Here is a 142,457-nt window from a genome sequence, read left to right on the forward strand (position 1 = left end):
CTTATCCACACACCTCCTACTAGTAATTCAACACCAGCGCCAACTCTCTCCTCAGCCACGTCGACACATTCCCCACCAACCTACCCATGGCAATATCTACCTTCCTGTCTCTTGCCACACTCCTCTCCTCCTAACTCACACCCCTCTCCTCTATTCAGATCCCCCTCTTCTCCCCAGACTCCATTCCACTTTTAACCCACGTTTCTCTACCCATTCATTTGTCACACTGTTGGCTTGCTTGTAGGTTTGAGTCCTGTTTCTTTACCTTCAAGTGCTCATTGACCATGCCGTTGTGTAGGAGGCAATTCCTATTGAAATTCAGTTGGTGAAAGTGTAATATAATACATTCATATGACTGTGGGACATTTGTGTTCCCATATGATAGGCAGGGACAGGGACTTTCCTAATTCCAGACTGGTGGTCTGTCACAACCAGACACTGTCCTACTCTGATAACTACAACTCACCCTGATGGTTCAGTCTCTAGATGCGACCTCATACACTCAGTCCCCCTCCCCTGACAACTACTCTACTCTTCTTCTTCTCTCTCCCCTACATATATTTTCTCCCCCTCTCTCTTTTCTCCATTTCTCTTCCCTCTATCCCTGTTCTCCATCTCCCTTCCCCCGCTCTCCTCTGCATATCTCCCCTCTCTCCTCTGCATATCTCCCCCTCTCTCCTCTCTCCTCTACATATCTCCACCTCTCTCCTCTGCATATAATAAATAAAAACATAATATAATATGCCATTTAGCAGACGCTTTTATCCAAAGCGACTTACAGTCATGCGTGCATACATTTTTTTTTTGTTGTGTATGGGTGGTCCCGGGGATCGAACCCACTACCTTGGCGTTACAAGCGCCGTGCTCTACCAGCTGAGCTACAGAGGACCACATGCATATCTCCCCCTCTCTCATCTCTCCTCTGCATATCTCACCCTCTCTTCTCTCTCCTCTGCATATCTCACCCTCTCTTCTCTCTCCTCTGCATATCTCCCCCTCTCTCCTCTGCATATCTCCCCCTCTCTCCTCTCTCCTCTGCATATCTCCCCCTCTCTCATCTGCATATCTCCCCCTCTCTCCTCTGCATATCTCACCCTCTCTCCTCTCTCCTCTGCATATCTCACCCTCTCTCCTCTCTCCTCTGCATATCTCCCCCTCTCTCCTCTCTCCTCTGCATATCTCCCCCTCTCCTCTCCTCTCTCCTCTGCATATCTTCCCCTCTCTCCTCTCTCCTCTGCATATCTCCCCCCCTCTCTCCTCTGCATATCTCCCCCTCTCTCCTCTCTCCTCTGCATATCTCCCCCCCACTCCTCTCTCCTCTGCATATCTCCCCCTCTCTCCTCTGCATATCTCCCCCTCTCTCCTCTGCATATCTCCCCTCTCTCCTCTCTCCTCTGCATATCTCCCCCTCTCTCCTCTGCATATCTCCCCCTCTCCTCTCTCCTCTGCATATCTCCCCCTCTCTCCTCTCTCCTCTGCTTATCTCCCCCTCTCTCCTCTCTCCTCTGCATATCTCCCCCTCTCTCCTCTCTCCTCTGCACATCTCCCCCTCTCTCCTCTTTTCCACCCCCTTCTCCTTTCTCTCTCTCATCTTCTCTCTTCGTCTCTACCTTCCTCTGCATCTCTCCTCCCCACCTCTCTCCCCCTCTCCCTGTAATAAGCATGTCTACTGTGTCTCTAGTTAGAGCTGTCTCAGTTGGATCCAGTGTTGTCTGTGTGACCAAGAGTCTATTCATGTCATATGTACTACTACCCTGCTGTACTCAATCCAGCTACGCTGTGATCTTGATAGACATGCATGCACTAACATATACCCACCATGACAGGCTTACACATGCCAGCAGAATATATGATATAGTCACACCCTAACTGTCTGGGCCTGTATAGTATAGAAACATGAATGTGTTGTCCAGGCCTGTATAGAAACATTGTGTTGTCTAGGCCTGTATAGTATAGAAACATGAATGTGTTGTCCAGGCCTGTATAGAAACATTGTGTTGTCTAGGCCTGTATAGAAACATTGTGTTGTCCAGGCCCGTATAGTATAGAAACATTAATGTGTTGAAAATTGTTTGCATAGTCAACTTACACATAGCTCTGACACACACACTTACCCCACCAGACATGCCACCAGGGGTCTTTTCACAGTCCCCAAATCCAGAACAAATTCAAGAAAGCATACATTATTATATAGAGCCATTATTGCATGGAACTCCCTTCCATCTCATATTGCTCAAATGAACAGCAAACCTGGTTTCAAAAAACAGATAAAGCAATACCTCACGCCACAACGCCTCTCCCCTATTTGACCTAGATATTTTGTGTGTATGTATTGATATGTAGGCTACGTGTGCCATTTTTAAATGTATGTAGGTTTGTCCTTGAGTTGTTCTTGTCTATTAATGTTCTGTATTATGTCACGTTTCATGTTTTGTGTGGACCCCAGGAAGAGTAGCTGCTGCTTTTGCAACAGCCAATGGGGATCCTAATAAAATACCAAATACCAAATAGTCTGGGAATTTGAGGAGAGAGATGGGTTAGGGAGGAGAGAGGGGGTGAAGGGAGGAGAGAGATGGGTTAGGGAGGAGAGAGGGGGTGAAGGGAGGAGAGAGATGGGTTAGGGAGGAGAGAGGGGGTGAAGGGAGGAGAGAGATGGGTTAGGGAGGAGAGAGGGGGTGAAGGGAGGAGAGAGATGGGTTAGGGAGGAGAGAGGGGGTGAAGGGAGGAGAGAGATGGGTTAGGGAGGAGAGAGGGGGTGAAGGGAGGAAAGAGATGGGTTAGGGAGGAGAGAGGGGGTGAAGGGAGGAGAGAGATGGGTTAGGGAGGAGAAAGGGGGTGAAGGGAGGAGCAGGGAGGGGATGGCTGTGGTAGAGATTGGGCTTAAAAGATCCCACTCTGTGTTTCTGACAGGTTGTTCACCACTGGCAACAGACTAGTGTAGACGAGTCAGTGCCATCTCTGCTGCGACGATAGATAAAAATGTCTGAATCTGGATGGTGGATGGGGTTGCAGCTGTGTATGTGAAAGTCCTAACCGAAAGGACATTTTCACAATCTGCACGAGATTGAACCATTGGTCCACTTAACATTGCCTGCCCTGTGTGTGTGTGCGTGTGATTGCAGGTTTTGCTCTACTTACTCTTTGTAGGTCATGCCAACCGACACATACTGGTCATGACATTGCTTTGGGCTGTTTCACCAAAGTAGAAATAGAACCATCTCCATGATACTAGGGTTTACCAACTGCTACTGTATCTTATGATGGGTGTTGTCCTCACAGAGACGTTACCAGAGATATCAAAGATATAGAAGGAAGTTGACCTAATGAAAGTTATGCCTTTTCCCCCAAATGTTAATGGTTAAGTTTGTTTAACAGGGAAGACATGTTGAGACCTAGGTCTCTTTTACAAATGCACCCTGTTAATACACAACATAAATATACACATTATACCCAAACATATAGTACCAGTCAAAAGTTTGGACACACCTACTCATTCAAGGGTTATTCTTTATTTTTACTAATTTCTATATTGTAGAATAATAGTGAAGACATCAAAACTGTGAAATAACACATAAGGAATCATGTAGTAACCAAAAAAGTGTTAAACAAATCAAATTATATTTGAGATTTGAGATTCTTCAAATAGCCACCTGTTGCCTTGATGACAGCTTTGCACACTCTTGGCATTCGCTCAACCAGCTTCATGAGGTAGTCACCTGGAAAGCATTTCAATTAACAGGTGTGCCTTCTTAAAAGTTAATTTGTGGAATATATTTCCGTCTTAATGCGTTTCATCCAATCAGTTGTGTTGTGACAAGGTAGGGGGGTATACAGAAGATAGCCCTATTTGGTAAAAGACCAAGTCCATATTATGGTAAGAAAAGCTCAAATAAGCAAAGAGAAACAACAGTCCATCATTATTTAAGACATGATGTTTCTTTAAGTGCAGTCGCAAAAACCATCAAGCGCTATGATGAAACTGGCTCTCATGAGGACCGCCACAGGAAAGGAAGACCCAGAGTTACCTCTGCTGCAGAGGATAAGTTCATTAGAGTTACCAGCCTCAGAAATTGCAGCCCAAATAAATGCTTCACAGAGTTCAAGTAACAGACACATCTCAACATCAACTGTTCAGAGCAGACTGTGTGAATCAGGCCTTCATGGTGGAATTGCTGCAAAGAAACCACTACTAAAAGACACCAATAAGAAGAAGAGACTTGTTTGTGCCAAGAAACACGAGCAATTGACATTAGACCGGTGGAAATTTGTCCTTTGGTCTGGAGTCCAAATTTGAGATTTTTGGTTCCAACTGCCGTGGCTTTGTGAGACGCGGTGTGGGTGAACGGATGATCTCCACATGTGTATTTCCCACCGTAAAGCATGGAGGAGGAGGTGTGATGGTGTGGGGGTGCTTTGCTGGTGACACTGTCTGTGATTTATTTAGAATTCAAAGGCACACTTAACCAGCATGGCTACCACAGCATTCTGCAGCGATACGCCATCCCATCTGGTTTGGGCTTAGTGGGACTATAATTTGTTTTTCAACAGGACAATGACCCAACACACCTCCAGGCTGTGTAAGGGCTATTTTAGCAAGAAGGAGAGTGATGGAGTACTGCATCAGTTGACCTGGCCTCCACAATCCCCCGACCTCAACCCAATTGAGATGTTTTGGGATGAGTCGGACCGCAGAGTGAAAGAAAAGCAGCCAACAAGTGCCCAGCATATGTGGGAACTCCTTCAAGACTGTTGGAAAAGCATTCCAGGTGAAGCTGGTTGAGAGAATGCCAAGAGCGTTCAAAGCTGTCATCAAGGCAAAGGGTGGCTATTTGAAGAATCTCAAATACAAAATATATTTTGATTTGTTTAACACTTTTTTGGCTACTACATGATTCCATATGTGTTATTTCATAGTTTTGATGTCTTCACTATTATTCTACAATGTAGAAAATAGTAAAAATAAAGAAAAAACCCTGGAATGAGTAGGTGTGTCCAAACTTTTGACTGGTACTGTATGTATATATATATATATATATATATATATATATATACAGTATCTCACAAAAGTGAGTACACCCCTCACATTTTTGCAAATATTTGAGTATATCTTTTCATGTGACAACACTGAAGAAATTACACTTTGCTACAATGTAAAGTAGTGAGTGTACAGCTTGTATAACAGTGTAAATTTGCTGTCCCCTCAAAATAACTCAACACACAGCCATTAATGTCTAAACTGCTGGCAACAAAAGTGAGTACACCCCTAAGTAAAAATGTCCAAATTGGGCCCAATTAGCCATTTTCCCTCCCTGGTGTCATGTGACTCGTTAGTGTTACAAGGTCTCAGGTGTGAATGGGGAGCAGGTGTGTTAAATTTGGTGTCATCGCTCTCACACTCCCTCATACTGGTCACTGGAAGTTCAACATGGCACCTCATGGCAAAGACTATAAGAAGATTGCCAAGACCCTGAAACTGAGCTGCAGCACGGTGGCCAAGACCATACAGCGGTTTAACAGGACAGGTTCCACTCAGAACAGGCCTCGCCATGGTATCCAGAGGTTGTCTTTGGGAAATAGACATATGAGTGCTGCCAGCATTGCTGCAGAGGTTGAAGGGGTGGGGGTCAGCATGTCAGTGCTCAGACCATACGCCGCACACTGCATCAAATTGGTCTGCATGGCTGTTGTCCCAGAAGGAAGCCTCTTCTAAAGATGATGCACAAGAAAGACCGCAAACAGTTTGCTGAAGACAAGCAGACTAAGGACATGGATTATTGGAACCATGTCCTGTGGTCTGATGAGATCAAGATAAACTAATTTGGTTCAGATGGTGTCAAGCGTGTGTGGCGGCAACCAGGTGAGGAGTACAAAGACAAGTGTGTCTTGCCTACAGTCAAGCATGGTGGTGGGAGTGTCATGGTCTGGGGCTGCATGAGTGCTGCCGGCACTGGGGAGCTACAGTTCATTGAGGGAACCATGAATGCCAACATGTACTGTGACATACTGAAGCAGAGCATGATCCACTTCCTTCGGAGACTGGGCCGCAGGGCAGTATTCCAACATGATAACGACACCAAACACACCTCCATGACGACCACTGCCTTGCTAAAGAAGCTGAGGGTAAAGGTGATGGACTGGCCAAGCATGTCTCCAGACCTAAACCCTATTGAGCATCTGTGGGGCATCCTCAAACGGAAGGTGGAGTGCAAGGTCTCTAACATCCACCAGCTCCGTGATGTCGTCATGGAGGAGTGGAAGAGGACTCCAGTGGCAACCTGTGAAGCTCAGGTGAACTCCATGCCCAAGAGGGTTATGGCAGTGCTGGAAAATGATGGTGGCCACACAAAATATTGACACTTTGGGCCCAATTTTGACATTTTCACTTAGGGGTGTACTCACTTTTGTTGCCAGCGGTTTAGACATTAATGGCTGTGTGTTGAGTTATTTTGAGGGGACAGCAAATTTACACTGTTATACAAGCTGTACACTCACTACTTTACATTGTAGCAAAGTGTCATTTCTTCAGTGATGTCACATGAAAAGGTATACTCAAATATTTACAAAAATGTGAGGGGTGTACTCACTTTTGTGAGATACTGTACATATACATTAAAATACAAAAACACAGTCATGGGAAGCACAAATAGAACATCACAAATCACCAGTAAAAAAGTTACATTCCTCCACAAATAAGTCCCCAATCAATACTTTAAATTGCCCATACGGCACCAGAACATCAAGATGAAATATATTTTTAATTTTGTTCCAGCAATACAGTGCATTAGAACTAAAAGCAGATTTACCTAGCTCGGTGGAGAGTTAACCAATCCTGTGAAAGGGTTAGGCAACTCAGGTGTCTATACTTCAACAGCAAAGTTAGATAAGACGGAAGTTTATGAAGTAGGGCCTTGTAAACCAAAAGGGAGTAATGTAGAGATATACGGGTCTTTAGAGAAGTCCAGCCAACCTTTTGATACAGGATGCTGTGATGAGTATCAAAACGGTTAAGCTGATTTAATTGCCTACAGGCAACTTCTATCTGCTACATAGTCCTTTATGTAGGGTTAGTGTGTACTGTGTGCTTCGCTATTATAGTCCTATAGGGAACACTGTGCCTGAGTCTTATAGGGATGACTGTGTTGTCTGTTGTTGATTCCTATAGGGAGGAGATGTAGGGAGGAGGTGTGTCCTGAACAGGGTTATGTCATCATGACTCGTACTGTGTTCAACCCCAGCCAGACAGTACACACCTGACTCAGACTGCGCCATGACCCAGCGCCAACACTCTGTCCACACCCTCTCAAACACACACATTTTCTCGAACACACATTGTAATGCACCAACAACTCACAGATAGACATAGACACACAGACTCACACACACCGTGCCCCGTCCTTACAGAACCTCTCAAACGAGCACACAGATGGTCATGATTTTTTAAGTCTCCTCTGAGACTTCTGCTTCCTCTTTCCTCCCATTCTCCTTTTCTATTTTACCGTCATCGTTCTTGCTGTTGTTTCTGTTTTTATCTCTCTAACAGACTATGAACAGTACAGGCCACTGGCGTCCACAGATGCCTGTTTATAGTAGCTGGGATCAAACTGACCGATTATAGCGAATCGATGCCGACAGGACAAAAAGAGAAACAACACTGCATCATGTGACTCAGCCCAGCCAGGTCACCCGTGATACAAGTCAGTATTCAACGTCCATCCATGTCTGAGGACATCGGGAGATGACGTGGAAACTGGCCACTAGGGTCAACAGTGAGCGCTGTTACCTTCAAGTAGGTTTCGGTTTTACTAGGGTGTTGTGGATGGCGATGGCGGATGGGCATAAGCATCTGGTTCAAAAGGTTTCATGTTTGAATCCAGCGATAGAAAGTTGTTTGTGATATTTCTGTTTTAAGCCTATCCCAAACCTTAAACATTGAGAGTTAATGCCTAACCTTAAAAATGTGGAGTTAATGCCTCAACTTAACCTTAAACATGTTTGGAACAACTTCAAAATGTGACGTTTGAGAAACATGGATGAATGTCTAATTCTGACGCGAGACTGTGAGAGCTGGTTGCTCAGCCAGCACCCTTAAGATGCTGGACACTGTGTATCACAGGCACTTAGATTTAGAACTAATGCAAGACCACTCACCCATCACTGTGATCTATATGACATGGTGAAGTGGCCCTCTCTTCCTACGAGAAGGCTGAAGCATTGGTACATCTTTGTGGATAAAGCAGTGCTTGGACTATTGGCCACTTATCTGTGCTCCTCACTTACAAGGTCATCACAAACCTATAGTCTCCGTTCTCGACTGCTACTATCTTTCATTGTTCCTAAGGACTGGATGGAAAGGGGATAAATATCATTTTACTATAATTCTCCTTGGTCTTGGAACAAGCTGCAAAAGACTTCAGAACTGGAGGAGAGGGTATCGCTTGTTGAGTTTAAAGCTCTGATAGAGAAAAATGATTGAGATTGTTTTTAATGTATTGTATTGTGTTGTTTGTATGTACACGATATCTACTTCCTGCTGACCTCTTGGTCAGGTCCCCCACATAAAAGAGGTTTCTTAGCTCAAAGGGTATTTTCCTGGGTAAATAATATACCCTACTGCATCTACCAAGAACATCGCCCTCTCTGCTCTCAAAAACCGCCTCCTTCTCATATCTACACACATACATACATAACCACACACACACACACACACACATACATACACACACACACACACACACACACACACACAGAATTAACTAACTACTTTAGGCCATTCCTTCACCTGTTTATAACATGCAGTCAGAACTTTTAAATTACTAACAAAAGAAAGTTGGTCCTTTAAACATTGGAACACTTGGGAGGGTGGCTAAAGTAGTTTCATTTAAACATGTGAAAGAAGGTTGATAAGTTCATATAAGTATTTAACCTTGAAGTTTAAATCATGGCTATCTGGCTCAGCTGAGTCTGAGATCGCCCTGCAGGGCTTGAGTTGAAAAGTAAAGCTCAAGGTTTTAAACCTAAGATTATTATTGGTCCCACTTACTATATCAATGCCCATTTCCCAGCACAGGCCCAACAAGGAAAACAGATGCAGATCAATATGTTGCAAACAACCTTAGATCATAGAAATAGGAGTGCAGGCAGATCACATCAAATAAACACATTAACACTTGAGAGAGAGATAAACATCACATGCTGTATCCTCACTGCTAGTGATGCAGTCCAGCTCTCTCCCAATAATATTTATTCATTTATCTGTTTCTCAAGAACTACCTCCATTAAATCTCCTATAAACCCACTTAGCCATCCTACTGGCTATTGCATAGACTTTGAGTTTATCTATCATTTAACTTACAGTGTACCATATACAATTCTAGATTCTGGACTGTATTATTTCAGAATCCACCTACATTCCGCAGGTCAAGTTGATGTGCTCCAGACAGTCTACAAGGTCAATGTTTTTCTTCTTTTTTTCTTGGGGGATCAATAAAAAGGTCAATATTATGAGGGAAACCAACATTATGAGGGAAACCAACATTGTGAGGGAAACCAACATTATGAGGGAAACCAACATTGTGAGGGAAACCAACATTGTGAGGGAAACCAACATTATGAGGGAAACCAACATTATGAGGGAAACCAACATTATGAGGGAAACCAACATTATGAGGGAATATAAGGATAGGCTCTCCTCTTCATCCTTCTCCTCCTCTTCCTCCTCATTTGCACACCATTACACAGATGAATCAGCATTATTTCAACCAAAGACACACACGTGCACACACACACACTTTGCTCTATCCCCTGCCTCAGGTATGCCCTTCTGCTCCTCACGAATCACTGGCAGGACATTCCAAATACCCAGAAAGAGGGATAGAGAGGGGTAGAGGGGGAGAGAGGGAGAGAGAGGGGTAGAGGGGTAGAGGGGGAGAGAGGGAGAGAGAGGGAGAGAGAGGGGTAGAGGGGTAGAGGGGGAGAGAGGGAGAGAAATAAGAAAGAAGGGTAAAAAAGGATGAGTGTGTGAAGGTTGGATGGACAAAGCCAGATAAAGCCAAATGGTTCTTCACTCAAATTAGTGAACATGAGCATTAAGATATAGACACTTCATTAGCAGAGAAAGCAGGAGTAAGAGAGAGGAAGAGAGGGAGGAGGAAAGAGGGGAAGAAAGAGGAATAAGAGTTTGTTTAATTCCTCCTGAGCCCTCAGACTTATGGCCGGGGGTCGACTGAAGGAACATGAGAAAAACAGAGAGTGAATCATTCCAACACAGATAGGTCATCACACATACAGACACACAGACAGACACACACACAGTGCATGCGTGCATGCCTTCTGTCACTGTGTATGGCCTTCTGTCACTGTAATCAGTTCAGAGTTTCACCGCTTGAACCACGAAAACCCTCTGGCTGAGCAGAGATTCAACATGACTAACTACACACACACACACACACACACTGTGCCGACTGTGCCGAGATGAGGTGTGACATGTGACGATGTGCCTCATGCTTTAGGCTTCTGGCCTTTTGCTGCACCTGCTCTCCTGCGTGTGTGTGTGTGTGTGTGTATGTTTGTGTGTGTGTGTGTGTGTATGTGTTTGTGTGTGTGTATGTGTTTGTGTGTGTGTGTGTGTCTGTCCTTGTTTGATATTATTCCAGGACAAACACATTCTGGTCAAATACCTAGGAGGGTTAGACATGGGTGTCATGTCCATAGGAGGCACAGGGGCCCGTGCACCCTCAAATTTGTCCTGTTTAAAAAGTAAATTTCAAAAAAATGAAAAAGAAAACAAATGTTGTTCTTGTTTCTCTGTAACACTACTAGCCACCTAGCAATTTTATGAAGTTGGCTATAGTTAACCCAGATAGGTTCCCAATCTCCCAACCTCATAACTAGCTACCAAGAAGCCATTTCAGGCTATCAATCAAGTTAAAGTAGCTAGCTTGTCTAACTATTTTAATTGGCATGCCTTCTGGCAAGGCTTGTAGAATTTAGAAAAATAAGCAATAACTAAATAAGACTCACATTCCTTTCAATCTTTTACCCAGATTTGAGAAGGGATACAGAGAAGCATATTTTGTTTCTTTAAAAAAATAACCATCAGTCAGGAGGATACAGACAGCTCAAGAGGTTGCTTAGATATGCAAAAAAATAGGCACATTTCTGGTGTGCATGACGCCCCTCGCCATTATGTTGTCGCTGTAGCATTTGAGTATGTGTCAACTTATGTCCATGTCAGTGTGTGTGTGAGTGTATGTTAGTGTTATGTGTACAAGAGTGAACAGAAATAGAAAACCACACAGTAGTATCTTCCGCTCCCCAATGCAGAGTTTCTTGAACTTCTGTACCCTGACAGTAAGAGCAGAAAACTCTTAGATTTGTATTTTTGACTATAATAATACAAACACAATTTTGTTCCAGAAAGCCAAACAGCCTCCTTAGCTGGACCCAAACACATTTCCAACACATTTTGCATCACAGATACTCTGGAGTCTCCAAAATAACATGAATAAACCCAAATATTACATTTGTTTTTATTGTCCAAAAAATCTAAGGCAAGCCTACAGCTACCGAAGGAAAGAATAACAGATTTTGATTGACGCTAGCAAAAACCCTATCACACATTATTTAATTAATATAAATAGCATACTTTATATCACACTGTCACATGTACACAAACACAATTCCTGGAACGGAGTCAAACGTGGTTTCCATGTTTGATGTGTTCGTTAATGTTCCATTAATTCCATTCCAGCCATTACAATGAGCCCGTCCTCCTATAGCTCCTCCCACCAGCCTCCACTGCTTGAAATACAGTGATGAAAAAATTGAGCTGTTTCCCAACTCTCCCTACCCTCTATGAAAGGAGGGGTGGGGGCGCGGAGGAGGACAGAGGGGGGCAAAGGGGGCAGAGAGGGCTGGGTGGAGTTCAGAATGAGGCTTCAGTGCGCCCCTCAGAAAGCACCGGAGGCGAGACATTGGCTGTATGCCAACTGACCAATCATATCAAAGTCACTGTCAGAGGAAGCCCTGGCACCAGGAAGTACAAACACTGGAGGACTAATAGATACTTCTATACACAGTACGCCATGAGTACAGATCAGATGCCACACACACACTCACAACAGAATCCTCACTAAAACACACATGGTGGATAATGACAAATACACATCACAAACCACACACACACAAATATGAAATGCACACCGACACAAAAGGAAAATAGGATTATGAAAGAGAAAGAGAGAGAGAGAGAGAGAGAGAGAGGGAGAGAGAGGGAGAGAGCGAGAGAGAGAGAGGGAGAGAGAGAGAGAGAGAGAGAGAGAGAGAGAGAGAGAGAGAGAAAGAGAGAGAGAGAGAGAGAGAGGGAGAGAGCGAGAGAGAGAGAGAAAGAGAGAAAGAGAGAGACAGAGAGAGCGAGAGAGCGAGAGTGCGCGCAAACAAAACCACCCTAGAACTATTATCATCCTCCAGAAACACACATTCATCCAGTCAGCAGAGGGATTTTACTGCTGTTTTGAACAGAAGGAACAGACAAAAGTGTTGAAACGAGGGTGAGACAAAGCGGTGAAACAAAACAGGAAGAAACAAAAGCCTAGCTGGGCCCATTGTGGATCACAGGGAGAAGCTGGTGGATTATAACTCTCTATTCTCTCTCATCCTGGCAAGGTGGAGGTAGCACAAATATCTCACCCTGCCTTTTTGGGTTTGTTCAGGATGCATCCCATGCCTGAGAATGGAGACATCTTAAGAAGTGTTATCCTGTGGGAAGAAATTCATAATAATATTATGTGGATGCAACACAGAACACACAGAACACACAGAACACACAGCCACACCGTGTACAGTTTGTGCACCATGTGATGCGCTGTTTGTCTTACCTTCTTCTGCTGCAGCAAAATGCGTCAAATGGAAAGACTTCTCCCAACTTACCCTCCCCGCAAGCCCCTGTGCTTCTCCTTGCTTGCTCCCTTTACACACACACACACACACACACACACACACACACACACACACACACACACACACACACACACACACACACACACACACACACACACACACACACACACAAACACTGTGACACACAGTGTGCTGGGGGTGACAGTGATGGCCTGTGACAGCTCAGAACATGATGACATGGCCAGCAGTCACAGTGCATGCAGTGTGGGAAATCCCCATGAAATACATATCACAAACAAACACACACACACACTGTGACACACACTGTAACACACACACACATTCACATGCACTCCTCAATCATCTGGGACATAAACTCACAGCTAAGACAGTCAGGAAATGAAGCCCCCCGCTGACGGATGTACGGTTTACTCTAACCCGGCTGTGTGTGTGTGTGTGTGTGTGTGTGTGTGTGTGTGTGTGTGTAACTATACTTGTGGGGACCAGAAGTCCCCACAAGGTCAAATGCTATTTCTAGGGGGTTTAGGGTTAAGGTTAGAATTAGTGTTAGGGGTAGAATTAGGTTTAGAGTTAGGGGCAGGAGCTAGGGTTAGGTTTTTGGGTTAAGGTTATGGTTAAGGTTAGAGTTAGGTAAAATAGGATTTTTAATGGGACTTAATTGTGTGTCCCCACAAGGCTAGTTATACAAGACTGTGTGTGCATGCTTGACAATGTACCAAGCGGTGTGTAAGTGAATCGGGCAGAGCTTGGCGCCTCGGCTGCCTTCTAAAGAGGCAGGATGGATATTCCATGTACCCTGTCAACCTGGGATGCTCTGCATAGCAGACAGAGGCAGAAATACACACACTCGCACAGGCAGTAGGATTCTGAAAGCAGAAAAATAGGTGGGAGAGGGAATAAGGAGGGGGGAACAGAGTGAGAAACCATTTATAGAGGACCAAGAGGTAAGATGATAGAAGAGGGGTAGAGAGAGAGAAGGATTCAGCTAGTTTGGGTATATTAGAACACTCATTAGAGTTTGTCTAGCGTGATAGGAATCATGAGTCCTAGACCCACTCAGTGGCTTGGCACCCTCATGGCACTGTTAGTGCCACCCTAACAGTGCCCGAGGGTCTGCCCTAAAGAGTACCGTGACATCACACCACTTACATCACATCTATAAATCCAGCATGACATCATCAGTTCACATCAGCTACTGTACTTTGAATTAAGGTTTCCTTCTTTGGGTAGATGGCTGCACACGCACACACACACTCCTATGTTTACAGGCTCAACCAAATCTATAACATAGGACATACACAGAAAGACATATCTATAACATAGGACATACACAGAAAGACAAATCTATAACATAGGACATACACAGAGAGACATATCTATAACATAGGACATAGACAGAGAGACATATCTATAACATAGGACATACACAGAGACATATCTATAACATAGGACACAGACAGAGAGACATATCTATAACATAGGACATACACAGAGAGACATATCTATAACATAGGACATACACAGAGAGACATATCTATAACATAGGACATAGACAGAGAGACATATCTATAACATAGGACATAGACAGAGAGACATATCTATAACATAGGACATACACAGAGACAAATCTATAACATAGGACACAGACAGAGAGACATATCTATAACATAGGACATACACAGAGAGACATATCTATAACATAGGACATACACAGAGAGACATATCTATAACATAGGACATACACAGAGAGACATATCTATAACATAGGACATACACAGAGAGACAAATCTATAACATAGGACATACACAGAGAGACATATCTATAACATAGGACATACACAGAGAGACAGGAAAAGTGTTTGTTTGAGGGACTAACCAAGGAATCTGAGGTCGTTCCGTTCATGTGTCTTCAGATAAGCACAACTCCGCCGCTCATCTCCCCTACAGCCAATCCATGCGCAGCCCTGAGGACATGCGACCAATCAGGAAACAGCTAGAGGACTTACAGCAAATCAGTGAACAGCTTGAGGAGAGCCAACCAACCAGAGATTCAAAGCCAAAATCTTATGAGTAGGACCAGTAATTGGAAGCTGCAAGTTAACCTAATGTTGATTTCTCCATGTGTAAAACGGAGATAATGTATCTGTGATAATGCTGCGACGGTGCATCAGTTTGAAGGACAAAGTCACAAAGTTATGCGTGTCTGTATCTGTCTATGTGTGTGGCTGAATCTGAATAAGAGAGAGAGAGAGACAGAGAGAGAGACACAGAGAGAGAGGATGCGAAACATAGTGCTCAGTGAATTCATTCAGCTTTAACTGGAGAGACAGTTTAGGCAGAAATCCCATATCTCTTCCATTTCATTACTCTGCCAGGCATGGAGGGATGGGCGGTGGTCACAGGGGAGGAGGGAGGGGGGAGGGAGAGAAGAGGAAAGGAGGGGTATTTAGGGTGAAGGACGTGGGAAGGGTTGCCTCTCCTCTGCTCATTGTTCGGAATCATCAGTTAGACCAAAAAGCCTCTGATTCAATTAGACTTGAACTCGCAAAATAAACTCTCAGATTCATTCTCTTTTTCTCTCTCTTCTGTCATACAGACACATTCTCTCTCACTCACTCTTCGCTGTTTGGTAATAAACTGTTACTGTAATACCGTGGTATAATTAGTGAAAGTTCATTTAAGATACAGTTGATAGAATGCTAATTAATCTGTTGATAGAATGTTAATTCATCTTTAGACCCGCTTCTGGTCAGAACTGAGCTGCATTTCTCTGTTTATAGAAAGAAACCTGTTGTTATCATTGACTCTTTCTCCATCCAGATGACTCCCGACAGTGTCTCTGTAACAGACAGAGGTGTGGGCTCCTGTTCCACAACAGGCCCAACGCACCAGTGTGGCGTGAAAGGAACAATGTGCAAAACGGATCTCGTTCATTCCCCATGCATCAGGTTACTTAGACCCAGGGCATGCAGCGTGGAATAATGCCTCTCTCTCGTTCACGTTTCCCAAACTCGCTCCTCGGGATCCCAAGGGGTGCACAGTTTGGTTGTTGCCCTAACACTACACAGCTGATTCAAATTACCAAAGCTTGATGATTAGTTGATTATTTGAAACAGCTGTGTAGTGTTAGTGCAAAAACCAAAACGTGCACCCCTTGGGGTCCCGAGGACCGAGTTTGGAAAACCCTGTATTTAGCTGCTGTGTCGTCATGAATCAGACAAAATATGAAGAGGTAAAGAAAAGTGAGAGAGAGAGAAATAATGAGGCAGCAGGGTGAAAGCAAGAGAAATTATGGAAAGAGGGAGAATAAAGAGAGATTGGAAGAGAACTAGAAGAGCCTAGAGGAGGAATAGAGAAAGAGTAAATGTCCGCAATGAAAGAGAAAAGAGACTAAAATAAATCCTGTATGGTCACATTATGCAGGTCAGAGGGCACATTGCCTGTAGACAGCCTGCCGAGAGACACTCACCATGGACAATCAGACCACAACAACCCCCTCCATGTGATGTAGCTAACAGCCGATGCTAGGTAACAGCCGTGCGCTAGGTAACTAACAGACCTCCGTCTGTGCTCCACATTGGGTCACAGAGTAGGCTAGCTTAGGTAGGTCACTGCCCGGGGTTCACACCAATGATGTACTGTATATAAACCCTGGATTGCTGATGCTATACATTGGCCATTGAGAGGCTTTGAAGCCACTGGTCGGCCATATTGGCACTCCCCAGTAGGAACAGTCCTCGATAGGAATTAATGGAATTCTACAATATTTTAATGAAAGTACAAAATAACATATATTTAAGTATTTTTTGTTGTTGTTGTAGTGGGGACAGTAACAGTCATCTCTAAAAATGATACTTTGTTATATTTTATGTTTAGCTTACATATAATTTAAAGTCTGCATTAAGACATCTGTAATAGATGTGGCAAAAATGTATGTAGACATGAATAAATAAATGTCTATAACTTCCTAAATATTTTTTACAATAGAGGCACAGTAGTGTCAACACAGCGTCCCCTATCAGTCATCTAGTGTATAGAAATCATTGGTTCACACAAGTTATTGTGATGATCATTGCATGTCTCATAGGCCAGACTGCTCTACTTTTCGGGCAAATTTGATACATTTATCTAGTGCCTAATCCTTCACAAAACCCTAACATCTAACCCTGAAAGAACTGTATGGGTATCTGATGTATTTTAAGATTAAGATCACTATTGGTCAATTGCACACAAGGTCCAACCGAAATTGGATTTACGCTTTTAACCCAACCCTTTTGAAAGACACTTTTGTTGTTGAGAGGTGCGGTGGGCTACCTCACTAGGCACTGTTGTTGTGGTGGGGTTAAGAGCCTTGCTTAAGGCCACAACGGCAGGCAACGGCATCTAGGATTTGATACCAGCAACCCTCCGGTTGCCAGCTCACCTCTAACCACTAGGCTACCTGCTGCCCTCTTATGGCTTCCATCTACACTGAGTGAACCTGTTGAGACGAGAGGAAGCCTCTAGAACATACTCCTCGCCTCCTTCTCAAAACCAATTGGAAGAGAAAGTCAGAGGGGAGGGACCTCTGGCTTTCTCAGCCAATGGGTTTTGAGGAGGCGGCGAGGAGAGGACGCGAGGAGCATAATGCAATTGAGCTTCTCCCATTGAGACCCATCCCCTCTCGCTAAAATAAATGACCATGCCTTAGATAGAACAGTGACACCACCTAATGGCAGTTTGCAGTCATTACAGATGAAGCCCAAATACAGAAAGCCAGTCACCGTCAATTGAGAGAAGAAACACCAGAACTACTAACGGCTAAAAGCAGCAGGTGATTGTGGTGTTAGGAATCACCTTCCCGGTGTTGACAAGCATGTAGAATCGTCGGGAAATTGACGGACCATGTTCTGTGGTGAGAGGCGATAGGACGCCCACCTTCTGCTTTGAAGTACACTATGCCATCCTTTGCTCTGGCGTTTCCTCTCTACATGAAACAGACAGCAGACAGATCGGTGTGTATCATGAATTTTATTAAATGAACCACCACCTAAAGTCTAACATCCAGAACAGACTAATCAATCCAGCACAAACCCAACTGCATCACAGCTCATAATTCATTTTTAAAAACGGTCCAAAATGTGATTAAAAAAAAAAAAGTTCATATCAAGCCTTTTATTTGGTATACAGATACTCATATATTTATACAGTATATAACACGTGCCACTGCAAAGTTAGACAAACTGATCATCTTTAATAAGGAACAAAAACAAAGAAAAATAGAATGAGAAACTTCAGAGGAATACAGTGAAGCATGTCGTCTTGGTAACAATGACCGACAGGAATGATGAGGTAAACTGCCAGGCAGAGAAACTAAACAAAAAGCAACTAGTTCAGGCTACAGAGGCAGCGGAGTGGCATGGGCCCTTAAGTGTCAACTACATGTGGATACCCAAGTCTAACACACAAATACATGATCAGAGACTAACTAAAATACAGTCTCTCATACACACAAACCCAACGCTGGCACATACCAAGGCCAGGAATCATACGGATGGACATTAGCTTGTGCGCAGACCCCCCCCCCCCCAGCGGGTTCAGCTGAGGGGTGTGTGCCTGACCAGAGGGAATGGAGTGTGAGGCTGAAGAGGACAGAAGGGCAAGAGTGCTAAAGAAGAGATGGAGGGCAGAGTGGAAGGAGGCAGAGAGAGCCAAACATTTCAAAAAGAGAGATTGAAGGTGGAGTGTGGGGCAGTAAAATGAGAGATGAGAGCAGAGTTACAGGAGAAGGAAAGGAGATGCAGGGGAGGGGGGTGAGGGGGGGGCAGTGCTAAAACTGTTTGACAGTCAGTGGTTGACTCCCCCTGGTGGTCACTCTGAGTCTCGCTGGACCTCTGAGGCATCCGCTCTACAGATGGGGCAAGTCCTGTTAGCCTGGAGAGAGACAACAGAGAGGGATACATTGTCAGTTAACATGCAGGGATGACTTGATCATTACTGGAGAACTCTAGATTTGTTTTTTTAGAGGGAGCTTCAGTTGGAATGAGAACTAGGTATGAAGATGTAAGATGTTTCACAGTATCTAGAAAAGTATGTTTGCCAAATGCACAGAACAAAAATATAAAATGCAACAATTTAAACGATTTTACTGAGTTACAGTTCATATAAGGAAATCAGTCAATTGAAACAAATTCATTAGGCCCTAATCTATGGATAACACATGACTAGGAATACCGATATGCTTCCGTTTGGTCACAGAAACCTTTACAAAAAGGCAGGGGCATGGATCAGAAACCCAGTCAGTATCTGGTATGACCATCATTTGCCTCATACAGCGCGACACATCTCCTTCACATAGAGTTGATTGTGGCTTGTGGAATGTTGTCCCACTATTCTTTAAATGGTTGTGCGAAGTTGCTGGATATTGGCGGGAACTAGAACACTGTCGTACACGTTGATCCAGAGCATGGAAGAACTGACACATTTTCAGCTTCCAGGAATTGTGTACAGATCCTTGCGACATGGGGCCATGCATTATGCTGAAACATGAGGCGATGGCGGCGGATTAATGGCACGACAATGGGCCTCAGGATCTCTTCACGGTATCTCTGTGCTTTCAAAATGCCATTGATAAAATGCAATTGTGTTCGTTCTCCGTAGCTTATGCCTGCCCATAACCCCACCTCCATTGGGCACTCTGTTCACAACGTTGACATCAGCAAACCGCTCGCCCACACGACGCCATACATGCGGTCTGCCATCTGCCGGTACAGTTGAAACTGGGATTCATCCGTGAAGAGCACACTTCTCCAGCGTGCCAGTGGCCATCAAAAGTTAACATTTGACCACTGAAGTCAGGTCAAGACCCTGGTGAGGACGACAAGCACACATATGAGCTTCCCTGAGATGGTTTGTAACAATTTGTGCAGAAATTCTTCAGTTGTGCAAACCCACAGTTTAGTCAGCTGTCCGGGTGGCTGGTCTCAGACGATCACGCAGGTGAAGAAGCCGGATGTGGAGGTCCTGGGCTGGCGTGGTTAGACGTGGTCTGCGGTTGCGAGGCCGGTTGGACGCATTGCCAAATTCTCGAAAACGACGTTGGAGGCGGTTTATGGTAGAGAAATTAACATTAAATTCTGGCAACAGCTCTGGTGGACATTCCTGCAGTCAGCATTCCAATTGCACACTCCCTCAAAATTTGAGACAGCTGTGGCATTGTGTTGTGTGACAAAACTGCACATTTTAAAGTGGCCTTTTATTGTCCCCAGCACAAGGTGCACCTGTGTAATGATCATACTGTTTAATCAGCTTCTTAATATGCCACACCTGTCAGGTGGATGGATTATCTTGGCAAAGGAGAGATACTAGCAGGGATGTAAACAAATTTCTGCTCAAAATTTGAGATAAATACGCTTTTTGTGCGTGTGGAACATTTCTGGGATCATTTATTTCAGCTCATGAAACATGGGACCAACACTTGACATGTTGCGTTTATTTTTGTTCAGTATAGTTGATCGTGCATTGTGAAATACTAGAGCAAGCGAGAGACTCACCCTGAGCCACTTGTCGACACACTTTCCATGGAACTCATGACTGCAGGGTAGAACTCGCAGTAACTGACGTGACTCAAAGTCACTCATACACACCACACACCTGCAATACAACAGTACAACTTTATTACAACGTTATTACAACATTATTTCAACAGAAGTACCAACAACACCAACTGCATGCTCGGATTGGCGAGGGCGGAGGATAGTATCCTCAGCTCTGGTAGGTCAAGGGGAAGTACTCACAGAGTCTGTTCTGATTGGTGGTTGTTGGGGTTGAACCTATAGGAAGGCAGCTGCTCGATGTCTCCCTTGGTCAGTCCTCTGAGCTTGGCCTCTCCCAGACGCTCGGCCAGGTTGAGAAGAGCCTCATAGTTCTCCACCTCTCCGTCATCTACGTCTAGCTCCAGGCTGATGGCAGGGCCTGTAGGCTGGACTGGCAGCATAGAGCTGACAGAGAGGGAGACACTGTGTGCTTACACAGCTCATGTGACAAACATACATAAAAGCTCAACTGTATTCGCACAAATACGCTGTGCCACAACAGTAGGCTACTTCCAACCAATAGGGCAGCGTCTACTGATTGTCTAAACTACAAAACCCATGATGCAGAGCTAGAGACAGATGGGTGACTTACAGGAAGTAAGGCAGGAAACTGGGGTGGTAAGGCGAGGGTGGCAGTGGCTGCTGTGAGCGGTAGCGTCGTCCTGGGATACGCCGTGGCAGGAAGTTAGGATACGACTGAGAAGATAAATAATTACTGGATTTCATATGACCAAATGAAAAAACATCAACGCAGGCCTTTTAAAATGGCTTAAAAGATGATGCCACAATCACCATGATGTGGGAGTGAGAGATAAAGAGGTCAGAGAGAGACACTCACCACTCCAAAGAACTCCTGTGGCAGAGGCTCATGGGAGAGGAAGTGGAGCTGAGTGGAATGGGGGGGCAGGCCGGGGTGGGGGGCAGGGGGGTAGTGTAGACCCGCCCCTAACGACAGGTGCTCCCCCAACAGCTCCACGTCATTCTCTATCCTCTGTAATGGCTAGGGAAAAAAAGAAAGAGAGATGTTGCTGATGAGCTTCAAATGGCTTGTAATGCTAGATAGTGCCACTCACCGATCTGGCCTGCTGTGTGGGGTAGGGTCCAAACTGTCCAGGCTGGGGGATGTGAGGGGGATGGTGGGACAGGTGGGGAGGGGGCAGGAGAAAGGTGGGGTCACTGGACAGCAGGGAGGGGAACGTGTAGGGCATGGGCAGGTGTTGCACAGAGCACGTCTGCAGAACCTGAGAGAGAGAGAGAGAGAGAGAGAGAACATTCGATTACATTATAGAGGAGAGACCAAAACAAACAATGTTTATTGGTTGTGTACACAGTTCAGCAGATGTTATAGCGTGTGCAGTGAAATACTTGTTACTAGCTCCTAACAGTGCAATAAAATGTAAAACAAGTACACAACTAATAAATCCAAAACTAGAAACCACACGTCAGGATGAATCCAATTAACATTATCCGTAATCTAAATGCAAGCGATGCGTACATGCATCAAAAAGATATACTAAGAATGATATGTACAGCAGTAGATATTACAGTCAGCCATGTCAAGAATCCAGTATATAAATAGTGTGAAAAACAGTATAAAAGAAACAGTCCTGCATATATACATTGGGCTCCAATTATTGACACCCTCGATAAAGATGAGATTAATTATGCATACATGAATTTGAACAAACACACTGATGGAAAACAGGGAGGGAAAGGAGAGGTACAGTGCCTTCAGGAAGTATTCGCACCCCTTGACTTTTTCCACATGTTGTCACTGGCCTACACACAATACCCCATAACGTCGAAGTGGAATTGTGTTTTTCACATATTTTTTTTTTATAAAAATGAAAACACAAAAATGTCTTGAGTCAATAACTATTCAACCCCTTTGTTGTTATGGCAAGCCTAAATAAGTTCAGGAGTAAAAATGTGCTTATCAAGTCACTACAATGACACAGGCGTCCTCCCGAACTCAGTTGCCGGAGAGGTAGGAAACCGCTCAGGGATTTCACCATGAGGCCAATGGTGACTTTAAAACCGTTGCAGAGTATAGTGGCTGTGATAGGAGAAAACTGAGGATAGATCAACATTGTAGTTACTCCACAATACTAACCTAATTTGACAGAGTGAAAAGGAAGCCTGTACAGAATAAACATATTCCAAAACATGCATCCTGTTTGCAACAAGTAATACTGCAAAAAATGTGGCAAAGCAAATCACTTTTTGTCCTGAATACAATGTATTGTGTTTGGGGCAAATCCAATACAACACATTACTGCGTGCCACTCTCCAGATGTTCAAGCATAGTTGTGGGTTAATCAATCAATTATATTTATAAAGCCCATTTTACATCAGCAGATGTCACAAAGTGCTATACAGAAACGCAGCCTAAAACCCCAAACAGCAAGCAATGCAGACGTAGAAGCACGGTGGCTAGGAAAAACTCCCTAGAAAGGCAGAAACCTAGAGAGGAACCAGGCTCTGAGGGGTGGCCAGTCCCCTTCTGGCTGTGCCGGGTGGAGATTATAACAGTACATGGCCATTAAGGCCAGATTTTTCTCCAGGATGTTCAAACGGTTCATAGATGACCAGCAGGGTCAAATAATAATCACAGTGGTTGTAGAGGTTGCAACAGGTCAGTACATCAGGAGTAAATGTCACTTGGCTTTTCATAGCATCATGTTATGGGAATGCTTGTAATCTTTAAGAACTGGGGAGTTTCAGGATTTAAAAAAATATCCAGAATGGAGCTAAGCACTGGCAAAATCCTAGAGCAAAACCTGGTTCAGTCTGCTTTCCACCAGACACTGGGAGATGAATTCACCTTTCAGCAGAACAATAACCTAAAACATAAGGCCAAATATACACTGGATTCGCTTACCAAGAAGACCGTGAATGTTGCTGAGTGGCCGAGTTAGTTTTGACTTAAATCTACTTGAAAATCCCTGGCAAGACCTGAAAATGGTTGCCTATCAATGATGAACAACCAATTTGAAGAATAATGGGCAAATGTTGCACAATCCAGGTGTGGAAAGCTCTTAGAGACTTACCCAGAAAGACTCATAGCTGTAATCGCTGCCAACGGTGCTTCTACAAAGTATTGACTCAGGGGTGTGATAACTTATTTAAAATGAGATATTTATGCATTTCATTTTCAATACATTTGCTAACATTTCTAAAAACATGTTTTCACTTTCTCTTTATGGAGTAGTGTGTGTAGATGGGTGAGATTTTTTCTGTGGTTTTAATCAATTTTGAACAACAAAATGTGTAATAAGTCAAGGGGTATAAATACTTTCTGATGGCACTGTACATGAAGTAGGCATACGATCAGTGTCAGACTAACAGAGTATCAAAGAGATACACAAGTCAGACAGTCAGGCTAGTTGAACTCACAGATGGAGGGACACTGCAGACAGGGTAGTGCTGCCCACTAAAGACCACCGAGCATGCTGGGAGCTGCTGGGGGGCCGAGTGGGGGGGCAGGCCGGGGGGGCCACCAGGGGGAGAGACTGGGTACGACACCTGCGCAGAAGTCAAAGGTCAGAGTTCAAACAACCACACTACCTGAACCTCCATGTAGAAGGATAAATATGACCCTAATCAAATTCAATAATGCTTTATTGACAACTATACAAGCGGCTTCCTGTTTCCCCACTGACCTGGTCATGGAGGTCCAGCACCACACCGCTCTGCTGCTGAGGGGGGTGAGGCTGGGGGTGAGGGTGCATCAACCTGGGGGACAGGTTAGCAGGGTGGTGGAGGGGGCGAGGGGACAGGTTGGGGGGGTGGTAGGGGCGCTCCTCAGGCTGGTTATAGGGGTAACTCTGAGGGGGGACGGGGTGGCGGTAGTTCTCATCCTGAAGCCCTGCTGAGAGGCTGTGGTGGGGGTGATGATGGTGAGGGTTGTGGTGATGGTGGTGGTGGTAGTGGTGGTGATGAGGGTGAGGGGGGTGGTGGTGGGGGAGACGGTCACGGCGGCCTCGCTGGCGTCTCATTGGAGGACTGGGGAGAGAGCGAGAGACACTGACAATATCAACATCATTTCTACCAAACATCCTCATCACATCAGATAATGCCCTGAGGAAAATTTACTTTACAATGATGCCGAACCCATTGTAACGTTTAACACACACAAAAACACACACATACTTACCTGCGGCGGTTGCGGACAGGAGTGTGGCATCGCTCTGGCGGGTAGTGGGGGTGTGGTCTGCGACTGGGTGGGGGCGGGGCCCAGGTAGTTGGGGTGTGGGGTAGCTCCCAGGGACGAATGGGAGAAGATGGGGTGGGGGGAGGGGCAGAGCTTAGATCTAACATAGACTGCTGGGAAAGACGCTGTCGCTTAGGGCTAGGACTGTCCTCCATCTACAGAGAGAGAGACACATGGATCATTTTTTAAAAGTGGAACTGACAGTTAACTACTTTGCAGATAAACAGACAATCATAAGTCAAAAATACAAAATTCACTATTTACGCTACAACACCCAACTTCATAAGAGGTTTTAAAAATAGGTTCTATTTCGCTAAATATTCCATGACGTAGAGTAGGGTATTGTTGGCAGAATAGCTGGATGCACTTCAATGCATTATGAAAATACTTCACCATTACATTTCTTGGTAGTCCAACAAATATTGCTATCTGGTTGTAAATCACAGCTGGTACATTGTTTGTTGCCTCCAGCCATTCATTCGGATGCACGGTTTCAGTTTCATTGACTCAATATTTTGGACAAAAATTGATGAAAGTAAGGCCAATTCAATCAAACTAGCAAGGGCATCACAAGTCTGTCATAACGTGGCTAATAGGCTAGCTTACCTATTCATGTGGCTATTTATTTGGCAGGGCAAAAGCACAGAGCCTAGCTACCTAGCTAACTGCTGGAAGGATGTCATGTCACGAATGACTCCCTCCCTCCCCCATATCATTTTTCTGTGGCCACCGCTAGAGATATTAGTGTCATTTGGTTAGCTAGCAAGAAATGTGAATCACTTTGCTAGCTAGCTATGCTGAACATGAACTACTTATCCAGTTAGCATATCTCTTAGTTGTCAACCAAATGTATTTGGCATCGATCAAATGGGCGGGCAGGCAGGTAAGTTCCCATTCAGTTGTCAAAACGTGGGTTGGGACAAGCATGCATTGGCAGGCAGACTGCAGAAGGGCAAGCAGCCTACTATTATTCCCCATCGTTTATCAGTGCAATTTTGACAGCCAACTTCAAGCTGAAGAAGTTTGCGAGGGTTTATCTAATGTTACCTCGTTAGATTTTGGCTCATCTTGCTCTGGCTTACAGTGTCTTAATTGTCCAAACGCACAGCCACTTTCCCACTCTATATCGCTATAAAATGTTAGCACAAAGGCCTTACTGTACTTAATTCCCAAACATTCTATGAAAGTATGAAACTGTGAAAATTACCATATCTATGTGCTCGCTTGACAGAACATGTTATAAAACTTTTTTTTTTTTTTAAACATATGAACATTTTTATACGATTTCATGCTGCTAAAACACTGTCAGTTCCACTTTGACACCATGCTATAGCATTCCTACGGCTGTGCTGGTACTGGGTGTAATAGGGAAAGGTAAATATACTCACCTTGTCCCGCTCATCACTGCAGACGTTATCAGGGTGGAAGTGAAGGACACCTCCTATAGGCCAGAGTGAGAATAACAGGAGGGTCAAACCAGGCTGTAGGCTAAACAAAACATCCCAAGACTCGGACATAGGCCTGGATGGGCTTGGCTAACATGTACACACCAGCAATCATGCTCCTTCTAACCCTCTCTGCGATTAGCATCTGTTGAGAAAGTAGCAGCCCAAATTGTGCCTAAACTCTGAGGGGAAAACTACACACTTATTATAGCTGGATAAAGTCTGATCAGTCTAGGTCTGTGAATGTGTCTAAATGGCTTTGAATTGCCTGGTTTAGTTCCATCTTCCACTGACAAGGGGAGAACCATGCTCTCTACGATGTAACAATCTCTCTGATCTCAAATATAAAACCACCCCCTCTGCTGCCTCACAGACACACAATATTACACAGACACACACTCCAATCTTTCACAGGCAGAGATGCCCTTGAACTGCACTGACGGAGTTTCCTGAAAACCAAAAACAACCCCACCCACCCCCACCTCCTCTCTCCCTCCCCCAACTAGCCCCCTCCCTCCGTCTCTTCAGAAAAAAACTGATCTGAGAGCGCTCCTCTCTCTGCGACGCCACAGCTCTATGAAGTCGGGGGAGACTGACAGCTCAAAGACGCGCCGCCAGCGGCAGCAGAACAGAAGAGAGCAGCCAGGCGACTGGCGCTCCGACAGGGACAGGGAAGGACACAGAGATCCAGACGCTGAGCCGTGTGATGTGTCACAAGGAAAGGATTGGGCTGGGTTGGGTGATGTTTGCCAGGTTATAAGGCCCTAGTCCTAGTATCTGGGTCTTGGTACAGAAATGGCACCTATTTGAGCCAGTGGCTGCATGACGCATACAACCCTGGTTCCAGGATTGAGCCACTAGGCCTAGTCTAAGCTGCTCTTCCTCAAGGCCAAAACGTGCAGTTTGTCTGTTCGAGCTCAGACAGAGGGAGAGAAAGAGTGGTGAAATGAAGTGACATATTCAGCACCTCCAAATCCAGTACTGACACATTCCCCTGAAAGTGATGTTAAGAGCTGTGACATGCCAAGAGCTCTGCTCACAGCACACACTAAACCAAATACACTGTAAATCACACACAGTATTCAAGAAGAGGCATCTTCAGCTGCCTAGAGCAGGGAGGAGGATTAAACAGCTGGGAGATACAGCATTTCAGTCATACCCATAAATTCCTCTTTGTTGTGTCGGGGGGGGGGGGGGGGGGGGGGTAGCCTAATGTGTGTCGGTAGGTGTGTCTTTGCGTGTGCATATTCCTCTGTGTGGGTTGTTTATTAGGTCTGGATGGCGGCAGCGCTATTAAAAAAGCTCTTCATTAAAAGCTTGCATTCATTCATAGGCCTCTCTGCCTCTAGGTAATCCACTCTGTTCTAATGGTATGTTTCCTCAGAGCAGTGTTTTCCATAAGCTCCGGCTGAACAACCGATAAGACTCATTGTCATCCAGCTACTTTTTCCACTTCATAAATTAACTAGGCTTCTTTCCATTTAAAAGTTTCAATTCGCTAGTCAGAGAAGTCTGAATAGCCTTCTCTCGCTAGAATGAACGATATGCAACTCCTATGGATTAATGATAGGATGGCGCCTGTCGGTCACAAAGCGAGCGATGACAGGGAACCACTGCTGGTTTGTCAGTCTGCTGTCTGTCCCGCCTCTCTGCACCTGTGTTATTTTTGTGCGCTGGGGTTGGCTGCAGTCAAATGTATTTTCATGGAGGCGGGAGCGCATGATGCTTCTTCATCTCCTGTGAGTGAATGTACACATCCCATGTAATGTCAGTGGTAATAATGAGTTATAATCTGCTTATCGTTTTGCGGCACATTCATTTAATTTCTTTGCATGTTTCATAGGCCTATGGCCAGCCACAGAGTAGGGGCGCATAGGCTATTTACGGTTCTTTGAGGAGCGGACAGCTTGTGTTCACGAGTTTATAAAAAGGTGTCGAACTGACTGAATAAAGTAAAATCTCCTATATCCCATTGCTATTCATAAATCATACAACGTTGTTATACATCCCTGGTATCACTTCGGGACAAGTAAACCAAAATATCTTGTTTTTATTTCCCTAGGATTCGAAGCCAGTGTCGAGACTTGCCAGTGACTCGTCAGTGTAGCCTAGTGATGGGTTGTTCGTGAACGAACCGATCTTTTAGGTGAACGGAACCAGTGAGCGAGCCGTTCATTTGGCTCCCTAGTAGGCTACTACTACTACTTTTTGGCGATTTGCTGATAAATTATGAAAACGTTGAATCCTCCCTGCAGGAACAATAGTTAGTGGAGAGAGAGCGCGTAATACTGGTCCAAAATATGATAAAAGAAAACAGATTGAAGGTTATAAAAGCAAATGTCATGATACTTACAGTGGGGAGAACAAGTATTTGATACACTGCCAATTTTGCAGGTTTGCCTACTTACAAAGCATGTAGAGGTCTGTAATTTTTATCATAGGTACACTTCAACTGTGAGAGACGGAATCTAAAACAAAAATGATTTTTAAGTAATTCATTTGCATTTTATTGCATGACATAAGTATTTGATACATCAGAAAAGCGGAACTTAATATTTGGTACAGAAACCTGTGTTTGCAATTACAGAGATCATACATTTCCTGTAGGTCTTGACCAGGTTTGCACACTGCAGCAGGGATTTTGGCCCACTCCTCCATACAGACCTTCTCCAAATCCTTCAGGTTTCGGGGCTGTCGCTGGGCAATACGGACTTTCAGCTCCCTCCAAAGATGTTATATTGGGTTCAGGTCTGGAGACTGGCTAGGCCACTCCAGGACCTTGAGATGCTTTTTACGGAGCCACTCCTTAGTTGCCCTGGCTGTGTGTTTTGGGTCGTTGTCATGCTGGAAGACCCAGCCACGACCCATCTTCAATGCTCTTACTGAGGGAAGGAGGTTGTTGGCCAAGATCTCGCGATACATGGCCCCATCCATCCTCCCCTCAATACGGTGCAGTCGTCCTGTCCCCTTTGCAGAAAAAGCATCCCCAGAGAATGATGTTTCCACCTCCATGCTTCACGGTTGGGATGGTGTTCTTGGGTTTGTACTCATCCTTCTTCTTCCTCCAAACACGGCGAGTGGAGTTTAGACCAAAAAGCTCTATTTTTGTCTCATCAGACCACATGACCTTCTCCCATTCCTCCTCTGGATCATCCAGATGGTCATTGGCAAACTTCAGATGGGCCTGGACATGCGCTGGCTTGAGCAGGGGGACCTTGTGTGCGCTGCAGGATTTTTATCCATGACGGCGTAGTGTGTTACTAATGGTTCTCTTTGAGACTGTGGTCCCAGCTCTCTTCAGGTCATTGACCAGGTCCTGCCGTGTAGTTCTGGGCTGATCCCTCACCTTCCTTGTGATCATTGATGCCCCACGAGGTGAGATCTTGCATGGAGCCCCAGACCGAGGGTGATTGACCGTCATCTTGAACTTCTTCCATTTTCTAATAATTGCGCCAACAGTTGTTGCCTTCTCACCAAGCTGCTTGTCTATTGTCCTGTAGCCCATCCCAGCATTGTGCAGGTCTACAATTTTATCCCTGATGTCCTTACACAGCTCTCTGCTCTTGGCCATTGTGGAGAGGTTGGAGTCTGTTTGATTGAATGTGTGGACAGGTGTCTTTTATACAGGTAACGAGTTCAAACAGGTGCAGTTAATACAGGTAATGAGTGAAGAACAGGAGGGCTTCTTAAAGAAAAACTAACAGGTCTATGAGAGCCGGAATTCTTACTGGTTGGTAGGTGATCAAATACTTATGTCATGCAATAAAATGCAAATGAATTACTTAGAAATCACACAATGTGATTTTCTGAATTTTTGTTTTAGATTCCGTCTGTCACAGTTGAAGTGTACCTATGATAAAAATTACAGACCTCTACATCCTTTGTAAGTAGGAAAACCTGCAAAATCGGCAGTGTATCAAATACTTGTTCTCCCCACTGTATATGGTATTATTACAGATATTGATATAGGCCTACTGATTTGATTAGTGTCGACAATGAAGTAGTCAACTGTTGCTTTCTGTGTAGCAAAGACCAAGTTTAACACCTGCTTCATTCTTCAATCATGCCTGTAGGTCTATTCATGGGGGCGCCTGACTTTGTATAAAAGTGGGGGTGCACAATCTGGCGGGGTCTGGGGGTCCTCCCCCTGAATTTTTTTAACCATTTTCCTGCAATTCTATATTGTTTCTCAACAGGGAATCCATGTTCATTTGACAGATCAACCTTTTTTCCTAGGTTTTTGCCACAATGAACTAAATTGAAAGACTAGTTCTGACTAGATGACTAATCTACCACCTTCCCTCAAAGTCCCACTCACAGTGAATGATTGACAGTTTTGAAAACCCACCAACTGTGACAAACATCCTGCCCCCTCCCCTGAAAAACCCCACCCACAGAGATCGACAGGCCAAACTGTTAAAGTGATAGTTCACCCAAATTACAAAATGGATTCCTTTCCCTAAGTGTCCACAGCAGCAGAGCCAATAGAACACATAATTTGAAGAACAAACGTCATTATGGCAATTCATATCTTGCAGTAACCTGTAAATATTACTAATCTCAAGAGAAGACAGGTTTAATGTTTTTTAATCTTACTTAGAAAATAGTCTTGACCATATGGGCCTAGGACAGGGTTCCCCAACTGGCGGTCTGTGGGCCGTGATTTTATTTGGCACCCCCAAGTTTTCTAAGCAAAAATTTTTTATTTTGTTTGACAGACGACTAAAAACACCAGTAAACCGTCTCCAAATGATTTACATTTTGGATATCTGTTCCAAAGTATTCCTACACATAGAGAGAGACATACATGTTATCGTACACAAATGTAAGAAAGGTTTGAAATGATTATGTTTTAGTCAAATATTATATCTGTTTGGGCTTCTTGTGGTCAATTTGCAGTATACAAATTCTTTGTAATTATGTTCCGGCCCCCTGAACATACCCTCAAAAAAAAAATAACAATAAATAATTAACACATATTTTACAAATATTTTTCAAAATTACATTTGGCCTGCGGCTTAATCTAGTTGATGATTCCTGGCCTAAATGATATCCAAAACCACTAACACACCGAATTAATACATTCGGTCATTTTTATTGTAAAGTCATGCATTTCTACTCAATACCACAACTCGTTAAAGTATTCAATAATTTAGCTGTGTATTTCGGGTGGAATCAAGCCATTAGAATGTATGTAAAATTTATGAAAATGTATGTACTCACTACTGTAAGTCGCTCTGGATAAGAGCGTCTGCTAAATGACTAAAATGTAAATGTAAATTAGAATGTACCACCAAAATAGAGCTTGTTCTGAAACACCCATTAGACAGCTTTGCAAGCGTTATAATGTCAAAATACTTTCGTTACTCACCAGATATTGTTTCACTAAGCAACCATCTTTATCAACTCCCGTTACTGCCAATATGTACTTCCAAAAAATGTCTAAATATCTATTTACAAGCAACCGAAAAAAATGCCTTTCCACTGTATTGAGCTGTTGTAGACTTCTGACCTGTGCGTGGCAGTAATTAGTCATCTATCCATTGGAGGTGCCGAATAGGCATTGCTTTTGGCTGCGTGTAAAAAAATATATTTTGACCCTTTTTGGAAGTACATACTGGCCGTAACGGGTGAAAATAAAGATAATTGCTCAGCGAAACTCCATATTTGGTGAGTAACAAACTTATTTTTGACTTAACGCTTGCAGAGCTGTCAAATGGGAGTTTGAATAGGAGCTTCCTGGGTGTTAAAGAGGATACAGCGACATCTCTAACGCACAAATTAATGGGGCAAATATATTAATGTTGTTCGGAAATGTAGGCAATTCATAGATCAGACAGGCTGTTCGGGCCTTTCACATAAGCAGTGAGGACGCTACTAAAGTTTCTCTCCTTACCTCTCATAGTCACCCGACTACAGACAACACTAGATGGATGAGAAAATATTTTCAGACAATAAACACCAAGAACACTGCACTGAAGATAAATGTTATACAGCTAAGAGGAAGACTGCACTGTTTACATGTCAAGCCTGGCACCTGCTAAATTGCATGGTACACTCATCTATGCACGGGGTGTGATGCATCAAGATTAGTAGGGAAAGGGAGGGAGACGTTGAAGCTTACCAGTGCCGGGGTGTCTGTGTGCTCCATGCGAAGCGTGGCGTTGCGCCCCGCCAGACAGGTAGTTCCCTTGGGTGTGCTGGTTGTCTGTATAGCTGCGCGCTGTGTGCGGAGCCCAGCCGGTGTTGTTCTGTTGGGGGTAGTTCACCCCGATCCCTCCGCTAGCATTCATGTTCCCGTTGTTGATTGCGTTATTGCCGTTGCCACCACCGTTCATGCCATAGTGGAAGAAACCTGACCGTGACCGCGACCGAGTCCTCGGGGGGTCCATGGCTGAAGGGGGCGATGGTAGGTGGACGTAATGGAGGTATCTGGGACAGATGGAGGTTTGCCGTAGCCTACTTCCCTCGCCTTGCTATCTTCGTAATAGGCCTGTTCTGGAGAGTCTCTTCCTTCGCATGAACCGCTCGGTTTGGGGCGTAGGTAAAACTGGAAGCAGCGGGTGCTCGAGCCGTCCTCTCTACCGTCGTTCGTGATTAAGTTCTTGCACCTTCTCTCTTGGTCTGTGTTGCGCGTCACCGTCAGTCAAAAACGTTCCAAAGATGGATTTATTTTTGTATCCCTATAGAGGTCAATTTGGTATATTAGTTTGTTCGGTCATAGCAATGCACATAATGCAAACATCCAAAACAATCCACATAGGTACATAACAAAAAGCTTTAGTGAATGTATCTGGGCTGTACCCGTTTCAGTTTTTCTATTGTCTCATGAAGCTTGCCTACCTACTACTGGCTTTCTAGCTACTTGTCAGTGTGAAATGAGACAAGCTCGCCAGAGTTCCACATTCAGTTAGACTATTTGATGGTTGGATAATGTTAACACACAACTGACATTAAAGTAAATATTATTACTACAACTGTAACTACCTAGCCAGCCAACAAACTTAGCTTGCTGCTATTTAACATTAGCATATATTAGCTAACATTAGCTGTCTCGCGGGCTAGTTAACTAACAAACCACAGTTCAGAAATGCTGTTTGCTAACGTTAGATAAAACATTTAATATTCCTGAATTCCCACATTACACTTGGTAACCCTCCACAAATTCTACATGGCTAACTAGTGACGTTTTTTTGCTATTAAAATGTCAGCTCAACCCGTCGTTGTTAGCGAGCTTATTGCTAACGGGAACGCTAGCTAGCTAGAAAAACAATTTAACTAGCTAGATAGCCAGAGAGAGCTAGCTACAATTTCTGCTCATTGTTGGCATGTATGTTGCTAACCTTTTTAGGCGATGTTGGTTGATCCCAGATAGAAGCGGCAGAATGTCTTGCCTGATCTTCAGAGAATGTTGGTCTTCGTCCGATTTAAATCCCCACCACGCATTGTACATTCACTGTTGAAGCTGGTGGTGTTTTCTCTATAGATGTCAGTGGGGAGCGTAAGTGGAGATCAATCAATGGGATGTTCAGATCTCTGGTCAGACCAATCTAATCGAGCACAGAAATCTCTGAAGACGCATTTCTTGCATTGTGCAAAAAATCCTCACACCCAACCCACCTCGAATACATGTATTTGAGCATATGTTCGATTTAAAACGAGTGGTTTCTTTTCAGGCCATATTGTTGATTATTCCGACAACAATCGATCACTGCGTTGATTAATTTTGTCTGGTAAGCGACTGGGCGGAATCAACCTAATAAATAATTTAGTAGTCTTGTTTCAGTATTTGGTATTGTGAACAAAGGTGGTCTGGTATAAAGAAAATAAAGACATTGCCATAGCCTAATGCTTTATTTGTCAATCATTCAATGAATAAGTTAAAAAACCCAAGTATTGTTCTAACCTTTCCTATACTCCAACAGTGTCCTGCAATGTCACATCCCTGCCATTTCTACCACAAAATAATAAAACCCACATTTTTGTGACTAAAATTCTCAAGACACTCATCAGCCATTCAAACATAATGGAATACAATACAAACACATTATCTCTGTATTCTTATGAAATCCGCACCCTGTTTTTTGGGGAGAGGAGGTAATCATCCATGGGTCCCAAGTCATCACAGGGGTACAGGTACCCATGCTTCAGCCCTCCTCTCTTCTTCCACCTCTCTGCTTCTCTGTTCTTCCTACTCCTCTCTTTACTTCTGCCCTTCCTACTCCTCTCCTCACTCCTGCTCTCCCTCCTCTCCTCACGGCGTCTCTTCTTCTGAAGGGGAGGTATGGGTTCTCTGTGGGTGTTCTTAAAGGGGTCCCTGGAGTAAACAACCTCGTCTGAGCCCCATTTGGTCGTCCCAACCGCTCTCCTGGCTTGGGCCTCTCTCCTCAGCTTCTTCACCTCCCGTCTCTCCCTGCGTCTCTCCGGCCACGTCTTCCTCCTGCCCTCCAGGCTTCTCCTCCTCCCTGGAGCTGGGGATGGCCGCTCCTCTTCACTACTGCCCCCTGGTGTCATGGAGGTCCTCTGGCCCTCTAACGGAGGCATGAAGCCCTCCTCCTGTAGCTCTGGAGACACCATACAAAACAAGTTCTACAACATATACAATACATGCTGTGACACATTTGTGTGTGTGTGTGTGTAGTGCATCACCTCTGGCTTTTCTGTGTATCCTGGTATTCTGTTTGATGATGTCCTGCTTGTTGTCGTAGTGACAGACATAGGGGAGCGAGGCAAACGTCCCACTGACCATCCTCCTCTGAGTACACTCCTGAGAGAGAGAGAGCGGCAGGGAGAGAGAGAAGGGGGGAAGGGTGAGCAAAAAATACAGAGGAAAAGGGAGATAGAGGGACAATAAGATATTTTTTAAAAGACAGAGAAAGGAATAAGAGAAAGAAAGAACCACAGAGAAAGACAGCCACCGGATGCAGTTGGTCTCACATGGCCATGGTGTCCTCTCCTGGAGCAGTTGTAGCAGTGGGCGGTGTGTCTGTGGTGTTTGTGGGTGTGGTCACTGTGTGGCCTGAGGGGAACCTCCTCCTGAGTCTAAAACAAGACAAAACAGTCAGGGGACATGTTCCAATATTTTAATAATTCACCCTTCCTTCCTCCCCTCCTTTCCATGGTCACTCACTGTGAAGTGGAATTGTCTCCATGTATCCGGACAGGCCTGGGAAGGACACAGAACACATTAAGGACATGTTGCACTGAACTCAACACAAAGACACACACATGAACACATACTACACATGCTCAAGGCTACCTGCAAACACACACACAAAAACACACACATAAACGCACATAAAGGCTTGTGGTAAACACACACACTTACGTCTGTTAGGTGGCCAGTCATCCCACAGCGGAGGCAGTGCTGGTTCCAGAAAGGGGGTTCAGGGCAGGGCTGGTGCCCGTGTGAGGGGAGCCCACAGCTGTGGCAGTGCCGGCCTGGACAGGCCCTCTGGACATGGCCTTGGAGCCCACACAACACACAGGTGGGTCGCCTCTGTTTACAGAGAAACACAACGTGAGCAGTGTTGGAGTATGTGTGTGTGTGTGTGTGTGTTTTACCTTAGGAGTGGTACAGCTCTTGGCCAGGTGTCCAGTCTTATTGCAGTTGTGGCAGGTGAGGCTCCGGTCAGAGGTGAAGTAGCGATATGGGCGTGGCTGGTTGACACAGGACCGGAACAGGGCAGAAACAGGATAAAGAATCATTTGAACAAGCCAATTATCTGAGCCCTGAGGGCTTCACGCAAACTGAAACTGGCCCAAACTCCAGAATAGTGATGATAACTAATGATAATAGTACCTTGTCCTTCTCTATTATGGCCCAGTTGTGTTTGAGAGCATATTTTGCATTCAGTTCTTCATCTGTGAGAGAGACAACAAGCATAGCGCCTTTATAACACATGAAAACCATTGTGTCCAAACAAGTCATTAACATGCCATACACTGCTACTCTGTGTAACAAATATGTATCTCTGAGGGACACATTCAAATACGTAAAGGATAATCAACAAGAGGCTATGCGTTCTATGGAAGATAACGACGCGCTAGCGGAGTGGAACTGACCTTCCACGGAGTTGCATTATTTTCCAGAGAACGCATAGAGCCCCGAGTTGATTATCTCTTTTAAACCATGACTATAATTTAACACATTTGCTGCTAGAAATGTCTTCATTTGCAGGTAGAAACGTGTTCAACAACCACTGAAGTAGCTAGCAAGTTTCCTAGATAGCTACAGTAGCTGCCTTGGTAAACAAACAGATTTGCTAGTTTAGCTAACCAAACCATCAGTCCTAGCTTGCTATTATGAAAATCGAATTCAACAATGCCAATAATGTTTTAAATTCAACTTTTGCTTTCAAAAGCAGCTCAAACATAGAACATGTAAGAATGAACTATCCATTGAATTATACCGTGGCGTTACAGGGAAATAATGCACGCTCTAGAATGCCCTTCAAGCCAATCAGAAACTAGTATTCAACAACACCATGGTATAAATCACTATAACATCCATAGAACTCCATCTGCAGAACTCTGTCTGAGGAACTCCTTTTGTCTGTGGAATTGTCCATCTGCTGAACTTTTCTCTGTCTGTGGAACTCTCATCTGCAGAACCCTCTTGTCTGCAGAACTCTGTCAAGTGTTGAACTGTCTGGTCCTCACCTTCTGTTCCAGAATGTGACTCTGAGCTGCTGCTCCAGTACCCCAGGTTGAGCTGAATGTCCCCGTCTCCCTCCTGCTCCTCTCCTCCCAGGATCATCCACTCCTCTAGAGGTTCGTCATAATACTGCAGGTCCTGGTCCCGCTCTGAGTCGAGGCCTCGCCTGGAGGTTGGGCTTGGGCTGCTGTCCAGTGGGGACACATCCTGTAGAGCCCGGCCAGACGAGAGAGGGAAGGCCAGAACTAGGGGAGAGTTCCCTCCAGTGGCCTGGGGAGCTCTCTGTGAGCTGGACTGTTTGTATTGACTAAACCCCAGTTCACCTTCTGAGCTGCTGGAGGCCTCGATGTAGAATCTGTTGTCTTTATTACCACCCTCTTCCTCATCATTCTGGTGGTTCATCATCATCACACTCTGATGGCAAGGTGTGACAGATCTCCCTGTTAAAAACACACCACCACCCACAGTCGACAAAATGTGGCCAATTAGTATGGTTCTTTATACCAACCTCAGTACTATTAACATAGCTAACTAAACTACACCTGTATAAATATTATAGCTTTGTGTTTCGCCAGTCAGTTGACTTCCATCACCAGCAGACATGCTACAATTTGTCCTGCTGGCCGAAAAACACAACATTATCTGTGTCATATCACCCTGCCTCAGTATCTCTGTGTTACAGATGGACTTTTTTTTTTAATGACATCTCTCCTCTCTAATGCCCAGGAAGCTCCAATTCAAACTCCCATTAGACAGCTCTGCAAGCGTTATAGTGTCAAAATACATTGGTTACGCACCAAATACTGAGTTTCGCTGAGCAACTATCTTCAATTACTCCCATGATGGCCAGTATGTACTTCCTAAAAATATCTAAGCAAAAATTTACAAGAAACCAAAAAAATGCCTCTCCGGCACCTCCAATGTATTGAGCTGTTATAGACTTCCGACCTGTGTGTGGCAGTAATTGGGAGGTGACGAACAGGCATTTTATGGGGTAGTTTGTACATTTTATTTAGACCCTTTTTGGAAGTACATACTGGCCGTAACGTGTGTAAATGAAGATAGTTGCTCAGTGAAACTCCATATTCGGTGAGTAACTAATGTATTTTGACATTATACAGTGAGGGAAAAAGTATTTAGTCAGCCACCAATTGTGCAAGTTCTCCCACTTAAAAAGATGAGAGGCCTGTAATTTTCATCATAGGTACACGTCAACTATGACAGACAAAATGAGAAAAAAAAATCCAGAAAATCACATTGTAGGATTTTTAATGAATTTATTTGCAAATTATGGTGGAAAATAAGTATTTGGTCAATAACAAAAGTTTCTCAATACTTTGTTATATACCCTTTGTTGGCAATGACACAGGTCAAACGTTTTCTGTAAGTCTTCACAAGGTTTTCACACACTGTTGCTGGTATTTTGGCCCATTCCTCCATGCAGATCTCCTCTAGAGCAGTGATGTTTTGGGGCTGTCGCTGGGCAACACAGACTTTCAACTCCCTCCAAAGATTTTCTATGGGGTTGAGATCTGGAGACTGGCTAGGCCACTCCAGGACCTTGAAATGCTTCTTACGAAGCCACTCCTTCGTTGCCCGGGCGGTGTGTTTGGGATCATTGTCATGCTGAAAGACCCAGCCACGTTTCATCTTCAATGCCCTTGCTGATGGAAGGAGGTTTTCACTCAAAATCTCACGATACATGGCCCCATTCATTCTTTCCTTTACACGGATCAGTCGTCCTGGTCCCTTTGCAGAAAAACAGCCCCAAAGCATGATGTTTCCACCCCATGCTTCACAGTAGGTATGGTGTTCTTTGGATGCAACTCAGCATTCTTTGTCCTCCAAACACGACGAGTTGAGTTTTTACCAAAAAGTTCTATTTTGGTTTCATCTGACCATATGACATTCTCCCAATCCTCTTCTGGATCATCCAAATGCACTCTAGCAAACTTCAGACGGGCCTGGACATCTACTGGCTTAAGCAGGGGGACACGTCTGCACTGCAGGATTTGAGTCCCTGGCGGCGTAGTGTGTTACTGATGGTAGGCTTTGTTACTTTGGTCCCAGCTCTCTGCAGGTCATTCACTAGGTCCCCCCGTGTGGTTCTGGGATTTTTGCTCACCGTTCTTGTGATCATTTTGACCCCACGGGGTGAGATCTTGCGTGGAGCCCCAGATCGAGGAAGATTATCAGTGGTCTTGTATGTCTTCCATTTCCTAATAATTGCTCCCACAGTTGATTTCTTCAAACCAAGCTGCTTACCTCTTGCAGATTCAGTCTTCCCAGCCTGGTGCAGGTCTACAATTTTGTTTCTGGTGTCCTTTGACAGCTCTTTGGTCTTGGCCATAGTGGAGTTTGGAGTGTGACTGTTTGAGGTTGTGGACAGGTGTCTTTTATACTGATAACAAGTTCAAACAGGTGCCATTAATACAGGTAACGAGTGGAGGACAGAGGAGCCTCTTAAAGAAGAAGTTACAGGTCTGTGAGAGCCAGAAATCTTGCTTGTTTGTAGGTGACCAAATACTTATTTTCCACCATAATTTGCAAATAAATTCATTAAAAATCCTACAATGTGATTTTCTGGATTTTTTTCTCTCCATTGGTCTGTCATAGTTGACGTGTACCTATGATGAAAATTACAGGCCTCTCTCATCTTTTTAAGTGGGAGAACTTGCACAATTGGTGGCTGACTAAAAACTTTTTTCCCCCACTGTAATGCTTGCAGAGCCGTCTAATGGGAGTTTGAAACTGAGCTTTCTGGGCGTTAGAGCGGAGACAGTCATACTCATCTCTAACGCACAGATACTAGTGCACCTGACCTCTATGGAAATGGCATAGGGCGCGTTTGAGTGGTAAGGTGAAGCAACTGACTGGGAGTTACATTTACATTTTAGTAATTTAGCAGACGCTCTTATCCATACATTTTCATATTTTCATACTGGCCCCCCGTGGGAATCGAACCCACAACCCTGGCGTTGCAAGCGCCATGCTCTACCAACTGAGCTACACGGGACTAAATCAGGGGAGATGTATCTGTAACAGCCGAAAGTCTGACAATGTGGTTTTCTGACAGCAAGGCTCAGATCAACATGGCAGTGTTGCCATTGTTTATAAAAGTTTTTCTTTATAATGTCGAAATAAACATGGTTCCAACCCCGATATCACACACTCACAAAATGAAATCAGTGACAGAGTGTCAAATATCACATTCATTGGTATTACGCCACTGTATGCCTGAATCAGTGGCAATGTTGGTCTGGTCACGTTCTAGTGGGTCAAACAAAAACCCTAATGATTGGTTGACAATAGATCCTCCCACAATAAAGAGAAGTAGTAATGGCGTCTTTTTGTAGGCACCAACTCCGCCATGGTTCGTTGTACAAAGCCTATGGGGAAATGAATGGCATTTTTGAATAAACGCTGAAAATAAGGTCTGTGGTAAACACAGGCTTAGGAGATCTTATATCCTTTATCAGCTAACATCACTTTTTGTGAATTTCAGCATTAATCTAATTTCAAAAAGCACATAAAGGCTTCATAATCTTAATCCCTTTTCTTTCCCTATATGGATGGCTAAATGAACCTGAGGTAACTCATTTCCGGGTTGTAGGACTACAAACTGGCGAGCTCTATTTACATTGACATTTTAGTCATTTAGCACTTACAGTTAGTGAGTTCATACATTTTTTTTTCTTCATACTGGCCCCCCATGGGAAACGAACCCACAACCCTGGCGTTGCAAGCGCCATGCTCTACCAACTGAGCAAGGCGATGGCTGCAGGATGAAGTTGGTAAAGAGCAACTGCAGAAACTTGCTGTCAAAACGTCATGACCTTTGTTCACATGATTTTTGTAAAGTTCAAGCAGTAGGCGAATTTTTTTTAACCACATTAATGCAACCTTTGAAAGGCGACTTTAAAAAAGTGATCTGCTCCAACGCGCCCAATGCTAACTAAACTTGAATCTCGCGACTACAATTCAACCCTCAACTTCGATAGTAAATTATAGCTAACACGTTTCCATTCGCGAATTTAGCTGCTGACATTATTCCAACTAACGTCATCTAGCTAATTTACTGTACTATTTAATTTGTGCTGACAATGTCCTCGTGTAGCATACTGCTAACTTACCGCGTGAGCCATCGTTAGCGATGGCTTATTAAAAGTCCACTAAAATTTCAAAAGGAAGAGTTATGAAATAGTGTATTTAAAATTTTTTCGCTGTCTAACTTGATAATCTAGCTTGCTACCACTTTTAGTTTAGTGGGTAATTTGTTTGCCAACAGTTTCAGTGTTGGACAGACTTGGAGTAATAATGTTCCCGGGGTTTTCTGCCCTTACGAGCCGTACAATTGGTTGGACAACAAAAACGTCCAATTGTTGTCGAGGGGTTTGAAGCTGTCAGGTGGCCCGGCAGGAGCAGTTGCACCTGAACCGCAGGCGACCTGTCCTTGCCAAAAACGTCAGCTTTTCAAAGGACGATGTGATGCCTTTTATAAATTCTAAATGACATTTCTGGGCCCATGATAAAAAACACATATAGGCCTAACTTTGTCTTTATATTCCATTTATTCATACAGTACACAAAACAATTCTTAAAGGTCCAATGCAGCTGTTTTGATCTCAATATCAAAACATTGATGGGTAACAATTAAGTACCTTACTGTGATTGTTTTAAATTAAAATGGTCAAAAATAGCTTCTCTAGCAAGAATTTTGCTAGGACTGTCTGGGGCCCGTGGGGAGAGGGAAACTGAAAACTAGCTATTATTGTCAGAGAGGTTTGGAACTCTCTTATTGGTCTATTAACCAATTTAGCGCCTGGTGATGTCACCAGGCAGGCCAAAACTCCATGCCACCAAAAATGCATAATTCTGTACTTCACATGTTAGACACTTACGCTACTTCACACTGCCACCCTATCATGCCTGATGTCCGCAATCTTATACAATGGTGTTGAATGTAATGTAGTGTATGTAACACTGCACAACAGACTGATAACCTGGAAGAGACAGGACATGTTAAACCCCACACTCAAATATATTAGGGACAATAGGGTGTAGGCGAACCACCACAACATCAATAGAAGGAGCCAAAGGATCTGGAAGAGCAGGGATAGTATAGATCCTAGTGTCCAGATGAGCCCAGGCAGAGAGAGACCATCGTGCTGGGCAACCTTGAAGAGATATGGGAATAAGGCTAGGATTATAGAACATAACACTTTTAAATCTAGTTTAATAACACTTTTAATATTGGTTTATAAAATTGATCTAGCCTGAATGTGGTATAAGTTGGAGAGGGGAGCAAACCTGGTTTGGTTGGTCTGATGGGTGATACATTTCCAGATGTGTCAGAGATTCTGGATGTTCTTTGTCTGCAATCTTCCAAAGGTGGAATCTATTACTGGGAAGAGCACAGTTAGAAGAACACAGTCAGTCATGTTCTCATCTAATGACATGATCTCTATCTATCCATTTGTGTATTTCCCCCCAACTGTTTAAATACAAATCTTCATTGTTAATGGGGAGTGCTGGTTTGTGTACTCACAGAGGGCAGTGGTCGTTAGGAGGATGATCATCAGCTGTGTGCATGTGTGTGCGCGCATGTGCGTGGGCGTGTCAGACCCGGGTCTAAAGTGCTAAAGGGAGCCTTACCTAGAGGTGGTACATTTCCCTCAGTAAATCACTGCACTGCTTCCTCATTCTCTAAGTCCCTATACTGACCGAGGACTGAGGGAGAGAGAAGACGATAAGCTAATGAATCACACAGACACTTAATTATTCTGCAGGAGTAAAAGTTCTGAGTGAATCGGTTAAAGTGGTGGACTGGGTCACAGAGGGCTATCTCAGGGACCAAATTGGTCTGGGTTATAGTGAACTGAACTGGAACGAACCAACCTGAGCTGACCTGGACCGGGACAAAGTGGAACCATGGCAGCATTCCCTATAGGGGTGAATAAAAGGAGGGACACCATTACAGCTCTACCTCTGTACTACTCAGGACACCTGCTGAAGAAATGCACTGGAGAGAAAGTAAGGAGGGAGAGAATGGTGGAGAGGGAATAAGGAATCGTAGAGAGAGAATGACAGACTGTAAGCATGAGGGAGAGAAGAGAGAATGAGAAGGCTAGTGAACTTATCAATGTTAGATTTAGAAATATGTATTTTTAATGTATCAAGTAAAGCTGTTGGTCATGTCTCTGCTAGTGTAGAGTAGTGGACCGCATGTTGAATCTGGTTTGGCCTTTTCCAGGACTTCAAGAAATGTTATGGAGAGCTCCGTGGATCTACAATCTTTCTGTACACAGACCAAATGCATGACACAGTAAGAGAATAGCAGCATTCATCTAATCTCTCAGTTTTATTGTACTTTAATCAAGTATTGGAATCGATCTATGGCTTGACTAATCGGATATGTAATTCCCTGTCAGTACTCAGAGAAATTGGACCTTCAGATGTTGAAGTCGATGTCGATGGATGCTCCCTATCAAAAGAAAAGGTCGACCATCTACACTCTCACCCTGTCCAATGAGGAAGTGCAGCTAAAGGTAATTTATGTTACATTCAGTCATATTGCTGCCACTCCTATACATAATGTCTTACTGGCAAATAGTCATATAAAAGTTGTTGCACAATACTGCAGCCATAACAGGCATCTGGGGCAGGAGTACTAACTGTTGATATCTGATGTAGGTGGATAACCCCGACACAGGAGAGGAGTGGAGAGGCTTCATCATGACTGTGGCCACTGTGAGTATAACACACACACACACTGTCACCATTAAATACTTATTCTGACCCACATTCCTGAGAGGTAAGTAAAAAGAGAGAGTTTATAGATTAAACTAAAGAGCAAAGTAATCTTGCAATTTGTTTCACTGGTGCGTGATTACAGACAGAGAGAAAAATTATAAACCTTAGTATACCTTAGTATTATGCATCTTTTGGGGATGATGATACTGATGATGATGATGATGATGATGATGAGGATGATGTGCCCTGCAGAGGGAGATCCCCAGTAAGCTGCAGCTGCTCCCAGGTCAGATGCTGAGGCTGGAAGAGGTTCTGTCTGAGGAGCAGAAGAGACAGGCCCCCTGTCCCGCTCTGTCTACCACCACCTACCCTATCCATCCCTCCTCCTCCCCAGGCAACACATATGACAACACCCTCTCTGGAATCCCCCCGTGAGAATTGCCATGTTTCTGTTCCTTATTTAATGCAAAAACGTATTGTTCTCTCCCGGTCTCCTCTCACCCTCCTTTTCTCCTCCTCCCTCCAGCTGTTTCTTCCCTGTATCTCGTCAGAAGGCAGAGAAGATGTTGAAAGAGAACACAGAGTACGGCAGCATCATCCTCCGTCCCTCGACTGACAACACTAACTACGCCATCACCTTGAGACAGGACAACCCCAGGTTTTGAACTTTAACACCACACCCCTGACCTTTAACCGCAAACTCCAACACCCTGTAATTCCTCTGTTACTTACAGGCCTCAAGTATTTCACCCTCCACTTAACAAACCTGTATTGAAAACAGCACCTTTACCCTATAAGACAACAGTGTCTCTGGTTGAGGGACTAGAGAGGAGACCTTGGTGAGTACTCTTAAGACTTACCAGACTCTTTCTATCTTTTAGTGGCCCAGTGATGAAGAACTACAAAGTGCTTTCCATAGACACAGGCTTTGTCATAGAACTAAATGTCCCGGTGAGTCCTGCTCCTCCAGCCTGACTCTCAACTGACTCTCATCCTATCAGGATGGGCTCAAAACATAGCACTGATATGAAAGACTACACTCTGTATACGCTTAGTGCCTTGACAGTCTGTCAAGTTGCTTTTGTGAAATGACATGTTTGTCCTATGCCTGCCTCCAAAATGAGGTAACTTCCTAATGTCTGTCTGTTTCATCAGGTGACTGTCCCTTCCCTGGCAGCGGTGCTAGATCACTTCCTGAAGGCGACAGAGTTCCGTCTGCACCCATACCTGGTTCCGCAGACCTACGACACCTGCATTGGTGAGAGAGCATCATAACTCCACAAATAACTTGATTCACCACTAATGTTCTCTCAAATCTTTTCCAGCACTGAGCAAATTTCAGGTCTGCTGAGCGAAAACCTGAATGTTGTGAAAATTCTGTGCAACTTCCAGCATGCGTTTACTGTGAACACTGAGGCTGTACCCGCTTTAAGTTACAGTTTCAGACAGTGGTCAACTAGGCTACTGTGGCTATTTGATCATAATGTAGGCCTACCAGAGTGGCCTACCATCAAAAACAATGGAGAAAATGGATCCCATAACATTTTACCATGGAAATAGCTGTTCTATCATTCAGCCTACAGTAGCAGCCAATGTGTGGTGTTCAATATAGGCCTACATTCCATGAGACTTTTGGAAAAAAACATGAAGGGTTTAACATTAACCTGTTAATCCACTTGTCCTTCAGACAAGGAGTTGTTGTTTGATGCAAAAAAACACTTTACAAAATAAAATGCATTATTATTCACATACCATTATTACAGAAAATCTGACAAATTATGCTACCCTCTGCCTATTGGCTACTTAGCTTATTCAAGCCTGTCTCAAAATACAACACTGCCCCTTTAAGACAAAAATAGATCTTTACCTGACTCGCTTTTCAAAGATGTCTAGAAATGTACACATTTTGTGCTCTTGTAGGAAGCAATCACTCCACCATTGCTGACTACAAATGATCTATAACTGGGCTAATAACTCACTAACTAGCAAAGGATATGAACAAATGTGCACGTGGCTACATGCAGCTCTTGCTTTGATCTCAAAACAAGCAAATCTACTGTCGACCGCTCATGCCGTAAACACAGTCTAGTTCAAAGTGAATGGTACAGATCCATATATGGCAATGGCCTATTTGCATATAAGCCTATTGCAGCTCTGATTGGTTATGGCGCACCCATCTGTGTAGAGTACCGGTTGAGTTGTGCCTGTCAATGCAATAGAATCCAACTCCGATGCATTCTGCCTACAACAAAATCTCTTGCATAGTTAGTTTTGTATACTAAGTTTTGCATAGTTCATTTTGTTTTGGTATGTTGCATTGAAAGTGGCTAATATTGTATCGATTAGATCACAATTCCCGCAGTAAAGGGCAACGTTGATAGTGTTGATTAACTAAATCTAGAAAGTTGAGTGAAGTTCAATCTCATGCTTCTCTGCGTGGACTGATATTTCTTCTGCGCAGCTCCCCCTGCACACACACGCAGTTTAAAGGGAACATTGTTCACCACTTAAGGCTAAACGTATCCCCATAATGATCATATCATTACTCCTGTATCATACAGTGTGTGTAACTTGTGACCTGTGCCCATCAGAGCTGCCACCCGAAAAGTCCACTTTGCCATCCAAAACGGTCCCGATGGCAACAGTGGCACCGATGACCCACACACAGTCCCCGGTGGGGGACACCCCTCCCTCCTATCCCATACCGCCACTTCCAACCAAAGCCACAGAGGCAGGGAACGAATATCAGGACGCAGATGACATATCAACCCCAGGTGTGTCTCAATAAGCTTCAGAGCGTCAGTGTGTTTACAATAGATGTGGGTGCAGTCCCAGACTTTTACTTTAATTGATCTTCTGTCTGTCTCTACTTTCGGTCTTTACTCTCCATCTGACCTGAAGATCTGCATCAGGAGCTTTGCATAGCAGTACAGAGGAGGAGGGAACAGATCTACACAGGAGCACCGTTTTTACGCCCTACACAAAAATAACACGCACGCACAGCAACACCATCACACTGTCACAGAGGAAAACACACTCCAGTTTAATCAACTCTACAAGGGCGTTGTCTAAATCACCACTAACAGTATGTAGCTACGTCATCTACAACATCTAGCATGGTTTTATTTCTCACATAAAGTGGTATACAAGCAGTGGAATTTGTACCATAAAGTCATGATGGCAAGGCAACATCCTGAAAATCATCCTTGTGCCAATGCCAATATGTGTAGAATGGATTTCAGTGAATCAAATGTAATTCAAACTACTTTTTTCAAATAAGCCCTACAAAAAAATCAAGTTTAAACTGTAATGATATGTAAATATCGTCTTGTTTGAATCATGCTGGCTTTTTTTATATATTTTTTATTTTTACAGCTCCTGCTTTTCTCGAGTTGAAAATAAGACAATGTTATATAGATTTTGTGTAATAACATTTTGCATAAAGACTAACACTGACCAAGATGTCTGTGAATGGTCAGCTTCTCATCTTCACACACACACATTCAGAAATGGACTACCACACAAATTCTTCAGGAACATTGAGTAAATGTATTTTCCAAGTCACACGCAAGAGTCAACCAACATAATTCTGTTTCAAACATTATAACATAATTTATATTTTTTTCAATAATCTTATATAAGCATTTTTAAAATCGTATGTCACTATTATTAGCTTGTATCATAGGTCAAAGGTTTAAGGATTTTTATCACTCAAATAATGACAGCAGGGTTGTGAAAAAGAAAACTAAAAGAAAAGTTCTCTCAATCCCTCTTCATCCATCCAAAAGTATCTGCTCTCATAGCCTCACTGCTAGTTTGACCATCTTTCCCTCCCAGTACCTCTCCCCCTTTCATCTCTCTAACCAACCTTTCCCACTGGACAGGCGACAGCAAATATGGCAGTTGCCCACTGGTGAATGGAAAGTAGTTTCCACCCTATTGCTTATACCCACCCTGCGGCCAGTACCATGTCCAACTCCCTCCCTCCCTGCATTCTGGTCCAATACTCTTTCAGTGCCCCATTAACACATCATAAAATAAACAATAAAATAATAATAATTTAACACTGCAGGATAAAACAATTAAATAAATTAACACGTTTGTTCCTCAATCAAGACCCCGCCTCTACGGTCGTCATGGCTACTTCTCTAAGAGGGAAAGCTGAAGGATCCTCTCCAGCTCCTCCTCTTCCTGCTGCCTTTCCCTGTAACAGGAAACATAATTAAGTCAATAGGCATAGAAACTGGAAGTCAATCACCAAAATCATTTTCTTTCCATCCTTTTAATCCCCCTCTCCATGACTTTGTCCAAATTCTCTAGGATGGGTTCCTCTCCTCATCCTCTTGTCAGAGAACAATGGATGAACAAAGAAAGAAACCCTCCTCTCTCTCTCTCACCTGTCCATCTTTTCCTGCTCCCTGCACGAGAGTTCCATGGCGATGCGTAGCTGCTCGTCAAAGCTGTTCACCACGGAAAACGGCCCCGGCAACCGCGGCTCAGCCACTGAGCTGTAGGAGGGAGGGGAGTTGGCTCCGGGGTCCGACGACGAGACTGACAGGGGAGATGCGGGATCTCCTTCCTCACCACTAGCCAATGAGATCGACAGGGACTCCTGGATCGCCCTATCAGAGAGAGGTAGCGGGAGGACAGTTTAAAAGTAGAGAGGGAAAGCCTTATAATACATTATCTGACATGGACAAGGTGAAGGAAAATGGAGGTACGTTCTTTCACCTCTCCAGCTGAGAGTCGTCCTCGTACAGTGGTGACTGTATGTGCCCAGAAACAGGACGACTGTTAGTCAGAGCTTCCCATATAGTCACCTACAGAGAGAGGCATTATTAAGCATGTCTTGTACTTTCTGAACTTCCATGGCAATCGTCATGAAAATCTAAAGCTGATAAATATCTAAGATGTGGATGAATTACTTATATAAACCATGGATTAACCAGCTCTAAAATACACATATTTCCTGTCTCACCTGGTCGCTCTCTGTCCCTGCATCCAATAGGCTCTGCTGGATGGCAAACTGCAGCAAGTTATCATCCTCGTCTCTCATTGGCTCGCTGCGGCCCGGACCAAGCGTGGTGTAGTCCGGGGGTGGTTCAAAAACGGAGGGGTCCACCTCGCAGTGAAAGGGAGGGGGGGCCTGCCCTGCGAGCAGATGGACGGGGAGTTAGTGTGTGTGTGTGTGTGTGTGTATATATATATATATATATATATATATATATATATATATATATATATATATATGTATGTGTGTGTGTGTGTATGTGTGGTTACCAGCTTCGGGGGCCTCCTCTGGTGTGTGTACATTGACAGAGCTGACAGGCTCATCACAGCCACACAGGTTACTGAAGGTCACTCTAGCATTCAACACATGGAACAGAGGGATCTCTGAGAGAGAGAAAGAGAGCGACAGAGAGATGTAAGGTGGGAAGTGTGAAAGAAAATCTTAACTCTCGTTTCAGCCTAAATTGTAAAGCAATTGTAAAACTTCCTTTTTCTTCTGATAGCACCTACTCCTCTTAATGTCCTCTCTCTCTGGGACTGTCTGTTTCAGATCCTGACCCCAGCCTAGGAGGTATGGGCTATGGGTCAGTTTTTATTCTCACCTATTTTGACAGGGAAGCCAGGGGGCAGGCTCAGGGTGATGAAATCACGTAGTTTGGCAAAGTGGGCGTTAGAGATGGCCATGAGGTCAATGATGGGCGTGACCTGCTCAGCCAATGACAGAGGGTGAGCCTCACTCAACCACAGATGGGCCTTAAACCTAGAGAGAGAGAGAGAATAGAGACACTTGCATTAAACATGGTGGTGATATTGTGCTTCTCCGAGCTTGACGGTGCGTTGCTATGGCGAGCCTGGTTCTCCGTTGCCATGGCAACAGTGGTACCTCTGGACTTTGCTGGTGAGCTCCACGGGGCGTCCGATGTCTCGTTCGTTTAGTTGGAACTCTGGGTCAAAGTATTCCTCAGCTGTGATGGCCGTGGGGTTATGGGGGCTGGCACACTGAGAAACATTACTCTGAGAGACATGGGGAGAGACATCAATGAGCACATCCATCAGTCCATCAAAGCATCTATCCACCACATACAATAGGAGGTAGAGGTGTGTGTCTTCATGAAACTCACCCCATTATGAGCGGTATGCTGCTCAGCTATCCCCAGCAAGGACTGAAGAGGAGTCTTGGTGCCTGGGAAGACAGGAGGGATATAACCATACTGTGGGTGTATGTATACTATGAACAAATTAAACATGAGTGTTCTGTATCTGTGTGTGTGCGCGCGTGTTTTTGTGTGTGTACCTTTGCTCTTTGACTTGTCCTGGTCCGACAGGTGCTCTGTTCTTGATCGAGTCACCAGCTCCACATTAGTGGCACTGTATACCTGAAACAAACCAAAGGAAAAACTTGATTCAGTAAAACAATGAAAAAATGCTTTTAAATGCCAACAAACACTTTCTATTAGAAGCATTTTTAAAGTCCAATGGGGTCTCTGGCTCACCTTTGCTTCGTAGCCACTGACTGCCTCACTCTTCTCAGAGCGCCAGCCCCAAATGCCAGACTTGTTCCTGTGCAGCAAACAGCCGGAGGCAAGCATAAGCAGCGAGACCAGGTAGGTGAGTATGTTGGCTGTATGTCCGTGTGTGTGTGTGTATGTATGAAGTAGTTACCTCTTGAAGGCGATGTTGAGATGATGTGTGTGTGTGTGTTACCTCTCGAAGGCGATGTTGCGTGTGTTGAGGTGTGTGGAGACGATGGGGGAGGTGAGTCTCTGGGCGGTGTTCTCCTGGGTGGGCAGCATGGCAGCCAGGAGAGATGGGGCGTCCCGCGGGGAGAGAGACAGAGGCTCCGTGTACACCACCTGCTTGTCATGGTCCACCTCCATCACCACGGCACCATTCTCTATGGAAACAACACACTTATCACCATTCAGCCGGTCTCTATGGAAACAACACAAACCACCATGAGGTTACCACACATCCCAATTCTCGCGCTAGTAAAAACAGAAATACGACAGATGAAACGCAGCGTGGAATAGCTAGCCATATCACCAGTGTCATACCTTCGCCCTTAAAGATGTAGCTGCGACGGCCCTTGAGCCAGGTCATGTGCTCGAAGCCCAGTAGAGTGGTGTCCACCCGGAGACACGAGCCACTCTTCCACACACGGTACACATCACTGGGACACACCTTGGAGACCAGGGGCACTGCAAGAGGAAGGGAGGGGGAGATAGAGGGGGCGAGAGGGACACAACATGTGTGGCATTAATACCACTGTAAACACTGTGCATCACAGTGACAGTAGAATTGGGAGCGATCTGTGTGGTGATGAAACCGACCCCTGTGAGAACATCAGAAACTCACCCCAACTAGTGAACTCCCATTTCATCTCCACGTAAAAATCCCGGGCCTGAAAGAGGTGACAGTGTGTTTCAGATATCTGTGCACTGGTGTATCTGATTGACATGCGTGTTACCTGTGTGTGTTATACAGTAGGGGAAAAAAGTATTTAGTCAGCCACCAATTGTGCAAGTTCTCCCACTTAAAAAGATGAGAGAGGCCTGTAATTTTCATCATAGGTACACGTCAACTATGACAGACAAATTGAGAAAAAAAAATCTCCAGAAAATCACACTGTAGGATTTTTAATGAATTTGTTTGCAAATTATGGTGGAAAATAAGTATTTGGTCACCTACAAACAAGCAAGATTTCTGGCTCTCACAGACCTGTAACTTCTTCTTTAAGAGGCTCCTCTGTCCTCCACTCGTTACCTGTATTAATGGCACCTGTTTGAACTTGTTATCAGTATAAAAGACACCTGTCCACAACCTCAAACAGTCACACTCCAAACTCCACTATGGCCAAGACCAAAGAGCTGTCAAAGGACACCAGAAACAAAATTGTAGACCTGCACCAGGCTGGGAAGACTGAATCTGCAATAGGTAAGCAGCTTGGTTTGAAGAAATCAACTGTGGGAGCAATTATTAGGAAATGGAAGACATACAAGATCACTGATAATCTCCCTCGATCTGGGGCTCCATGCAAGATCTCACCCCGTGGGGTCATAATGATCACAAGAACGGTGAGCAAAAATCCCAGAACCACACGGGGGGACCTAGTGAATGACTTGCAGAGAGCTGGGACCAAAGTAACAAAGCCTACCATCAGTAACACACTACGCCGCCAGGGACTCAAATCCTGCAGTGCCAGACGTGTCCCCCTGCTTAAGCCAGTACATGTCCAGGCCCGTCTGAAGTTTGCTAGAGTGCATTTGGATGATCCAGAAGAGGATTGGGAGAATGTCATATGGTCAGATGAAACCAAAATAGAACTTTTTGGTAAAAACTCAACTCGTCGTGTTTGGAGGACAAATAATGCTGAGTTGCTTCCAAAGAACACCATACCTACTGTGAAGCATGGGGGTAAAAAACATCATGCTTTGGGGCTGTTTTTCTGCAAAGGGACCAGGACGACTGATCCGTGTAAAGGAAAGAATGAATGGGGCCATGTATCGTGAGATTTTGAGTGAAAACCTCCTTCCATCAGCAAGGGCATTGAAGATGAAACGTGGCTGGGTCTTTCAGCATGACAATGATCCCAAACACACCGCCCGGGCAACGAAGGAGTGGCTTCGTAAGAAGCATTTCAAGGTCCTGGAGTGGCCTAGCCAGTCTCCAGATCTCAACCCCATAGAAAATCTTTGGAGGGAGTTGAAAGTCCGTGTTGCCCAGCGACAGCCCCAAAACATCACTGCTCTAGGGGAGATCTGCATGGAGGAATGGGCCAAAATACCAGCAACAGTGTGTGAAAACCCTGTGAAGACTTACAGAAAACGTTTGACCTGTGTCATTGCCAACAAAGGGTATATAACAAAGTATTGAGAAACGTTTATTATTGACCAAATACTTATTTTCCATCATAATTTGCAAATAAATTCATTAAAAATCCTACAATGTGATTTTCCGGATTTTTTTTTCTCATTTTGTCTGTCATAGTTGACTTGTACCTATGATGAAAATTACAGGCCTCTCATCTTTTTAAGTGGGAGAACTTGCACAATTGGTGGCTTACTAAATACTTTTTTTCCCCACTGTATGTGGATGAAGCGAGGTCTGCAAAGTGTTACATTTACATTTTAGTTATTTAGCAGACGCTTTTATCCAGAGTGACTTACAGGAGCAACTAGGGTTGCCTTGCTCAAGGGCACCGACAGATTTTTCCCCTAGTCGGCTCGGATATTCGAACCACCGAACTTTCGGTTACTGGCCCAACACGATTAACCGCTAGGCTACCTGTCTTACCTGTCTTAGCTTGCTGAGCAGTTCTGGGATGCCAGCCAGTCTCTCTGTGGCTCGCTTGAAGTCTCTGTACTGCAGCACCAGCTGACAAAGCTCGGGGTCCCCTGTGCTCACTGCCTCCTGCAAAACTGGACGTAGGGTCATTCAATTTGATTTCAATCACTTTTTGACCGCACCCCTTTTGATTTGAACAAAATTTTCCATACATACTTAGCCATGGTAGAAGTGGTCGGAAAGTAACTTTTTGTACCTAAATGCAAAAATATTCAGGAGCGAGAGGTGCTCAATGTTGACCCATTTTGCCTACCCCACAATGTCATTGAAAATGTTACAAACAGGGTTGTCAAACTATTTTATAATTTCTTGAAAAGCTTTTTTTTTTATAAAACAGGTGAACTCTGATTTTTTTCATTTTCGCATACGTTGTAGCTTAGACCCTAGATTCAAGTACCCATACCTCCAAAATCAGGTCGTTGTCACGCCTCCCTTGGAGTTCTGGAGAATTTTGTATTGGCCAAAACGGTTTGAATGGACCGCTGATTTTCATTGGATGTTACATTTCAACAACCCTCCCGCACATGCCCGTTGGTGCTACGTGTTCATCACTTTTTTCAGACCTGGTAGGACACATTTTGCAGAGTTGTTCCATATGCTAGATTGCAACATTGCAGAAAATGGAAGAAAACCTGGAGGAAAAAATTAATTATGTTTTGCCAGAAGTGTGCTCTATACACAAAATCGGCATAAATCGACATATTTTGAATAGGTTTTAAAATAAGCGATTTCCCAGCCATCCTCATGCACTGTCACAGATACTACACCAGTGGAGGCTGGTGGGAGGAGCTATAGGAGGACAGGCTCATTGTAATGGCTGGAATGGAATTAATGGAATGGTATCAAACACATGGAAACCACGTTTGACTCCGTTCCATGAATTCCATTCCAACCATTAATGAGACCATCCTCCTATAGCTCCTCACACCAGCTCCACCCAAGCAAGGCATTTGATTGGTTTGAGGTGTTGAAAGGCGTCACTGATTTACAGCAGGTTCCCACCCATATTTAGCTAATTTTCTACCATGGACTTCCCCAGGCTTCACATTTAGGGCAGCCTGGTTTATGGTGAGGCTACTTAGATCCTCATTGACATCATCTGTGGTGTTTGTGTTGTGCCTGTCATCGGTTAAGACAGTGCATGCACTTGAATACAAGGTGGGTGTCATTTCAGTCATAGAAATAGAACTCATAGAATGGACCTATCCCTTCAGACCACTGCAATGTAGCTGGTACACCATTAAAATGTTAATTGAATTGACGTTTTAACTTCCAATTACTTACACAAAGATGGCTGCTGGTCCACCTACAGTCGAATGTCATCTTAAATGAGAATGTCTATTCTATTATCTATATTTCAATAGGTATCCTATGGAAGACAGAGTATAATTTAAAACAACTAATATTGTCATTCAAGTCAACATTATCTGATGTGTGGACCTCCAACGATCTTTGTGGTACCATATACTTCAAGGAGTGTAGGGCGGCTAAACTCCCTTTGAGCATCTTTATCTCCTGAATGTTTTGGCATTCTGGTCCAAAAAGTCGCTTTCTGACCACTTCTCCCATGGGCAAATATGTACGGAAAGTTTCGTTCAAACCAAAAGGTGTGCGGTCAAAAAGTGATTAAATTCAAATGGAACGACCCCATAGACACACGATATTAACCCTCATAGCTATCCTTCAACAAACTGACAGCAATATATTGGCCCTGCTTTGTTTTTGGAGTACACTATTCTTCCCAGTCATTCCCCAGTTTATACACTCACTAGTCCAGCTCTGCGCGTTGCAGTGCGTCGGGTCTGCGCAGTGTCTGAGCAGCACACGGGTTGATTCCAGGTGGCCTAGACACACGGCCAGCTCTAGCGGGGTGCGCCCCCGCGGGTCCAAGCGCTCCACATTCTCCTGTGGAAAAACAGCCCTGGTGGGTCATGAAAGCTGGGGCACGCCTCTCAGAACGGTGCGGCAGCGCAGCTGTTAAACTCAAAACATGAATGGTTGAAAAAGAGAAACTGATGTTGCTACCCCCGGTTGACCTACCTCGTTTTTCTGTAGTTCCCGTTCAAGCTCAAGGTATTGGTTGTTCCAAACCAGAAAATGTAAAGGAAACGCCTCTTGAGCCATTGTTTATCTATCAAGCTAATTATGTTACCTAGCAACTTGCTAGCCAGCTTTCAGTGTTTCACGTCACAACAGCAGCAAAATGGTTATTTCCATCAATAAGAAACGTGGGAGTACGCGTGCACAAAAAAACCGCAAACTAGCAATATTCTACGGGATAAAACGGGTAACTAGCAAAGAAGCTAACGTAATTAGCAAGAAACTATGAGTATGTACCGATTGAAATACATGGCTAGCTAGCTCTCTTCTACCCATTAGCCAGGTTAGCTAGCTAACTGGCTAAAATCATATGACAGTACTTATTTTCCATTCCAGCCTGCTGGTTAGCTAGCTAGCTGACTGGCTAACATTGCACGCCTGACTATGTCCACCATTAGTCTCGCAATGCCGATTGTAACACACGATGGAATCAAGTCCTGATGATGTGTTAGTTAGCTAACTAGCAACTCCTATCATCACCCTCTCGCTTTCGCGATGTTTTTTTTTCTCTTCTCTGATCCTGTGCTGTCAAAATAATAGACCAATATACGGCCTATTTGGATTTCACATCCAGGTCACTCGATGATAGCGATGCTGTCTATGTCTTGTCGGTGTTCATATTCCAATCGCAATCTTTCAGGGAACAAACCCCTATTACAAACACAGTCCAGTATTCTTAACAAAAACAGACTGCAGCATCTGCGACAAAATGCACACCCCAGTTTGCATTATTTATTTATTTTTCACGTAATTTTCAGCGTCGCTTTAGTTCCAGGTTATGGCTAGCAGTTGGAGGAGGGAAGGGCGTGATGCATGTTGCCATACAATCGAAGGGTACACAACTGCACTATCCACTTTCACACCAGCTGCCAAGTAGAGTTGTGGTGGGGCAATGCTGAGAAAATCTCCAGCTGATGACAATGGGCTCTTTTAACCGAATAAAAAGTAGGGATTACATGCATGCAGGCTTCAATTCTGGTCCTGGGGCCCCAGGCTTTTGTTCCAGCCCAGCACACCCAATTCACCAAATCGCCTGACATTGGAACAAAAGCTGGCAACCCCTGTAGATCCACAGGACCAGATTTGAAACACACTGGGCAAAGACAAGTAGCTAAGTACCATATTACTCAGGTACTCTTCATCAATTAACCCATTGTGAAATTAGGTTCTGCAGTCTGCACATATGTGGCCCTGTTCTCTAATATCAGCCAAAAATCACTTACATCTGGCACAGTTGATCTTTAATTTTTAATTTTCTTGAAAAAACACAAAAACATAAGTGAAAAAGGTTTCTGAAAATAATTACAATGCTACAGGATTTTTTCTTCATCTTCTAAAAGAGGGAAACATTTAGACAAAAGTATATATTTATATTCTTTTAGATTTGGCAGGGAGGGAGTGGTGTGGGAAAGAAATAAGCATCCATTAGAAGCAGTAGACCAAATGGTAACAGGACAGAATAATGATAGCAAATCATACATTTATACACTGAATCGTAACAAGTAAAAAGAAACTGAAAGGAACTCACATTTTATCCATGGGAAACAGAAAATGCATCAGTGAGGGTATTTTCTAGAATAGAGACGGTTGTCCTAGATTCATATTTGTACAAAACAGGGTGAGTTTTGGGAGTGATAGCACCTGAATTCTAACGGTTGTTTGAGATCGCACCATTTACCCTGTCACCCCCTTCTACTCCCTTTCATTCATACCCCACCCTTATTTTGGAGTGGTCTCGTCACCATGTCGATTGCCCTCTCGCACCGTCCCTGAATCCCTCATAGGCGCCCCTCTGTCTCAGGATGGGGCTACCTGACCACAGTACTCCTGGAAGAGTTAGTCCACAGCCCACACCTTTGGGTATAGATGGCCTTGTCATAAAGCACTTAGAACCCCCAGGGTAAGGAGAGAACCCTGTCTGGGATGACCGCCACACCCATAGTGCCACCCTCACAGGAACCCCCGACCTCCCCCTCCACTTTCATCACGCAGAGTAGGCGCCTGAACCCAAACTCCTGAGTCTCTTGTCTGGTTTAGTCAAAAAAAGAAATGTATACAACATGGAAAGAAACCCTGCTCCCACTAAGTGTGTAGTAACTAATCGCGCTCCATTCCCGCTCCCTTCAGAGAGTGCAGGTGCTTTTAAGCCTCCCTGTCCTTCTACAGTCTTTTCTCTGTCACACAGAGATGTCCCCAACTTCTCCCTGTACCCCCTGTCCCAGACAGAGGAGGCAGGCTCTAGGATATCCTCTGGATCAGTTTGTCCTCTGATAGGCAGTAGAGGGTGTTGACGGACAGCTCAGAGATGAAGGCCTCGCAGGCTTTACGGGAGACACCCTTGCATTCCCGCAGGTCCAGCAGGGAGAGGCAGGAGAGCCGGCGGAGGTACTGCAGACACGTGTCTGTCAGCTTACTGCAGCCTGGGAGATAGAGACAGTGGGGCTCAATACCAACTACAACTCAATATCAAGTACAAGTCACAATCCTGTCTGTGTGCTGCTCCCACTCTCCGCTGTGTCTGTGTGAGTCCAAGTCTTACCCCCCAGGTTGAGCTCAGTGAGTGTGTTGCGTGTGGAGGAGCCCACGGCAGTGAGCAGGTTGATGGACTGGTCAGTGAGGCCTCCACAGTGGGACAGGTCCAGACGGGTCAGCAGGGGCATGTGTCTGATCACCAGCCTCAGAGTAGAGTCACTGATCTCCAGCCCCGCCAGACGGAAAGACTGCATGTTCCTTAGCTGACTGCGGTTATCACAACCTAGAGAGACAGAGAGAGGAGAGGGGGACGGGATTAGGGCAGAAAGAGGGAGGGAGAGGAGGAGGAGAAAGAGGGGTAGAAAGAGATGTGACAGGAGGGCAGCAGTGGAAGAGAGAAAAGAGGAGGGAGAGAAAGAAGAGGAGGGAGAGGGAAAGAAGGATTGAGAATGAGAGAATATCTGTGTCCACTGCTGACTCCAGCGGGACATAGCTAATTAATGTGGTATGACAAGGGATTTATCCGAACAGTACTTAATTTAAAACAGAAAACGGTGGAGGAAGGGGGGGCTCTCACCTGGGGGGTTGAGCAGGTCCCGGATCTGTCCATCTTTGACCCCGTCGGCCCACCGCAGGTCCAGTGTGCGCAGGAGGGGGCAACTGGTCGAGCTCAGAGCCGAAATAGAAGACCAGGAGCACCCAGACAACATGAGATCCTTCAGCCCTGAGCCGGAGAGAGAGATAATTACATCTCCAAAGTGAGTAATAGTTCAAGTGGGCATGTCTGTGTGTGTGTGTGTGTGTGTGTGTGTGTATACCTGGCAGGCGGTTGATGAGCCACGTGAGTTGTTTCTTGGAGATGGAGGTCCATGAGAGTTCCAGGGTGACTGGCTGGCGTTTGATGATGCCCGACAGGGCCTGAGGACTGATCGCTTTAGACACGCTCAGATTGATCCGCATCCACAGCCTCTTATCCAAGCTCCTGCACAAGAACACACAACATTTTTCTTATCAAGCTCCTATACACTCTTGCACATGCAGACACATGAATAGTTAGCACAGCTCTTATGGAATACTGCTATGTGTATGTGTGTATAAAATGCATTCTTAAATGTTTGTCTCTTACCATTTGTACCAGTTCTTGCAGACAGCCATGCAGACACAGAGCTCGGCACGAGTCAGGTAACGGAAGACTGATACCCACACTTCTCTCTCACAGCCCGGCTCGCTCCCTCCATTCGCCACCTCCCTCTCCCCACCTGCCTCGCTCCCCCCATCCTGTAAAGCCGACAGAGGGAGGCGTAGAGGGGGAACACGGGAGGAGGAAGCTCCGTTGTTTGTTCTCTCTGGTCTGCCCGGCCTCGTTCTCCTCTCGTCTGGATGGGAGCCGCGCGTGTGTGTGTTGCTTCCCCGGATGTGTGTGTGTCTGTCTGAGTGTGAGGGTGCAGGGTCTGGGGCGTGGTTCCTGAGGGGTGGTCGGGCCAGATTCTTGCGTTGCATGCAACTCTGGCCGGGAGGGGCAGGGCGAGGGGTGACTGCAGCCTCCAGTTTGGGGACGATGGCACCTGGATCACGTTTGGCCCTCGACGGCTGTAGGGTCACCGTGAGATACGAGCCCTTCATGAGGTCGTCGCTAAGGTCCGACACTACGAGGACCGGTGGCTCCGCCTGTGCCTGTCCTCCATCCCTCCCGTCTTCATCCATCTCCTCCTCTTCTTCTCCATTTTGGTTGGACTGCCCACTCTCTTCCTTTTCTTCTTCTTTGGCTGCTCCTCTTCCTTGTCTCTGTGGCCGGTTTTCTTTGTCCCGTCTGCCACCCCGCACGCCGTTCTCCCTCTCCTCCTCCTCCTCCTCCTCACTACTACTACTACTACTACTACTGCTGCTGCTGCTACTGCTGCTATCACTCTCTTCCTCTGCTCCGCCGTGTCTCTGTCCTCCTCTTCCTCTCCCTGCTGCTCCTCCTCTGAGCCGTACGCCTCGCCCCCTGCGTCCCTCTCCCCTGCCTGCGGGGGCCAGGCTGAGGGAGGGTTGGGGGGGCTGGAGTCGTGCCCCTGTAGGGGAGCGGTAGTGGGAGCCTCTGAAGGACCCACGGCCCCGGGACAGTCTGCCGACGGGGGAGTGAAGGCGAGAGGACAACCCTCTCTGGAGGTGGCCCAGACCCTGGGAGCCCAGGAGCTTGGGAGAACACTCCAGAGACGACGTCTGCTTCTGTAGAGAGGAGAGGAGGAGTAGAATAGGTCAAACAATGCTTTGGTTTGAATAATCATGCACTGGTTTAGAGAGATACGGTGCTTTAAAATATGTGCTTACTGATTGTAAGATTTTGCTGCGCTCCAGTTTGATCTGCAACACAAAGAGAGAGATTTAAAATGAGATGACTTGGTGAAAAGTTATTGTACGAATCCCAAAAAACTTTAGCCCCCCCCCCTCTTTCTCTCTCTCCCTCCCTCTCTCACCCTCTTCCGGAGTCTTAGCTCCAGTGCTCCAGCTCTCTTCCTGTTCTGTTGTTGCTGCAGTAGCAGCCGCTGAGAGGGAGGGGGCGCTCTCCGCTGGGACAGAGAGGACGTCAGGGGGGGTCTGCCACGTCGCCCCTTCCTCACCCCACCTCCTGCATCCCCTACTCCTATCCCTTCCCGGTGGGCATGCTTTGACGGCCTCGACGTAGAGAGAGAACCTGTAGACACCATGCTGTCCTCATCACTGCTGGACGACTGAGACAGAGAGGGAGAGTGTTAGAGGGGCAACGTCACAAAACAGGTATTAATGGAGTAGGTGGGTATTGTCTTACAGGGACAGAGGAATAGACAGAGCGAGAGAGAGAGAGAGAGACACACACACACACACGGCAAGAAGGGCCTTCTATGCCATCAAAGGGAACATACAATTCAACATCCTAATTAGGATCTGGCTAAAAATACTTGAATCAGTTATAGAACCCATTGCCCTTTATGGTTGTGAGGTCTGGGGTCCGCTCACCAACCAAGAATTCACATATGGGATAAACGCCAAATTGAGAGCGCATGCAGAATTCTGCAAAAACATCCACCGTGTACAACGTAAAACACCAAATAATGCATGCAGAGCAGAATTAGAACGATACTTGCTAATGATCAAAATCCAGAAAAAAAACTGTTAAATTCTACAACCACCTAAAAGGAAGTGATTCTCAAACATTCCATAACAAAGCCATCACCTACAGAGAGATGAACCTGGAGAAGAGTCCCCTAAGCAAGTTTGTCCTGGGGCTTTGTTCACAAACACAAACAGACCCCACAGAGCCCCAGGACAGCAACACAATTAGACCCAACTAAATCATGAGAAAACAAAAAGATAATTACTTGACACATTGGAAAGAATTAACCCCAAAAAACAGAGCAAACTGGACTATTTGGCCCTAAACAGAGAGTACACAGCGGCAGAATACCAGACCACTGTGACTGAACCAAAATTAAGGAAAGCTTTGACTATGTACAGACTCAGTGAACATAGCCTTGCTTGGCAGACCTGGCTCTCAAGAGAAGACAGGCTATGTGCACACTGCCCACAAAATGAGGTGGAAACTGAGCTGCACTTCCTAACCTCCTGCCAAATGTATGACCATATTAGAGATACATATTTCCCTCAGATTACACAGACCCGCAAAGAATTTCAAAACAAATCCAATTTTGATAAACTCCCATATCTATTGGGTGAAAAACCACAGTGTGCATCAAAGCAGCAAGATGTGTGACCTGCTGCCACAAGAAAAGGGCAACCAGTGAAGAACTAACACCATTGTAAATACAACCCATATTTATTTCCCCTTTTGTACTTTAACTATTTGCACATCGTTATAAGACTATACATAGCCATAATCGGACATTTGAAATGTCTCTATTCCTTTTTGATAGTTTATTTCACTTGCTTTGGCAATGTAAACATATGTTTCCCATGCCAATAAAGCCCATTGGAGGGAGTGAGAGAGAGAGAGGGAGAGGGAGAGAGAGAAATGATGGGGTACCTCTGATGAGGAGCCTACTTTGCCCTGGTAACATTTGGGACACTCCCAGCAGCTGGGCAGGTCCTTGTTGATCCTGCCCTCCCCAGGCACCTGAGGGAGAAGAATGAACAGTTATAACACCTGACATACACACAGAGGACTGTTATGAACACCTATAACACCGCTATCATCCTTAAGGGCCGTTTGACTTTGGGACCCCTCGTGAGGTCTGGTCACCTTGATGCAGTCGGGGTGGGCGATCTGAGCACAGTTGGAGCATTCCATGAGGGTTGTGGAGGAGGGGCTTGCGTCTGCAAACTCCTGCTTCCCCTGGCCCTCTCCACACAGAGCACACACTGCTGAGTTAGGCAGGCCAGGCTGGAGACAGGGAGAGACAAGGGTCAACATACTATACTCACACACCTCATACACACACACAGGGTGTGAAGGCAGTGCACTGGCTACTCACAGCGAGACACTGGCGCATCATGCAGCCCTTCTTCATGCGCCCGGGTCCTCCGAACCTCCTCATGTCTTTGCAGAAGTTGCATTCGCCACACTCCTTCCTCTGGCAGGCTGCACAGTGTTTGCAGCGCACGCGCCGCCGTCTCAGAGCCGAGATAGAGGAGGCAGGCTTGGCGGGGCGCGGGACCATGGGCCTGTGGGGCATGGCGAGGCGAGGACGGTACACCACCGAGGGGGGAGGGGAAGGGGGCTGGTACCACGAGGGCTGGCCAGGGAAGGTGGGAGAGGAAGAGAGGAAAGTTAGACGTCTGCCCCTTTGTTGTTGAGGGCTTGACCGTGGTGACTAAATGTATGCACGCTTGCATGTTTGGTGGGTGTTTGAATGTGTTTATGAGAGGCACGTGCTCTCTGGCTCACCCTCTTGGGCCACTTGACGATGGGCTTTCCAGTGTAAGACAGCTTGGGGTCGTCGTTGCAGTGTTCTTCCAGAAGAGCCTAAACAGGACACAAGCCATGTCAAGTCATGTCAAGGCTATTGATTGAAATACTTACAGATGGATACAGACAGATACTGATAAGACACTGTTCCAATATTCACAGTAGCATACCACTTAGAATGAAGCAATGTATTGGTCATGCACTGGAAGTTGTATGCTGTGTGGATATTAAAACGTAGCCATAGACTGGTCCCTGTGTAAGCTCAGTTGGTTGAGCATGTCGCCCTTGCAATGTCAGGATCGTGGGCTTGATTCCTGCTGGGACCACCCATACAATGTACTTGTACAGTGCCTTCAGAAAGTATTCACATCCTTTGACTTTTTCCAAATGTTGTTGTGTTACAAAGTGGGATTAAAATGGGTTTAATTGTCAACGATCTACACAAAATACTCTAATGTGAAAGTGGAAGAAAAATTCTAACATAAAAAATAAAATAAAAACACTAATATATCTTGATTAGGTAAGTATTCAACCGCCAGAGTCAATACATGTTAGAATGAAAATGGCAGATTTGGGCACTAATAAATTAAGTCAGAGCTTAGGCTCTGCGCTTCACAGCGCTGTATTGGTTTTGACTGACAACCGTTCTGAACTTGGGCACCGCACGCAACAAGAAGTTGCCACCATCCCACTAAAACACTAATATATCTTGATTAGATTAGTATTCAACTCCCTGAGTCAATACATGTTAGAATGACCTTTGGCAGCGATTACAGCTGTTAGTCTTTCTGGGTAAGTCTCTAAAGCCGTGTTCACATTGGCAGGTCGAAGTGACTCAAATCCTATTTATCTGCATATCCCATTAGAATCTGTTGTTTTTCCTGCAGTCTGAACAGTCAAAAAGCAAGTGGAATCAGATATTTCAAGCCACATAATTTTTGTAAATATAAACTCAGCAAAAAAAGAAATGTCCCCTTTTCAGGACCCTGTCTTTCAAAGATAATTTGTAAAAATCCAAATAACTTCACAGATCTTCATTGTAAAGGGTTTAAACACTGTTTCCCATGCTTGTTCAATGAACCATAAACAATTAATGAACATGCACCTGTGGAACGGTCATTAAGACACTAACAGCTTACAGACGGTAGGCAATTAAGGTCACAGTTTTGAAAACTTAGGACACTAAAGAGGCCTTTCTACTGACTCTGAAAAACACCAAAAGAAAGATGCCCTGGGTCCCTGCTCATCTACGTGAACGTGCCTTAGGCATGCTGCAAGGAGGCATGAGGACTGCAGATGTGGCCAGGGCAATAAATTGCAATGTCCGTACTGTGAGACGTCTATGACAGCGCTACAGGGAGACAGGACAGACAGCTGATCGTCCTCGCAGTGGCAGACCACCTGCACAGGATCGGTACATCCGAACATCACACCTGCAGGACAGGTACAGGATGGCAACAACAACTGCCCGAGTTACACCAGGAACGCACAATCCCTCCATCAGTGCTCAGACTGTCCGCAATAGGCTGAGAGAGGCTGGACTGAGGGCTTGTAGGCCTGTTGTAAGGCAGGTCCTCACCAGACATCACCGGCAACAACGTCGCCTATGGGCACAAACCCACCGTCGCTGGACCAGACAGGACTGGCAAAAAGTGCTCTTCACTGACAAGTCACAGTTTTGTCTCACCAGGGGTGATGGTCGGATTCGCGTTTATCTTCGAAGGAATGAGCGTTACACCAAGGCCTGTACTCTTGAGCGGGATCGATTTGGAGGTGGAGGGTCCGTCATGGTCTGGGGCGGTGTGTCTCAGCATCATCGGACTGAGCTTGTTGTCATTGCAGGCAATCTCAACGCTGTGCGTTACAGGGAAGACATCCTCCTCCCTCATGTGGTACCCTTCCTGCAGGCTCATCCTGACATGACCCTCCAGCATGACAATGCCACCAGCCATACTACTCGTTCTGTGCGTTATTTCCTGCAAGACAGGAATGTCTGTGTTCTGCCATGGCCAGCGAAGAGCCCGGATCTCAATCCAATTGAGCACGTCTGGGACCTGTTGGATCGGAGGGTGAGGGCTAGGGACATTCCCCCAGAAATGTCCGGGAACTTGCAGGTGCCTTGGTGGAAGAGTGGGGTAACATCTCACAGCAAGAACTGGCAAATCTGGTGCAGTCCATGAGGAGGAGATGCACTGCAGTACTTAATGCAGCTGGTGGCCACACAATATACTGACTGTTACTTTTGATTTTGACCCCCCCCTTTGTTCAGGGACACATTATTACATTTCTGTTAGTCACATGTCTGTGGAACTTGTTCAGTTTATGTCTCAGTTGTTGAATCTTGTTATGTTCACACAAATATTTACATGTCAAGTTTGCTGAAAATAAACGCAGTTGACAGTGAGAGGACGTTTCTTTTTTTGCTGATTTTATATCTGATTCCTGGCCATGTGACTTGTCTCAATGGTCAAATCTGATTTGTGGTTTTTAGACTGTTATTTGGCTCCCGAGTGGCGCAGTGGTCTAAGGCACTGCATCTCAGTGCTTGAGGCGTCACTACAGACCCCCTGGTTCGATTCCAGGCTGTATCACAACCGGCCGTGATTGGGAGTCCCATAGGGCGGCGCACAATTGGCCCAGCGTCATCCGGGTTTGGCCGGTGTAGGCCGTCATTGTAAATAAGAATTTGTTCTTAACTGACTTGCCTAGTTAAATAAAGGTAAAATAAAATAAATAAAATAAATAAATAAAAATCTTGTTGCTTGCTAGCTACTCTGTTGACAGTTTAACAAGAACATGGAGGTAGATAACTGGCTTGTTAATTGTTTACAAACAAATTAGTGAATGTGCTAGAAAGCTAAACAGCTAATGACTTATTTTCAAAGTTTGATCATCTTATCCTTTGATCACCTTATCCTTAAATGTGCTCTTACCCTATGATTTTGAACATTCAACACCATCCAAAGTGTAATTAATAACTTTACCATGCTCAAATGGATATTCAATGTCTGCTTCTTTTCTTTTCACCCATCTACCAATAGGTGCCCTTCTTTGCGAGGCATTGAAAAACCTCCCTGGTGTGTTTGAAATTCACTGCTCGACTGAGAGACCTTACAGATAATTGTATATGTGGAGTACAGAGATGAGGTAGTCATTCAAATCATGTTTAACACTATTATTGCACACAGAATGAGTCCATGCAACTTATTATGGGACTTGTTAAGCACCTTTTTACTCCTGAACGTATTTAGTCTTGCCATAACAAAGGGGTTGAATACTTATTGACTCAAGACATTTCAGCTTTTCATTTTTAATTAATTAGTAAATATTTCTAAAAACATAATTCCACTTTGACATTATGGAGTATTGTGTGTAGGCCAGTGATGAAAAAAATCTAAACTTAATCAATTTTAGATTCAGGCTGTAACACAACACAATTTGGAAAAAGTCAAGGGGTGTGAATATTTTCTGAAGGCACTGTAACTGCCAAAATAAAGGAAACACTTGACTAAATGAGGGATACAAAGTATATTGAAAGCAGGTGCTTCCACACAGGTGTGGTTCCTGAGTTAATGAATAAAATAACATACCATCATGCTTAGGGTCATGTATAAAAATGCCCAGTTGCACATTATTTTGGCTACCATGGCTAGAAGAGATCTCAGTGACTTGAAAGAATGGTCTCAAAGGAGCATAGGGGGTTTAAGGGGTGTGTGTGTGTCTGGAGTGGTGCCTAAGATAGCGTTTTCCACCACCATCAACAAAACATCAAACTTTGGAATTTCTCGTGGAAGAATGGTGTCGCATCCCTCCAATACAGTTCCAGACACTTGTAGAATCTATGCCTAGGTGCACTGAAGCTGTTCTGGCAGATTGTGGTGGCCCAACACCCTATTAACCCTCATACCCATATACGGGTTGAAAATGGCAGATTTGGGCACTGATAAGCGCCTAAATTGGCACACAGTGGCTGTACAGTAACATGCTATAAATGACGTCAGAGCTCAGACTCTGTGCTTCACAGCGCTGTATGGGTTTTGTCTGACAACCGTCCTGAACTTGGGCACCGCACGCAACAAGAAGTTGCCCCCATCCCTCCCGCTAATTGGGCAACTTTTGCACACAAAAAATGGTCTGAGTGAGGGAAATGCTGTAAATTAAAAGGGCTCGATGTACTTTGAAAGATGAGACGTTGAGGATTATATTAATCATATCAGCAAGCCAAACACCCATGAGTCCAAATGTGCACTTCACAAGTACCATATCATAAAACTCATGTCAACGTTTATGATCACTATGTTTGATGTATAGTTACAAGATGACATGGCGTCATATCCTGGGTTGTTCTGAACAGATTGAGACTGTCTATTGTGAAGAAAACTTGCAGCGGAACACGCACCTGAATGCACTCATGACTCCTTTCAATGCGCATCAAAATTACGACCTGTTTCTCAGAATTGCCTTCTGAAAGCCTAACACTAAGATCGTACTTTATAACTCGGCAAGTCATGTTGGCAATTGAAAAAGCTTTCAATGTGTGCTTGAGGCGTCACTACAGACCCGGGTTCAATCCCAGGCTGCGCACAACTGGCCCAGCGTCGTCCGGGTTAGGGGAGGGTTTGGCCGGGGGGTGGGGTGGACTTTACTTGGCTCATTGCACTCTAGCGACTCCTTGTGGCGGGCCGGGCGCCTGCAAATCAAATCAAATTGTATTTGTCACAAGGAGTCGGCTGACTTCGGTCGTCAGTTGAACGGTGTTTCCTCTGACACATTGGTGCAGCTGGCTTCCGGGTTAAGCGGGCAGGTGTTAAGTAGCGCGGTTTGACGGGTCATGTTTCGGGGGACATATGACTCGACCTTCGCCTCTCCCGAGCCCGTTGGGGAGTTGCAGCGATGAGACAAGATCGTAATTGGATCGCAATTGGATATCAAGGAATTGGGGAGAAAAAGGTTTCAAATGATGCCCACCTGACCCAGATTGCAATTTATAATGGGCCATTTTTGGATTGCGTAAACATTAATTGTGTGATGGCGGGGATGCAGGATTATGTTCCAAACAAAACAACTACAAGTGTACAGCTAGGAGAGCTCAAATAAGCACCTTATAGTTGAAGACACTTCTTTGAGTCATAAAAGTGCATTGAAATTACTTAGGAACTGTGCACATTTTGGAGAGGTGTGTGGCCACTTGGAAAGACCCATTAGTCCTCTCACTCAAACCCTTGTCATTTTCTTTTGTCTTGTTGTACTTACCTCACATTTTCCAGAAATATTCTTATGTTACTGAATGTATCCAGAATATTTTCAGATATCGTTATCAACAAATGTGACGAAATGTACAGTAAATGTAAAATGCACATAAAATCAACAGTGTAGTTTGGATTCAGTCTTGTGTCTGGTAAACTGTTGGGTCCTCAACTTCGGTATAATAATTTTCCCATAATCCCCAAACTATTCCCTTCAATTGCTACCATGCTTATGCATTTCATATTTATTCTGTAAGAAACGTTTCAATTTAGCCCTATCCACATAACCCTTTACACTCGTGGGAATTGGCCTAAGAAACTATGTTGTTTCCTTTATTTTGGCAGTTACCTGTACAGTGGGGAGAACAAGTATTTGATACACTGCTGATTTTGCAGGTTTTCCTACTTACAAAGCATGTAGAGGTCTGTCATTTTTATCATAGGTACACTTCAACTGTGAGAGACGGAATCTAAAACAAAAATCCAGAAAATCACATTGTATGATTTTTAAGTAATTAATTTGCATTTTATTGCATGACACAAGTATTTGATCACCTACCAACCAGTAAGAATTCCGGCTCTCACAGACCTGTTAGTTTTTCTTTAAGAAGCCCTCCTGTTCTTCACTCATTACCTGTATTAACTGCACCTGTTTGAACTAGTTACCTGTATAAAAGACACCTGTCCACACACTCAATCAAACAGACTCCAACCTCTCCACAATGGCCAAGACCAGAGAGCTGTGTAAGGACATCAGGGATAAAATTGTAGACCTGCACAAGGCTGGGATGGGCTACAGGACAATAGGCAAGCAGCTTGGTGAGAAGGCAACAACTGTTGCCGCAATTATTAGAAAAGATGACGGTCAATCACCCTCGGTCTGGGGCTCCATGCAAGATCTCACCTTGTGGGGCATCAATGATCATGAGGAAGGTGAGGGATCAGCCCAGAACTACACGGTAGGACCTGGTCAATGACCTGAAGAGAGCTGGGACCACAGTCTCAAAGAAAACCATTAGTAACACACTACGCCGTCATGGATTAAAATCCTGCAGCGCACGCAAGGTCCCCCTGCTCAAGCCAGCGCATGTCCAGGCCCGTCTGAAGTTTGCCAATGACCATCTGGATGATCCAGAGGAGGAATGGGAGAAGGTCATGTGGTCTGATGAGACAAAAATTGAGCTTTTTGGTCTAAACTCCACTCGCCGTGTTTGGAGGAAAAATAAGGATGAGTACAACCCCAAGAACACCATCCCAACCGTGAAGCATGGAGGTGGAAACATCATTCTTTGGGGATGCTTTTCTGCAAAGGGGACAGGACGACTGCACCATATTGAGGGGAGGATGGATGGGGCCATGTATCGCGAGATCTTGGCCAACAACCTCCTTCCCTCAGTAAGAGCATTGAAGATGGGTCATGGCTGGGTCTTCCAGCATGACAACGACCCCAAACACACAGCCAGAGCAACTAAGGAGTGGCTCCGTAAGAAGCATCTCAAGGTCCTGGAGTGGCCTAGCCAGTCTCCAGACCTGAACCCAATAGAACATCTTTGGAGGGAGCTGAGAGTCCGTATTGCCCAGCGACAGCCCCGAAACCTGAAGGATCTGGAGAAGGTCTGTATGGAGGAGTGGGCCAAAATCCCTGCTGCAGTGTGTGCAAACCTGGTTAAGACCTACAGGAAACGTATGATCTCTGTAATTGCAAACAAAGGTTTCTGTACCAAATATTAAGTTCTGCTTTTCTGATGTATGAAATACTTATGTCATGCAATAAAAAGCAAATTAATTACTTAAAAAATCATACAATGTGATTTTCTGGATTTTTGTTTTAGATTAATTACAGACCTCTACATGCTTTGTAAGTAGGAAAACCTGCAAAATCGGCAGTGTATCAAATACTTGTTCTCCCCACTGTATGTACACACTACTGTAAATGGCTTTAGATGAAAGCATCTCCCATAAGTTATATATATGATATTATTATATTCTAGACTGGTGCATTGTACCCACCCGTATGTCGTGGAGCAGGGCAGGGGCGTTGCGAATGCCTGCGGGGACACACTTCTTGTGGGCTGGCAGCTCCTCCAGCTTCCCCAGCAGGTTCCACAGCCCCTCCAGCTCCAGAGGGGTCAGGTTTACCCTCGCACCCGGAGCAGGGGAGTCATCCTCATCAGACTCTTCCGTTTTCACCTTCATCTCTCGTTCCTCCTCCTTTTCTTCCTCATCATCGTCTCCCTCTTTCTTCTCCTCCGATGTGCCGTTTTTCGTGTGGCCGTTGAGTTTGTTCTCCGAGTCTTCACGAGTCAGACCTGAGGGAGGGACAAAAACAGAGGGATTAAAACGAGAGAGGCGGGGGGAGGGGTGCGCAATGAGGGACAGAAAAATATAAATTGTTGTCTGTGTGTTCTCACCAACACCAAGCGAGTGCTTCTGGAACTCAGGGGTGAGGTGAGAGGTGTTGGTCAGGCAGTAGAGGTATCTTTCCAGAACGTACCAGCACATCTCATAATAGAAGGGGTATCTGAACTTAGCCGGGACCTGGAGAGGGGACAAGGAAAGCAGAACACATTAGATATTGAAGGGAAGTGACTACTCTCACCGATAGTCAACAGGTAATAGTTTCCCCCCTCATTGAGTAGTACTCATGCATGTGCAGTACAGCCGTGTGTGATGCGTGTGCAGTAGAGTAATGTGTGATGCGTGCGCGGTGCGGTAGGGTAGTGTACTCACTCGTGTGCGGTCCTCGATGTTGTAGATGTTGAGCTGCATGGGGATGTTGAAGCTGTGGAGGAAGTTTCCCCCAAACACCAGTGTGTCCTCAGGGGTGTAGACAGCATGGATCCAACCTAGACATAAACAGTGGTGGAGTTTAGATGGGGGAACAAAAGGTACTGTGTGTGTGTGTGTGTGTGTGTGTGTGTGTGTGTGTGTGTGTACGTACCGGAGGGGATCATGAAGGTGTAGCCCTGCTTCAGCTCTATCCTCTGACAGTCCTGGGCCTTGTCTCCCAGGAAGATGTCCCCTTGTTTCCCTGACAACACCCAGTCCTCATACAGCTCCAAGTTCTGGGGTGTGGGCGGGATCAGCCAGAACACCTACAGGAGGTCAGAGGTCAGGGGTGAAGAGTGGGATAGACATAGATGCAATAGAATACTAGATGTTCATAACTCTAGAATGTGCTGATAATGGCAGCCATCTTGGTCAGGGATAAATTCAGTCCTATTGAATTCTGTGGCGATTCAAATGTGACACATCAAGGCTCTAGATCTCCTGGGTGTCGTCTCACCTTGCCCCCCCGCAGGATGTGGTACCAGACCGACGTACCACCAAAGTCAACGTGGAAGTCTGTGAAGCAGCCCTGGACACTCATCAGACAGTATCTGAAAGAAAGAAAGAAAGAAAATAATGTTTACATCGTACATCAATCAGCATTAAAAACAAAGACAGTGGTGTATTAAATTAACTCATGCTTCCACGCACAAACACTGCATTGCTATGATGGGGTAAAAAAATATTTTAAAATGTGGAATGAAAGCCATCTAAAGATGCAGGACTCACTTCTGCACTTTGGGATACTGCATGTCTATGATAGAGTTGGTTGAGTCTCTCTGTCTCTCCTTCAGGTGCCTTGGCCACATGTTGTCCACCCAGTCTATCAAATCCACCTGGGGAGAGGGAGGGAAGGTCAGTAGGGACATACATCACTGACTGTCCAGGGCTCTGTGGAAGTGATAGCCCAGCGTTTACAATGGCAAGACTCCCTAGCTTGCTATGTGATAGTTTGGTGTTTGACATGGTTTTCTGGTTTGTAGTAGTGACCGATTAGTGCTCCTTGTGGTCGGTTCGGTTTCAGGCTGATTATTAAAAGATTATCAAGTTTTTTCGATTTTGAATTTTAAAAAATTACATTAATTGCATTAGGAAATAATGACAGGGATTTTAGAGCTTTTTAATGGAAATTCCAAAGCCAAAAAGTGAACATTCAATTGCCAAAACAATATTCCATTGTCTCGGTCAGGTCCACTTTGGGTATGAAAAAGTAATATAAACAACTGAAATGTTGTATTTCGTTTTTATTTGATGACTTTATCATGTTTAATTCCTTAAAGTCATCTATTCTCTGCTCAGGCAGGAGCAGTCAGCCAGGCCATCTAACATGATGTGCTCCCCATACTGTAGTGTCTTTAGTCATCCTATTTAGCTAGCCTGCCTAAGTATGCTGCAGAGCTGTCTGACAATCATTTTACTAGTTCTTCAAAGTAGATAAGGCATACTTCCCTGAACTGTCTCAATCCCTCTCTCTCCTCATTGTGTTGTGTACATTCCTCTCTCATACGGTCTGTGTATATCTAACCTAACGTAGCAGCCGTAAAAGTGTACCCGTCCAGAGATCTGTATATAATGATGAGATACTCATGTCTCCGCTCTAACAATGGGAGTCGTTGTCCCAAAGGCGGGAAGGCAGGTGACAAGCTTAGGTCCAAAATAAACTGCAGCTGGTAAATGAATCTGTTACTCTCTCAGCAATACTGGTTTGTGTGTCTTACCGAGGTGGGTCGTTTCACCAGGTTCTCCAGCTTGGTGTGACTGAACTCCAAGCTGATGACGTTATAGAGCTTATCTCGCTCCGAGGGCGGGGTCTCGTAGTACCGCCGCCATTGGGCCATGGACATCTCGATGCCTTTCTGAGTGGTCACATCCATAACGTCAACCATCCTCCGACTGCCTATGACAGAGGGGGACAGGCAAAGGGCAGGGATAATTATTTACAGGGCCTGCAGCACTGTTTTGAAATCAGTTGAAATCAGCAGCTGTGAGTTCATAAGAGAGTGTTCTTAGTTTGGGACTTACCTACGAACAGCTTGACATCACTCACACTGAAATCAGAGTCTGGCATCCTGAAAAAATGAGAGAGAGCGAAAGGGAAAGAGAGAGAGCGAGAGGGGGGTTATTAAATAAAGCTGGAGAATCAGAGAGTGAGCCAACAGTTATATTTCCATCTCTCCACAGATCTCCAGTGAGGAAGGTCGGCTAGATAATTAGAAGAAGAAGAGTGACCTACTCTAAGCCGAGGCCGTCTTTTTTCTCAAAGATGAGAGGGTCTCTTAGCCCCTCCCTCTGGATGTACTCGAATGTGAAGTCTGCAGAGAAACACAGGTTATCGTCAACAATGCAGGGCAGGCACACCAAGAGTAATCAAAGAAGTAGAACCATAATTAGGGCCAAGAGTTTTTCCAGGTCAAGATCATAACATAGGAGAAACCTGGTTAAAGCCTCTAAGGGATATCATAGCGTGGTTTGACCCCTGACCTTTTCCCTCCATGTGTTTAACCAGGTTGGAGTTGAACCGGTCACTCAACAGCTTCTCATCCAGGTCAAAGGTCCTCTTCCCCTCAATCTCATCGTCCGAGATCCCATCATCGAGGTAGCGCCGCCGCGTCCCTGTACGCTAGTGACACAAGGCAGAAACTCAACTTTGATGGTAATTGAATAACCGTGTAACTGACGGTTATGGACGAAGACCGTCATGAAAATAAAATAACTGTCAAAACCATTTAAATAGGCCTACATTCATTTTAGGATATTTAAAAAATGTTGACTATTTTCATGTAGATCCTAATAGTGGGAGTGTTTACTAATGATTATAAGCAATTGTTTTGCTAACTTAATCTGTCTATTAAACTGTCTACAGCTCATCCTCTTTCCAACTGTCCTTTGATGCTCAGGCAGCTAATCCACTAGATGTGCAGGGGTGTAGAGTGCTATAGGCTATGGTAGTAAAATAATTGCGAGTGCCTGAGCACGCATAGAAGTACCTGGCCTGCATCTAGCAAATGTCAAATGTAGGAAAGTGCCCAGCTGGGTTTCTCAGTAATTTTTTCTTCACCTCACACATTAAGTCAACAAAGTCCCTTTTTTTTTAAACATCCATTCATATTATAACAGTTCCTCACAGTATTCGAAAAATCTTTCCAACACTCTCCCCTTCGATAATCAGCGTCACTGACAAATAGGCTATGGACATGTTGCGTGTATTTGTTTCTATTTTAATGATTGTCAATTTCATATTCATACTATAGCATAGCTGTTCACTTCATACTTTCCTTGTCAATGCATTATCTTATAGCGTACTTTCCGAAAGCCTAAGGTAGGCCTAGGTTTTTTAATACGTTTTAAGGAAAGGATCAATATTTGCTGTCTGACATATGCTGGTGGCTTTGATTGACAGGTGCTTTTACGAGGGTGTGCGTGTGTGAGTTTGCTGATTCTCTCTATAGGCCTATACTACATGTCCATTTAGAAAGTTTCCTAAAAGTAGCCTGTCTGGACTCCATCTCCTTCATAAGAATAAAATGCTCCTGTCATGATTTAATCTTGTAAAAGGCCTATTTTCAGTAGCTTAGGCTACATTATTTATCTCATTACGGCATCCTCTCTTTGAAGAACATATGCCACTGCCATCGAATGACCGCAGCAGCAGAGTTTGCGATGTTCGTGACTTCGTTTCAATGGTTTTCTGCGTCGAAATAGGATCTGTATTTTAAAAAATGTATATGCAGAAAAGCAAACAGACAAGGACAAGGTAGGCATATATCCTTACTTTGACTCTGTTAATGTTGTGTCAATACGAAAATGCAACAGATTTGTTGATTAATATTTATAAGTAATAACCTGAATAATAATAATGAAATGCCATGATAATAATAAAGTGTAATGGCTTGTTTCAAATAGGTTTTATTAATAAGCATATCCATGTAAACAAGTGTGTAAACAGAATTGTGACCTCCCCCTGAACGGTTATGTCGGTGACCATGTACATTGGCCTGGCCAATTACCGTAACCTCAAATTCCAAGACTGTCACAGCCCTTCTTTTATCACTTTGAAGGAGATTACTGCTAAAACCATGCATATGTAACAGTATAGCCTTTGTCCCTCTTTACCACAACATTGGCTCGAACCAGGGACCCTCTGAATACATCAACAACTGCCACCCAAGAAGAATCGTTAACTATCGCTCAACAAAAGCAGTGGCCCTCGCAGAGCAATGAAAACAACTGCCTTTAAGGTCTCAGAGCGAGGGACGTCACCGATTGAACGCTACTAGCATGCACTGCTAACAAGATAGCCATTTCACATCGGCAACACACCACTGAGTATACCAAATATTAGGAACACCTTCCTAATAGAGTTGCTCGAACAGACTCAATATGTCTGGGCATGGACTCTACAAGGTGTCGAAAGTGTTCCACAGGGACGCTGACCCATGTTGACTCCAATGCTTCCCACAGTTTTGTCAAGTTGGCTAGATGTCCTTTGGGTGGTAGACCATTCTTGATACACATGGGAAACTGTTGAGCGTGAAAAACCCAGCAGCTTTGCAGTTTTTGACACAAACTGGTGCACCTGCCACCTACTACCATACCCTGTTCAAAGGAACTTAAATATTGTGTCTTGCCCATTCAATCCATGTCTCAGTTGTCTCAAGGATTAAAAATCCTTCTTTAACCTGTCTCCTCCCCTTCATCTACACGGATTTAAGTGGATATAACAAGTAACATCAATAAGGGATCATCGCTTTCACCTGGTCAGTCTATGTCATGGAAAGAGCAGGTGCTCTTAATGTTTTGTATACTCAATGAAGACCCATAACAGAAAGATTTGCAGATCAGTCATTCAGTCACGCAATGGTCTGCGTGGGCATCACAGAAGGAGGGCCTTATCCTACTACAACCCCATCCCCCTTACTTCCATTCACCCCTTGCTCCCATAGCTTGGCTAGACAGATGGGTCCAGCACAACACCCCACCCCCATCCTGTTCCACCAAACCCTGGCTCTGCCTGGTATTATCTTTACTCAAAACACCTCGCATGCTGTTTCCTATTGCTCTGCAACTCAGCTGGACTGGTCCATTCTCATATCTTGACTAACTACACATTCTAAGATCCACACACAAACATTCCATTATTATCTATAATTCAGTGGATTCTTTTTAATGACAGCATAAAAAACAAAACATACACCCCTTAGAAAAGCCTAAATGGGTCTACTAAGTCACGGCATGGTAACAAAAAGTTCAACCTAATGTAAAGCGACATGAGCAAACATTATCAGGTCAGACAACAGTGAACTTGAACTTGACCCTACATTGAACCCACTGACACGCATCCAGTCTATTGTCAAGCCAACAGATCCGCAACACCATCTCATCGATTTAGCTTGTTACCGATGCAACAGTGGTTTTCTTTAGGGAAACTAGCTATATAAAACGTGCAAAACTATTTTAGTTAACACACCAAAACGTAGCTATCTAGTTAAATTGTACTTACCAAGCGCTTGCTGTAACGTGGGTTCTGGTCTTCCATGACCTAAGACAGGAATGAGACTGAGAAATCACAATGCTATGAACAGCCTAATTGAGCAGCTAGCGAACTAATTTAACAGCTAATGGTAAAGCTTTTGAAAGCCAAACTATAGGCCAATTGTTGGCATATGAATATAAAATACCCTCAACTTCTGGCGCTTGGATTAACAGTTTGCCAGCTACAGTAAGAGGACAAGGATAAACATTAGCTAGTTTTGGCTAACGTTAAAATATATGACTGACTGAATATTATGATATATAGCTAGTTAATGCTAAGTACTAAATAACTGGTAATAAGTGTCTTTAGCTAGCTACATAATATAGCTAACTACTGTAGCTAACAATCGCAACAACAATCAAATGATACCGTTAGTTTGCTAACGTTAACTTAACTAGCCACCGTTAGCTAGTTATCATTATTGTTGACAAAAACTGGAATATGCTAATTACACTTTTCTGCAACAAAACCAGTTATGCTATCTACATATGCTAACGCGTTAGCTACAATACTGTTGTTAGTCAGCTAGCTAACTTCCCTGAATACATTAGAGTGTGTAGTTGTCCTCTGTTCGGACGCAATTTCAGTTAATAACCTAACGTTACCTAGTTAACATATCCAGCTAAATATAATTGTATAATGTTAGTTACATTTGTGGGGAATCTTTATGTAGCTCAAATGATCTGACGTTAGCGTCTTCATTCGTTAGCTAGTTAGCCATTGAGCTAACGTTAGCGTCCTAATCGGGAAATGGCTAACGTATTATTTTGAGATTACTTTTCACTTTACCACTGAAAGAACTCCTTGGGTTGTTGTGGTCTGTATGTTATCCTGTAGAATGGTTTCTAGAAGTTCTCGCTGAAGTTTGTATCCATTTTATATAATTTTAGCTGTGTAGTTTGTTATCCTTGTTATTGTGCGATAAAGTTAAAGCGATCTGCTTCGGTCCGCCATTTTCAGCTGAGCACAAAACACACACCCCACTACCCCCAAAGAGAAGGACCCGCCCCCCAATTTATACTGCCATCCAATAGTAAGTGGATAAATCAACATAGGAATGTTGTGATTGAGTAAAAGTTATGTCATTCTGAGAGAAGGAAGTTTGTTGAGCCGTTTAAATTGCGCCCCACGTGGTGTGACAGCCTATGGCAGTAGAGACCACTGACGTGAGCAAAACATTATTCGCTGGGGTGTCAAAATTAGGTCAACAAGAGAGCCTATCATAAGACCAGTATGGGGAACAACTTATGTACATAAACCAATCATATCGGAACACAGTGAGGCTGAAGATTCCAAGTAAAGACCATTGTCATAAGGACAAGGGAACATATTAGGGGGACAATAGTTGTCCCATCCCATTCAACTAGTCTCTGAATGCCACCTGCCAACGAAAAAATAAAAACGTTTCTTCAACAGATGAGGAAAAATAGAGAATAAAAGACAAGCGGCGCACTAATAGCACACACAAACAATATTTTATTACATAACAAGCTTTACTGGGCTGACACACAACCACACCGAATGACTGACAACCACTCATCGTTGAAAAGACCATCACTAACATTTCAGCACAATACATATTGACACAGCATACCGAAAAAAACAACATTGTATGACAGACAACCACACACAACCTTACATCATGAAGAAACAAATACATGTTCAATAAAATACATGACTGGGTAAATTAAGGATTTTGACCACGAGTCACAGCTATAACTATATTTATAATGTTAAATGTTGTGCTCAAGTATAATATCATCTTTTCTTATGCACATATTTCAGTCATTGATACATTAGAATACATTTATCCAAATATTCCCCCAATGTATTTTGCATACAGATGGTACCACAATGTGCTATTGTCATTGGCAGGGGGCGCCAATCTCATAGTGCACAGGATCTTCATAACATTAGTTCTAGGATGGAATACCACCCTATGTCATCTGAATGAGAAATTGGAAGCAGTGAGCTAAATTAATATATATATATTTTTTTTGTTACAAATTTTCCTACACTTCATACAGCAAGAGGACAAAGAGAACCAGGTCAGGGAGCAAGGGGGATGAGAGAAGTTGTCACAGGTCCTTTTCTATTTATTTTTCAATTAGAGCAATAAGGAAGAGAGGGACACTTCAGTCATATAAAGGTTATATGGGTAAAAAGGGGGCCATTCTTCTGTTCATCTGAAAGCAAGGGCAAAGAAAAAGAGAAAAAAAAAAGATGTAACTCAGACAGGTTTACAGTGATTGTCATGTGGGCTATAATCTAAATGGTGCTAGATGGAACTGTGTGTGTGTGTCCTTTACCCGTTCTAAACCTCTATGAGAAGAAACTGTACAAATAGGAAAACCCAACGATCCCGATAATGGTACAGCACAATGTGATCATCATCTTCTTCTGCAGATTCAAAAAAAGATCAAAAGGAATGGGGAGAAACAAAAGAGGAGGATAGGAGAGTTAAAATATCACAGAACATTTACTGGACTGCTGGTCCCTACCTGATACAATCAAAGGCTTTAAAACACTTATTTAACTCATTAATTAAATACAACAACCTAGATCATTTTGCAAATGTAAAATTCTATCATCAGTAAGACATATTTTCTCTTCGAACCGAGGGAGGACTGTAAGCGTCTCATCCAAACTCCAATGGAAGCAGACAACAACAACCTATTTCCCCATCATCCTGTAGGAGACAGTTAAAGGGAAGGAAGGAAGGAAGGACCAAGGTCACAGGAGAGAGCAGGGTCAGAGGGGAGGGTGTGTGTGTCAGTACAGGCCTGTTTGTGTGAATAAAAGAATGTGAGAGAGGAGAGAGGGAGAAAGAGAGACTTACCTTCTCTTTACTTCAGTACCTTACCCCAGACTCTAGGTGCTGCTGTCATTGCCATTCTCTAAATACTGTATTCCAATACAGCAGATTGATAATAACCTATCACCATAAATACAAGTTTCTTCAGAGAAAAATGTGCACTTACAGTCAAACAATGATTCACTCACAAAGTCAAACTAACCCACATTCACAGTTTAACCGATCATTCAGACGTGCCAAGTCTGCCAACTCAGTATTGCACAACGCAGATTTCAGCAGCATGAACCACAACACCAGCAGTCTCAACGAAACCATTAAAAAATATATATATATATATTTTATTCCATCATTCAAATCTCTGGTATCCACCATAATACTACAGTGAAGTTAGATTATATTTAAAATACATTTAAAACAGTCTTGAAATTTACAGATTGAAATGTCCAGACCCTCAGGGATGATCTCAATTGCATTCTCCAGGCATCCTCTCTCCAACTCAAAACCCACTGGATGAGAAAGCCAGAGGTCCCTCCATTTGGACCTTCTCCTCCAATGGGTTTTGAGAAGGAGACGAGGAAAGGGGACGTGAGGAGTAGGTAATTGAGATCTTCCCTCAGTGTCTCATTTAAAGCCTTGCCATCGGCCACCATGTCTGAGGTATGGAAATTAATTTAAATTAGACAGATAGTAAAGAAAGGCTTTAGGAGCAAATCAGATGTTAGACTAAGATCTCTCCCAAACGCTCAGAGGTAAGGTGTGCTTTAGGAGTTAAAAAAAAAACTATTCAAGTGGCATCAAACACATGCACATTGCTTTACATAAACTGAATTGAAATACACTGGTTTCCATCCTCAGTACAATAATCATAGGTGAGATAAACAATGCACCATTTCCTCTGTGGGCTGGAGGAGGCTGTGGATGGCTGGTTACCTTTCAGCTTGGAGGGTCATCATGGCAAGACAATAAGGCACGGTGGTGGCAGGGGTACATTAAGTCAATGGAGGTTTTTGTATTGGGGAGAGGAGTGTCATCAATTCCCTTCAGTGTGGATCAAGATCAATCACATTATTTACATTATTGGAAACATAGAAAGCAGTTCAGAGAATTTCATGGTGTGTTGCATGGTGTCCATTTAGTTGTGTGAGGGTAAAGATATCAATTTCTTCAGATTCCCTTTTATTGGCCTTATCAGAGGCTCATAAACAGTCTCAGCTTTGGTCCTCTTGTTTCTCTCCCACCTGATACTCATCCTCTCAGCCACCTCAGGGAAGACACCAGCCAGTCCCACTGGCTGGGCCTTTTTCTATTGGTCAGATATACAGTAAGAGAGGGGGAGGATCCCAGGGCAACGGGAGTGATTAGTTGAGGCTACATCCCCCTTTTTGCCGTTACAGCTGGAGGAGGGCAGACTAGAGTGATTATGAAGATGGAGAAGTTGGGTGGGTGGGGGCCGTGGTCCCTCTATTACCCTACTGTCTGTGATAGGATGATGGCGAGGATGAGGACAGCAAGCACAGTACAGACCACTGCTATAATGATTGTCTTCTACAGAGGGGGAGAAAAAAATGGGAGAACAAATACATCAATATTTACAGTAATAAATGAGGTGGTGATACACAGACAGAATTACCAAGGGAAATGAAGCTCTTAACATGGACGGGAATATCATGCACTGTCAGTCATCATCAGGCAAGTCTGACCAACAGAGGCTCTTTGATGCAGAGCTTCTATTGGCCGATATGAGTCAGTGATTGACAGCAAATGAAGATCCCCACCCATCATAACACAGTGAGTCATCATCAGTGTTCTAGTCAAACAGGACATACTACACAGCCCAAAGACCCCAATGAGAAACTTAAACACACATATACAGTGCCTTCGGAAAGATTTCAGACCCCTTGACTTTTTCCACATTTTGTTACGTTACAGCATTATACTAACATTTATTAAATTGTTTTTTCCCCTCATCAATCTACACACAACACCCCATAATGACGAAGCAAAAATAGGTTTAGTCATATGTGCTAATTTATCATTTTAAAAATACTGAAAATAAATCACATTTACATAAGTATTCAGACCTTTTACTCAGGACGTTGTTTAAGCACCTTTGGCAGTGATTACAGCCTTGAGTCTTCTTGGGTATGACGCTACAAGCTTGGCACACCTGTATCTGGTGAGTGTCTCCTATTCTTCTCTGCAGATCCTCTCAAGCTCTGTCAGGTTGGATGGGGAGCGTTGCTTCACAGCTATTTTCAGGTCTCTCCAGAGATGTTTGATCAGGTTCAAGTCCAGGCTCTGGCTGGGCCACTCAAGGACATTCAGAGACTTGTCCCGAAGCCACTCCTGCGTTGTCTTGGCTGTGTGATTAGGGTCGTTGTCCTGTTGGAAGGTGAACCTTCACACCAGTCTGAGGTCCTGAGCGCTCTGGAGCAGGTTTTCATCAAGGATCTCTCTGTACTTTGCTCCGTTCATCTTTCCCTCGATCCTGACTAGTCTCCCAGTCCCTGCCGCTGAAAAACATCCCCACAGCATGATGCTGCCACCACCATGCTTCACTGTAGGGATGGTACCAGGTTTCCTCCAGACGTGACGCTTGGCATTCAGGCCAAAGAGTTCAATCTTGGTTTCATCAGACCAGAGAATCTTGTTTCTCATGGTCAGAGTCTTTAGGTTACTTTTGGCAAACTCCAAGTGGGCGGTCATGTGCCTTTTACTGAGGAGTGGCTTCCGTCTGGCCAATCTACCATAAAGGCCTGATTGGTGGAGTACTGCAGAGATGGTTGTCATTCTGGAAGGTTCTCCCATCTCCACAGAGGAACTCTGGAGCTCTGTCAGAGTGACCATCAGGTTCTTGGTCACCTCCCTGACCAAGGCCCTTCTCTCCCGATTGCTCATTTAGGCCGGGCGGCCAGCTCTAGGAAGAGTCTTGATGGTTCCAAACTTCTTCCATTTAAGAATGATGGAGGGCACTGTATTCTTGGGGACCCTCAATGCTGCAGACATGTTTTGGTACCCTTCCCCAGATCTGTGCCTCGACACAATCCTGTCTCGGAGCTCTACGGACAATTCCTTCGACCTCATGGCTTGGTTTTTGCTGTCAACTGTGGGACCTTTTATGCACTGTCAACTGTGGGACCTTTTATAGACAGTTGTGTGCCTTTCCAAATCATGTCCAATCAATTGAATTTATCACAGTTGGACTCCAATCAAGTTGTAGGAACATCTGAAGGATGATCAATGGAAACAGGATGCACCTGAGCTCAATTTCGAGTCTCATAGCAAAAGGTCTGAATACTTCTGTAAATAAAAGGTATCTGTTTTTAATTTGTAATACATTTGCTAAAACGTCTAAAAACCTGTATTCGCTTTGTCATTATGGGGTATTGTGTGTAGATTGCTGAGGATTTTTTACTTATTTAATCCATTTTAGAATAAGGCTGTAACGTAACAAAACTTGGAAAAAGTCAAGGGATCTGAATACTTTCCGAAGGCACTGTACTACCCCACACATTCACACAGAGCCCAAAGACACCATTGGGAGACTGACCTACACAGTGCCAACTAGTGACCCAGCCATAGAGATAAAGAATGCTATTTCTATGAACCCAACCCTTACAATATGCAACGAGTGCACTTGTGAAATGCTTCGAAGGACCTCCAGATAAGACATGCAGTACACCCAGAGATAGTACAAAAACACACCCCATAAACAGACCAAGGAGCATGAACGCCTAAACATTTTAATACCTTCACACCACACACCCAGAGACGGTCGAAGGCAAGGAAAATGGAAACAGCCAAAGTTCCAGATCCACCCACACCCCACAGTGACACTCGAGTTTACTCACCCTTTACACAACTCTTATTCACACACCTTTCATCACTTCTTCTTACTCAATCCCACCGACAACCCAATAATCAGAGCCACTATGGCCAGCACGATAATCAGAATTGCCACTATGATCACCATTTTCTGTGGGGAACAATTAGATGTCTGCTATGAAGACCATTTCTTATGGGAAACAACTTTTACAAATGCTTTCTGTTGATAAAAACTGTGTTCACTACCGTGACCACTTCTGAACAGCAGTAACCAGTATTAACACTATTTCCTGTAGAAAGCAAAAGATGATTATCAAGCCCTGACTACAATCAACACTTTATGTCGAGAAACGGTCATGTCCACTTTTCACTACGTATTCCTGGGCAAAGCGACAACATCTCTTTTCAAACATTTTCAAAACAGCCTAAAACACATGACTCAGAGCAGAATGTTACATAAAGTCATCATAAATCACTGGAAAACACATAAAACTGTAGTTACTATTGAAAGAAGGAAATTATATACAGCTAGAAAGGAAGCGGAAAAGACATAGAGCGAGATGGAGAATGACCAGAGAAGTGTACAATGTGTGTGTCTGTATCCTCTTTCAGGGGTGTATTGGTCCAGATCTGTAGGAGGAGGATTTAAGGTTTAGGATGGGGATCGTTGGGTACAAGGGTGCCAGGCCAATAGAGGCTGGTCAACGGAGCAGGGGGAGGGGCCAGGGGGTGGGACAAGGGCCTTTCTATAGCCACTCACACGACGGGCCTCCTGCTGAAACTTGGCGGCTTTCTTAGTGTCAGCTACCGCCCGCTCTACGAAGCCCACCGATTGGTCCATGTTGTTCTCAATCCTCTCAATCATTCCACCCTGGCAGAGGGCAGGACATCGCAGGAAAGAGACGTGCAGAGGAAGTGATAGAGAAAGAGAAGAGGGAGAGAGAGACGGGCGCAGAGAAAAGCAGAAGAGAAGACACACGGTGGTGTGTGTGAGACAAGCAGTGTGTGAGGGGAGTGTATAGTCCTCAGTGTGTTTTTAATGTGTAAGTGTGTGAAAATGTTGATGTGTTTCAGAAATTGCTGCATACCGTATAGTAGCCCTTGATCATGACTCTCAGTTCCATTACATTACACATAAGAGTTTTGTTAAGAGCCCCGTCGCTCGGTCTGAACAGTCCTTCTCTTTCATATCAGAAATTATTTTCAAAAAACAAAAGGTTACATTGATACAGAACTTTATAGTGTTAGGGTTCCCACACGGCCATATCTCCATGTTACAGCGTGTGTTTACGGAAGACAGACAGAGGTAACACCTGTGCCAATTAGCTATCTAGCATGCTCTGAACACCTGTGTGTAACAGAAGAAGGCCGCAAAAATACTGTTGGTTGCAACTGTGATAAAGCCGGTTAAAACAGTGTACATTTAAGCAATAAGGCCCGAGGGGGCAATAAGCAACGCGGAGTGCTAGGACACAGCCCTTAGCCATGGTATATTGGCCATATACCACAAACCCCCAAGGTGCCTTATTGCTATTATAAACTGGTTACTAACGTAATTAGAGCAGTAAAAATAAATGTTTTGTCATAACCATGGTATACGGTCTGATATACCACGGCTTTCAGCCAATCAGCATTCAGGGCTTGAACCACCCAGTTTATAAAAGTGTATATTTTGCATTGGTGAAATTAGTTTGATGTGATATAAAAGTAGAAGGATTTATGTTTCTAGAAATGTATCGCAATTAAGAAATGATTCACGTTTAGATTGAGTATTTGGCTGTTTTGGCTGCCAGAGCCAGTCTACCCCTGAAAATAACATGTAAGGTCCTTGGACCTTAAGGAGTAGCGGTAGGCTCCTTAAGAGTACATCTTGGGCTAACCATATAGAAGCTTCCTAGAAACAGGGACCGTAGCATAGTTGATTTAGGTTCAAGCGGATAGCAGTTTTAGCTGATGATTAATATTAGGGCGTTGGTAGAGAGTGTTGGATGGAGTGCAGTACCTTGCGTGCTTTGCTCTGGTACTGGATGGCTTTTTTGGTCTCAGTCTTAGCCACTACTATGTGGTCCACAGCTTTAGACACTTGCACCTCTATGTTGTTTACTATGTCACCCTGAAACATAAAACACACACAGTGAGTATACAGATTTAGAAAAAATTTAACGTCACATGCTAACTGTACACATCAGAGACTAAAACATCCCAAAGAGGCATATATTAGAAAGAATGAAGATGCTTACCTCGCACACGGCTTTCCCTCAGAAAGCATAGGACAACCAACAAGATACATGTGGTTACAGAGATTATATGTAGTTGTGCGGTGACTACAGTATGGGGTTGGGTCGATTCCAATGTGGCTTTAGTGATTCACAGACCACTGAAGGCTACTAAGATGTTCAATCAAATGTGACTCTTACTGAGAATGTAGACTCTTACTGAAGATGAATGAGTGACGGGAGGGAGACCGATGGATAGAGAGACATAAGGGGAGAGAGGAGGAAAGCACAGCGGAAGGAGAAAGGGAGAGGGTACTGGAAAAGAAGGGAAAAACAGATGACAGACAGGGAACGAGGGAGAGGGAGCGAACAGGAGAGAAAGTTAGACATAGTAGGGTTTAAATGTAGGGCAGAGATATGAAATAGTGGATGGATGAAGAAATGAATGACTGAATAGATGGATCGGAGGAGGAGTGTACCTGGCTCTCCACCAGCATGGCGATGTCTACAAACATGTCGTGCAGCTCTTTGATGCTGCTCTCCAGACGCACAATGTCTTTGTGTCGTGCCTCAATCTCACTGAGAGCCTGCTTCGAGATCCCAGAGTCCATGATCTACAGAGAGGTGGTGGTTAGTTAGTACACACACACACAGACACACACACACACGCACACACACACACACGCACACACACACGCACACACACACGCACGCACGCACGCGCACGCGCACGCACACACTCACGCACACGCACACACACGCACACACACGCACACTAAAACACTTTCTTACCCCTGAAGTGAAGACGGCTGAGTTTCCACCCTCTAACATCTCCTCCAGCTCCTCGTCTGTTGTGGCTTTGCCAGCTGAGAAACAGAGGATAATTTCAGTATATACAGTGGGGGAAAAAAGTATTTAGTCAGCCACCAATTGTGCAAGTTCTCCCACTTAAAAAGATGAGAGAGGCCTGTAATTTTCATCATAGGTACACGTCAACTATGACAGACAAATTGAGAGAAAAACATCCAGAAAATCACATTGTAGGATTTTTTATGATTTTTTGTGCAAATTATGGTGGAAAATAAGTATTTGGTCACCTACAAATAAGCAAGATTTCTGGCTCTCACAGACCTGCAACTTCTTCTTTAACAGGCTCCTCTGTCCTCCATTCGTTACCTGTATTAATGGCACCTGTTTGAACTTGTGATCAGTATAAAACACACCTGTCCACAACCTCAAACAGTCACACTCCAAACTCCACTATGGCCAAGACCAAAGAGCTGTCAAAGGACACCAGAAACAAAATTGTAGACCTGCACCAGGCTGGGAAGACTGAATCTGCAATAGGTAAGCAGCTTGGTTTGAAGAAATCAACTGTGGGAGCAATTATTAGGAAATGGAAGACATACAAGACCACTGATAATCTCCCTCGATCTGGGGCACCACGCAAGATCTCACCCCGTGGGGTCAAAATGATCACAAGAACGGTGAGCAAAAATCCCAGAACCACACGGGGGGACCTAGTGAATGACCTGCAGAGAGCTGGGACCAAAGTAACAAAGCCTACCATCAGTAACACACTACGCCACCAGGGACTCAAATCCTGCAGTGCCAGACGTGTCCCCCTGCTTAAGCCAGTACATGTCCAGGCCCGTCTGAAGATTGCTAGAGTGCATTTGGATGATCCAGAAGAGGATTGGGAGAATGTCATATGGTCAGATGAAACAAAAATAGAACTTTTTGGTAAAAACTCAACTCGTCGTGTTTGGAGGACAAAGAATGCTGAGTTGCATCCAAAGAACACCATACCTACTGTGAAGCATGGGGGTGGAAACATCATGCTTTGGGGCTGTTTTTCTGCAAAGGGACCAGGACGACTGATCCGTGTAAAGGAAAGAATGAATGGGGCCATGTATCGTGAGATTTTGAGCGAAAACCTCCTTCCATCAGCAAGGGCATTGAAGATTAAATGTGGCTGGGTCTTTCAGCATGACAATGATCCCAAACACACCACCCGGGCAATGAAGGAGTGGCTTCGTAAGAAGCATTTCAAGGTCCTGGAGTGGCCTAGCCAGTCTCCAGATCTCAACCCCATAGAAAATCTTTGGAGGGAGTTGAAAGTCCGTGTTGCCCAGCGACAGCCCCAAAACATCACTGCTCTAGAGGAGATCTGCATGGAGGAATGGGCCAAAATACCAGCAACAGTGTGTGAAAACCTTGTGAAGACTTACAGAAAACGTTTGACCTGTGTCATTGCCAACAAAGGGTATATAACAAAGTATTGAGAAACTTTTGTTATTGACCAAATACTTATTTTCCACCATAATTTGCAAATAAATTCATAAAAAATCCTACAATGTGATTTTCTGGATTTTTTTTCTCAATTTGTCTGTCATAGTTGACGTGTACCTATGATGAAAATTACAGGCCTCTCTCATCTTTTTAAGTGGGAGAACTTGCACAATTGGTGGCTGACTAAATACTTTTTTTCCCCACTGTACACAAGGTTATGGTCCACTGTGTCACAAACTGTGTGTAAGACTGTGTCTAACTCACTGATCTCTAGCTGTCTCTGGATGCGTCCTTTACTCCTCTCCCTGAAGTCCACCTGGGCCTCATTGTACTTGGTCATCACTTCCACAAACTTCCTGGACAGCACTGCATGCTGGGAGGACAGGAAAGGGTCACAAGCCATAACAATCCAATGGTTCGATATTAATTTCTATGGTCACAGTGATGGTTAGGCACAGGGTTAGGTAAAGGGTTAGAGGAGAACTTTCAGAGGCTGACCTGTGATTTGCGAATCCGCATGTCGGCTGAAATCCTCTCCTCTTCCTCAGACTCCAGATTCCTCTCGATGGCTGAGAATCAATCAACATGATTAGACAATCAGCAGTCACCCATAGCCATATTAACCAATCAGCATTTAGTCTGTGTGCCGTATCATGTGTGAGGGACTCACTTTTGAGTTTGTTCCGGGCGTTGTTAGCCATCTTCTTGATGTCGTTGGTGACAGCCTCCAAGTCATCCTGTGTTTCTGGAGGAAGAAACGCAAATGAAAACCCACACTGACAGTATAGGAGGCAGCAAGACAAAGACAGACGGATGGGCAGGAGCAGAGGCAGTATGTTTTACTCTGGTCTGATGTGGGGGCAGACAGGATGACTGAGTAGAGCTTCTTGATTTCAGACACATTCTCATCAATCTTATCAATACTGTTCCTGATGTCCTCGATCTGAAACGGAGAGAAAAATACAGTTACACACACACACACACACACACACACACACGCATGCACACAAAGTCCGTTGGAAAAATGACCTCACCTGAGAGAAAAACTCATCCATAAAAGCTGCATTGTCGATGGCAATTTCCACTTCTTCATCGTCATTGTCACATGTCTAACAGGAGAAGCAGAAGGCAATATCAGTACTGTATTAAAACAGTGGATCAACAGTGTATGCGCACTACACACTGACATCATGACTGTAAATAGAGAACATACAGAGACCTAAGTACAGAGACCACAAGGCTTGGCGATATTGACACTGTGAAGGGCGAGGACAGGGCTGAGGAAGGAACAGAACCAGTTCTTAGCTGACCTCTCCTGCTTAAATAAACATATGAACAGACTTAACACCACCAGGCTATATCATCAGCTGGGCCGGGAGGGGGGGGGGGGGGGGGGGGGTTTAAAAAGAATAATAATTAAATGATCACTGTACAGTATGTCTAATAAATCATTGTGTTTATTTCATGAATATAACTTCAAATATATATTTGATCATTTATTTCCCTGAGCTTCCTTTTGCCATTGAACTGCTCATTCTGATCGCATGGGCGTGTTGATACAAATTTTAATATATTTACATACACAGCCCTGATTGGCAGATAGGATAGTCTAGACCAGGGATTGGCAACGGCATCATGAACTTTACCAAATACCAGGACATTTTAGCCAGAAACCTGGTTGCCGCTGCCAGGAGGATGACACTTGGCCGCAAGTCGATCTTCCAGCAAGACAATAACCCCAAGCAATAATACAAATCCACAAAAAAATGGTTAATTGACCACAAAATCAACATTTTGCAATGGCCCTCTCAGTCTCCAGACTTGAACCTCATTGAAAACCTGTGGTTTGAATTGAAGAAGGCAGTCCATAAGCGCAGACAAAGGATATCAAGGACCTGGAAAGGTTCTGTATGGAGGAATGGTCTAAGACAGTGTTTCCCAACCCTGGTCCTCGAGTATCCCCAACAACACACCTCATTCAGCTCATTGGGGGCTTGATGATTAGTTGACAAGTTCAATCAGGTGTGCTTGTCCAGGGTTACAATAAAAATGTGTACTGTTGGGGGTACTCAAGGACCAGGAACGGGAAACGCCGATCTAAGATCCAGCCGAAAGTGTTCTCCAATCTCATAAAAACATTTTAGAAAAAGGCTCAGTGTCGTTATCCTCGCAAGGGGAGGGTGCTGAGTATTGAAAACAGGGCTCTTATTTATTTATTCCTTTTTAAACAAAATCTATTTCTCTGAGCAAAAAAAAATGGCATACAATATAGCTCAGTTTTTGTATTATTTATTCTATACAGTCTTTCTTGTTCATCTTTATCAAGGGTGCCAATAATTATGGACCCCAGCGTGGGTGGGTAGGTACGTGGATAGAGAGAGAGAGAGAGATAGAGAGTGGGAGGAAAATAGAGAGCAAGCGCTCTAAAATAGTTTTGGGGCATTATATAACTGGGTTTTGGGAGATTTAAATAAAAACAATGCTTCCTCATCCTTTTACATGAAAGGAGAGCATGAGCATGAAATAGAATGAAAACACTTGTTTTCAATGTCTTCCCCTCTCTCCTTCCTCTGTGGGGGCCGATCCGGACGCCAAAGACGACGACCCAGAGGTCATATCCTCACATATCTTTGCTTACAATTATAACATGCGTAATTGCTCCCACAACTTCAAAAGTTCTGAAGTATAGGCCTACAAGTGACAGATGACAGGACAGAGTTATAGGCCTCAGGAACTCGTGACAATCCAACCTTGAACTTGCTTAACTGCTGAATTTCAATCTCTGTACTGTAAAATCCATTTGAATTCAGTGGCAGTTAGTGCTGGTCAAGATTTTTTTATGAGCTTGGCCTTATTTCTATTACAGCATATTGGATGACTGCCATTCACATTCCATTCACCCAGCTCAATGTAAAATTGATAGGTTTAGGCTACTGCATGATACTCGAATTTGTCCTATCCCCATCACGAGGTTGCTACAACCTAGCCTACATATGACAGTTTATAACATAGGTGCACAGGTCGACACACAAATTGGAGTAATCAAGGTGACAGACAGTGACACATTCAATACCGCCTTGCACACTCTAGCCTGCATCTATCTGATCTGGGGTGTATCATTAGTCGAAACAAAACAAGTTTCTATTGGACACATTCAGGTAGCTCCCTCCCCGTTTAGGTCCACTTGCTTCCGTTTAAGAATTTTTTTGCAACAAATCTCCGGAATGAATACACCCATGATCACCCGCACACACAGTTCACTTTCATAGCAGCCACATACTGCATCACTTTGCTCGTTGTATAATTCCTTCTCGCATCTATGCGCTCTCCTCCCCTCACCTTTTCTCTTTGCTTGTGGACTTCAGTGCACAACACAACAGCTGTCTGTGACCAGGCGCAAAAACCTCTCCAAGCCAAACCTTCATACCATAACTAAACCAACGTAGACCACAGCCCGTCATTTCAAATGGGAACAAATGAGTCATAGTGGGCAGAACAAGCAATGAGGTGGGCAGAGCCAAGCACGAGCTAGCGAGATCCTATTGGCGCATTCTAGCAAACATTTGCATATTTCCATCAGGGAACGCCTACTCTGAAGTGCACGTGTACATTAACTAAATTCACCTTTGCATTCCTTCTAAACAACTACATTAAAAAAAACTTTGGCAAAGGGTAAAGTCTACAAAACATAGTCCACACTGTTCGTAACAGATTGTAGCTTTGGGAACAGAAGACTATATTGAGATCAAATGTTTCATCGATGAGAATATTTGCAGAATGTCGGCCAAAATCCATCTCGTTCCATCTTCTCCCATTGCCGGCCAATGGGCTTCCTCTCACCACCATATTTGGTAGTAAGTGGAAACGCCAAGCGGATGCTTCACATTTATACATCCAGTGAAATATCGGTCTCATTGTTCTATCAGTAAAGATGGCACCGACAGACTTGGAAGCTCTGCTTCTAGCTCCTAAGCAACTTTGCTTTTTTTGTGTGTTATTTCTAACATTAGCCCAGAATTTTTTTCCCTAATATTTATATTTCTTAATTCTATTATTTTACTTTTAGATGTGTGTATTGTTGTGAATTGTTAGATACTACTGCACTGTTGGACCTAGGAACACAAGCATTTCGCAACACCCGCATTAACATCTGCTAAATATGTGTAAGTGACCAATAACATTTCATTTTATTTGATCTGTGGATGCAGTGTTGGATAGCCATAGCCGGCTCGCAAGCATAACTAGCATTCCTCTCTGTTTGAGTCCAGTTGTTGAGTAGGCAAAATTAGCTGCATTAGCTAAGTAAGCAAAGGGTAAACTAAAAAAGGAAAATACAATGAAATATAGCTAGCTCTCACTCTCTCCCCCTCTGCTGCTTCTCCTTAACTTTTGAAAGAAACACATTTGTTCAAAACTGTTCAACTATTGTCTTTCTCTCTCTTTGAGTCAACTACTCACCACACTTTATGCACTGCAGTGCTAGCTGGCTGTAGAGTATGCTTTCAGTACTAGATTCATTCTCTGATCCTTTGATTGGATGGACAAGTTAGTTCATACTGCAAGAGCTCTGATAGGTTGGAGGACGTCCTCCGGAAGTCGTCATAATTACTGTAAGTCTACGGAAGGGGGTGAGAACCATGAGCTTCCTAGGTTTTGTATTGAAGTCAATGTACCCAGAGGAGGACGGAAAGTAACTGTCCTCCGGCTACACCAAGGTGCTACCCTAGAGGGTGCTGTTGAGGCTACTGTAGACCTTTATTGCAAAACTGTGTTTTAATCAGTTATTTGGTGGCATGTGAATATATTTAGTATACATTTATCTAAAAAGGATGGAGAAAAAAAACTTCACTGAGTAGGATGGTCTTCCCCTTCCTCCTCTGAGGAGCCTCCACTTTTTGACAGCATCCATTTTAATTTAAACAAAACTTTCCATACATGTTTGCCCATGGAAGAAGTGGTCAGAAAGTGACTTTTTCGATCGAAATGCCAAAACATTCAGGACACAACGGAGCTCAAAGTTGACCCATTTTGCTTACCCCACCATTCCAATGTGACATCCAAGTCTTCATCACTGGAAAAGATAAACTGTTGAGTTTGATATCATTTAAGAAGCTAACAAACTATTTTATTATTTTTTGAAGGACTGTCAAAGTGTGTGTGTGTGTGTGTGTGTGTGTGCTATGTTAAACTTTAAGAACATTGATACAGTAAGAAGGAGTAGGCCTACTTAAGAACATTGGGAACATTGTTGTTTATGGTGAAAATGCTATTAAAACATGTAAATAATGTTGTTTCCGTCCCTTAAAACCAAAGCATAGTATGCCTGTAACTTAATGCACTGCTTTTTAGATGGTAAAAGCTTTCTTTAGGGCCAAATTTGAGGAAATTGAAAAATTGTGATTAATGCCATTAACTCAATTACTTCCATTACAATTTAACGGCCCTATTTTTTATAAATATTTTGTCATTTTTAAACCTTTAACGTCAATAATCTAAAAACGCAGAAACTCCAATTATTTTCATATTCGCATATGTGGTAGCTTAGACACTTTTTTTTCTTCCATTGGTAAAGACAACATTCAGGGTGGGTGTCATTTCAATCATAGAAATAGGTCCATTCTATGAATTCGCTCTCTTCAGACCACTGCAATTTAGCTGGTACACCACTGAAATGTAAACTTCTAATTACTACCACAAAGATGACTGCCGGTCCACCCACTGTCGAATGTCAACTTCAAGGGCGACGGCACTTCCTGATTTAGCCTAGTTTTACATTTGGTTAATGAAAAAATGCTAAACGGCCATGACTGAATTCAAACACAAGTTGGTTTTGGGCTGTGGTTTGATGTGGGTGTCTCGTCTGTGTTCGCAGGTGGGAGGAGTTAAACAAATTATTTAGCTTCAGCCAGCTGGTGTGCGAACATGGCAAAATTGGTTCGTCTTTGGATAGGCCATCTCCGAGGCAAGTTAGGGACCGTCAACAGTGCATGTCAGAGCAAAAACCAAGCCATGAGGTCGAAGGAATTGTCCGTAGAGCTCAGAGACAGGATTGTGTCGAGGCACAGATCTGGGGAAGGGTACCAACACATTTCTGCAGCATTGAAGGTCCCCAGGAATACAGTGGCCTCCATCATTCTTAAATGGAAGAAGTTTGGAACCACCAAGACTCTTCCTAGACCTGGCCGCCCGGCCAAAGTGAGCAATCGGGGGAGAAGGGCCTTAGTCAGTGAGGTGACCAAGAACCCGATGGTCACTCTGACAGAGCTCCAGAGTTCCTCTGTGGAGATGGGAGAACCTTCCAGAAGGAAAACCCTCTCTGCAGCACTCCACCAATCAGGCCTTTATTGTAGAGTGGCCAGACGGAAGCCACTCCTCAGTAATTATCTGTTCTGATGAAACCAAGATTGAACTCTTGGCCTGAATGCCAAGTGTCACGTCTGGAGGAAACCTGGCACCATCAGTACGGTGAAGCATGGTGGAGGCAGCATCATGCTGTGGGGATGTTTTTCAGCAGCAGGGACTGGGCGACTAGTCAGGATCGAGGGAAAGATGAACGGAGCAAAGTACAGAGATATCCTTGATGAAAACCTGCTCCAGAGTGCTCAGGACCTCAGACTGGGGCGAAGGTTGACCTTCAAACATATCATGCCTGGTTGGCCCTGTCCGGGGTATCGTCGGACGGGGCCACAGTGTCCCCCAACCCCCCGTCTCAGCCTCCAGTATCTATGCTGCAATAGTCTATGTGTCGGGGGGCTAAGGTCAGTCTGTTATATCTGGTGTAATTCTCCTGTCTTATCTGGTGCCCTGTGAGAATTTAAGAATGCTCCCTCTAATTCTCTCTCTCTCCCTCCCTCCCCTCCCAGAGGACCTGAGCCCTAGGACCATGCCTCAGGACTACCTGCCCTGATGACTCCTGGCTGTCCCCAGTCCACCTGGTCATGCTGCTGCTCCAGTTTCAACTGTTCTGTCTGCGGCTATGGAACCCTGACCTGTTCACCAGATGTGCTACCTTGTCCTGGACCTGCTGTTTCTGACTCTCCCTCTCTCTCCCGCCAATGATGTGCCAAATAGGTGATTATGTGCATTGTATTGGGTAAGCATTAGAATAAACCACCTCAATATTTGGAGCTGTAGGTGGTAATATTTCTCTAGGAGCTGATCCATCGTCAGTATTGTAAAATAATTATAATGTTAAGGTAAGATTTTAATGGAGGTGAAAGAAATGCACACCTGTTTATTTTAGTCTCCCGAGTGGCGCAGTGGTCTAAGGCACTGCATCGCATTGCTAGCTATGCCACTAGAGATCCTGGTTCGAATCCAGGCTCTGTCGTAGCCGGACGCGACCGGGAGACCCATGGGGCGGCGCGCAATTGGCCCAGGGTAGGGGAGGGAATGGCCGGCAGGGATGTAGCTCAGTTAATAGAGCATGGCGTTTGCAACGCCAGGGTTGTGGGTTTGATTCCCACAGGGGGTATGAAAAAACAAAAAATAAAAATATGTATGCACTGGATAAGAGCGTCTGCTAAAATGACTAAAAAATAAAAATGTTTAGGCGAGGTGCAGTAGAAAACTTGAAAAATAAAAGGATAAATGATGAAGACATCTTGGCTTTCAAAACGTTGGCTATAAAATGATTGCATCGGAGCTCCTAGTGTGTGCGCCTCTCCTTTTCTTTTTCAAGTTTTGAATGGAGAAAGCTGATCCGAGAACAGCACTCCCTTTCTTTCAATCCTATCAGTATCGACACATGCTCCAACAACACACTTAGCAACCGTTCTCTCTGCGCTGTGTTTTGGGAAATGCATGTTACATCTTCGGCCGTTGTAGTAAAGATGCATTCTTAAAACACTTGTAAGCCTAAGTTACATCGCTATCGGGAAACCAGGCCCCTGATCTAAGTCAAGACAAGACAGGGCCACAAAACAGGTCAAGGAGTCAGTTGATTGCCCTGTCAATCACACTGCATACAGGTTGGACACACAACAAATACAGTCCGTTTTTAAATCATAAAAAGGACAGCGTTCCCAAGAAATGAAATTCACCAGGATCTTTTTTTACAATGAGAGAGTGGTATAGAGATACACATGATTTAGCCTGGCAAAGGCGCTATATCGCACACTCACATGCCTTGTCAGACACACACAAACAGTCTCTCACACAGAGTGGTAGTGCTGCGGTAGTGAGATAAGACTATGCACTCGTTTCCTTCCTGTGTTCTCACTTAGTCTCTCTCATTCAGCATAAACAAGGAAGAGAGGGATTAAAATGTGTGAAAGAGAGAGAGGGTTGTGATGGGTATCGTGTGTGTCAGTTTAACACAGAGACCACAAGGTTAAGAGTGAGTGTCTCTCTCTCGCTCTCTCTCTTTAGTCATCTGTTATAGGAAAATTTCACAACCAGGCTCATAAATTTAGCCAACTCCTCGTGACTTACGAGTCCACCTGCCTTTGAGATTAGAGGCTTCTGATTCTGCATACGTAACTCGAGACGTGTCTAGTTGCATATTTCCCCTATAACAGGGTAATAACTAGACAGTCTTTACAATGGTGGTGCTTCACTGATCCTTAATCTATAGCCATACGTGCTTAACATGGAGACGTTCGATTGGTCCTCGATCTATAGGGTCGTCATAATGGAGCGGTTTCATTGGTCCGCACATTGTAATTCCCCTATGATGCTTAATCTCAACCATATGCTCTTCCTGGATCTAGAGTCTAGTACATTAACGCAGTGAATTACTTTACAGACAAACATATCATGCTTATGTGGGACAGGGGCTCTGATTAGATTACACTATCCATAATAACTGATTTGGGATCAGCGTTTCCTCTCCAAGAGCTGACCTTTCCCAATGTGAGTTTTACTGCACTGCAGAGAGAGAGAATGACAGATTGTGGAGAGAGAGGGATAGACTGGGAAGAGACAGCACTGGAGAGACAGATTGAAGTGAGAGAGCGCAACCTTGTTGTCAAAGGCTACTGTGTCAGAGACTGCATTACGGGAGATATGTCTCTGGATATTGTGACTGATCTAAAGGGTGACACTGCCCTAGAGAGAGACTAGTGCATAAAGAAGGCCATACTGTGGGAGACTACTACTTTTAGTGTCACTGTGTACCTGAGGGATGCATGTCTGAACATGTCTCTATAGAGTTCAGTCAGACAGTTTGGAATGCTGTACAGAGAAGGCAATCTATAGAGAGATCTAGCTGTAGAGTTACTACAAAGACCAGACTGAATATAATATGGTGTGTCCAGAGAAATTATCCCCCATTTCCCGTTGTAGTCTGTTCTTCTGTCTACTGCACCAGTCAGGTGACCTGATCATGCTCCGAGCACAACAATACAGCCACACCAAGTTAAACATTAGAAGGAAAACACACAGAGAGACAGAGAGAGAGACAGCGTGACAGAGAGACAGAGAGAGAGAGAGACAGAGAGAGAGACAGCGTGACAGAGAGACAGAGAGAGAGAGAGACAGAGAGAGAGACAGCGTGACAGAGAGACAGAGAGAGAGAGAGACAGAGAGAGAGACAGAGACAGAGAGACAGAGAGAGAGACAGCGTGACAGAGAGACAGAGAGAGAGAGAGACAGAGAGAGAGACAGCGTGACAGAGAGACAGAGAGAGAGAGAGACAGAGAGAGAGACAGCGTGACAGAGAGACAGAGAGAGAGAGAGACAGAGAGAGAGACAGCGTGACAGAGAGACAGAGAGAGAGAGAGACAGAGAGAGAGACAGCGTGACAGAGAGACAGAGAGAGAGAGAGACAGAGAGAGAGACAGCGTGACAGAGAGACAGAGAGAGAGAGAGACAGAGAGACAGAGAGACAGAGAGAGAGAGAGAGAGAGAGAGAGAGACAGAGAGAGAGACAGCGTGACAGAGAGACAGAGAGACAGAGAGACAGAGAGACAGAGACAGAGAGAGAGAGAGAGAGAGAGAGACAGAGACAGAGAGACAGAGAGACAGAGAGACAGAGAGAGAGAGAGAGACAGAGAGACAGAGAGAGAGAGAGAGAGAGAGAGAGAGAGAGAGAGACAGAGAGACAGAGAGACAGAGAGAGACAGAGAGACAGAGAGACAGAGAGAGAGAGAGACAGAGAGAGAGAGAGAGAGACAGAGAGAGAGAGAGAGAGAGAGAGAGAGAGAGAGAGAGAGAGAGAGAGAGAGAGAGAGAGAGAGAGAGAGAGAGAGAGAGAGAGAGAGAGAGAGAGAGAGAGAGAGAGACAGAGACAGAGACAGAGACAGAGACAGAGACAGAGACAGAGACAGAGACAGAGACAGAGACAGAGAGACAGAGACAGAGAGAGAGAGAGAGAGAGAGAGAGAGAGAGAGAGAGAGAGAGAGAGAGAGAGAACCCTACAGAGGTCCAAGGCCTCCAGTCAGTCTTGTTTTATGTAAATGGTTGTCCCTAAACAAACTGCCACACCATTTTGACTTTACTTCCCTTCCCAGTATTAACCAATTGTACCTGGGAGATTACCAACGCCTCTGGGCACCATTTGACAAACTAAACATGGCACATATTTGTCCAACAGTAAGGCCATGGTAACAGAATCTGACACGGCTGGAGTGGATCAGCAGCACCTCACCCAAAGGGGAACCGGACATTCTTCAACTGGAAAGTTACATCCTGGTTCTTTTGTTTTAGAAACTAGGCTACTTACTATCACATTGAGTGAGATAATGACTGAAAATACCCAATACAGGTTCTAGGCTAGTAGAGAGAAGACCAAAGTCCAAGAGTGGAAAGGGATCTGAGATGTAGAACAATCACCAATCTCACCATTATAGGCCTTGCATATTACACTACTGATTGTTAATTAGTATAGGTGTCAATTACACCTGCAGCTTATTTAAAGGATATTATAAACAGATGTGGGAATAAAAGCCTACAACTGTGTCGGCCCAAATTAGAAATCAACTGACAACGTGGCCAATCCGGTCACTTGATGCCACATTCTCCAATCCCCGGAGCACGCGAGGACACACTGCACACTTGACACACCTGTGATCCCGTTACCTTGTCCTCAATCCCCACCACCCACTCTCTGACTGCCGCAGAGGACACCAACATGTCCCCAAGAGAGACACAGCAAATACACATAACAAAAATATAAACGCAACATGTAAAGTGTTGGTCCCATGTTTCATGAGCGGAAATAAAAAAATCCCAGAAATTGTTCATATGCACAAATAAATGTATTTATGAGATTTTGTGCACAAATTTGTTTACATCCCTGTTAGTGACCATTTTCCCTTAACCAATATAATCCATCCACCTGACTGGTGTGGCATATCAAGAAGCTGATTAAACAGCATGATCATTACACAAGTGCACCTTGTGCTGGGGACAATAACAATCCACTAAAATGTGCAGTTTTGTCACAACACAATGCCACAGGTGTCTCAAGTTTGGAGGTAGCGTGCAATTGGCATGCTGACTGCAGGAATGTCAACCAGAGCTGTTGCCAAATAGTTTAATGTTAATTCTCTACCATAAGGTGCCTCTAACATCGTTTTAGAGAATTTGGCAGTACGTCCAACCGGCCTCACGACCCCAACCACGTGTAACCACGCTGAGGAGTATTTCTGTCTGTAATAAAGTCATTTTGTTGGGGAAAAAAACGTATTCTGATTGGCTGGGCCTGGCTGCCAAGTGGGTGGGCCTATGCCCTCCAAGGCCCACCCATGGCTGCACCCCTGCCCAGTCATGTGAAATCCATAGATTCTGCCATTATTTATTTATTTCAAATCAACTGATTTCCTTATCTGAACTGTAACTCAATAAAATCTTTGAAATTGTTGCATGTTGCGTTTATTTTTGTTCAGTAGAAATATTAAAGTTGATGAAAAATAAAACCTTAACAGAAACTGTAATTTTCCATAATCTCTTCAATTGTTATTAAGATCATTCATTATGTAGCTATGCAATCAAATAGCGGCAGTCCAAATAGGGCTTCGGATAGTATGATGAATAGCTTGTAAACTTCCGAATAAGACCAATAATGAGTTAAATCATTTTGTCAAATGATACACTTTTTTTGCATATATCATCTGTAATTTGCATGCTGGCCTACACAGGCGGTTATAACATCTGTCTCGCTCTGTGAAAGGTGCCTCTCACATTTCCCAGACCTCCCTTACCGCTTTAAGTTGTTCCAATCGGTCCTTCATCTTGACGACTGTTAATAATACAAGCTAAAAAATAAATAAATATAGAAATCTATATCTTAAAAATACTATCCCCAATCTGTGAAATTCCTCAGCCAGCTGGAGAGCTAGCTGTTGAACTGAATCCCACCGCCAGTGGGTTGAAGATCAACTTTCCCAGAGTCTTGTCAAGGTTCTTCTTAAAATGACTTTTGCTGCTGAAATACTGCTTTTTCCAACAATAGTCCATACAATATGGCTGCTAAAGGAGAAACCCGTGTTTTTTATGCTAAATCTCTTCGGTCCGGGGATTAAAACAACAGTTGTGTACAGCCTACATAATCTCTCTCGCTCGCCCCCAGTAATCATTATAAAACGTACTTTCTAGCTCACGCATGCGTGAAAGGCTCCTTGTTGGTCCACTTGTCGTATATGGGGCCACGCCCAGACCAGTGTGATACCTACCTGCGCTTGTTGGCCAACCTGCCATGTCCTTTAAAGGGAAAGCACTGTCTCAGTGGAGCTCATGTAACTTCAGGTTGTTTTCACAAACAGTCATCTTTAAAGTGAACTCCGGGGTAAAAAAAAATAGATCAAAATAACTCAGTTATCTTTGTATTCACACTGTCCTTGCCTTTGAATGAGGACTCAACACTTTTGCTAGATCACTTCACCTATTTTGTGGTTTGAGTCCTCTTTGCATTCACATTGCTATGTTTAGAAAGGAACCAAGATGTTTTTCCAACATTCACTCAATGCACTCTGGGTTTTTACAAAGTGCAGGACAAGCCATTCGAGGTAGACAGGTCGATATACCTACTTACCTACTTACATTTTGGTAGCTAATAGATTGCATTTAGTTAAAAGATGACACATAATAATTGTAATCAGAAGATACTATTAACATGTAAATATTATTGGTAAGAGAATAAGTAGCAGAAGAATAACTGCAGATTAAATAATGCTGTAATTAGAAAGTGTACACCCAATGTAGGCTACTGCCCCTTTAAGAACTAGAATTGATTTTGTACACTATGTTGTGATTTTCACCAAATATATGAATAAACCGTTTATGAAGCTATTTTAGCCTATAGATCACATCTTGCAAACAAATAATCTGAACTAAAAACTCCACATATATTTTGGAATTGCAGAAATTCCAAAATATGTGTGGAGTTTTTTATGTTTTGTTACATTTTAGCAGACGCTCTTATCCAGAGCAACTTACAGTTAGTGAGTGCATACATTATTTTTTTCATACTGGCCCCCCGTGGGAATCGAACCCACAACCCTGGCGTTGCAAACGCCATGCTCTACCAACTGAGCTACATCCCTGCAGGCCATTCCCTCCCCAACCCTGGACGACGTTGGGCCAATTGTGCGCCGCCCCATGGGACTCCCGGTCGCTGCCGGCTACGACAGAGCCTGGATTCGAACCAGGATCTCTAGTGGCACTGCGATGGTATATAGACCACTGCGCCACTCAGATTATTTGTTTGCAAGATGCAGTTATTCTTCTGTTATTTAATCAATATCGATACGGTCAACTAAAACCTGAGTTTTAATTGGACAAATTCAGGCAGATTCCTCCCCGTTACGTTACGTATGCTTCCGTTTAAGAAACGTTTTGCAACAGAATTGACGTAATGAATACACCCCGTGCACGTCACAATCTTCTCTCTTTTGTGGCACCAATGTGAGGCGTTATGTAATGTCAGGAGAAACCGTGTTGCAGTAGTCTAGTGTGTGGTGCGGGAATAATGACAAGTGAACCTGGGGAGCTTTGTGTACACATTGACCTAAAAAAAAAGGGAACCGGACCGCAACTCAGACCACCTCTCGAGATTGTCTCAGTTCGGTTTGCTTCGGGGACTCTTTTGAGGAGTCTGAAATGCTGGTGTTCACACTGCACAACTTTTTTAACGAAATCACTGAGTTCACAAAAATTGTCTGAAAGTGACCAAGAGTGAAAACACCCATATCTACAGTGACAATATGATGTACATTAGGATATTCTCGTAGAAAAGGCCTGCACGCATCGGAATGCGCGCCACGTCTCCGCGTATTTACGCACGGGTAGGTGCGTGTATTTGTTTGGTAAATAGGCCTACACAGGGTCGATGTTTATAGCCTATACTGCCTCACCTCCAGTGGGACCTAACATTCATTAACAAAAAACCCTCTCTGCCCCCTTTCTCTCACACACACTCATTCACAGTCACACAGATATGTCATCTCTCTTTAGGCTAAGCGGATAAAGAAACGGTAGTGTTTTATTATGGCACCAACACGAATTAGAGTGGGCAAGAAACCGTCTGGTCTAGCGCACAATACCATACTCTCCTTTCTCTCTCTCAAAACACACACACTAACCAGTTCACAGACATAAGTTATGTCACATAACCAATCAATAATCAACAAAAATCATATTCATGTGAATTTGAGGACTGTGGAACGTTCGTGAATTGTTGAAATCCTGCACGGTGTCATTCTGATTGGACCACCGGCGGTCACGAGTCCACAATCAGGCAGGCGACAATCAGAGCTTTGCGGGACGGGTAATGTTTATTTCTCTAAGACTCAACAAGGATGACACCTGGTGGTCGTTCCGACAAACTGCAACCTAATAGAGCGGCGCGCAGGGAATAGGCCACAACCAATGATTTATATAGACATTAGATTACTGATAGGTGGCGCTGTGTTGAAACCACCTAGCCTCCATCTTGGCACTACAACACAGTTGTAAAACATATTTTGGAAGCTATAAAAATGCATTTAATAATGTCTACATTCGTTTTTGCCACATGTATTCTATTACAGACACCTTAATGCATACTTTTAAATGATATGTGAGCGCCAATATGGGGAGTGCCAATATGGCCTACCGGTGGCTTCAAAGCCCACAGGATCAGCAATCAAAATCAAATGTTATTGGTCATCACATATTTTGCGCATGTTATCGCATGTGCAGCAAAATGCTTATTTTTCTAGCTCCAACAGTGCAGTAATACCTAACAATACACACAAATCCCCCCAAATTTAAATAAATTAAGAAATATCAGGAGCAATGTCTGAGTCCAGAATATAAATATGTATATAATGGTGTGTATAGACAATATATGAGTAGAAAAGGTATAGAGCAGTAGTTATATAGGATGAGCCTTGACTAGAATACAGTATATATACATATGAAGTGGGTAAAACAGCATGTAAACATTATTAAAGTGACCAGTGTTCAATTACTATGTACATTGAACAGTAGTCTCTAAGGTGCAGGGTAGAGTACCGAAATCCAGGGTTTATATATATACGGAACGAAATATAAATGCAACATTTTCAATGATTTTACTGAGTTACAGTTCTTATAAGGAACTCAGTTAATTGAAATAATCTATGGATTTCACATGACTGGGCAGGGGCGCAGCCATGGGCAGGTCTGGGAGGGCATAGGCCCACCCACTTGGGTGACAGGCCGAGCCAATTATAATGAGTTTTCCCCACAAAAGGGCTTTACTACATACAGAAATACTCAGTTTCATCAGCTGTCCGGGTGGCTGGTCTCAGATGATCCCGCAGGTGAAGAAGCCGGATGTGGAGGGCTGGCGTGGTTACACGTGGTCTGCGGTTGGACGTATTGCCAAATTCTCTAAAACAATGTTGGAGGCAGCTTATGGTAGAGAAATGAACATTAAATTCTCTGTCAACAGCTCTGGTGGACATTCCTGCAGTCAGCATGCCAATTTCAATCTCCCTCAAAACTTGAGACATCTGTAGCATTGTGTGACAAAACTGCACATTTTAGTGGCCTTTTGTCCACAGCACAAGGTGCACCTGTGTAATGATCACGCTGTTTAATTAGCTTCTTCATATTCCAAACTGGTCAGGTGGGTGGATTATCTTGGCAAATGGGACACACGCTCAGTAACAGATATGTAAACAAATGTGTGCACAACATTTTAGAAAAATAAGCTTTGAGCGTACAGAACATTTCTGGGATCTTGTATTTCAGCTCATGAAACATGGGACCAACACTTTACATGTTGCATATATAATTTTTGTTCAGTATATATATATATATATATCATTAGCCTCAAGTCTGTGACCATATAAAACAACAGTGGCACCTCTTAAACCATGGTGTCTGCAATGCAGTCCTCCTGAGCAAATGGGATGGAATACATATCTCCAGTGTGCTACATGTCCTCACCATTTAAAACATTTTAGTTCACCTGCCTTTATCCCCAGCATTTTTTTAACCAAATGGTTGATATTCCCACTAGGACCTTAGAGATATTTAAAATCAAATCCCTCAATTCTTCTGTTGAATTGGTAAGTCATATAAAAAAGGAACCTGGGTAGGTGGAGTATACTTAAGAAGTTAAACCACACAGGCACAAAGCAGAGAGTATAAGGGTTGGGTTCCATTTAGTTTCCACTAAATTCTGGAAATTCCAATAAAATAATTTATCTCGTAGGGAAATAGAGAACATTTAAAATTTCAGTTGACTTCCTGAATTGAAATTCACCCCAACCCTGGCAAGTATGCTTAATCAATCAGCTACTGGAAAGATTTGAGTCTACCATGCTCAACTTCTACCCCTAACGACATGTTAAAACACTTAGCAAAATAATGAGTCAAAGACAACTGCATGTTGTATTGAGAATGTTTTTATTCAAAGTTTATTCCCCCAAGTGCTTCCGTTCAGTCTGCCTTAACCTAGCGTGTGTGCCGGGTAAGGGCAGAGGGTGGTGCTTGATGATGGTGAGTAGCACATTGCCATGCCAACACTAGGGTGGGTGTCTTACAATGAAACTAGAGAACCACATGACTTGACCAAGTTTCCACTTTTTTCAGTTTGAAAACAGAAACGAAACGGAGAGTTCAAAAATAAAAATAAATCAGCAACGGGATTTTACATTAAAGGGGCCAAAATCCAACAACTTCCTGCGACACGGGGGTGGGGTCATACATACATACATAACAGGTTAAAGGTCATCATCTTCATCTGGGAGCGCTGTTTCTGATGCAACCTGGAGAGGGGGGAGAAAGTGAATAACGGTTAGGGTTATGACGATATACCATTTACAATCAGAAACATAACTGAAGACATTGATGAATGTTATCATCTAGCCATTCTGATCCTATTTCATATGGTAAGACATTGATAAGATCATTCCTATCCAATTTAAAATCGGACAACGTTTGACCGTTTCGTCTCTATGCAGTCCATCTACCCGTGCTGGGCCACTGTGGGGTTCTACTCACTTTGAGGTCGTGCTCGTACTGCGCAGCGAGGGAGGGGTCCATGAGAATCTCGGGGGGGGCGAGAGCGGGCATGGCCACGAACTCCAGGTTGGGGTCTCCAATCAGCTTCCGTGCTAGCCACAGGAAGGGCTTCTCAAAGTTGTAATTACTCTTGGCAGAGATGTCGTAGTACTGTGAGAGAAGGAGAAAAGAGGGTTATCATTATCATCATCACCTTGCTGTGGGGCACAAGGTCTAAAATGATTATTTACCCATTATTTCATCAGGGCCAGTCTCAGTTTGCACAGAAACCCAAATACACTACTATACAACACCAATAGTAAACTATATTAAAGTGTGTAATAATTACCTGGAGGTTCTTCTTGCGATGGAATACGATGCTCTTGGCTTTGACTTTCCTGTCTTTGATGTCCACCTTGTTGCCGCAGAGGACTATGGGAATGTTCTCACAGACTCGCACCAGATCACGATGCCAGTTGGGTACGTTCTTGTAGGTGACTCGGGACGTGACGTCAAACATGATGATCGCGCACTGGGCTGGAGAGCGGAAGGCGAGGGAATACAAAGGAGGAGAGTGGAGAGGGAGCAGAGAAAAAGTACAGAGGGTGATTCAGAGTGAAGAGGCAAAGAAAGCAAGAGAAGTAAATAGAGAGGGAGAGTCACAACATGAATCTACTCAACACAGCATCCTTACGGGGGGGGGGGGGGGGGGGGGGGGGGGGAGTTTACCCATGTTAGAATAGCTATTGTCATTCTCTACTAGACAGTTCCTGGCCCTGGGGGTGCCAACTTCTTCATGGACTTTAAAATGGTTAAAAATCGGTGCTGAACTTTGGCCCTCGGTTATAAGAACTGGCCAGTGACCTTCCATACAACGCTCTGTAGGCAAGTATGTCAGTAGAGCAGGGAGTTCTTTTTAGTAACTAGGACCCAGAATTCTTCCTCCTGGTCAGCAAAACTTCCAGGCCAAGCTAATAAGCACCTTTATACCATACCTTGGATGTAGTAGCCATCTCGGAGCCCTCCAAACTTCTCCTGCCCGGCTGTGTCCCACACATTGTATTTGATGGCCCCTCTGTTGGTGTGGAAAACCAGCGGGTGCACCTCCACTCCCAGTGTGGCTGGAAGAAGAGAAAGGGGGGAGAAGAGCAGAAACCCAGCAGGACAGGCGAAAGAAGGGAGAGATGAGAGGGAGGCGGGGAGAGGTAGCAATAAATAAGGGGGTGAGAAGGTGAAGTGGGGAGAAGAGAAAGAGCCGGTTTAGAAACACTAGAGATGTTTACAAGGTAGGTGCTGGAATGGTGGCTCTTTGATTCATTCAGTCTCACCCTTGCTGCACATTGTTACCTGGTGCCTCCATGTATCCCCTCTCTCCTTTTGGAGGCCTCTGCAGTGTGACACAGCTCCCTCCCAATGACTAAAACTCTGATAAACCATTCTACCACTACAGGCTGAGTGCAGAGGCCTAACACATGTGGTAGTGTTGGGGGTTCTCACTGTAAATTGGGTGTGTTGGTATAAGTAATTACATGCAGATGGAGAGTGACTTACCAACATATTTCTTCTCAAACTCTCCCGTCAAATGTCTTTTGACGAAAGTGGTCTTTCCCGTTCCTCCATCGCCAACCAACACAAGCTGAGAGGGTAAGAGGGTTAGGAGTTGGAACACAGCAGCTAGCTAGTCATGACCTAACTCAACATAATCCTGCTTCAGGTTCGAAAACCAAATAAAACAGTAAATGTGTGAAATAGAAGGAAAAACCCTCACCTTGAACTGGACCTGCGGCTCGCCTTCTGCCATTGTTGAATGTGTTGTGGTTTTTTTATGTTCTCCTAAAGCACAGACAGGGCGGTATGTTAGCTAGCTAAGTTAGCTGGCTACCCTGGTTAGCTGGATCAATTAACTAACTAGTAGTGGTTAATGATGAGATTGCTATGTTGCAGTGAAATGAAAATGTTGCAGTTTTAAAGCTAATTTTCTTACAATTCTATACATTTTGCCATGTTGAATGTGCATTCAGGTGATATTGAGTGACACAAATTACAACAAAATCCATGGGCTAAAAAAACCTAAATAAAGAAACGTTAACTGACATGGGCTAGCTGATCTGGACATTTCTGACAAGTTATAAATAACCCTCTAAGGTGTGCAATGACTAACATGACAAGAGGAACTGATGATGCACTACCCAATTTAGAAATTGCACCTTGTACATTCTACTATTACAACTTTCAAAAGTAAGTTTAAAGCCGGACTGAGTTCCTTTGTATAAAATAAAAGGACCCCTGCCCCACAGTTTGGGAACCACTGAACTACAACAACCTTTCGACATAGCTGCACGCGTCCAAGCTAACCAACAAGCAACCTGGGTAACTAGCTGCGCTTTTTTTTTTTTACTAGCAACTTATTCCTAAACCATTGCATATTTCCGGACATCTGACAAATCAGGATATTAAAACGTGTAACATATCCGACCGATAACCTAAATTCAGCCCTGTAGTTATGCCTTCTAAATATAGTATTAAATCAGTTTATTTGATTTGATGTCACGCGTTAGCTAGCTAACACAGCTTACAGTCTAAACGCAGAGAATAGCTAACTAGCGCCAAGCTAGTTAGCATTTGATGAGTGCGCCATTCAGCAGGCTGCCGCACTTTTCTAGTTTCGGCTGGAACAATGTCTGTGTAGCACAATCTGTTCCCTGGTTAGTTAACAGCCTAAGTAATGGTTATGTAACAAACTAACCCTGCTAAATCTGCTAGAATCTGATATGTGTATGGGCAATAACAATCTATAACTAAACATCCTCAATCACATCTAGAAACGGAACAATAAATTCAAGTTGCCATCTAACGTTAGCTAGCTAGCATTTCGCTAATAGAGCGAATCTTATCACAAAGCTAACGTGCTAGCTAGCATGGTCTTGGAAATCAATAAAACTGTCTAATAACTTCGCTTATTGTCAAAATAATTACTAAACTGAAGGTATAAATACACCAAGAACGTACTTTACTGTCTCTGACTGTCCCAATTTTGATCCACAATGATTAGAAATTGAATTTAAACTAGCATCACATCAGGAAAAATGTTCAGACTCACCCGGCGTTGAAACGAAGAGGAAAAGAGTAAATGGCTGCGTTCGCGGGAGATTCAGCGTGGACCGGAGTCAGATTCCGCCCATATCATGTGATCAACGCCAGCGATAAACTATTTTTGTTGCAACAATTGAGCTATAAAATAACGGTTGAGACTCTCAATGACATACACGTAGTAAAGCATAAATCAAGACCGTTGTATTACGGTAAAACAAAAATATATATTAACGTTTTGTCAAATGTAACACGCATGTTTCTGCCATGGTTGCTTTGTTTTAAGTCATTTCTTCCGCAATTTGGCCAAATTATTTCAAGACAATGGAAAAGAGTGCAAGCTATAATATTTTTTATTCAAGCTATCTACAGTGCCAAGCTATCACTTTCTAATCGTCATTAAATCACACATGTAATTCATACCTAAAGCAGTATGAAAAAGTGCAAACAGGAGGCCTTCAGAACGTCATCATTTATTTTCTTCATACAAATAAACTACAATTAAATCTGCAGTTATAATGCTTATTCAAAATCTCATATATTACAACTTTTGCATGAGGTATACACTTCAATCAAAAGGTGTTTAGTGAAAATGTGTGCGTTTTTGCTTTTACACTTGTGCGTGTTTATTTGCCTTTGACAATATGCCTACTGGCTCTTTGTTAAAAGTATGATCTATTGCGTTGTTGGTGTATTCATTGACATAGGATTGTCTAAGTGTTTACAGTATGCATAGTATAGGTAGTTTGCCAGTATGATGGTGGTTGGTTTGCCAGTAAGATGGTCTATCTATAGAGGTAGTCTGCCTGTATGTTGGCAGCAATCTCCGACTCCCACTGATCTCCATTGTTCAGAAGCTTCTCTTTGTTGTACAGCAACTCCTCGTGGGTCTCCGTGGCAAACTCAAAGTTTGGTCCCTGAGGGACATGAAAAAGATAAATAAATCCAGAAACCCTTAGCCCTAGAAAACTCCAGAAGTTCTGGAATAGGCTACTGAAAGTTGTTCTAAAATGACCAAAGCCACTAGAATTTGACAAGATGAGAGAGAGATGGGTTGTCAGCTGTTTACCTCCACAATAGCATCAACAGGGCAGGCCTCCTGGCAGAAGCCACAGTAGATGCACTTGGTCATGTCGATGTCGTAGCGAGTGGTCCTTCTGCTGCCGTCTGCACGCGTCTCAGCCTCAATGGTAATGGCCTGGGAAAGACACAGGGTGGCAGCAGAGAGGGGACAGAATGAGCAGGACGAGGGAAATAAATAAAGGCAGTGTCCGCATACCCATTCCAGTGTACTAAATAGTATGCGAATAAAGAAAGTGTAATAGTATGTGAAATGTCAAAGAAAGAACTCCGAATGGTTATCTAATGAGCGACTACGTTGACTCCCGCCATTCATTCATTTTGGTACAGCGCTTTAATTTATCTGATTATCAGTTGTTGTCAAACACCTGTGTCAGAGTGAATTCTACTAGATCAAACGCGAAAATTAGTATTCAGTTTAAGTTTGGACACAGCCAGTGTGAACCTTATGAGCTGTGCAGGGGGGCATGCAATTACCTGTGGGGGAGACTTAACTGGACTTTGTAGGGGTTACCTGGTTGGGGTAGCATTGCACAGTAAAGTATATGAAGTTACCTATACCCTGGATAGTGTTGTGGACTGCAGGTACACTACATTACCAAAAGTATGTGGACACCTGCTCGTCGAACATCTCATTCCAAAATCATGGGCATTAATATGGAGTTGGTCCCCCCCTTTGCTGATATAAAAGCCTCCACTCTTCTGGGAAGGCTTTCACCAGATGTTGGAACATTGCTGCAGGGACTTGCTTCCATTCAGCCACAAGAGCATTAGTGAGGTCGGGCACTGATGTTGGGCAATTACGCCAGGCTTGCAGTCGGCGTTCCAATTAATCCCAAAGATGTTTGATGGGGTTGAGGTCAGAGCTCTGTGCAGGCCAGTCAAGTCCTTTCACACTGATCTCGACAAACCATTTCTGTATGGACCTCGCTTTGTGCATGGGGGCATTGTCATGCTGAAACAGGAAAGGGCCTTCCCCAAACTGTTGACACAAAGTTGGAAGTACAGCATTATCTAGAACAGGGGTGTGAAACTCATTTTAGCTCAGGGGCCACATGGAGGAAAATCTATTCCCAAGTGGGCCGGACCGGAAAAATCATGGTGTATATAACTTAAAAACAACAACTTCAGATTGTTATCTTTGTTTTAATATGATCAACATACAACATAAAGCTGGAGCCTGAGGACAGTGTGTCCAAAATAGTACAAGCACAACATCACTATTAATCATAAAACGCATCAAGTTTATTTGAAAATTCTAAAGAAAAAGAACACACAAACACACAATGCCTCAGTGATTAACAGAACTGTTTCACAGATCACAGAACTATATCAGGGTGTCATTTCTCAGGCAGAAATGTAGATAAAAATAATGAAATCCTGTTCCCCAAACAAGTGCAAGAACCACAGAGTCAAGAATAGGTTAAATATACAAATAAAATAAAATCAATTAAAAACAATAGCACATCAACATAAAAACATATAAACATATCTGAAAGCGTTGCTCAAACTCCCGTAACAGTCCTGTTATTTTATCTTTGAACCGCTTCATGTCTGCCACATGTTGGGTCGCGCACACATTTTTCAGACAGGGGAAGTGAGCTGCATCACCACCGGCAAGTTGCGTCTCCCACAATGACAGCTTCAACTTGAAAGAACGTATGCCGTCATAATACTGCGTGACAACTTTGTTGCGCCCTTGCAGCTGTTTGTTCAAGTTATTCAGGTGCTCTGTAACATCCACCATAAATGCAAGGTCCTGCATCCATTCTGCGGAATGAAATTCTAACACTGGTTTGCCCTTTTCTTCCATGAACTGTTCAATTTCTTCTCGTAAATCAAAGAAACGCCTCAGCACAGCACCTCGGCTTAACCATCTTACCTCAGTGTGGTATGGCAGGCCATAGATGTGGTCTTTCTCTCTGAGAAGGCTGTCAAACTGACGGTGATTCAGGCTTCTGGATCGGATGAAATTAACAGTTTGGATGACCACCTTCATGACGTTATCCATCTTTAATGACTTGCAACACAGAGCCTCCTGGTGCAAAATACAGTGAAAAGTCAAAAAATCACGTCCTCCATTTGCAGATTGCACTTTCTCTCTGAACTTTGTCACAACGCCTGCTTTTTTCCCGATCATTGAGGGCGCACCATCTGTAGCCAGGCTGACAGCGCGGGACCAGTCCACTCCGACCCTGTCCAGCGCGCCGACGAGTGCGGTAAAAATATCAGCTGCTGTCGTTGTATCTGTCATCGGCACCAACTCCACGGTGACGGTCAATGTGTCATCAACTCCGCGGATGAAAATGGCCAGTTGTGCAACATCTGTAATGTCCGTGCTTTCATCAATTGCAACCGAAAACGCAATAAATGACTTTACTTTTTGCTTCAACTGGCTGTCCAAATCCACTGAAAGATCGGAAATCCTGTCTGCAACTGTGTTTCTTGTCAGGCTGATATTTGCAAAAGCCTGCCGCTTTTCAGGGCACACAATCTTCATCATGCATGTTTTTACAAATTCACCCTCACTAAATGGTTTTGAAGCCACTGCGATTTCATTAGCAATGAGGTAGCTAGCTTTCACTGCAGCGTCACTGATGTCTCGGCTGTGAGTAAACACAGACTGCTGTTTCTTCAGACCCGCCAACAGTTCATTCACCTTCTCTCATCTCCGCTGTCCTTGAAAGTTGTCATATTTGTCGGCATGAAGACTCACATAGTGGCGACGAAGGTTATATTCTTTCAGCACTGCAACATGCTCTGAACACACCAAACATACAGCTTTCCCATTCAATTCCGTGAATAAATAGGATGACCATTTTTCTTGGAACACTCTGCACTCTGCGTCCACTTTTCTCTTTTTTGACAGAGACATATTGGGGCAATGAGGGTGCCAAAGCACATAATGTTAAAAGTAGAAGCCGTAATAAATATTGCGGGCAAAACAAAGTAGCTCATTGGCTGCACGTGCTTGACCTACTTGCTCTGCCCCGGTATAAACAGTTTGCTTGCTTAACACAATTGCTATTGCGCCATCCAGTGGACGCAATTGGAACAGCAGTTTATTTTATTGAAAAAATGCAGCGCATTTTTATACTTTACAATTTTTTTATTTTTTCATAAAAAAAAAATAATAATCATCTCGCGGGCCGGATTAAACCCGTTTGCGGGCCTGATTTAGAATGTCATTGTATGCTGTATCATTAAGATTTACCTTCACTGGAACAAAGGGGCCTAGCCCAAACTATGAAAAACAGCCCCAGACCATTATTCCTCCTCCACCAAACTTTACAGTTGGCACTATGCATTGGGGCAGGTAGCATTCTCCTGGCATCTGCCAAACCCAGATTATTTTGTTGGACTGCCAGATGGTGAAGCGTGATTCATCACTCCAGAGAACGCGTTTCCACTGCTCCAGAGTCCAATGGCAGCAAGCTTTACACCACTCTAGCCGACGCTTGGCATTGCCCATGGTGATCTTAGGCTTGTGTGCGGCTGCTCTGCCATGGAAACCCATTTCATGAAGCTCCCGATTTAACAGTTCTTGTGCTGACGTTGCTTCGAGGTAGTTTGGAACTCGGTAGTGAGTGTTGCAATCAATGACAGACGATTTTTACGCGCAACTCAGTGATCCTGTTCTGCGAGCTTGTGTGGCCTACCACTTCGCGGCTGAGCCGTGGTTGCTCCTAGACGTTTCCACTTCACAATAACAGCACTTACAGTTGACCGGGGCAGCTCTAGCAAGGCAGAAATTTGACGAACTGACTTGTTGGAAAGGTTGCATCCTATGATGGTGCCATGTTGAAAGTCGCTGAGCTCTTCAGTAAGGCCATTCTACTGCTTCTCTATTGAGATTGCATGGCTGTATGCTCAATGTTATACACCTGTCAGCAATGGGATGGCTGAAATAGCCGAATCAACTAATTTGAAGGGGTGTCCACATATGTTTGTATATATAGTGTACATACAAGCAGATATTACTGATATATATGCCTACATACAGTAGTTTGTAGTATTAGTGTGTATAGTGACCAGGGCATTGAGGGCAGTGTAGTGCATTACCAGTGTGTGTATGGGGGTGTATATGGGTGCAGTAGTTGTGTATGGGGTCACCTGGGCAGGGCAGACAGCCTCACACAGCTTGCAGGCGATACAGCGCTCCTCTCCGTTGGGGTACCGGCGCAGAGCGTGTTCACCACGGAAACGAGGAGACAGGGGACCCTTCTCAAAGGGGTAGTTGATGGTAGCGGGCTCGCGGAAAAGGTAACTCATAGTCATCCCCAATCCTAGAGGAGTGTGTGGGAAAGACAGGTAAATAAATGTTATTTATGGTGTGTGTGTGCCGGAAACCCCCGCAGCCCCCGCAAGGCGGGGGGGCCCACAAGCTCTGGGGTCCCATGCGCCTGTCATCGATGTCCATTTTATTATATTTAATAAATCACTGACAGTAACCCTCCAAAAAGTATTTCATAAACCTTTTTAATTTCCATATGTACTAGGAAGCTAAGCGTTTGTTTCTTGCGTTTCAGGAATGTGACTGAAAACGTGAATGAGTGGAGCTTACTCAGGTGTTCAAAATCACATATCAGACTGAGAGCCTAATGCTTCTTAGGTAGTTCTTTATGGTTTTTAGTTTAAGAAAACAATCTCTCCACAGAAGCGACAGTTACAGGGATGGTAAAAACAGCTATATTGCCATAGCAACATCAGGAAAACTGTGAAGAAGGGAGTTGTGCTTCAAAATGAGCAAGTTTAACATCTTTAATTGAGCCTCTCATTCTCCTTAATTGCCGGCCTCAACGCGTTACGGAAAGAGATTAACTGTAGCCTACCGGAAGCTCTGGGGACAGGTCGTCTGGATACAGGACAGCCGATAAATTGCCAGATGCAAACAGATTATCATCTTTAGCAGACAACAGTTCTTGAGGGCTTGAACAAAGAAAGCTGTTTGCGATTTCGTTCATACATGGTGAACCAGCGTTTGAGTTGTGTGGTTGCAATATCAACAGTCCCTTATCTCTGGTATATCTTGGCATGCATCATTCAAGACTAAATATAAATTGTGTGCAGAGTAATGGACATATAATGCACAATGTCTCAGGAAAGACTGTCTGGGTTGGCAATACTCAGTATAGAAAACAGTCGGGCCCGCAACCTGGACCTACAGGCCATGGTGAAAACATTTGCACACAAAAAAGGAGGACTTCAGGAGACCAGGGGAGTCTCTCAAGTTGGATTCAGGTTCAGGTAACCTAATACAGGACAGTTGTATATTCAAAAACAAATAATTTGTAGCTGATTATTATGCTGTTGCCTCAAACATTTATTTTAGAATCTGCCATGTTTGAATTTCCAACTTTAATTGCTGAACTTTGCAGGGGGGTCCAGATAAACTGCATTACGCCAGTTGTGTGTGTGTGTCACCTCTGAAGAGCTCGGTCCACAGGAGAGTCTGAGCAGCTCGGTCTGTGATTGACCTCATATCAAGGGGCAGCTCCTTGGCATTCACATACTCTACACACACACACATAGAGAGAGAGAGAGAAAGCTATGAAGCTGAATCAAATGAGTGGTTATGGGTACTACTGAATATCAACATTTGTGTTACTTACTGTACATCCCTCTCTGCACACTGAGGCTGAAGTGTCGAACCAAACCAGGGCTGATAACAAAGGTGCCTAACAACGAAACAGAGAAGACAGTGACACAGGTAGCAGTCATGTCACCCCCCCCCCCCATGAATGCAATTTGATTTACAGGTGGCTAGTCTTACCTGGCCTGGAGCAGTAAAGCAAACGCAATGCAGTAGACATCAAAGCAAGAAGAAACTGGAGAGAGAGAGAGAGATGGAGCATTTGTTGAATAGTTGGTCAATGAGTCAAATAGACAAAATAGTGGATTCCTGATCCCACATGTCCAACAGCAGAAACAACCGTCCTCTCTCTGCCCCTGTGACCTCCAGTGAGCACATCCTAAACATATACCTCTTTGTGAGTGTATGTAAGGTGGTGAACAGACCGTCAGGCAGCTGCTTTACCCTGCACTTTCCTAATCTCCCATCCCCAATCTGGCATTTAGGCCGACGTCACAGGTCACACAAAGGCTCCATGCATAAGCACCTTCACTGCCACTCACACTGACCGTACAAATAAATACTGTAGGCTACCGTACAATTATAGTTCCCCAAAATATACAATGTATAGGCTACAACTGTAGGGATATGGTTGTCACTGGCAAAAAAAAGTTGAAAGACAAAGCGTGCAGTTTCTCCTAAAACACGAACAGTTTATAACTTTAACTAGGCTGTTTTGATCAATAAACCTTGAGGGAAAAACGGTTCTATTTAAAACTGAATAATAACGCACTATCGACAGTAGGCTATCTGAGCTGTCTGTACCATATGACAGTGAAGCTGTCCAGGCAACAATAATTATATGCTGCGCACTTGAATACGGCTGTCCAGACTGGACCGTTTACTTCGCAAGTATTCTAAGCACTGTAATTGAAAATGCAGGAATACCGATTCAAAAACGAAATAAACATGTCAAATTACTACTTTGTTTAATACAACTGCAAACAGCATAAATTATTGTAAAACAGAAAGAAACCTACCTGCTCCCACAACCTGTGATACTAGACGCAAGCGACCACTGTCACTGCACTGGTACTGTCGCTCTGAGAGGAGAGGAACTCAGAAGAGGCGTGGGAAACAGCAGCGTAGCCCTGGGTAGGCATTGTCGCCATTTTGAATGTGGCAAACTGCTATGCACTTACTGTCCAGTGCATAGCAAAATATGGAATTATTCCTCAGAACATCACCCTCCTATTATAAAATACTATTATACACAGTAATTTAGACACAGACACACAACAGTGGAGGCTGGTGGGAGGAGCTATAGGAGGACTGGCTCATTGTAATGGCTGGAATGGAATCAATGTTTGGTTTCCATATGTTTGATCTGTTTGATACCATTCCATATATTCCATTCCAGCCATTACAATGAGCCCATCCTCCTATAGCTCCTCCCACCAGCCACCACTGACACACACACACACACACACACACACACTCTATAATTACTTCCAAATATGAGTGTGTGAGAGAGCAAGACTGAATAGCAAAGGTTTCTCTCTTTCTTTCCAATCTCGTTCTAACCAAACACTTCTCTCCAGCAAGCATTCCACCCAGTGATCAAAGAGGAGAGAGAACTCAAAGGTATTTGATTTGACACCATTTTACATCATTACTACTTTTTATCTACCGGGTGTGGTAACAGTCACAGTTAGTGTCGAGGCAGGAAGTAGATAAGGCTTCACCTCTGCCTCAAATTGAACAATTTCATCTGTTGATGCTGTGGCTAGATTCTGTAGCACCACACTGTATGTATGTAGCCTAGATTGTGTTAAATTACTTTTTTTATGTAACAATAGGCTGTAGGTTTGATCTAAAATATACAGGATACGTCTTCTGTGTCGCATTTGTACTTGCTTTCACTCTAACACACACAAAGTACTGATACACACAACAGAAACAGACAGACACACTCTGGTACAGCGATACAAAAGTGATGAGTATTTTGTAACTGGGACCTCTTCTCTTTCTGTTCAGTAGGGTAATATGCTTAGTGCGTCCACTCTGACCCAGATGCCCCCCAGCGGAGAGGACAGTTCTGGTTCTGACAGGGGGTCAGAGGTCAGTGTTCCAGTTCCAGCCACAGAGACAGACCGCTACGGCTTCATCCTGGGGAATGGATCCACTGTCGGGTCAGTACTAAGCAGAGTCTCTGGCTTAGCAGCACTGAAAACCAGTTTCTGTTCTCTCTCTCACTCTTCACTGCAGGGGTTTACATTCTCTCTCTCTCTCTCTCTCTCTCTACTCTCACTCTCTCTCTCTCTCTCTCTCTCTCTCTCTCTCTCTCTCTCTCTCTCTCTCTCTCTCTCTCTCTCTCTCTCTCTCTCTCTCTCTCTCTCTCTCTCTCTCTCTCTGAAAGCCCCATGCAGTCTTTGTAATTTTATTTTTAAATCACCACTGTATGTCTTATACATCACTGTGTTTATTTAATGAAAATAACTCAAAAATCTATTTGTAATGATTTATTTCCCTTGACTTAAAAAAAGTAACATTAACCTAACAAAGACTGTTGTGTAGGAATGAGGTTTGTGCAGTAAATGTAAATACATTTAAATAATTTGCTTTTTTATTTTAATGGGCTGATGGTACCTGCATCTGATGGTCATGGTGCTTTCAAGACAACTGGGAACTCGGAAAAAAACGAGGTCAAATCATAACGTTAGTGATCTTCAGGTCGGAAAGTCGGTACTCTAGAAAGATGCCAGAGTTTCCGACTTGGAATTCCGAATTGGATGACTGTTCAAAACTATTTTTACCAGTCAGATCTAGTTTTTTCCCCCCCGAGTTACCAGTTGTCTTGAAAGCACTGAAGTTGGAAGTCTGAGATTTCAGAGTTCCCAGATGTTTTAAACACGGCATTAGTCTCAGCGGAGGGAGGGATGGAGAGAGCAGTCGATGGTCCGCCTCTCACAGTCCCTGCTTTCTCCTTCCTTTCCTCTGGTGAGACTGACCAGAGAGAGGGAATACAGTCTTCCAACTGATGGCGAAACTCGAGTCGCACTGCCTCACGCAAAAATTAATGTTGTTCCTATGACCAGAGAAAGTGAAATATTCCTCGATATTAAAATAGACACGATGAGCTGCTAACAATAATAATAATAATAATAATAGGGCTACACTTGGCTACACATTAATTGCAGCTGCAGGTCAAGTGGAAGGAGGGAGAAGCGCATTTTATGTTTTGTAATAGTGTTGAATAAAACAGTGTTGACAATGCTGAATAAAAACGTAGACATGAACTCACTCATAAAACAGCAGCTCTTTGCTGTATTTTGACAGTCTCTCTCTGGTCATGGTTTTAAAAGTTATGAAATCTCACATAGGCTAATATCAAACTTTGCTGTGGCCGGGGCCGTGGAAACTGTAGCAACTGTGACTGGCCAGCGCAGTAGGTGCAATTGTGATTTGAGCTATCCGATTGGCCAGTGCAGTAGGCGCACTCGATTTTGGCACATATCTCCCGGTCCGCAGGTTAGGCAGAATTTGTATTTTCAGACTAATTAAATGCTTCAAAATGGGAACACTTTGCCTACTCTGTGCGCAGGGCTTCTGAATCAAGTGTACCTACCGCCAACAGCGCAACCCGAATAATAAAAAATGGCTTTTCTACAGAAATGTTTGGTGTAGAACTAGGCATCGACTAGGAATGCCTTGAAGATCGAACAGTCGATCACGATCGACCGGTTGGTGACCACTGATGTAGGCTTTAGGAAACACATTTGAAGATATTTACATACACAGCCCTGCTTGGCTGATAGGATGGTCTAGAGCCCACCCCCTTACACCGATGAACAGTCATTGGTCTATTATAATCAGATCACATTGTGACATCATGATGTGGGCCAAAAGTTCCATCCCACCTGAACAGGTTGAAATTTCAGGCATTTTTTTCAAAAAGCTCTTACACAAATAGCTCTTACACAATTTCAGAATATTATTTTGACCTGTGTGGAAATATCATAAACATCAACAGGGAAATCACCTTTTTAACTTCACTGCCCCTTTAAGCGATTGATTAGTTATGATAAGAGAAACAAACTGAGCGATAATGCATTTCTGGTGAACAGAAGACACTAAAGACACATCCTATAACTTGCAACTTCATGCAAAATAACTGTTATACCACGAAAGATCACAGTTCAGTGTCACAGTATTTTTATTTTTTTATAGATAGAAATGTAAGTCAGTCTTTATTTAGTTCATAGAATAAACCCAGGTAATAACCAAACACAAATATAACAGACATCCTCTTAACACTAACTGTAAGTCGCTCTGGATGAGAGCATCTGCTAAATGACTAAAATGTAAATGTAAACAGTCATCCCCTACACTCTCTCACTCTGTGTCCTTGAACATCCTTACCTGTTGCTATGGAGACAGTCACACCGCCACCATGCGGTTTTCCTGTTTCCTGTGTATCTTTATGGTGTTTTCTTTCTCTGTGATGAGACATGAAGGTGCAGTTCACTCACCTCAGTACATTTTGGTGAATTGGCTGCCTTAGAGAGGACTTTGGTCCTCAGAAACAGGAAAGAGCCGAAGTGAGCAGTTAGTTACCTGCCCTAGAAAGATATTGACTTGGAAATGTTATTATGACAGTTATGTTTAAAGTGGTCACCTTATTTTGCTTATGATATGTTGGTGTCAGGAGTGAAGGCCCGCCCCCTGAGCTCGTTAGACAGAGAGAGACTAAGTGGATCAACATCATCAGCCAATGGGATCGTGTCTTACTAAAGAAGTCCAGCAAGGTGGGTACTTGGCCTTTTTGATGTAACCTCTTCTGGGACACCAGACCCAGGTATTTACTCTGGCATGACCCTTACCCTCCACCGGTCTCTCAGGTCAAAGAGCAGTGTCAGAAAGGCATCCCAGCATCCCTCAGGGCTAAATGTTGGCCACTGCTGTGTGGCGCAACAAAAAGAATGCACCACAACAAGGACCTCTACGAGGTAAGATAAAGCAACCACCTCAACTTTACAGATTGTGCCTTTATGGTATTTTTACCGTAAATATACAAATATTTCAGAGTAAAACCTAGTTATCAGGTAAATCTCTCTCCCTCTGTCAGACTCTGGACTCCAGGCCTGCCCTACAGAGCTGTGTGGACGTTATCGAGAGAGACTTAGACCGCCAGTTCCCATTCCATGAGATGTTCCTCTCCAGAGATGGCCATGGGTAAAACAGCCTCATAACACTACATACAACTTATGGAACGATGATGACCTACGACACATCTTTCTCCATCTCTCATAAATATTGTCTGGTGTTATCCCGTCAGTGTCCTGGTTGATCTGAGTGTTGTGTTGTTTGTGTGAGCAGGCAGCGTGGTCTGTTCCGGGTGCTGAAGGCCTTTACTCAGCTGAAGCCTGAGGAGGGCTACTGCCAGGCCCAGGGACCTGTAGCAGCTGTACTGCTGATGAACATGCCTCCTGAGGTGCTGTTACAATCAGGGGCACAACGTTGGTTTTAAAAGGGGGGGACATACTTATTATTTTGTATTATTTTTATCCAGTCGGATAAACACTCCAAACAGCCTACCCGACCGCTCGGAGGCGTCCCATGGTCCTAAAGCACACCGTTGCCTCGAGTTGTATCACATTCCAATTATAAAACTGGGGGGGACAAAAATGCAGTGAAAGTTGCGCCCCTGGTTACAATCACCATCCATCCACCTGAACAACGTGAAAGGACTGGATAGGTGGCTAGCTTGAGCTTTCCCTCAATCACAGCCTTTAATAACCTTATGTTTTTAAATGCCTTTGCTTTCCCCTCCTATAGGAGGCATTCTGGTGCCTTGTACAGATTAGTGAACAGTACCTACCTGGCTACTACAGCCCCCTTCTGGTAAGATTATGTTACATTACTGCCCATGGTCATTTAGTGATCCAAAGAGTACTCACAGAGTGAAAACTGCATACATACATCAATATGTTTTTCATCAGTAAAGGGGTTTGGTTGTTGTAACATAGCTGAATAGCATTTCTCCAGACACTTGTCTCTCTAATGTTGTCTGTAGGAGGGGGTTCTCTTTGACGCGGCCATGCTGACCTGGGTGTTGAAGAAGATGTGTCCCGCAACTCACAAGCACCTGCAGAGACACGGGGTGGAGCCTCTGATGTTCGCCACTGATTGGCTGATGTGCCTGTTCACACGTCACCTGCCGTTCAACACCCTCCTCCGAGTCTGGGACCTGTTCTTCTGCTACGGTCTGTTAATGAAGGAGGGAATGAATAAATGAATCTATCCATCTATCTAGTCATTCATCTATGTTATCCAGTCTATCTATACTTAAATTATGGTCATTCACCTACTCTTCTGTATCTATCTATCTATCTATCTATCTATCTATCTATCTATCTATCTATCTATCTATCTATCTATCTATCTATCTATCTATCTATCTATCTATCTATCTATCTATCTATCTATCTATCTATCTATCTATCTATCTATCTATCTATCTATCTATCTATCTATCTATCTATCTATCTATCTATCTATCTATCTATCTATCTATCTATCTATCTATCTATCTATCTATCTATCTATCTATCTATCTATCTATCTATCTATCTATCTATCTATCTATCTATCTATCTATCTATCTATCTATCTATCTATCTATCTATCTATACTAAACACTAAAGAAAGTATCTTTCTAACAGAGGATTTGGTTAATCTGACCTCTTACTCCCCACATATCCTGTGTGTTGTTCTCACCCTCTCCATCAGGAGTGCGTGTGTTGTTCCAGGTGGCGGTGGTGTTGGTGCGCCGAGCTCTGGGCCGAGTGGAGCAGAGGGAGGAGTGCGAGGGCCAGATGGAGACTCTGGAGAGGCTGAGAGGTGTGAGGGAGCAGGTGCAGCAGGAGGACGACACCTTCATCGCAGAGGTCAGACACCTGGCCTCATGTACACCAGTTACACTTGAACTATCTTACCATGCATGTACAATACACACCTGTGTTTCCCCACTTTTACCAACTCTCCATCTCCCTTTCACCCCCACCCAGGTGTGTTCTGTCCCCCTGTCAGGTAAGGATCTGGAGAGGCAAACGGAGAAAGAGCTGGAGAAGTGGATGAAGGAACGGCCCGCCTCCACCTTTGACCCCCGTGGTCGTTGCCACGGATATCGGATGGCATGGGCGAGGGCTCGAGAGAGGGAGGAGGAGAGGAACAGGAAGGAGAGGGAGAAAGAGAACATGTCCCTCCCTCTGATTCGCTTGCCCTTCCTCCTCTCTCTCTCTCCCTCACTCCTCCGCAAGAGGTGGGAGAGAGGGAGCAAGACAGACACAGGGGAGTGGGAGGGGGGAGGCAGAGAGGGGAGGAAGGTTTCAGAGGAGGTGTGGGAGGAGAGAAGCGAGGGAGGGAATCTGAGGAGAGGAAGTGAGATGGATGGCAGTCCAGTGAGGGCTCAGGGTGTTCCGCTTTCAGCTACAGAGGACAGGGAACCAGTGGAACCGAGAGAACCATTTGAACACAAAGAACCATCAGAACAGGACAGAACCCAAAAGACCCAGCTGACCCCAGATTCAGCCAGAGTAGCGTCCCAGCAGTGTGAGCTCACCTCTGACCCCATCGTTACCTCACAAGGCCAGGCGGAGGAGCAGGGCGGTCTCAGCCAGTCACAGGAAACTAACCACAGTAAAGACACCATGGAAACACAGGAAGTACTGAACAAACAGTCAACAGAGAGTGCACGTATCATCACAGAGCACATAGTGACAGAGACAAAGGGTAAGGCAGAGAAACGCAAGGAGACAGAGACTCATGCAGAAGCAAAGACAGAGGAGGAAACAGTGACAGAGATCCAGATTCACCCAGAAGCCAAGACAGAGGAAGAAATGGAGGCCGAGGTACAGAAAGGACAACACACAGATAAAAGTGTAGCGACAGAGACAGATATGGGGTCAAAAACAGAGACTCAAACAGATGTTAATACAGACACTGAGACCGACATGCAACAAGAGGCAGATATAAAATTAGAGGCAGAAACAGACATGGGGTCACTGACAGAGACAGAAAGAGACAAAGAGACTAACACAGAGACGCATACTGACAAGGAGATAGAGGCACGTACAGAGACACAGTCATACAAAGGGAATGAAACGGAGACACACACAGACAAAAAATCTGAGGCAGAGAGAGAAACAGAAGTAGAGGCACATAGAGAAACAGAGGTAGAGGCACATAGAGAAACAGAGGTAGAGGCACATACAGAAACAGAGGTAGAGGCACATACAGAAACAGAGGTAGAGGCACATACAGAAACAGAGGTAGAGGCACATACAGAAACAGAGGTAGAGGCACATACAGAAACAGAGGTAGAGGCACATACAGAAACAGAGGTAGAGGCACATACAGAAACAGAGGTAGAGGCACATACAGAAACAGAGGTAGAGGCACATACAGAAACAGAGGTAGAGGGAGAAAATGAGTCAGCGATGCACATAGAGGCAGACACAAGAGTAGAGGCAGACTTGGGGTCACAGATGGAGGCAGAAACACACACAGAGACAGAGAAAGAGTCAGAGATAGAGGTACCTGTATACACAGGGACAGAGACGCGCACAGAGGAAGCCACTGACACAAACACGGGGATAGAGCAAGCCACTGACACAAGCACGGGGATAGAGGAAGCCACTGACACAAGCACGGGGATAGAGCAAGCCACTGACACAAACACGGGGATAGAGGAAGCCACTGACACAAACACGGGGATAGAGGAAGCCACTGACACAAACACAGGGATAGAGGAAGCCACTGACACAAACACAGGGATAGAGGAAGCCACTGACACAAACACAGGGATAGAGGAAGCCACTGACACAAACACAGGGATAGAGGAAGCCACTGACACAAACACAGGGATAGAGGAAGCCACTGACACAAACACGGGGATAGAGGCGGTCACAGCGTCTCCAAATGAAATTCAGACACACACAGAGACAGCGTCAAAGACAGAGGTACAGTACACAGAGCCCTCTAGGATAACACCAGCCAATCAGAGCCAGGTTTCTCCAGAGTTGACCTCTGCTGCTGAGCCTGAGGGGGAGACGGACTCGTCAGACCAAACAGGCCAAGACCAGAAGATTCCTGAAGAACCCCAGAGTCCAGTCCCCATCCATCCAGAGGAGAATCAGGAGACCCTGAACATCAGAGAGAGTGAAGGAGAGAAAGAAGAGGAAGTATTGACATTTCCCTCTCAGGAAGCCTCAACTGACATCCTTCCACCATTACATCAGGGGGAATCACTGAAAGCTGACCTCCTTCTCATACCTGGCAACCCAAAGTCACAAAGTAAGAGTGAAAAGAGTGAGTCTCCCCCTCCTGCAGACTCAAAGGCTGGATCTGGCAACCTAGTATCCACACACTCGGATGACTCCTCCCAAAGGACTCCGCTCTGTGATGGATCCTCGGCAATCCCTTCTGGAGACTTCCGGCTCTGCAAGTCCGGAATCTCCCAGAAGCTCACTCGGAGGCTCTCTGAAGATCTCTTCACCGACCCCAACCAATCACAACCCACCATCACACACTCTAACCAATCAAATACAGGCCTCATTCAGTATGACCAACCACAACCTAACACCACAGCTCCCTTTCAGGTTCCAAAACACCCAGAATCACCCCGACAAGTGACAGGGAGCATCCCAGGCACTGTCCCACCTCAGACTGGGCCCAAACCAGGCAGAGGACCGACCGACACCCCTAGACGATTTGGTCTCTTCCGCAGGCTCAAAGGGGAGCAGCCCAAACAGGACAGGGAGAAAGGTGAACCTAAAGTCCCTGTCCCCAAAATCCTGATCCAGGACTTTAGTGACGGGACAGGTGAGGGGCGCACGGTCAGGGGGGAAGAAGAGGAGGAGCTGAGCTCCAGAGAGAGGAGGAGGAGACGGAGGGAGCAGGAGAGGAGGGAGAAAGAGGAGGAGAAGTTACGGAAGAAGAGGCAGAAGGAGATGGAAAAAGAGGAGAAAGAGAGAAAGAGGGAGAGGAGGAAGCCTCAGACGAGAGGGAAGAGTTTTCAGGTGCAACACAACAATGTCCCCCTCCCCGGAAACAGCGGCTCACAGACATTTGGTTCCAAAAGAAACTCTACTCCGTCTATGGAGACATACTTTTAACAAGCATGGAAAGAAATCAAGATCTAAAAATATTTTATAAACCACAAAAATGACCCATAAAACATCTAATTCAAGTGTAGACTTTTCTGTAATGTAAATAAAGCAATTATATTTTATAACTCAGGAAAATAGTGTTTGTTTTATTCTAGGGCTTGTGTACATTGATCATTGACATGCCAACATAAACAGGAAGTGCTTGTTGTCCAATTCCTCATAACTCCAGAGTCCTCAGTGTGATATCATCATCATCATGATCCAATAAAAACGCTGAATGTCCCGTCACGGTCTCTCAGTAGGAGAGGATCTTATCAGCATCTGTGTGCAGACTTTCTTCTCAATTCTGCAACGGTCATTATAACTAGAAAGGTCTGCATAAGGGTAACTCAGCATCCTGTGTGTTTAGTACAGCCTTCAGATTCAGATTAGTCCGTGTCCTCACAGGGATTCCATACGTGGTGTGAAATGGATTTACACACAGTCTCACAAACACACACTGCTCCATCTCCACCACCCCTGCTTGGGTGTCATCCTCGCTGTCGCTGGCCAGCACTTCCTGGCTCTTGATCGTTTGATTGGTCAGTTGAGAATCAGTGGGACAGACTGACCCCAAAAACAGGGAGCGGAACTGAGCGGGGATTGAGGGAACGAGGGGGGAGTGGGAGAGAGATGGGTTGGTTTTACATTTTGATCCCAGCAGTTGTGTAACTCACAGTAAGCCCTTTGACAACAAAGCTCATCTTTTTATTGGGAGGTCTTTCAGTGTCCTCTGTCTCTTCCTCCTCTTCCCCGCACTGTGATAAGCTACAGGTGGCTGGTTTGTGATTGGGCGAGGGGGTCCGGGCTGCGGGTGCATCAGAGGGACCCGCTAATTCACTGGTCTTCATGGCGATGAGGTAGGAGTCGATGTCGTCGTTCATAAAGTCGTCAGGAGCTGGCGGCGAGCGAGCTCTGGGGAGAGAGGAGAGGATTCTGGGTAAAGAGCAGGGTCCTGTACAAAGAGGCTCTGAATATTTGACAGTTAATGTTCAATTTCCGTTTTGTGTTGTTGTTGTTATGGTTACGGAGATTGGAGTCATCAGAGAGAGTGGCGAGCACGAAGTTCACCTCCAGAACACTGTCTGTTACACGTAACACCACCGGACTGACAAAAACAGATACACACACAAATTAGTCATACAAAGGATACACAAAATATCCTAATAACTTCATATTTATATGTGTGAGTGGTGAATATGTATCCTTACCTGCCTGGCTCATCAAAATACACTGTCTCTTGTCTCATTATATTGGTGACGTGCCTCAAGAAATTATATACATACGTACGTTAAAGAACAATCACACTCTGAATTGACTATATTCACTATCCAGGCATGCATCTGGAGTACAACGTATAAATTATGTTCATTCTGTTTTACCCTACATATCAATTAATATTTAAACATGGTTTACACGTGTCATGTCCATAACATACATTTAAGCCTGTCCCAACAGCCATCCTCCAAGGACCCTGAGCCACTATGGTTTTTCCTTGTGACCATGTGCATGTGGCTATGTGTGTCAGGTCATAAGCACAAACAAGTGATAACACTAGTTCCATTGTTACTCCAATCTCCACACAGCCACAACGAGAAGTTTTATCTCCATCACATGTCATTGACATACCCAGAACAGCTGCAGGGAGCTAGAGGGAACCATCCATTTATCAGAAGCACAGCATTTGCACAAAATAAATGTCTCTGCTATGTTTTAACCCTTTAATTGGTTCTTAATCCATAAGCATTTAAGGCATATAGGCCTTTCATTCTACAACATATGCATTAGAAAATAATCCATATATTCCCCCCTTTGGGACTTTCTAAGTAACAACCAATAAAACAAAAGTTAGCATAAAATGAGTGTAAGCATGTGCATATACTTATTCTTAGCCTTGCCATCTGCGGTTACATTTTATAAGAATATATATTCAGACCAATAGTCTTCCTCATAGTCTGACCCATCACGATGAGGACGAGGAGCCCAGTCAGGTACTGGGTGCAAGTCCGGAAGGTTTCCCTCTAAGCTAACCTCCAATTGTTGGTGTTGAGCTTTGTAACCATGACAGGCCCATCCACCCCCAGGGACAACACCATACAGACATTCAGAATTCCCAAATGGGCAGTCCATTGGTCCTCCTTTAATGTTGCAGGGCTTTCCATATTCATTAACATACTGTCCTGGAGCTCCCTGAACAGGGTGTATTTCTTTGGGTGAATTATTAACAATTGTTTGTACAGTCATTTGCTTCACTGTGGTTTGGATCAAGAGTGATTTTAACAAAGGCAGTACACAACAAAATACCATTCCCATTACTACAAGTGCTATGCCTATCATGATTGCCATTTTTGTAAACATTGCTCCCCACTTTCCTAAAGTTAAGTCCATCCAATCCCAAGGGTGAGCGTCATGCCCAGCATTGTCCTTAACTTATTTTCGTAGTCCTTTGAGCTTAGTCATTGCTTCAGTGAATGAACCATCCGGAGCAGTATTATTGGGAATGAAGGTACAACATTCATCCCCAAACATAACACAAACTCCACCTTTTTCTGCCAACAGCCAGTTTAAAGCCTTCCTATTCTGCCATGTCATTCTACTTGTAGCCTGTACTTGCCCTCCCAGAGCTGTTAACGCAGAGTCTGTGTAATTAATAAACCTTTGTTGATTATAGTAAATATAATTGATCCATTCTAGGTTTTTGTTAGGCGATATCCAGACATATATTGATTCAAATCTGTCACGATCGCTGAAGGAGGAGGACCAAGGCGCAGCGTGGAATGCGAACATATTTATATTTATTAATGATTACACGAACAAAACAACAAAACGATAACGTGACGTCCTTGGTTACATACACAAACCAATACGGAACAAGAAACCACACCAAATGAATGCCAAACGGCTACCTAAGTATGGCTCCCAATCAGAGACAACGAGCTACAGCCGTCTCTGATTGGGAGCCACCCTGGCTAACATAGATATACAAAACCTAGAAATAAACACCCTGGCTCAACATACGAGAGTCCCCAGAGCCAGGGCGTGACAGTACCCCCCCCCAAAGGCGCGGACTCCGACCGCGCCAACCACACACAACAGGGGAGGGACCGGGTGGGCACTCCGCCTCGGCGGCGGATCCGGCTCCGGACATGACCCCCACTCCCTCTCTAACCCCCCAAAGCGCCCCTGGTCCGGTCTGGCCCTGCTGGCTGGAGCTGGACTGAACACTGGTGGAGCGGATTGCTCTAGCTCCGGAGTGGAGCAGCTGACCGGTGCCGGACCAGGCATCGGTGGAACAGGTACGGGCTGTGCCGAACTGACGACGCGCACCACTGGCTTGGTGCGGGGAGCAGGAATGGGACGAACCGGACTGACGACGCGCACCACTGGCTTGGTGCGGGGAGCAGGGACGGGCCGAACCGGGCTGACGACGCGCACCACTGGCTTGGTGCGGGGAGCAGGAGCGGGACGAACCGGGCTGACGACGCACCCCACTGGCTTGGTGCGGGGAGCAGGAACGGGCCGGGCTGATGACGCGCACCACTGGCTTGGTGCGGGGAGCAGGAACGGGCCGGACCGGGCTGACGACGCGCACCACTGGCTTGGTGCGGGGTGCAGGAACGGGCCTGACCGGGCTGGCGATGCGCACCACTGGCTTGGTGCGAGGGGCAGGAACAGGCCGGACCGGGCTGGCGACGCGCACCACAGGCTCGATGCGGGTAGCAGTAACAGGCCGGACCGGGCTGGCGACGCGCATCACAGGCTCGATGCGAGGAACAGGAACAGGCCGGACCGTACTGGGGACACACACCACTGGCCCTACGCGGGGATCAGGAACGGGTCGTACCGGACTGGTAACACACCCCAGTACCTCTCGCCGTGCCTCTACACTTTCCCTCCCCTTTGTGACCAGTGGCCCCCGTAACCTGGCGGCCTCCTCTGCTAACCCGCTGGACTGCTCTATCGCGGCCTCCTGCTGCCCCGTCGTCCACGGCGTGAGCCCCCCCCTAAAAAATTTCTGGCCATCTCTCCCCGTGGACCAGGCCTCCATGTCTCTCGTGAGACTCTCACCCCACTGCTCCAAAGTCCAACCTCTCTCCTCTTCATGCTGCTTGGTCCTGTTATGGTGGTTTCTTCTGTCAGGATCGCTGAAGGAGGAGGACCAAGGCACAGCGTGGAATGCGAACATATTTATATTTATTAATGATTACACGAACAAAACAACAAAACGATAACGTGACGTCTTTGGTTACATACACAAACCAATACGGAACAAGAAACCACACCAAATGAATGCCAAACGGCTACCTAAGTATGGCTCCCAATCAGAGACAACGAGCTACAGCCGTCTCTGATTGGGAGCCACCCTGGCTAACATAGATATACAAAACCTAGAAATAAACACACTGGCTCAACATACGAGAGTCCCCAGAGCCAGGGCGTGACAAAATCCTGCTTTAATTTCATCTCTTGCCTTATATTCATTTGGAATTCCTCTAGGCTGACCTATTGAATCCAAATATACATTGGGGTCATTTTCATACGCTCTTTTGACCCTTTTATCATTAGTCTGTGTGTCCTGATTTGTTGTTTTTACTAACTCACATTCTGATATAACTACTTCCTGAAGCATTTGTACTCTAGCACATATTCCCATCCATCCTCTAGGCAAAGTGGCTCTAATTCTTTGTTCTCCACATACCCAAAATAAATATGCCACTGCCACCGATTGCTCCTCATAAGAAGAGATCAGTGGCAGTGATAGTGTTTGCTTCTCGCATTCCCCAGGGTCACCAGGCCCTCCATTAGTAATGTAGTGTATGGAGATTATGACTTTGCTAATGTTTTCAAGTGGAACCTGAGAGGATGTTTATTCAGTTTCAGAGGGAGTTGTTTTAGAGTGACGCCCCATAGAACAGAGGGAGTCTGTGTGTTGTAGACAGGGGATTGGACAGTAGAGGGAGCCACCCATATTTTGGGGAATATTATAAGTACTGGGTTTGAACAAAGAACATTAGAGCAGACATATTATTTTGGGACTCTGCTCTCCGGATGCTCTAGACATCTGTAAACTTATGCTGAAATCTTGTGATATGAATAAAACTTATGATCAAAGCTCAGTATAAGCGGACTCCTTTGTTACAGCATAATTAGCAACATTGACTCGACACTACAAATTTGGCGACGAGTGATGAGGCGGTCTGCGTCTCTGCATTGTTTCATTCATGAGCAACAACGTGACTCTCGCTCAAGACGCCGGCTTATAAGGTGAGATTTCTCACGGTCTTGTGTGTGTTTCCTTCGTCAGCTTTTGGGTGTGTGCGCTCAGGAGATGTACCTAAAGGACCGGTGTGTGCTGCTGTTGCTTTTATTGCTGTGGACTAGGGGTCTGGCCTAACCATTCTAAATTTCTTTGCACTGGTAAACAGCACAAAAGGGGGGAGTGTCTATAGAGTGTCTATAGAGATATTTTGCTTGAATAAGAGTTCAAGAACAATCGATTGAGAGGAATAAGGCCTAGGCATATGTATGTAACTTAGAACCGCTGTGAATCAACGGTAAGCCCTTTTATAAAGGCGACCTCTAAGGTGGGCCAGAAATCCTGTAACACTTTAGGTGGAATAGGTGAGTCCTGGGGACTGGAGGCCATGGTATATTGTGATTGCATGTTACTGCTCAGCTGGTGATTGACAAATCATTTGTTTGATGTGATCACTCATTTCAATTCCACAGGGACCTCGTGGTAGCACAAATTTAGCACTGATAAAGAAATGTTACGGCACGGCGGAGGGAGAAATGCTAAACGTGGCCTGCTAATGATGCTTCATGCTACATGCTAATGCTAATGCTAAATGCTAATTTATTCTTGCTACATGCCAATTTTGATGCGGGTTATGTTCGGTATTTTTTCCTTGGTGGTCCATTGGAATGGGACGAGCCACCAATATTGTGTTTAGATAGTTTGGGCTTGGTGCCTGATGTTTTGTGAGCTCTGTTAAGTGTTATTGTTTGTCTATAAGGGTAAAGGAGAGGAGCTATAGCGGGAATGCTAACGTTCTGTTGTCTGGAGTGAAGAGAGCTGAGAGAGAACTCCTTCCACTGTGAAATCGTAGTGATGAATGTACTGCGCATGCGTGTGATTTTACGACACTAGAGTGACGTAGGGGTAAATAGGTCACTCCTCTGCTACACTGTGCTGCGGGGAGGCGTAGACGAACGAAGGAACAAAAGACATAGACATTTAGAGTCTAATAGTGTATTCTGGTTGTTACATCGGCTGCTGTTTGACGATGAAACTGTTTTCTTGAGACCTATTGAATTGATAAATGAGAGAGAGATGTTGACGGATTAAAAATAAAAATAATAAAATAAAATAAAAATGTTATTGAGCTATCTATAATTATTCCTGAGTTAATTCTTAGCGCGAATGTGACTGGAGGAATATTGAATGGTTGAAATAACTCAGTGACTGCATAAACTGCTAGATTCTTGTCTGTTTCTTTGTTCTTTTGTCATATGAGAGACGATAAGAGGAACGAGGAGAGAGAGAGAGAGAGCGGAAGTGCTGACGTGTACATCATGTGACAGGGTGTGACGCGACAGAGTCTGCTGCACCGGATCTCGTCAAATATCAGGCCAGTACTGTCATGTTTACAAAAGCCTTCCCCTACAGGATATTTGATGTTATGACAATTTGACAAGGACTTGGCAAAAGACTGATCAATTGATGAAAATAAAAATTGCATTTTGGAGTTTTTGTGCATGAGTGGGTTTGATTAGAGTTGTGTTGGGAATCGAGTACTGACATTATTCTGTAAAATTAAGATAATTGGGTGCTTATTAAATAATTGGTTTATGAGTACTGTAGTGTTGCTGGATTATAGGTATTTTCTTTTTGGATTGCTCTGAAGTTGTTTACTTTCCTGTACTTTTCCTGATTGAAGGTGGTAAGATAGCCACTAATAGCCACGAATATTCACATTTTTATTGATTAATTTTTATTATTTAGAAAGATTTTTGTTTTTTTGTTTTTTGTTTATATTAAAAATTAAAGGGAGGACACTATAAGCTATATATTCTAAAATAATAAAATAATTCACATTAAAGGAATATAATACAGTTGTTACAATGGGGAAAAAGGATATCAGGACTATGAAGGTAATTACACCTGTTGATATAGTACAAAATAGTAATCCTCTAGTTAATGGTATTGCAAGGTTATCCGGCAAATGGAACAAACATTGGCCTGACATTGAACAACCATGGCCAGTGGAAGGGACTCTTAACCCTGACGTAATCAACATAATGAAAGTGCTTCTGTCAATTCATAAAGCAGATCAAAAGAAAGGGAAAAAAAAGGGAACAACGTAAAGAAAAGAGACAAAGAGAGCTGGGTGTTCTTAAGCTGTTTGAGAATGAAGGACAAAAACTGATAAAAGATGCCAACGATAAAATAAACAAAGGTATAGAGAAAATGGTGAAACAAGGAAAGGCGACAGAAAAACTAATGGCAGAAGTCAGTACACCTTTCTTACATACGGATTCAGCAAAAAGACCCCCACCTTATGAGGAAGAAGTAGAGCTTAAGGACGTCTATCCTCAGCTTCCGGTGATCGTTCAGGAGGGTGATTATTGCATCAGAGATGAAGATGAACGAATAATAGAGAGAGGACAAGCAGAAACGACCATAAAAATGACTCCAAACTCCAGAAGTAAGAAAAAACCGAGATGTCTGGAAATTAAGGGTAGAATGAGGTTCAGGAGAATGGAACTTGATGAAGATGATGATGATGATGATGATGATGATCAGAGTGATTCAGAAGAGATCATGGGTGGATATGACCCTGTGATCAGACGGAGGTTGGCAAGAGCGGAAAGAAGGGGCGATGGATGTTTGAAGAAGAAGAATACAAGAGATTCGAGTTCTGATAAAAGCAAAGATGAAGACAGCGATAAAGAGTGGGAGAGTAAAGGTGCTTCATATTCAAGAGGATTTTATCCAGCAATGACTAGCACAGAAGAAATAGAAAGAGATATAGACCGATGCGTGTCATGCCTGGATAAAGCGAATGATTTAGGAGAAGTAAAAGAACTGGAGGAACAACTCAAGAAGCTGAAGATACAGAAGAAGAAACTGCTGAGAAAAGAATCCCAAGAATTTGAGAAAAAATATACATTGAGGCCAAGGAAAGAGGGCACTAGTAAGAAAATTATGCCGGTGATCATTCGAGGTCAAAACGTAGAATATAAGCCTTTGCAAAGTACCGATATGTCAGATATACTTGAGAAGCTGCCTACTCTTCAAGATGGAGCCTATCCTTGGATTTCAAAATTGGAAGAAATTACGGTGGGAACACAGTCTGCTATAGGAGACATTAAGAGACTTTTGGCTAATCTCCTGGGGATTCCAGGTATAGAAGAAATTTTTCAGAGAGCGGGACTGAATAGATATGTGGGGACTGCAGTGAACGACCCTGAATTGTTGGCTGTAAGTAGGAATCGTCTGTGGAGAGCATTGAAAGATACATTTCCAACAAATGTACATCCTGATAACATTCTGATTGACCCACTAGGACAACAAGAAAATCCGAGAGCCTATGTGTCAAGAGTTCATCAAGTGTGGAGAAATATTACTGGAAATTATCCAGATGTGAGTCAAAACCAGTAAGGAGTAAACTGGCAGAGGTGGTTGGACTTGGAAGCATGACAAAAGGTGTCTATACAGATCATATAGCCCATCAAGTGAATTTGTACAGAAAAAAGGAACACAACCAGAAAGAACAGGACCAAGAAAATCTCAGAAAACTCAATCAAATACAGCTGGTGGAGAATAAGAAGGAGAAGAAACAAGCTTTGGTTATGCAGAATCAGGGTGCACCGAATCAACAATCACTGCCACAGCTTCAACAGGACCAGTTCCAACCGCAATTGTATCAGCCACCAATAGCGGTTCCAGTTGTTCCATATCCACAGCCAGTTTCTGGACAGACACAGAATTGGAGAGGAAAAGGACGAGAAGGCTTAGAAGGAGGAGGAAGGTTTCAGCTACACTTCCAGCAACTTTCAGAAGTGTGTTATAATTGTGGACAGGTTGGTCACTTTGCCTGTGAGTACAATGCGCCAGGAGGAAACAACAGAGGGAATTTCTGAGGAAGATAAAGGAGCAAGTGAAGATCATCTGGAGGACAGGTGAACCCTTAAAGGAGCAATGATTCTAGAGTGCCTAGAAGATCCGAAGGGGGGTGTCAGCTGATAGCACCGATTAGGGAGAAAAAAATAAATCCAACAATTGAAGTGAAAATAAAAGGACTAGGAGAAGTGATAGTGGAAAAGCTTTTATCTGTGTTGAGCCTGATGAGGTTACACATCTCACTGTGTAAAATTAACTAATTAGGATAGGGATTTGAGGGAGTAAAACAGCTGATTACTCTTAAGGAACCAATTGAGCTCTGCTATAAAAATCAAAGAGAAATTAAAATACACATACTGGTATCAGAACATATACCTATTGCATTGTTGGGAAGAGATGCATTGTGTAAATTGAACTGTACAATAAGATGTACACTAGACGGCTGTCTGGTAGAAGATTTTAAAAGAGTAGGGTTTTTGGGAATCATATTTGCTTGAAAAGATAATATCATAGGAAGGAGGACAATCTATTAGACTGCCTATTAGACAATCTGTCTAAAAAATAAAGTTAAAAGGGGTGACTGTTATTCTTGGTTACATTCCTACACCAAGAGATTTCAAACTAGGCTAAAAGATGTTCAATCGTTTGCCAAGTCTGTGTGTAAAGAAGTCAGAAGCAGGTGGGGATTACCCGATCACATATTCTAAAAATTGGTGGTAAAGGGATTTTGTGAATGAATCAGTGAAATGGTTTTTAAAAGTTAGGAGAACTAGGGTTGAAGGAACTCTAGGACAGTAAGCTAAGTTTCAATGTTAGTTAGTAGTAAGAGAGAGAGAACAGTGGTGAAGGAAATATTTAGAGTTCAGTGGGAATGTCAAGGTGCTGTGTATAGGTGTGGTGTGGAATCAGGCGCAGGCAGCAGAGGGTAAGTCCAACAAGACTTTACTTAGCACAAAAGAATCCACAACAGCCCGGAGGCAAAAAGACGCACACAGGCGTAATGCAAGCGCACACAAAGGTGCATAAATCTCTCCTAACAACAAGGAGGAAACTACGGAAAAATAGCGTACCGTAACAGGTAGTGCAACCACGACACGAACAATCACACACAACACAAACCTAACAACAAGGAAACTAAATAGGGTGCTAAACGAGACCTAACACAAAACAGGTGTGACTAACAGACAAAACCAAACAAACACGAAACATCGAGCGGTGGCAGCTAGAACTCCGGAGACGACGACCGGCGAAACCTGCCCGAACAAGGAGGAGGAGCCGCCTCGGCCGAAACCGTGACAGTACCCCCCCCTTGACGCGCGGCTCCAGCCGCGCGCCGCCTCCGGCCTCGGGGACGACCAGGGGGACGCGGAGCAGGGCGCGCAGGATGACCACGATGGAATTCGGTCATCAGGGACGAATCCAGAATGTCCCTCCTTGGCACCCAGCACCGCTCCTCCGGACTGTACCCCTCCCACTCCACAAGATATTGGAGACCCCCCATCCGGCGTCTTGAATCCAGGATGGTCCGAACCGTGTACGCCGGAGCCCCCTCGATGTCCAACGGGGGCGGAGGAGTCTCCTCAATCTCAAAGTCCTGGAGTGGACCAGCTACCACCGGCCTGAGGAGAGACACATGGAACGAGGGGTTAATATTCTTGTAATCAATAGGTAGTTCTAACCTGTAACTCACCTCGTTCAATCTCCTCAGGACTTTAAAAGGCCCCACAAACCGCCGACCCAGCTTCCGGCAGGGCAGGCGGAGGGGCAGGTTTCTGGTTGAGAGCCAGACTCGATCTCCAGGTGCGTACACTGGCCCCTCACTGCGGTGTAGGTCGGCGCTCGTCTTCTGTCGACGTATGGCACGCTGCAGATGGACGTGTGCAGCGTCCCACGTCTCCTCCGAGCGCCGCACCCACTCATCCACAGCGGGGGCCTCGATCTGGCTCTCATGCCATGGTGCCAGAACCGGCTGGTACCCTAATACACACTGAAAAGGGGTTAGTTGGGTGGAGGAGTGGCGGAGAGAGTTCTGTGCCATCTCGGCCCAGGGCACATATCTCGCCCACTCCTCCGGCCGGCCCTGACAATATGACCTCAGAAACCTACCCACATCCTGGTTGACTCGTTCAACCTGCCCATTACTCTCCGGGTGGTAACCCGAGGTAAGGCTCACCGAGACCCCCAAACGTTCCATAAATGCTCTCCAGACTCTGGAGGTAAACTGGGGGCCTCGATCGGACACTATATCCTCGGGCACCCCGTAATGCCGGAAGACGTGAGTAAATAGAGCCTCAGCGGTCTGTAGGGCCGTAGGAAGACCCGGCAGGGGAAGGAGACGACAGGCCTTCGAGAACCGATCCACAACGACCAGGATGGTGGTATTCCCCTGGGAGGGGGGAAGATCGGTAACAAAATCCACCGAGAGGTGAGACCAGGGTCGTTGTGGAACGGGCAGGGGCTGTAATTTACCCCTGGGCAAGTGTCTGGGCGCCTTACACTGGGCACATACTGAGCAGGAGGAGACATAAACCCTCACATCCCTGGCTAACGTTGGCCACCAGTACTTCGTACTAAGGCAGTGCACCGTCCGGCCAATACCCGGATGTCCAGAGGAGGGGGACGTGTGAGCCCAATAAATCAGCCGATCCCGGACCTCGAGCGGGACGTACACCCGACCCACCGGACACTGGGGAGGACTAGGCTCGGTGCGTAACGCCCGCTCGATCTCCGCATCGACCTCCCACACCACCGGTGCCACCAGACAAGACTCCGGTAGTATGGGAATGGACTCCACGCACCTCTCCTCCGTGTCATACCGACGGGACAGAGCATCTGCCTTCCCGTTCTGGGACCCAGGGATGTAAGTGATCTTGAACACAAACCGGGCGAGAAACATAGTCCATCGAGCCTGGCGAGGATTCAGTCTCCTAGCTGCCCGAATGTACTCCAGGTTACGATGGTCGGTCAGAATGAGGAAAGGGTGCTGAGCCCCCTCAAGCCAATGCCTCCACACCTTTAGGGCCTGTACTACGGCTAACAGCTCCCTGTCCCCTACGTCATAATTCCGCTCCGCCGGACTGAGCTTCTTAGAATAAAAAGCACAGGGGCGGAGCTTAGGTGGTGTACCGGATCGTTGAGAAAGAACTGCCCCGATACCGGCCTCAGACGCGTCCACCTCAACTTGGAAGGGTAAAGTGGGATCCGGGTGCGCCAACACCGGGGCCGAGGTAAACAGGTCCTTCAGTCTCCCAAAGGCCCTGTCCGCCTCAGCTGACCACTGCAAGCGCACCGGACCCCCCTTCAGCAGAGACGTTATGGGAGCTGCCACCTGTCCAAAACCCCGGATAAACCTCCGGTAGTAATTCGCAAAACCCAAGAACCGCTGCACCTCTTTACCCGTAGTTGGGGTTTGCCAATTACGCACGGCGGACACTCGGTCCACCTCCATTCTCACCCCCGACGCAGACAACTGGTAACCCAAAAAGGAAACTGACTCCTGGAAGAACAGACATTTCTCAGCTTTGACATACAGGTCATGCTCCAACAGTCTCCTCAATACCCTGCGCACCAGGGCTACATGCTCGGCCCGAGTAGCACTGTACACAAGAATATCATCTATGTACACCACTACTCCCTGCGCCTGCATGTCCCGGAAAAGTTAGTCTACAAACGATTGGAAGACTGATGGAGCATTCATTAACCCATATGGCATGACGAGATACTCATAATGGCCGGATGTAGTACTAAATGCTGTCTTCCACTCATCGCCCTCCCTAATGCGCACCAAGTTATATGCGCTCCTGAGATCCAATTTTGTGAAGAACCTTGCCCCGTGTAAGGACTCCGTCATGGTCCCAATCAGAGGAAGTGGATAGCTGTACTTCACCGTCACCTGATTGAGACCGCGGTAATCAATACACGGACGCAAACCTCCATCCTTTTTCTTCACAAAAAAGAAGCTTGAGGACGCGGGAGAAGTGGAGGCCCGTGTGTATCCCTGTCTCAGAGACTCGGCAATGTAAGTCTCCATTGCCTTTTTCTCCTCCTGTGACAAAGGATACACATGGCTCCGCGGAAGCGCTGCTCCTGTCTGGAGGTCTATCGCACAATCCCCCTGTCTATGAGGTGGCAACTGTGCCGCTCTGGTCTTACTGAACACGAGCGCCAAATCCTCATACTCAGGAGGAATGTGCAGTGCTGGCATCTGGTTCGGACTCTCCACCGAGGTCGCCCCTACGGAAACACCCAGACATAACCCCTCACACTGAGCAGACCACCCTTTAAGAGCTTTCTCTCGCCACGAAATAGTAGGATCATGGGTCATCAACCAGGGAAGCCCCAGTACCACCGGATACGCAGGAGAGTCGATAAGATAGAGTTGAATCGTCTCCTCATCCTAAGTGGCGCTGTGACCTCCCCAATCAACCCAGATCCTAACGGACGACTATCTAGGGCATGTACAGGAAAGGGTTTGTCGACTGGAAGGAGGGGAATCCCTAACTTAATACAGAATCTCCGGTCTACCAAATTCCCAGCTGCGCCTGAATCGACTAGCGCCTTATGCTGGGACCGAGGTGCAACCTGTGGGAAACAAACAGGTAAGGTAATGTGAACGACAGAAAGCTCTGGGTAAGTAGGGCGCCTACTCACCTGGGTGGACTCCCCACTGTACGACCGGCTCTCTCCCTCACCAGGGGACCCTCCCCAGCACCTAGCCGCGGTGTGCCCTCCGCGCCCACACTTGGTGCAGGAGACTGCCCCCCTCGGGCTCCTACCTCTTCTCCCTCTAGCGCCAGCACCTCCAAGCTCCATCGGACACTGCTCGGAGGCGCTGGAGGGTGGAATGGGGGGCCCCCACCTGGGACGTCCGCGGGTCGCCAGCAGGTTGTCCAGTCGGATGGCCATGTCCACCAGCTGGTCAAATGTTAGTGTACTGTCCCTGCAGGCTAACTCCCTGCGGACGTCCTCCCGAAGGCTACATCGGAAGTGGTCTATGAGGGCCCTCTCATTCCACCCCGCATCAGCCGCTAGAGTCCGGAACTCCAGCGCGAACGCCTGAGCGCTCCTCATCCCCTGTCGGAGGTGGAATAGACGTTCCCCCGCCGCTCTCCCCTCTGGTGGATGGTCGAAGACCGCACGGAAGCGACGGGAGAACTCCGCATAGGTGACGGTGGCGGCATCTATTCCCCTCCACTCAGTGTTGGCCCACTCCAACGCCTTGCCGGTGAGACAGGAGATGAGGGCGGAAACGCTCTCGTATCCCGAGGGCGCCGGGTGTATGGTGGCAATGTAGAGCTCCACTTGTAGGAGGAACCCCTGACACCCGGCAGCGGTGCCGTCGTACGCCCTCGGGAGCGAGAGCCGAATCCCACTGGGTTCCGGTCGATGGACGGGCTGGTTGTCCGGTGGTGAAGGTGATGGTGCGATAGGTGGGGCTATGGGAACCCCGCTGGTCTCCCATCGACGAAGTGTGTCCATGACGCCCTCCAAGGCGTGCCCGATACGGTTGATCCGGTGCTCGTGTCCAGACGCTCCTCCATGGGGTCGACGGGTGCTCCTGCTAATTCCATCTATTGGTGTGTGATTCTGTCAAGGTGCTGTGTATAGGTGTGGTGTGGAATCAGGCGCAGGCAGCAGAGGGTAAGTCCAACAAGACTTTACTTAGCACAAAAGAATCCACAACAGCCCGGAGGCAAAAAGACGCACACAGGCGTAATGCAAGCGCACACAAAGGTGCGTAAATCTCTCCTAACAACAAGGAGGAAACTACGGAAAAATAGCGTACCGTAACAGGTAGCGCAACCACGACACGAACAATCACACACAACACAAACCTAACAACAAGGAAACTAAATAGGGTGCTAAACGAGACCTAACACAAAACAGGTGTGACTAACAGACAAAACCAAACAAACACGAAACATCGAGCGGTGGCAGCTAGAACTCCGGAGACGACGACCGGCGAAACCTGCCCGAACAAGGAGGAGGAGCCGCCTCGGCCGAAACCGTGACAGGGAAGATGGATATGGTAGGAGTTTAAATCTGTTAGGAGCAGTGGCATTGAGAAAGTATGCGTTGCTGAATGATGAGAGAAGAATGAAAATTGAGGGTGATTGCGGTATCTATATTTACAATTCCCAGCAGGAAGATCAAGGTGATTATAAGTGTATTTTTATAATCAACAGTTTGAAAGTGAGGGATTAGAGTTAGGACTGAGAGTGAATGTAGTGACACTAGTGGTGATAGATGGAAATACAAGTCAGGAGTTCAAAGTCTTAGGGAGAATGGATGAAGTAACAACAAGGACATCAACACTTCAGCCTATTATAACAACAGTGAGAAGCAATTTAACTCTTTCAACATTGATAGTTATTAAAGCCATAAATATATCGCATTTGATTACAAAGGAGCAGATAGCTCCAGCACCAATTTTAGAGGAATTTCATAGTCTGGGAAGCCTATCATTGCCTATCTGCTCCTCCATATCTGCTCCTCCATAGTCTGGGAAGCCTATCATACTATATTCTAGTAAAACAAGGTGGCTTATGTTTGACTATGAATTTGACGGGGGATGATTGTTATACTTTGATTCCGGATAGTTCAGATAATATCACTAGTGTTATAGATGCATTGAAGAATATAAGGGATGCATTTGGTAGATCTGAAGGAGCTGGATGGTCAGCGAAGACTTGGTTGCAAGATCAGTTAGGCCCAGTGGGAGCAGTGATGGTTCAGATTTTAGTAGCAGCTTTGATAGCACTGTGTGTGATGTTTTGCTTTTGTACTTTGTTACTGACCTTTGCGAAAGCTATGATATTGAGATGGGTTGGAGTTGTGATGCCTGGAGACAACACTCAGATGCCGTTGTTGACTGTTCCTGATCTGGATGAAGATGGACAAGTGGGACTGGATGGAGTATTGATGGATAAATATCCTTTTTGATTATTTTATTATTTTTCAAATGTTTTTCAATATTAGTGTGATTTTAGTATTTTGTTATGAATCAAAGGGGGGAAATAGAATAATGTGATTCATATATCATTTTATATATCATTTTTTATATTCTTAGTTGATATTGATGTTTTAATTTGAATGTGTTGTTTTGCAAAAGATACTGTTTGGTCTTTTCTTTTCTTCCAGAAGCATTTGGGGGAATATGTAGGGATTGAAATACTCAAACAAGGACAATATGAAAGGACAATATGAAAGGACAATATGAAAGGAGAATATGAAGGGAAAGGAGGAGATGGAACAAGGAAGGTGTGGAAATGTTCCAATTCCATCATCGAAGATGCATTGGAAGTTGACACTGCTGAGGAGATGAAGTGTAGTGGACTACATTCCAGTGTCTGCAATGAAATATAGACATATTTGCATGTGTAATACATAATTTGTGTCATATTCTTTCTGTATTAATTTTTGTAGAATGATATTTGATGTTATTGGATACATGTGGGGATCTTAGATGTTTTTGTTTATTTTGTGGAAGCTTAGGGACATGGAGTCTAGGCAGGGATAGAGATAATCCACAGTAGGGTCCGATGGGTCGACCAGCCTGAGAGTGGACATTTTTTGGATAGTATTTTGTTTGCTGGGGCTTTCATGTGTATTTAATGGCATCATAGTTTCAAATGCATTGATAAAGATTTATGAATTGATCTGGAGTACCTAGGTGGTTGCCTGGGGCAGAGGGGCCGTGAGAGAATTTTACTGTCTTGATTGATGGATGGATATTTGGAAAGAAGGCTGCCAGACAGGTTTTTCGCTCTCACACTCCATAAAGATTTGTTCATATTTCATAGTAATGTATTCACACTTCATAAAGATTTGTTCATATTTCATAGAAAGGTATTTACACTCCAGCGAAAAGTGTTTTGGGTTTATTGTTAAAGATACTCAATAAGAGAGATTGTTACTTGTCATAATCCTATTCTTTTTGTTTTCGAGACTTTTAGTTAGTCTCGAAGGGGGGAAATATGTAGTGTATGGAGATTATGACTTTGCTAATGTTTTCAAGTGGAACCTGAGAGGATGTTTATTCAGTTTCAGAGGGAGTTGTTTTAGAGTGACGCCCCAAAGAACAGAGGGAGTCTGTGTGTTGTAGACAGGGGATTGGACAGTAGAGGGAGTCACCCATATTTTGGGGAATATTATAAGTACTGGGTTTGAACAAAGAACATTAGAGCAGACATATTCTTTTGGGACTCTGCTCTCCGGATGCTCTAGACATCTGTAAACTTATGCTGAAATCTTGTGATATGAATAAAACTTATGATCAAAGCTCAGTATAAGCGGACTCCTTTGTTACAGCATAATTAACAACATTGACTCAACACTACAGTAACTATCACTCCAGTGCTTGACCCTGTCGCCTGATAGATTGCTCTTCGAGGAGTGTCTGCATTCCAAGACATATCGTTATGTAGGTGCCATGTTTTTGGCTTAACTTCCACACAATCATTTTTTAGGCATTTTATTTAAAACAGTGCATATCCTTCTATGACATCTACCTAGTCTAGGCCAGCCTGTGTACAATATTTGGTCTCTGTTCACAACAGATACTCTTCCTGTTTCAGTAAGGCTATCTTTAGAATACTGTATAGTTGTGGGCAGACTCACTACCATCTTTCCTAGGTTAACTGCTATTAGTGTCAGAGCAATTCCACAGCTCTTCAGTTGTTGGGGACATTAATAGGGCAGAGAAGTCAATCGTAGGGAAGTTACTTTATCCTATCCCAGGTATTCCTTAAAGAGGTGGGGTTTCAAGTGTCTCCGGAAGGTGGTGAGTGACTCCGATGTCCTGGCGTCGTGAGGGAGCTTGTTCCACCATTGGG

At 44.6% G+C, this 142,457-nt stretch overlaps 8 protein-coding genes across 12 annotated transcripts; 1 reads left to right on the top strand and 7 right to left on the bottom strand.

Annotated features, from left to right (window-relative positions):
• Positions 1-17,909: 17,909 nt before the first annotated feature.
• Positions 17,910-33,617, bottom strand: LOC311104688 (E3 ubiquitin-protein ligase RNF38-like). The gene is made up of 12 exons (XM_084146568.1): positions 33,494-33,617; positions 32,275-32,833; positions 26,094-26,146; positions 24,649-24,860; positions 24,155-24,497; positions 23,889-24,017; positions 21,566-21,733; positions 21,331-21,492; positions 21,085-21,188; positions 20,694-20,897; positions 20,451-20,550; positions 17,910-18,831 (listed from the first exon to the last, which is right to left on the bottom strand). Exons 2-12 carry the CDS (start codon positions 32,540-32,542, stop codon positions 18,769-18,771), a joined length of 1,806 nt encoding a protein of 601 aa, XP_084002694.1. The 5' UTR covers positions 32,543-32,833; positions 33,494-33,617; the 3' UTR covers positions 17,910-18,768.
• A 372-nt stretch (positions 33,618-33,989) lies between these two features.
• LOC311104791 (uncharacterized protein) lies at positions 33,990-41,120 on the bottom strand. Of its 3 annotated transcripts, none has more exons than XM_084146707.1 (9): positions 40,941-41,120; positions 36,813-37,247; positions 35,953-36,014; positions 35,715-35,810; positions 35,479-35,649; positions 35,281-35,316; positions 35,088-35,192; positions 34,800-34,917; positions 33,990-34,714 (listed from the first exon to the last, which is right to left on the bottom strand). In XM_084146707.1, exons 2-9 carry the CDS (start codon positions 37,213-37,215, stop codon positions 34,212-34,214), a joined length of 1,494 nt encoding a protein of 497 aa, XP_084002833.1. In that variant the 5' UTR covers positions 37,216-37,247; positions 40,941-41,120; the 3' UTR covers positions 33,990-34,211. The 3 variants fall into 3 exon arrangements, with proteins under 3 accessions (XP_084002833.1, XP_084002832.1, XP_084002834.1); XM_084146706.1 differs by having other exon boundaries at positions 40,476-41,120; XM_084146708.1 differs by having other exon boundaries at positions 37,131-37,247; positions 40,476-41,114.
• A 1,397-nt stretch (positions 41,121-42,517) lies between these two features.
• Positions 42,518-47,016, top strand: LOC311104921 (signal-transducing adaptor protein 1-like). Its single transcript, XM_084146899.1, has 10 exons — positions 42,518-42,840; positions 43,061-43,132; positions 43,239-43,355; positions 43,501-43,557; positions 43,813-43,991; positions 44,087-44,218; positions 44,442-44,511; positions 44,716-44,818; positions 46,152-46,334; positions 46,462-47,016. Exons 1-10 carry the CDS (start codon positions 42,739-42,741, stop codon positions 46,548-46,550), a joined length of 1,104 nt encoding a protein of 367 aa, XP_084003025.1. The 5' UTR covers positions 42,518-42,738; the 3' UTR covers positions 46,551-47,016.
• LOC311104920 (ankyrin repeat domain-containing protein 13D-like) lies at positions 46,943-55,531 on the bottom strand. The gene is made up of 16 exons (XM_084146898.1): positions 54,955-55,531; positions 54,684-54,819; positions 52,864-52,988; positions 50,926-50,971; positions 50,625-50,768; positions 50,275-50,464; positions 50,064-50,130; positions 49,865-49,946; positions 49,692-49,753; positions 49,454-49,584; positions 49,173-49,330; positions 48,841-48,954; positions 48,539-48,711; positions 48,292-48,380; positions 47,958-48,182; positions 46,943-47,764 (listed from the first exon to the last, which is right to left on the bottom strand). Exons 1-16 carry the CDS (start codon positions 55,036-55,038, stop codon positions 47,701-47,703), a joined length of 1,890 nt encoding a protein of 629 aa, XP_084003024.1. The 5' UTR covers positions 55,039-55,531; the 3' UTR covers positions 46,943-47,700.
• Positions 55,532-56,238: 707 nt separating this feature from the next.
• LOC311105353 (lysine-specific demethylase 2A-like) lies at positions 56,239-76,956 on the bottom strand. Its single transcript, XM_084147480.1, has 23 exons — positions 76,769-76,956; positions 75,947-75,985; positions 72,928-73,066; positions 72,680-72,758; positions 72,469-72,515; positions 72,165-72,343; positions 71,176-71,282; positions 70,904-70,997; positions 70,559-70,712; positions 70,348-70,463; positions 70,029-70,155; positions 69,628-69,926; positions 62,351-62,428; positions 61,938-62,198; positions 61,706-61,846; positions 61,490-61,579; positions 59,946-60,200; positions 59,800-59,832; positions 58,613-59,697; positions 58,305-58,468; positions 58,064-58,210; positions 57,554-57,769; positions 56,239-57,434 (listed from the first exon to the last, which is right to left on the bottom strand). Exons 2-23 carry the CDS (start codon positions 75,980-75,982, stop codon positions 57,253-57,255), a joined length of 4,029 nt encoding a protein of 1,342 aa, XP_084003606.1. The 5' UTR covers positions 75,983-75,985; positions 76,769-76,956; the 3' UTR covers positions 56,239-57,252.
• A 1,150-nt stretch (positions 76,957-78,106) lies between these two features.
• LOC311104780 (syntaxin-3-like) lies at positions 78,107-99,656 on the bottom strand. Of its 3 annotated transcripts, XM_084146694.1 has the most exons (12): positions 99,272-99,396; positions 88,162-88,236; positions 87,971-88,070; positions 87,798-87,872; positions 87,626-87,696; positions 87,392-87,500; positions 85,628-85,701; positions 85,315-85,449; positions 84,622-84,732; positions 83,380-83,490; positions 78,289-78,379; positions 78,107-78,165 (listed from the first exon to the last, which is right to left on the bottom strand). In XM_084146694.1, exons 1-11 carry the CDS (start codon positions 99,299-99,301, stop codon positions 78,302-78,304), a joined length of 969 nt encoding a protein of 322 aa, XP_084002820.1. In that variant the 5' UTR covers positions 99,302-99,396; the 3' UTR covers positions 78,107-78,165; positions 78,289-78,301. The 3 variants fall into 3 exon arrangements, with proteins under 3 accessions (XP_084002820.1, XP_084002818.1, XP_084002819.1); XM_084146692.1 differs by lacking the exons at positions 78,107-78,165; positions 78,289-78,379; positions 83,380-83,490 and adding exons at positions 79,804-80,339; positions 82,646-82,770 and having other exon boundaries at positions 99,272-99,656; XM_084146693.1 differs by lacking the exons at positions 78,107-78,165; positions 78,289-78,379; positions 83,380-83,490 and adding an exon at positions 80,162-80,339.
• Positions 99,657-103,927: 4,271 nt separating this feature from the next.
• On the bottom strand, positions 103,928-107,294 carry LOC311104858 (GTP-binding nuclear protein Ran). The gene is made up of 6 exons (XM_084146804.1): positions 106,312-107,294; positions 106,095-106,179; positions 105,539-105,664; positions 104,893-105,080; positions 104,544-104,714; positions 103,928-104,308 (listed from the first exon to the last, which is right to left on the bottom strand). The coding sequence occupies exons 1-6, from the start codon at positions 106,342-106,344 to the stop codon at positions 104,264-104,266; spliced, it is 648 nt and encodes a 215-aa protein (XP_084002930.1). The 5' UTR covers positions 106,345-107,294; the 3' UTR covers positions 103,928-104,263.
• A 675-nt stretch (positions 107,295-107,969) lies between these two features.
• LOC311104807 (NADH-ubiquinone oxidoreductase subunit 8-like) lies at positions 107,970-115,382 on the bottom strand. The gene is made up of 7 exons (XM_084146731.1): positions 115,326-115,382; positions 114,487-114,541; positions 114,326-114,391; positions 114,138-114,227; positions 112,827-112,999; positions 108,703-108,831; positions 107,970-108,550 (listed from the first exon to the last, which is right to left on the bottom strand). The coding sequence occupies exons 2-7, from the start codon at positions 114,524-114,526 to the stop codon at positions 108,419-108,421; spliced, it is 630 nt and encodes a 209-aa protein (XP_084002857.1). The 5' UTR covers positions 114,527-114,541; positions 115,326-115,382; the 3' UTR covers positions 107,970-108,418.
• Positions 115,383-142,457: the final 27,075 nt, after the last annotated feature.

This window comes from Coregonus lavaretus (assembly GCF_964263955.1).
Source record: "Coregonus lavaretus genome assembly, chromosome: 29".
Lineage (NCBI taxonomy): Eukaryota > Metazoa > Chordata > Actinopteri > Salmoniformes > Salmonidae > Coregonus > Coregonus lavaretus.

What these genes read in the sequence shown, in the direction of transcription:
- LOC311104688 (XM_084146568.1), bottom strand. Translation starts at nt 32,542, where the DNA reads ATGGACCCCCCGAGGACTCGGTCGCGGTCACGGTCAGGTTTCTTCCAC. An exon ending in ACACAGACACCCCGGCACTG is followed by an intron (nt 26,147 to 32,274) that starts GTAAGCTTCAAC and finishes TCTGGCCTATAG; the next exon opens with GAGGTGTCCTTCACTTCCAC. An exon ending in AGTTTCCTGCCTTACTTCCT is followed by an intron (nt 20,898 to 21,084) that starts GTAAGTCACCCA and finishes CCTCTCTGTCAG; the next exon opens with CTCTATGCTGCCAGTCCAGC.
- LOC311104791 (XM_084146706.1), bottom strand. Translation starts at nt 40,701, where the DNA reads ATGTGGTTAAAAAAAATTCGCCTACTGCTTGAACTTTACAAAAATCAT. An exon ending in AGAGCTGTACCACTCCTAAG is followed by an intron (nt 35,650 to 35,714) that starts GTAAAACACACA and finishes CTCTGTAAACAG; the next exon opens with AGGCGACCCACCTGTGTGTT. An exon ending in GGAGAGGACACCATGGCCAT is followed by an intron (nt 34,918 to 35,087) that starts GTGAGACCAACT and finishes TCTCTCTCTCAG; the next exon opens with GAGTGTACTCAGAGGAGGAT.
- LOC311104921 (XM_084146899.1), top strand. Translation starts at nt 42,739, where the DNA reads ATGGCAGCATTCCCTATAGGGGTGAATAAAAGGAGGGACACCATTACA. An exon ending in AGAAATGCACTGGAGAGAAA is followed by an intron (nt 42,841 to 43,060) that starts GTAAGGAGGGAG and finishes GGCCTTTTCCAG; the next exon opens with GACTTCAAGAAATGTTATGG. An exon ending in ATGAGGAAGTGCAGCTAAAG is followed by an intron (nt 43,356 to 43,500) that starts GTAATTTATGTT and finishes TATCTGATGTAG; the next exon opens with GTGGATAACCCCGACACAGG.
- LOC311104920 (XM_084146898.1), bottom strand. Translation starts at nt 55,038, where the DNA reads ATGGCTCAAGAGGCGTTTCCTTTACATTTTCTGGTTTGGAACAACCAA. An exon ending in TGCTCAGCAAGCTAAGACAG is followed by an intron (nt 50,972 to 52,863) that starts GTAAGACAGGTA and finishes CACCTCTTTCAG; the next exon opens with GCCCGGGATTTTTACGTGGA. An exon ending in TGGCTTCCCTGTCAAAATAG is followed by an intron (nt 48,955 to 49,172) that starts GTGAGAATAAAA and finishes TCTCTCTCTCAG; the next exon opens with AGATCCCTCTGTTCCATGTG.
- LOC311105353 (XM_084147480.1), bottom strand. Translation starts at nt 75,982, where the DNA reads ATGGAAGACCAGAACCCACGTTACAGCAAGCGCTTG. An exon ending in CAGTATCCCAAAGTGCAGAA is followed by an intron (nt 70,998 to 71,175) that starts GTGAGTCCTGCA and finishes TCTTTCTTTCAG; the next exon opens with ATACTGTCTGATGAGTGTCC. An exon ending in TGATGCGCCAGTGTCTCGCT is followed by an intron (nt 61,847 to 61,937) that starts GTGAGTAGCCAG and finishes CCCTGTCTCCAG; the next exon opens with CCTGGCCTGCCTAACTCAGC.
- LOC311104780 (XM_084146694.1), bottom strand. Translation starts at nt 99,301, where the DNA reads ATGAAGGACCGATTGGAACAACTTAAAGCG. An exon ending in TGGATGAGTTTTTCTCTCAG is followed by an intron (nt 88,071 to 88,161) that starts GTGAGGTCATTT and finishes TCTCCGTTTCAG; the next exon opens with ATCGAGGACATCAGGAACAG. An exon ending in CCATGCTGGTGGAGAGCCAG is followed by an intron (nt 84,733 to 85,314) that starts GTACACTCCTCC and finishes TTTATGTTTCAG; the next exon opens with GGTGACATAGTAAACAACAT.
- LOC311104858 (XM_084146804.1), bottom strand. Translation starts at nt 106,344, where the DNA reads ATGGCAGAAGGCGAGCCGCAGGTCCAGTTCAAG. An exon ending in GTTTGAGAAGAAATATGTTG is followed by an intron (nt 105,665 to 106,094) that starts GTAAGTCACTCT and finishes CTCTTCTTCCAG; the next exon opens with CCACACTGGGAGTGGAGGTG. An exon ending in ATCGCAAGAAGAACCTCCAG is followed by an intron (nt 104,715 to 104,892) that starts GTAATTATTACA and finishes CTTCTCTCACAG; the next exon opens with TACTACGACATCTCTGCCAA.
- LOC311104807 (XM_084146731.1), bottom strand. Translation starts at nt 114,526, where the DNA reads ATGTCTACTGCATTGCGTTTGCTTTACTGCTCCAGGCCAG. An exon ending in GCTTTACTGCTCCAGGCCAG is followed by an intron (nt 114,392 to 114,486) that starts GTAAGACTAGCC and finishes TTTCGTTGTTAG; the next exon opens with GCACCTTTGTTATCAGCCCT. An exon ending in TGTGCAGAGAGGGATGTACA is followed by an intron (nt 114,228 to 114,325) that starts GTAAGTAACACA and finishes GTGTGTGTGTAG; the next exon opens with AGTATGTGAATGCCAAGGAG.